Source organism: Callospermophilus lateralis, unplaced genomic scaffold (genome assembly GCF_048772815.1).
Source record: "Callospermophilus lateralis isolate mCalLat2 unplaced genomic scaffold, mCalLat2.hap1 Scaffold_221, whole genome shotgun sequence".
Lineage (NCBI taxonomy): Eukaryota > Metazoa > Chordata > Mammalia > Rodentia > Sciuridae > Callospermophilus > Callospermophilus lateralis.
Genome location: NW_027513138.1, coordinates 657,360 through 801,538, shown reverse-complemented (window position 1 = coordinate 801,538; position 144,179 = coordinate 657,360). Strand labels below are relative to the sequence as shown.

General features: G+C 37.9%; 1 protein-coding gene and 1 pseudogene across 1 annotated transcript; one reads left to right on the top strand and one right to left on the bottom strand.

Annotated features, from left to right (window-relative positions):
- Nucleotides 1–17,093: 17,093 nt before the first annotated feature.
- Nucleotides 17,094–17,271, bottom strand: LOC143388264 (DNA-directed RNA polymerases I, II, and III subunit RPABC4 pseudogene; annotated as a pseudogene).
- A 22,835-nt stretch (nt 17,272–40,106) lies between these two features.
- On the top strand, nt 40,107–110,527 carry LOC143640392 (gamma-aminobutyric acid receptor subunit alpha-5-like). The gene is made up of 9 exons (XM_077108223.1): nt 40,107–40,162; nt 54,910–55,031; nt 57,439–57,506; nt 57,617–57,837; nt 88,879–88,961; nt 99,252–99,395; nt 102,124–102,276; nt 105,753–105,964; nt 110,324–110,527. Exons 1-9 carry the CDS (start codon nt 40,107–40,109, stop codon nt 110,525–110,527), a joined length of 1,263 nt encoding a protein of 420 aa, XP_076964338.1.
- Nucleotides 110,528–144,179: the final 33,652 nt, after the last annotated feature.

Genomic DNA, 144,179 nt, shown 5'->3' with positions numbered 1-144,179 from the left:
TGTGACCAAAATATCTGATAAGAACAAATTTAAAGGAGGAAAAGGTCATTTGGGGTTCACAGTTTCAGAGATCTTAGTATATGGTCAGCGGATTCCATTGCTTTGGGCCTGAGGTGAGGCAGGACATGACAGAAGGTCATAGCAGAGGAAAGCTATTTAAGTCATGGCAGCTGAGAAGCAAAGAGAGAAAGAAAAAGAGAGAAGAAGGAGGAGAAGGAGAAGCCTCTGCTGCCTCTTGGGACAAAATATAACCCTCAAAGGCAGGCATCCAGTGACGTACTTCCTCCCACCCCTCACCTCCCTATAGTTACACCCAGTACAGTAGTCCTTTCAAATTATTAATCTATCAAATGGGCTAATCTACAGACTAAGTTTCAGTTCTCATGAAATAATCATTTCACCTCTCAACATTGATATGTTGGATGTTGTGTTCCTAACGCATGAACTTTTTAGGAGACACTTTGTATCCAGACTAAAATATTCTATCATGGCCCCCAAAAGCTCAGGCCAGATCACAATGCAAAATGCATTTAGTCTACTCTCTAGAAGAGTTCTCTTAGTCTTAAAACTTACATCATTGCTCAAAACTCCAAGTGCAATGTCTCACTTGAGATTCAAGGCAGACTTGGCTGTGAGTCACTATTAAGATCAAAAGTAAATTACATATATCCAGTGTATGATAAACAGTAAACATTTTCATTTCAAGATGGAGGAATAGGGGTATATTAAAAAATGAGAAAAACAGCAATACTGAAATCCAGCTGGACAAACAAGTTCAATAGCTTCGTGTCTGGCATCTGGGACATGCCGCTGTGGAATGTGATTTCCAATGGGCTTGGATAGCCCCACCCATGGCTTTTCTGGTTATAGCTCCTGAGATCTATTAGGCTGGATCTCTCAGTGACCAGGGGTTTTCTCTGGCCGATGTTCCATATTACTGGCATCTCTTAATCCCAGGGGTCTCTACTACAACTTTGGCTTCATTCTCACTGCTTCACACATCACCCTCTCAGGGGTATTGCACAGAGATTCTGATTATCCTACACTCTGCCTGATCTCCCAGGCCTTCCTTTGAATCTCAGCAGAAACCTCCATGACGCTCTAGCTCTATCAACCTGGATTCCTGCAGAACCAGGTAAAGCAGAAGCCAGGACCAGTCCAGCTGGAGCAAAAGCGAGGACTCCTTGGACCAAGCTGCATTGGTCTATATGTGCCTGGAGAGCTGAATACAGTGAAATAAATCCTAGGGAAACAACTTCCTAGACGCCCCTGTGCAAGCAGGATGCCCCAGGGTTCCAGGAGTTTTCACTTTTACGCCCCCTGATTTTTGAGATGCCCTCACAACGTCTTTCTGTATCATCTCTCTGAAAAATACTCAGCTTTTCTTTAGAGGTGGTAATCTCTTTAGCAAACACAACTTTCCTGATGCCAGTTTTATGTATGCTTCTCTGGCCAAACCGCAAGTTGGTAAAATCTTTTGTCTCTGCTGTCTGCTCCTGATTCTCACAGTAAACCTGGCTAAAAGTTTCTAGCAATATCTATGCCACTGCCTGAATGCTATACTTCCTTGAAATTTCTTCCACCAGATTACTTAGTCCATCACCTTTAAATTTGGCCTTACATAGTCTCAGGACATAGAAAAAAATATAGAGAAGTTCTTCTCCAGAATGTAGCATGAATGGCCTCTTGTCCAATTCCAAATTGAGTCTTGTTTTCCTCTGAAACCTCAGGAGTATGGTCTTTACTGTCCACATTTCAGTCTGCATTCTGGTCTTCTAAACTTACTCCAGAATCACCCATTGAGCTCTGAGTATAACATTCTAAGTCTTCTCTAGTCTGTACCTTCAAACGTTTTCCCAAATCTCCCTTCATATTAGTTCCAAAGGCTTCTGAACAACATTGTCAAGTTGGTTACAGCCATAATGCCACTACTGGTACCAATTTCTGTGTTAGTCAACTTTTTGTCCCTGTGACCAAAATACCAGACAAGAACAAGTTAAAGGATAAAAGTTTATTTTGATGCTCATGGTTACATAGGTCTCAGTCCATAATTAGTCAGCTTCATTGCTCTGGGCCTGAGGTGAGGCAGAACATCATGGTGGAAACATCATACAGGAAAGCTTCTCAGCCCATGGCAGCCAAGAAGCATAGAGGAAGAGACCACAAGGAGCCAGGAACAAAATATAATCCCCAAGGACATGTCCACAGTGTTCCACTTCTTCCAGCCACAGTCCAACTGCCTATAATTACTACCCAGTGCAGTATTATTTTCATATTAGCAGTTCATCCTAACCCATTGATTAAGTGATAGCTCATATAATCTGATCATTTCACCTTTGAACATTCCTATTAAATATCATGTGTCCAAAACATGAGCTATACAGGTGATACTTCATATCCAAGTCATAACACCCTATAACCGTTAACCAACCTCTCTCCCCTACATCCTTCTCAGGTTCTCATAACCAGTATTCTCTTTTCTACTTCTTTAAGATCAAATTTTAGTTTTCATATTTAAGTAGAAAATAGTTGTCCTTCTGTACTAGACTTAATTCACTAACATATTATTCTCCAGTTCCATTTATGTTATTGAAAATGACAGAATGCTTTATGGCTTAATAGTATTCCATAGTGAATCTGCATGTTTTCTTTATCTACTCATCAACTGATGGACACTTTCAGTTTTTGTTTTGTTTTGTTTTCCATTTCTTAGCTATTGTGAATTGTGCTGTAATAAACAAAGGAATGAAAATCTCTCTGACAAAAATATTTCATTTCCTTTGGTTATATATCCTGACTACTGCTGAATCTGAGTAGTTCTAGTTCTGTTTTGAGGGGGAACTTCCATGTCATTCTCCTTAATAACCATACATATTTATGTTTGCATCAATAGCGTAGGACAGCTTTCTTTTCTCTGCCTCCTCATGAGCACTTATTACATTTGCCAATTTTACTTTAGCCATTCTAACTCGGGTGAGATCATTACCTCATTGTGGTTTTAACTGGCATTTCCTGATGATTACTGATGAACAGTTTTTAATGTGCTTGCTGGCTGTTTGCATATCCTCATTTTAGAAATATCTATTCAGGTCATTTACCTATTTTATAAATTGTAATTTTTTTTGCTGTTAGATATTTGTTTTTTAATTATTCAAAATCTTACCAACATAGTAAAATACTTGCTATTTTTACTGTGTTTTTTTTCCCTTGAATTTTCAATGAAAATGATTATTTAACCTTGTGAAGTGGCAAATATCAAATATAGTTTATTAAAATAAATATTTGCATCATGGACTAAAGTGATGTGATATTTTTGTGCTTCCTTTGATTATTATCACCATATCAGGCAAAGCACTCACCCTCCTTCATTACAACTGCCCTGATAACTTGTTCAAGGGGCCATGCGCTATTTGAATTTCTTCACTTCTTTGTAATGATTGATTCTATGTTGTTAACTAGAGCAACTTACACACCTTCAAGAAGCCTCGCTGTCGACTCTAATGCCTCTTTCCCTTTTTTCCTTGTGTCCTTTGGCCTTGCTATGAATACTATCAGTACCACTCTGCATGCCATCGTATTCTGTGGTTGCCTGATTCAGCTCTTTATTTATGTAATTCTGTTGGACATAGTGGCCTCTTGTTTATGTGTGTGTGTGTCTGTGTGTATACAAGGACCACATATTTTAATAGCAAAAATGACAATATTAAGGACAAGTGCCACTTGTTGATTGCTAAGTTGTGCCACAAGTCTTGGAGCCTATAACGCTAACAATTTATCTCCTTCACTGAGGGGGAAATTTTTTTTGGAACTGTGAAAGCTCATTAGGTTTTACAAATCTAACTTTGTGGAAGTTTTTATTATGATGATTATTGGACTATGTGAGGCTGGCTTTGAACTCCTGTCTACCTCCCTTCCTATCTACCTCCACCTCTGCTTTTCTGGTTTTATGGCTGCTACCTCTCCCTTTCCCCTGAAAACAAAGCACTGGAAAGGTTGGTGGTATGGGTTGATCATTACTCATGCAAAAATCCAAAACCTGAAATGCTCCAAAAGTGAACTAACTTATGTGGGCCAATGCCACACGAGGAAAATTCCACACCTGCTTCATGTATGCAGTTACACTAAAATTTTTATATAAAATAAACTTCAGGCTTGCATATAAGGTGTATGTGAAACAATATAGGAATGAATGGCTAGACTTGGGCACCACCCCCAAGATGCCTGATTACACCACAATTATGGTTCAATTTTTTTAAGTCTAAAATTGATTATACTTCTTGTCCCAAGCTTTCAGAAAAGGGATACTCAACCCACAGTGGAACTTTTAACAGAGAACATGAAATCTTTCTCACTCTTTCAGCTTTGCAACCTTATACCGTATCAGGTTTCTTTCAGGAGTATCCCATTCCTACCAGGCCATTGCTGAATCATAACTCATTAATACTTGAATTTTCAGAGAAATATATTCTTGGGAGGGCAGAAAAGGACCATTTTGACATGTAACTTTTGTACAGAATAAAAAGCAAATAATTGTCTTACCATTTTGTTCAAAAATAAGCAAGGTCTTTGTCTTCTAGGTTTTTGTTTTCCATTCACTTTTTATAGTACATAAAAGAAGTACAATTTTTTTCTTGTGCAGTAAGATTAAGCAAACAATGGATCTTTGTTCATTTATGTCATAAATTTACATCTTCTAACTTGAAAACATTGATTTATTCTTTTACTATAATAGTTATGACTATCAAATTATTTCTTTCTTATAATATTATAGGAAATAAGTTTTAGAAACATATAATCTCAGAGTCATATCTGATCAAGAACTTTTCAACTTTGGTTATATAATAAAGTATTGAAGCAAGGATTTCGATGCAAATATAATCTTTGATCTATCTCTAGGATTCATACCTGGCACTTTTAAAGTCCAGGTAAGAAAGGGTTTGCCGAAAGTCCATTTCTTCAGGGAACAAATGATTCCATGAAGTATGTAATGCAAGGAGGGATGAGCAGAATACCAATGTCAGAGGAGAGAGTGGGTGCCAGTCAGTCTTACCTCTATCACATGGATGGCCTGTAGATTCTCTCTCTGTACAGATACACGGCTAAGCCCAAGAATATACACATGCAATGTACGTCAGAGTATGCAAACCTACAGACCTGTGTTCTAACAAACTTTAACTGAACAGAGAGAGGGAAGGTTGCCCTTAGAGATTTGGCCACAATGGGCATTGGTAGTGACACCAAATGGCATCAATGGAGGGCAGTTGCTGGAAGCCATGAAGGGGGGTGTATAAACTGGTAGATGGTTTGATTGGTGAGGGCCGGTGCATGGGTCCCCAGACTAAAGACACTAATGCTAATGATCATAATCAGAGTTGAGGAAGAAGGACTTGGTAAAGGTCCCTGGAACACTGTTTTGCCCTCCCCTCCCCCAAGGTGTGAATAGCCTATGGAAATGTAAATGGAAGCCTGCTTTCTTTCAAAGCGTATTATCTTTAATTGTGTATTTTAACATTTTACTTTTTAGAGAACTAGAAGTAGCTTACTGACTTCTTAATGTAGGTATTCATCTCAGCTAATTCCTTGTACATTTTTTATTATTATTGAAAGGCAATACTATTCCCAGTCATGGAAGAATATGCATATAAGTCCCTCAAGAGGCAATGAACTTGTAAATAGAAGCTTAATCAAATGCCAAAAGAACACTGATTGGTATATTGTTGTCCATTACTCCTAATCCAGCTTTTTGTCCTAAACTTGTGCACTGTTCAGCACCTGTCTGTCTTTAGTTACGTTTCCTTTATAGCATAGGGTTAGTGATATCCTCCAAGACAGCAATTGGTCAAAAATACATATCTAAGGGGCTGGGGATGTGGCTCAAGCGGTGGTGCGCTCGCCTGGCATGCGTGCGGCCCGGGTTCGATCCTCAGCACCACATACAAACAAAGATGTTGTGTCTGCCGAAAACTAAAAAATAAAATATTAAAATTCTCTCTCTCTCTCTCAAAAAAAAAAAGAAAATACATATCCAAAACCATTTCTACATCCAAAACCATGTATGCCCTTATAATTTTATGGATATCACTATATTTTGTATCAGTAAACTATATAACTTTTAATAAGAATGTGGTTATGCAAGCCAGGTATGGTGGACAAGCCTGTAATCCCAGGAGTTTAGGAGGCTGAGTCAGTAGGATTGAGAGATCAAAGCCAGCCTCAGCAAAAGTGAGGTGCTAAGCAAGTCAGTGAGACCCTGTCTCTAAATAAAATACCAAATAGGCTGGTGATGTGGCTCAGTGGTTGAATGCCCCTGAGTGCATTCCCTGATACCAAAAAAAAAAAGAATATGACTATGCATAATTATTTACAATATTAAGTAAGCAAAAGTATGGTTCTTTTCTTTTTTTTTTTTGGAGGACTATCCAAGAACAAACTAAAACCAGGAAGCAAATCTGAATATAAACAAAGATATGACTACCTTTTGTCACATGAATCTTGACTGCCGTGGATTGTCTGCTCAGTATGTCTACTATGTGAAGTGTTTAAAAATTTAAGGGTTTACAAATATCAAAAATAATACTGTTTTTTCAACACAGCTGCATATGTATATACTTATAAAGAATTTTAGAAGTTATAAAGGCTACCTATCACTTGGTAGTTCTTGGGAACCACCAAGAAGCATTATAGACCTTGAGAACCACTATCAACTTACATCAAGAAAGAGACACTTATTACTGCTTTATTAAGCAGGTGATTTCTGACATTTACCTACAGACTCCTGCCCCATTCTTACCACTTAAGCATTCTTACAGTCAGGAGCTATATATATTGTTGCCTTATTTCATTGTTGATTTTATGCCTTTTTTTCCCCCACTCTTTCTTTGTTTATTTTTATAACTTCTTGTCCCACCAAAATTTTTGAGGTGGCTACTTCAGGCCATTGTATAAATTTTCAGATTAATTCCCATTCAATGTTGATCATTTTTAATTCAGAAGTAAAATTTCATCTGTAATACCATATGTCACTTTCCTTATGGTGTACACTGAGTTTAATTGACATCATTCTCTGTTACTCATGTCCATACAAATGAGCATGGGAGAACTGAGATTTCTCTTTTAAACAGATGAGTAAATGTATCATACTGGGATCTTCAATTCACATTTTAAGAGGTATAAACCTCTGGGGGAAATGGCCTAATCTATAGTAAAAATACATTTGGAAAATCAACCAGATTTAGATCTACTGAAAACTTTTTTTTAAGTCTTTCATTTGCTTTTAGTTTTAATATTTCTCAAGTATGTATAAGGTCTTTAGGAATTTTCCTAAAGATCATTGGACAGATTGTTTATATTTTTACTTAAATATTTTTCAAAGGATAGAAAGTAGTCTAAATTTTATAGTCTTACAATTGGGTAAAGAATGTATTTTCATTCATACATTAAATAATTTTAACCTGTTTACTGTTTATGTGGAAAGAGTACTGAACGTAGGGGTGCTCTATCCTGGACATGTATCCCCAGCCATTTTTTTTTTTTGAGACAAGGAGTCACTAGGTTGCCAAAGCTGGCCTTGAACTTGTGATCCTCCTATCTCAGAGGCCTCCCAAATAGCTGGGATTACAGATATGCACCACTGTACCCAGTACCATTTACTCAGTTTTCATGGTGGTATTTATATTAAAGGAATTTAGAATTTTAGCTACATTATATATTCCTGGAAAGTGACCAAAATATTACCGTAGGTCAAATATCTCTTGTCTGAAATGGTCAGGAGCAGAGGTGTTTTGGATTTTGAAATATTTCCATATATATAATGAGAGATCTTGGAGACAGGGCGTGAGTCTACACAAAATCCATTTATGTATATATACCTTATACACATATACTATGGGTAATTTTGCACAGTATTTTTAACAATTTTGTGCATGAAACAAAATTTCACAGTGTGAAATTTTCTACTTGAAGTCTTACATCTGAGCTCAAACAGTTTTAAATTTGGAATATTTTTAATTTTGGACTTTGGGGTTTTAAATATTCAATCTATATTACCACCTGGTTAATTCTTTGATAGAATTGGCATTGTGGATCCAAAAATAAATCCAAATATAATGTTAGTTTTTGTACAGGATGAAAATATTGAAGTTTGGGAAGTTTGGAGCTATTTTTCGTCTTTTTTTTTTTTTTTGGTTCAAATTAGCATGTGTTTGAGGCCAGCAACAAGCAAGTTCACACCTGTGTGCTGACAATTGTTAGGACAAAGTAAAATGACAGAATTTCTCTGTGTTGAGGCCCAAGAAGATGATAACACAGTAGAGCAAGTCTATAAGGTTACAGCACCCAACACTTGTGACTGGTGCCCTTCACAGGCCATCATCGGTGCTAGAGCCACTCTAGGCTTGTTGAATGTGGTCAACAAGCCAATTGGCAATGAGTCAATACTCAAACTACAACAAAATAGTAATTATCAGAGCACATTATTGATGCATAATAGTTCTGTCACTTTGAATACTAAAACAAGTTCTCAATTATGAAAATTCCTACATAATGCAAGATATTGGTCTTTGAATGTGAATGGTGGTTCTAACTTTTGTAAAAATGTCTTCACATTTAGATATTGCTTTGTAACTTTAAAAGTGCTCTCATACACATCACTACATTTTTTCCTCTAGCAAGTTCTGAGGAAAAGCTATGCCTTGGTTTTCACAAAGCAGTTAGAAAAATTAGGGAGAGAGAGGTCAAGTTTCCAAGGATACTTATAGGATAGAAGAGGGGCTGCACTAAAATCTAGGAGTGCTCTAATACCCCCTTTAAATGATTTCTTCAGACTAGGTATAATAGAAATGATGAGTAATTTTTTTTTGAGATGGGTTCTGGCAACATCATCCAGACTGGCCTTGAAATCCTCCTACCTCAGAATCCTGAGTATGTAGAGTTACAAGCATGCACTACCATGACGAACTTAATTCCACGTAATTAATGTATTTCCCAACCTCCTGAACGTACACAACACACACACACACACACACACACACACACACACACACACACACTCACACTCTTTGGCTACTTCAAACAAGCCAAGAAAAATAAATATTGAACATTTCATATAAGCATATGAAGATGGTTTAAGATCTTCCAGAATGTCTAGGCAATAACAGAGACAAATTCAATAAAGCACCAAGAAAATATTTGTAAATTTTATCTACCTGATCAGCTGAATGACAAGTTCATTCCCATCCTATAGCCACATAGGTCCAGTTTTGTTTGTTTTAATTTCATAATGGATTGCTTTAGTCAGCCAGGTATTTTGACTTAAGGATAAAGCAAAAGCACTTAGATGCCCACCAAATGTGGGCAGTAAAGAAAATGTTCATCTTTATTTATTTTTCTATGTCATAGTCTTCATAAATGTAATCACTGCACTTGAAATTGCATTCCTGGGTTTTACAGAGGCAGCTGACCCCATCTTATTAGTGCAGTTCTGATAAATGGCATCTTTTACCTTTCCACACAGAGCACACTTACACATGGAAATCTCAGATATATGCTGCATCCTAACAAGCTGTCCTCTTTCACAGTTAAATTTAAACCTCAAGTATTAAAAGGAAAATCTAGAATTTATCTGTTTTTTATGTCAGATATGAATTCTTTTAATCCTTACAGAAGCATCCCAGTCTGAATATATGAAACCAATTAACAAAGGGAGTAGACAGAAGATTAAAGAGGGTCAAAGGACTTGTCCCAGGGCAGGTCCCTTTCTCTGGCAGCTTCCAAGCTCTTCTTTCCTCTTTTGCACTTTAGTTCAGGCTCCTATGGGAACACCCATCTCAAACCCAGGCTCTGAATCCCAGGTGTGCTAGATTAAGATGGCAGAATGAAGGCATTGAGAAAGCCATGGAGATCTTAGAGATAACTAGTGACAAATCCACTGGGGTATATATCGATTGTGAATCAGATCCATGCACACACTTAAAAGCAGAGTTCTGCCCATACAATCTGAGTCTTCAATTTTAGCAAGTCTATTCTGCACTACTTATATTCTTTTTATACTTTCTTATTTGTTTGATTTTTTAAAAATGTAATTGCAAAATCCACTGAATTAAAAAACAAAAATGAATTCTGATACTAACTTTTGTAATATGGGAACATGCTGAAGTCATAAATACACAAGATGGAGACATGGTGGCAAGAAAAGTACCAGGTAATAACCACCACCAAAGTAATTGAAAATTCCTACCTCATGTGCTCTTCACAATCACTAAAATGCCCCACCCTTACAAAGAAAACATCTACAGTGATTTCTAAGACTGTGTATTATCTTTGCCTGTTCTATATATTTGTATGAATGGAAATGCATGATTTCTTTGTGACTTTTCTTTGGGAGATTTTTGCATATTTTTACCTCAAACAGTCATTCATTGATTTTCATTGCACTTAATGCATGAACAGGTCATTATTTATTAATCCACACTGTTATGAATGACTATTTGAGTTTTTCCAGATTTTGGTGATTGTCAATATCCTTTTAAGAATATTCTTGGACCTATCCTATGGGGCACACACATGTGCATTTTTATTGCAAAGTATGACTATTGAAAGTATGACTTCATAGTGTATATGAATGTTCAACCTTAATGAATAACATCAAGCAACTTTCCAAAGTGTTACATAAATTTTTATTCTCATTAGTATACAAGAATTCCAATTGTTTCATATCTTTTCCAGTGCTTGAAAAGGCCAGTCTTTTTATTGTAAGCCATTCTCATGGATGTAGGGTGATCTCTCACTGTGGTTTAATGCATATTCCTCTGAAGAATAATGACACAGAGCACCCTATCATGTCTTTACTCTCATTGTGACATTATGAGTAATGTACTGACATCTGTGAGTGATATGAAGTTGGGAGCAAGTTTAATTCTTTCAGTATGAATATCAAACTGAAATACCATTTATTAGGAAAGACCATCCTTTCTCCATACCGCCACAGTGTTCTCTTTCCATTGTAACAATTAGTTACGTATTTCTGTTCCCATTTGTCTGTCTGTACCTCATTTTTTAAAGTACTGTAGCTTTATAATCAGTCTTGATTGTTGGTAGAATCCTTCTTTAAGATTACCTTGGTCATTTTTGTCCCTTTTGATCATATATAAATTTTAAAATCAGCTTTTCAAATATTACTTTTAGAAATCCTGTTGGGATGTCTATGGAGTTACTGAGAATTCATTGATCATCTTAATGAAGAACTCATTGTCAGTCTTTCAATCATGGAATATGACACAGTCCTTCATTTAGGTAGGTCTTCATTAATTTCACTTAATAATGTTACATGGTTTTCTGTGAGGAAGTTTTAAAACATTTGATTTTTTTCCTAGCTTATTTGGTGAATGTAAGTTCTAACATAATTACATCATTTTTTAAAATTACATTTTTATACTGGCCTTGTCTATAATGCCCTTGTTAAATTAACTTAATTTCATTTAATAGATTTGTTTGTAGCAAATCTTGTGTCAAATTAAAAAAAAATTCCCTTTGTGAAAGTTGATGATACCTAAACAAAATTGTTATTGTCAGACAAAATAAGATCCAGGTAGTTATGCAGAGGAGAGCTCTTCATAAGACTTTTTACAAGGACTCCAGAAAAGCCCAAAAGAGACTTCTTCAAGTTGTAAAAGCACTTGATGCTTTGTCTTTCATATCTGCACAGATTTCTATAACAATGTTTAATATTCTCTAAGGCAGCAACAATTCAGACTAGATGCTCTGGGCAGAATATTTGCCAACAAGGACACCTCCACCAATAAGCTCATGCCAACTATTCCCTTGAGTCTGCAAGGCTAATGGATTTTGTATCTGAAGTCAGCTTTTTCCCTGCTATGGCCAAAAGAACTCAGAAATAACAATGTAAAGAAGGAAAAATTTATTTGGGGCTCATGGTTTCAGAAGTCTAAGTCTGTGGATGGGTGACTTCATTGTTTGGACCATAGTGAGGCAAAACACTATGGCAGAAGGGTGCAGAGGAGGAAAGTAGCTTAGGCTATGGCAACAAAGAAGCAGAAAAGAGAGCTCAGCTCCCAGAGACAAAACATAAACCACAAAGGTGTGCCCCCAGTGACCTATCTCCTCTAGCCACACCCTACTGGCCTGTAGTTACCACCCAGTTAATCCCTATCAGTGGATTAACCTACTGATAACAGTTCTCAGAACCTGATCATTTCAGTTCTCAACTTTCTTGAATCATCCTACACATGAGTTTTGGGGAACCCTCATATCTAAACCATAAGAGTATCGAAATAACTTGTGTAAATTTCTCCCTTTGTTTGCCCTTAAAATCTTCCCCTTGCTTTAACCTCCTTGAATATGCCTGTAGTTAAACATGACCATGTGTATTCCCATCACAATGCAGTGCTCCACTGTTTCCAATATCATGAACCTTTGGAAAACCTCTCTGATTGCTATTTAGATTTATACTTTAAATATGTCATGTTAAGGGTTTAATTATGAAAGATTCTTAAACTTCATGTCTTTTTACAGAAGTGAAAGTAAGATTTATTCATTTCTACTTTTACTGGCAAGTTAAAGAATTGATTTGCAGCTGTTAGACTAACTTAAGATTCCTGAAATAAGCCCCAGTTGGTCTTATAAACTGCTGAATATTGTTGAACAGTAACATTCACATTTTTGTATCCTTTTGTTTATGAAGAATATTATCCAGAACTGTTTCTTTTTAAAATTATCATTTAGGTATTGTATTACAGATTGGCCTCATAAAAATGTTAGAAAGTGTTCCTTTATTCTTTGGTAAAAACTGTGAAATATTTGTTTTCTGTCTTCATAAAATATTTGGTAGAGGGGCCGGGGTTGTGGCTCAGCAGTAGAGCGTTTGCCTAGCTTGTGCAAGGCCCTGTCCTCAGCACCACATAAAAATAAATAAACAAAATAAAGGTATTATGTACAACTAAAAAATAAATATTAAAAAAAATATTTGGTAGAATCCAGGCCTAGAGTTGCCTTTGTACATTTTTATCAAGGATTTGATTGTATTATTTCTAATGCATTCATACTTATCTTCTTAATTTGTCCTTTTAGTAAGTTTTGTCATTTGTGAGAAATATAATGTTTATATTTTAACATTCAGAAGAGCAATTCTTTGTACCTTTTCTGGTGTATTCATGATCAGCCTTATTGAGGGTGAATCATTTTGATTTTTTTCCTTACACCAATTTCTCACTTTATTGACTTTTTCTATTAGATGTTGTTCTTAAGTTGTTTATGCTCCTTTTAATATACATATTCTTTTTTATCTTGTTTGTATTTAATTTGCTTTTCTATTCATAACCTCTTGATTTTTAGGGCTTTTTTCCTCTGTATATTTGTCTTCAAAAGTATGGATGTAGAATCTTTTTGTTTTTAATCATTCAATTAAATTATTTTGTAGATTCTTTTTTGATTAGTGAACTACTTAAAAATAAATTTTTAGTTAATAGTCAAATATTTTGAGGTACTTCTATTTTCTTTTTAAATATTCCTTGGGATTTGTGTATTTTTTGGCTTTGATCTTCAGCTTCCTTCCACTGAATTCTGAAATCATATTTTTCATTGCTTTGTTGCCAAATTGAAGTATTTCATGGTGTGGTTCTTTCTGTGTGGTTGTTTAAATTTAATCAGCTTTAAAAATTAAATTATTTAAATGTTCTGTTATTCAGCCCTCTTTTTAATATCAGTAGCTGACGAAAGTAAATACAAACCTTGTATGATGATTAGAGATTCTTGTTTCTCTTTTTAGTTCTGACAATTTTGACACATTAAACACACTTGAGCCTATTTTTTAAAATATTACAAATTTAGAATGATTACATCTTCCTAGTAAATTAAAAGATACCTCTCTTTATTTCTAGAAATAATTCTTGTCTTAGCGTCTACTTTATCTGATATCGATATGATACGGTTATACTGGCTTTCTTTTGGTCAGTGTTTATATAGTTTTTCTTTTCTATTCTTCACTTTCAGACTTTCCAGATCCTTGTTTTTGAAGAGTATTTCTTTTAGCAGCACATATGGAAGTTATCTTTAGTGTCTGTGAGTGGTTACATCAGAATTCCATGTATCTTGCTATATAAGGTTCAAGATAAATAATTAATTTTCTACTACTCATACAAATGTTGAAAAACAGACTTGGGTCTCACTTTTCCCCTTAAAAATAACTGATATTGAAATGTAATTTTAGTCCATATTCCTCTCTTTCAATTTGGAGAAATGTAGCTATTTGATGTCATAGCCATAAAATTTGCATTAATATAGTGATCTTGACTCTGATTTTATTGAGCTTTTTGCTGAACTATCTGAGCTTCTTGTGTTTTTATTCATAGCTAAACATGAATGCTCACAAGCTTTACATTGTATTGGCTAACTGGAGCTCACAAAACACAGCTTATATGGTGCAAACTCCAAATTTATCATCAAAATGCTGATACATTTATTAAAGCCCAGTGTTTTCACGTTTGTTAAATTTATAATTGCATAAAGAAAAAAATCCAAACATTTTAAAATGCAAACCACATTAGAAAAGGCATTAAATAGAAGAGAGACATCTATTTTAGAAACCTAAATGTTGCTCTAAATGGTTCTCTACACAACAAAAATAAAGAAAGGATAAATTATGACAAACCAGGAGTGATGTACTTATTAGAAAGCAAGTGAAATTCCAAGATCGTATACTACATGTGTTAGTCATATTTCCATCACTGTGACAAAAATAACTGGCAAGAACAAATTAGGAGAGAAAAAATTTATGTTGGACTCAAGATTTCTGAGGTTCAGTACATGGGTGGACAACTCCATTGCTCTGAGCCCAAGATAGCATAGCAGAAAGAAGGGCATGGCGGGGCAAATTTTTTCAGTTCATGGCAGTCAGGAAGCAGATAGAGAGTAAGCAGATTGGTAGTAGATACACAATACCCAGGGGAATGCTCGACCTACACACTACCTGCCTTCAGTTATCCTCAATACAGTTCTCCTTTCAAATTACTAATCCATCAAATGGATTAATTCATTGGCTAGGTTAAAGCTCTCATAGTCTGATCGATTCAGCTGTAAACATTCCATATGAACTTTCTGGGTGGACATATCCAAACAATAACACTGCAGGAACCAGTGAGCTCAAATAGCCAAAAAGCTCAAATAGCCAAGCACTGGACCAGGGGGAAGTTGGGACTCAACCTGATATTCCTACATGAAATCAAGCATGTAAACCACTGCAATCTTAGTGAGGAAGTTGTTTCCCAGCAAAGGAAAGGTGTGAAAAGTATTTTGTTCTGGCTTCTGGGAGAAAAAAATAATAACAGCAATAAAACCAACAAGAAAAAATAGAAGGAAGAGGGGAACAACACGTGCCTATTGTGGAAATAGGAGACCATGGGACTGCCTTTAAGTTTACAAATCAACCTTACATTCCTGCTTGGTCAGAAAAACAAATTCAAAATAGCAATAACAACAACAAAAATTAGATTAATGTAAACCCAGGCTGAAAAACCAAACACAAATAGAAAATAAAAATCAAGTGCCCACTGGAGAAGAACACTCCCAAATATATCCTGTAGGATCAGTTGGATAGATAAATACACAATTATGCAACCCAAATAAATAAGACACTAAGAGAAGATAATCATTGGGAAAATAATTTGGACCCATCAGGACTTTAGATGTCAAACTCTGCAGATATCTATATAAAATAAGCATACAGGCTTTATTATACATTACAAAAACAAAATTATATGTATAAAATGATAAAATAAAAAGTCTGTAAGGAATACAAAACTATTAAAATTATAAGGCAGATTTAACAAATAAACCAAATACAATTTTTAGAAAATAAATGTCTTCATTAAGAATAAATTCTTATACATGTCTTAAATAAATGAGACAGCAGGAGGGAAAATGGGCAAACTGACGAAAATAAATGTAGCACAGGAAAGCTAGTAGTAGAAAATATGCAAGTTTAAGACATACTGAGGACAGAGTGAGAAGTCATAATGATAGTTCATAAATATTCCAAAATGAGAAAATAAATAGAACTAGGGAGAGGCACAAATTTTTCTAAACTTATTAAAATACATAGAAGCCATAGATAAAAACAAAACCATACAACACATCCTATATAGGAGAAAACAATGTTTAAACATATACTTAGACATATTGAGTATACCTGAAAATATTAGAAGAGAGAAGGAGGGCGAAGCATAGAAGGGGAGAAAGAAAGAGGCAGACAGATTCCTAAAAGACAACAAAAAAGAAAGTTATATTACCTTAAAAAAGAGAAAAGATAGAAAATTTCTTGAAATAGCAACAATGCAAGTCAGAAGTTCACGAAAAACTGTTTAAATTACTGAGAGATAATAAATGCCAATGTAGAATTACAGTCCTAGCAAAACTGATTTTCAACAATAAGAACTCAAGACAATTTTCAGATTGAAAAACAAGGCCCCAGACAAAACAAAAACAGAGGGTATTCACTTCAGCTGACACATGCCAAGGAAATCAAAACAGAAATAAAGAAGAAATATAAAACACTCAAAGAAAAAGTTTCAACAGGCAAAAATACTGAGAAAAAAATGGTAAAAACAAAAATTAAATTTTTTTTTGCACAAAATATACAATAATGTTAGGGTCTAACTTATGGTGTTATTAAAATGAGAAATTTAAAAATAATGAACATAAATGGCATGTATGTGCAGAATTATAGGTGTTTACATTCCATAATGCCCTTAATCTTAAAGTTGGATTCTGATTAATGTTGGACTTAAAATTTTATTTTTTATTTTTATTTTTTTGTGTGTGATTTGGAGAAGCAATTTTAATTTTCATTTTGTGTCTGGTCACATAATACAATAAAATTAAAGTCATTTAATTAAACAAAAGTCTTTATACAAATTAGTGATATCTAAACACAATTTGATTTGGAAAATGAAATAAAATGGAATCATATGTATACAGTTGTATTCATAAGATAAGTGTGCTAAATGAAAAGCTGTATAATAATGAGAAACATTCACGGGTCAAATCCAGGTACAAAGGAAGACACTCCTCTGAATTCCCATGTTTCATCCAGCATCAAAAACCACCAATCTTTTGGTTCTTTTTTTTTGTACATTATTCTGTATCCACGTTCTCTGCATCTGATTGGATCCCTGGGTTTTATTTCATTTTCTGTGTGACATTCTCACAGATATAGATCATTGGCTGCTGCTTTGGGGGTTGAACGACCTTTTGAGTGTCCATTCCTATACACCACACAGACTTTTCCCCGCGTTTCCAAACAGACTGGACTTAAAATTTTAATGGAAAAACATTTTTAAAGTAGAAATTGTTCAAATCTTTACAGGAAACATTGACAAATAAGGAAGAAGAGAAGAAAGGAAGAAGAAAAACAGTATAACAGGGTAGAATCAGTATACACACTGATAGATGAAGAAGTGAGTGCAAACATATAATTAATCTTTACCACTGCAAACAAACCCAGAAAAACCTTTTTGTAAAGAACTGGAAAGTAAGTAGTTCTGTAGGCTATTAGTTTCTATCCAGTCACTCAACTGTGCTGTTCAGCACGAAAACATCTATACACAATATGTAAATGAATGGCTATCTTCCAAAAAGACTTTGTTTACAAAAATAAGCAATAGTCTAGATTTGCACAGTATGGCAATATTTACTGATTTTTGGCCTAAACTTATAATTAAAAAATAAAGTAGTTAAGAGTGGGAATAAGGAAAGAGTGTTCTCTTTTACCCCTTACACTAAATATCCCACTAAATGTCCCAGCTAGTGCAGTAAGACAAGAAAAGGAAATAAAAGTGTTAAGGTATGATTCTAACATTCCAAATAAAACTCCATGTCTTTTTGAAAAAAAAAAAAGACAAAGGATTTATTCTGGCCAGCGCCAAGAGAGCAGAAGGCAGGCAGTTCTGTAGCCCAAGACAATGAATGCAGGTGGAGGGATCATTTAAACAGAAAAACAACAAAGTGGGGCAGATGGGAGAGGCAAGAAGAGTCATAAGTACATTCTCAGAAATCTTCACCTCTTGTACCCACTCAGGAAGTAAGTCAGCACAAGCTCCATAGTTTAAAGATTGTGTTGGGGTGTGAGTGGGTAGAGATGTCAGCTTCTATTAGAGTGGGCTCTTACAGGAAGGGGAGCCAACTGCCCACTCAGGGTGAGATATCTTGAGCAGAATGGGGTCAGTCTGACTTAAACTCTCAAATCAGCCCATAACAAAAGGCATATAGATTTTGAAGAAGGGAATTAAATTGTTTTTATTGATAGGATTTATTCCTTTTTGTTTTTCAGCAGTACAGATTTAGCATTCCTAAGAGGAAAAAATTGAAATCCAGAATGTTCCAAAATATGAAACATTTTGAGCACAGACATGACACCACAAGTGGAAAAATTCTACACCATGAAATTTTGCTTCATGCATAAAAGCGTTGTACAAAATTCAGTCCAGGTAAATAAGGTGTATATGAAACATAAATGCATTTCATACATAGACTTGACACACATCCTCAATATATCTGTATCTGAAAAAAATCATAAACAGCTGAAATATTTCTGGCCCCACATAAGACATACTCAACCTATATTCTATGTATGGATATACCAGTTGTTTGGCCATTCACCTGTTGAAGAAAATTTGGGTTGTTTCCTGTTTGGGCTATTATAAGTAAAGCTGATAAGAACATTTCTCTGTAAATTTCTGCATGTAATTATATTTCTGTTTCTTTGGGATAAAGACCCAAGAATTCAATTCATGGGCCATATGGAAAAATAAATGTTCATTTATTTTAATTGCCAAACTCATGTCTTAGAGGCTGTACCATTTAACATTCCCACCAGCAAAGCAAAAGCCATCAAGTTGCTCTGAATCCACATCAGTCTTTTTTTTATAGATTCTGAATTCTTTTGTTAAAAAATATACCTTTATTTTTATGTGGTACTGAGGATCAGACCCAGGGCCTTATGTGTGCCAGGTGAGCACTCTACCACTGAGCCTCAGTCCCAGCTCACATCAGTCTTTGATAATATTATTTTTATTTATTTCACCCATTCTATAGGTGTACAGTGATATTTCATTATGATTTTAATTTCCCTAAGAATTAATACGTTGAATGTCTTTTTGCCATCTGCCTATCATCGTTATTGAAATAACCTCTTCATATAATTTTGTCATTATATGACATTAGTAATGCTATTTTTATTTATTTATTTATTTATTTGTTTGTTTTGGTGCTGGGTTTGAACCCAGGGGCACTTAACCACTAAGCCAGATCTCCATTTCTTTTTAGTTAGTGAATTATATATTTTTTATATTTCATTTAGAGACAGGGTCTCACCGAGTTCCTAAGTTGCTGAGGCTGGCTTTGAACTCATGATCTTCCTGCCTTATCTTCCTGAGCCACTGGAATTACAGGCCTGTGCCACTGTGCCCAGCTCATAATGTTATTTTTAAGTAAATAAACAAGATATTTTAAACCTCAATTTATTTTTAGTGTGTAAAAGTGATAGCTATAAATGGTGTGACTCTACTTTGTGTACAACGAGAGATATGAAAAATTGTACTCTATAGGTGTAATATGAGTTGTAATGCATCCTTCTGTCATACATAACAAAGTATAATAAAATAAAAATTCTTCCAAACAAAGTGCTAGCTATAGTACACATAAATAAAAGAATAATGGGGTCATACATAAGAATATAATGAGGTTTTAAAGACAAAATATTTGAGAAATCCTGCCTTATAAGCACCCTTAATTGATGGCATCAAATTAAAAAGCTTCTGCCCAGCAAAGGAAATAATTAGGAATGTGAAGACAGAACTTAGAGAATGGGAGAAAATCTTTAATATTTACTTTTCTGAGAGAGGATTAATATCTAGAATATGTAAAGAACTCAAAAAAAAAACACTTCAAACCAAAATCAAATAATCCATATAATAAATGGTCAAGTTAATTAAAAAGACATTTCTCAAGTGAAGTAATACAAATGGCCAACAAATATATGAAAAATTGTTCAACATCACTAATAATTAGAGAAATGCAAATCAAAACAGCACTGAGATTTTATTTCACACCAGTCATAATGGCAGTCATAAAGAACACAAATAATAAGTGCTGGAGAGGATGTGGAGAAAAAAGAACACTTTAACACTGTTGGTGGGATTCTAAATTAGTACAACCACTACTGAAATCACTATGGAGGTTCCTCACAGTCTACTCATGGAACCACCATAAGACCCAGTTATACCACTCCACACTATTTATCCTGAAGAACTAAAGTCATCATAGTACAGCCATACATGCCATGTTTATAGCAGCACAATTCACAATTGTGGGACCAGCCTGTTTGTCCACCAACGAATGGATGAATAAAGAAAAGTGGTGTATATACACAATGGAGTTTTATTCAGCCATAGAAAGGAATGAAATTATGTAATTTGCAGGAAAATAGATGAAACTATGGACCATTATGTAGAGCAAAATAAGTCAAACTCAGAAGGTCAAGGGTTGTATGTTTTCTCTCATATGCAAAAACTAGACAGGAGAAAAGAAAAGAAAGGTGGAAGTGGATCTATGACAATCAAAGGGAAATAAGTAGAGGAAAGGGACCAATGAGTAGGAGGTGAGGAAGGAGGGAGGAAGAGTTAGTAAGTGATATTGACCAAATCATATATATATATATTGTCATATTTTATATATGTATGAAATATGACAATACATATTATATATATGTACACACATACACACACATACATACATACATATACATATATATATGAATATGTAACAACAAAACCCATCATTATGTACAACTATAATGCACCAATAAAAAAATGTAGAAAACAAAACAAACCCTTACATATGTTCCCAGAATGCCATAGCAAACTATTGGAAACAACTCAAGTGACCACCAACAGAGGAAGGTATAAATAAATGGCAATTTGTTCTGTTCATGAAATGAATTGTTTCTAAGCAGGGAAAGTTATTTGTTCATAAAATATCACCAGCCAACTTTGAAATGAATGTTGAATTTTCTGCTTATCAAAAGTAAATAAAATAATGAATAGTTATCTATGACAGAAGAATATTTTGCATGTTTTTCTGTTGTAAAAGGTTCATTGGGGGAAGAGTATTAAAACACAGTTGACCTGTAATCCCAGCTGCTCCGGAGGCTAAGGCAGGAGGATTTTAGTTCAAAGCCAGCCTTGGCAAAATTGAGGCACAAAGCATCTCAGTGAGGCCCTTCCTCTAAATAAAATACAAAATAGAGCTGGGGATATGGCTCATGGTTGAGTACACTGAGTTCAAACTCCAGTATTACCCCACCACACACACACACACACACACACACACACACACACACACACACTCGAAAAATTGAAGATATGGAGTTATGATTAAGTAATTAGGACTCAACTCAATTCTCCCTCTATAAACACATGGAAAACTATTCAAGATACATAAAACAATTATTTTCAACACTAAGCAAGAGTTTGTAGAAGCATGGCCCCTGAGAAAAGAAAGACAAAAAAAGTAAATCCAATATTTATTCCTAATTTCTGAAAGGAAGTAGATTTTTTTTTCTAACCAGAAATTGAACCCAGAAACACTCAACCACTATTTCTGGCTTTTTTTTAAACTTTTTTATTTAGAGATGGGGTCTAAGTTGCTTAGGGGCTTTCTAAATTGTCTGGGTTGGCTTTGATTTTTGTGATCCTCCTGCCTTAGCCTCCTGAGCCACTGGGATTACATACATACACCACAGCACCCAGCGTGGAAGTAGTTCTTAAATAAAGAACACACACACACACACACACACACAAACACACACACAAAGAATCCCTCAGATTCAAATATTAGCATCAGGAAGATAAGAAAACTGAAACTTTTGAGGTAAAATGCATGACAGAAGGGAACAGTGTGAAGTTATACTTGCAGAAATGTAATAGAAATGCCTTGAGTTTATTCATGAGTAGAAAGTTATGCATTCATAGAAGGAAATCCCATAGGCTGAGTGAAGAATAATTGGGGACCTGTAAGCTGAATAGTTTCCAGAGTTCACATTGTGATGGGAAATAACCAAACCCAGACACCCAGAAAAAAGAAATCACATGGTATAACTTACAATACAAAAAAAGCAGATATGGACCACCTCTTTCTGACTAGCAGACCACTGCAGGACCTCAGGCCTGGCCCACATCCACCCGCACCGATATGCATGTGACCCAGGCCCAGGGTAGGTCCAAGTTCATCAGGGAGTCCAAGTCTAACCCTCTTCCATCTTGGGACATTGCAGACATCACCATAGCCTTCCCCATACAGTAGCCCCTAACTTGACATCAGACAGGCCTAGAAGAAGCTGCATCTTAAAGCAGGCATTCTAAAGACAATGTAAGGCCCAGCCTTTCAGCCCCATCTCTGTAAGACATTGCGTCCATCTTAGGGCACCTCCACTATTATCTTGTGTTACCTTGGCTATTGCTGTCACCACCTTTAGTTGCAGTAGCATACATTGAGGGACACCAGCAGGGTCTGTCAGCCCAACATCAAGGTGAGGTACAGACAATCTGCATGGATACTACAAGAATATAAGGTAGAAACTGTAATATCTCAGATCTAAACTGCAAGAAAGGAAGACACACAGACAACATGAAAAAACAAGGGAGGAAAGTGCACCAAACAAACCAGGATACTACAATAAAAGAACCCATGGACAATGAAGTTGATGAAATATCAGAGAAGAAGTTCAGAAGGTTCATAATTAAAATGAATTAAAGAATGACCTAAATGAGCAAATACAACAAAGAGATAAGAGAGCAAATGCAGGTAGCAAAAGATTACTTCAAGAAAGAGAGACTCTGAAAAAAAATGTCAGAAATCTTTGAAATGAAGAAAACAATAAACCAAATAAAAAACTCAATAGAAAGCATCACCAACAGACTAGATCACTTGGAAAACAAAACGTCAAATAATGAAGACAAAGTGTACAATCCGGAAAATAAAGTGGATCACACAGTTAAGATAGTTATAAACCATGAACAGAACACCCAAGAAAATTATGGGACAGCATCAAAAGACCAAATCTAAGAGTTATTGGAGTAGAAGAAGGCACAAAGTTTCAAATCAAAGGAATGCACAATCTCTTCAATGAGATAATATCAGAAAATTTCCCAAACACAAAGAATGAATTGGACAACCTAATACAAGAGGTTTATAGGACACCAAATGTACAAAATTACAACAGATTTACACCAAGGCACATTATAATAAGAATGCCTAGCATATAGAATAAGGTTAGAATCTTAAAGGGTGCAAGAGAGAGGAATCAAACCACATACAGGGGGAAGACCAATTCATATCTCAGCAAATTTTTCTTCCTCAAAGCCAGATCGTGGAACAACATATACCAAGCTCTAAAAGAAAATGAATGCCAACCAGGAATCTTATATCCAGCAAAATTAAACTTTAGATTTGATGATGAAATAAAAACCATCCCTGATAAACAAAAGTTAGAAGAATTTACAACTAGAAAACTTGCACTACTAAATCTTAGGCAAAATATTACACAAAGCGGAAATGAAAAACAATGATTAAGATCAGCAGAGGGAGGTATTAAACTAAAGGAAAAACTAATCAGAGGAGAAACCAAGTCAAGTTAAATAAAATACAAAAAATACAAATCATGTCTCAGTAATAACCCTGAATGTTAATGGCCCAAATTCACCAATCAAAAGACATAGATTAGTAGATTAGATTTAAAAAAGTGCTAAAAATATGCTGCCTCCAAGAGACTCATCTCAGGAAAAGACATCCACAGACTGAGGGTGAAAAGTGAGGAAAAATCATACAACTCACATGGACTGCAGAAGCAAGCAGTGGTTTCCATCCTCATATCAAATAAAGTAGACTTCAAGCTAAACTTAATCAAAAGGGTTAAAGGACACTACATACTGCTCAAGGGAACTGCTGGGAGCCATCAGCCAAGTAGGTATGACCATTTCCTTGCCAGTGTACCCCCATGTTTCTTTAGTGGAAGGACTCATGGAAATAGGACATTTTGCAGGACATTGCATGTAAGGTGACCTTGCTCAAGGACCAGGGCGGATCCGTGTTTAGGGTGTTCCTGGTTTAGCATAATAGGAGATTAGGGTGTTCCCCCTTTAGAATAGGGCGGTTTAGCATAATGGGAGATAAGGGTGTACCCCCTTTAGAATAGGGCGTATCCTGCTGCTGAGTTCCTCTTGAGTTCTTAGGGTCAGACAGTATATTTGGGAGACAGAAGCCCAGGAGTAGGGGATTTGGGCAGAGTGTGGATTAGGGCAGAGAAGGTGGATTCCCCCAGAACATGTTTGTAGATGGCCGGTGTGAGTTCAGGAATAAAGAATTGCTGTTTGAATCTACAAGCTGTGTGGAGACTCGTGATTTGTGCCCAGCCAGAGATTGCGGCATCTGGTGGCTCATACTCAGAATGTCTAAAAATTGGAAGTAAGTGAAATTACTCGCCCCTGAAGGAGAGCGAAAGAATGGGTAAGCGTTTCAAAAAACAATGCGTTCTTGTTTTGATTTATTTTGTTTTTATTTCAAGTTGCCTGTTCCTAGAACTTTCTCAGGCAAACTGGAGAAAATGGTTGGCTCAAGGTTTGAAGTTGTTCGCCTCCAAGGAAGAGAAATTGTTAGAGAAAAAAGGCACCCCAGTAAGACTAAGAACAGCTAGGGCATATGTTGATACAATACAAAAATGTAGCTCATGGCTTTTTAACGAGAAGTTGTTAAATATATCAATGGGACCATCATGGTATCCTGTAGAAGGATTTTTCTTCAACAAGAAAGAGATGGCTAATTCTGTTTACTACGCTTGTCTAAGATCTTGGTTTTTACAGACATCTGATTAATTTACAAAGCTAAAGTGTTAAAATATCAACCACTAAATATGAAATCAAGTACTCTTTACTTATTAAGTTCCATAAGGTAATATATTTAAACATTATGTGTGTTTTCATAAACTGGTAAATGGAAAAAAAGTTTAATATTGCTTTGGTCTATGTCTTTGCTGAAACAAGGTTACTAAGAGTTAAGATTCTATCATGTGTAATTTATATACAAAGAGTATAAGAAGTTTCAGTTGGGTTTCAATTATAGTATTATAGTACCATAAAAAAAACATGAAAGTATTTCATCTTATTAAAGTGGAGTAATTTGTCTAGATCAGAAATTTTATAAGGGTTATTTCAGAATGTGAATTTATAAAAAGGGTTAACAGCTTAAAAAGAGATATAAAAAGATTCAAGATGTGAAAATATATTTTAATATAAAAGGTTAAAGGAAAAAGAAATGTTTCTAGATGAGATAATCTCTGTGGTAAAGTAAAAAGTTGTAAAATGCCATTTAAAAAGATTTTGAGGAAACTAGACTTACTTTAAAAGTTTGAGAAAGGAAGAAAGAAGAAAAAGGTATTTGTACATGGCAGATTGAGACAAAGCTTCTTAATGGAGTAAAAAAGGCCTTTGGTTGAAGGGCAGCCATGTAAACTAACATTAAGCGATTTAAACAGAATCTAAGCCTAGTTTAAAAGAGTGAAGCTGTAGATGGTGAAAAAGTACATTTAAAAGTACAGTATAGATGATAATTAAAAGGGTTTAAAAGGTTAAATTGAAGGTGGTTAAGATGCCTTCATGACAGAGGAAAAAAACATAAAAATGGGAAGATAATAGGATAAAAGATATTTAGATAAAGAAGATTAAAAATTTTAAGTCGAAAACTTTAAGACAGAAGTACAGAAAGGTAAAAAAAAAAGAGAAGATGTAGGAAGATAAAAAAGATAAGAAGACAAGAATTTCAAACCCACAAAATAGGGAACAAAAGAAAATTAGGAAGAAAAAAAAAAACAACTAAGGGTGAATGTACAAACTTTAGAAAACTAGAGGATAGAAACAAGATTAAAAAAATGGTGGAAAATATCAAATAAAGGTATTTTAGATAAAAAATGCAAAAAGCTAAGACAACTATTTGATACAGACATGTACTTATTAAAGCAAAAAGAGGGAATTGGAAAGGAGTGTATATCCCCCAAAGATAAACTTAAAATAACCCTTTTTACGCTAAACTTTTTAAATTTGGATTCATCAGGATTTAGTGCTGCGGAAAGACATATGTATCCAAAAAATGTTCATAAGCCTAAGGTACTTTGGAAAGATATTCTAACAGGACAATGGAAAGGTCCTGACCCAGGGATTGTCTGGAGTCGGGGTTCTGTTTTTGTTTTTCCACAGGAAGAACAGCAAACGATTTGGATTCCAGAAAGACTAACTAAAATGATTTCTACAGATCGAAAAGAAGATGATTTGACTCAAATCCATAACAGCTGATATCCAGAACTCCAGCTTGGCCATTCTTACATCTGCAACAGTGATTAACCAGGATGCTTTTTTCAATATCTATTTTATTATTGCATTTTTTCCACATCATAAGGTTCTATTTTTATTTTTTGAGCTCATACAAACCTAGGTTAATGTTTTTCTGATCAGTTTTATTTTTTTGACTGTGGAGTTTTTAAACATTGCAATGGAGATTTCACCTAGGTAAAGCTACAAGGCCTTTATTATTATCTTATGTGTTGTACGTTTGTTTGCACATTTGTGTTTTGTGTTATATGTCTGTGTGTGCGTATGTCCATATTTCATATATGAGGAGCGCTCATGAAAAATGGATCCAAATTATTATTTTTTTATTCACGTGATTTAAATGGCTTAATTTAAATTAGGTAAACAGCTGTTAAGGATTGTTTTTAAAGGTGGTTAACAGATTTGCTTGTTTACTAATTTAAATCAGGTAAACAGCTGTTAAGGATTGTTTTTTAAGGAGGTAAACAGATCTGTTTGTTTACTTTCACGTTTCCTTTTTATTATATTTAATAATTCTTTTCGGGATAATGTCTCTTTAGCATCATTGCCAGAATTCCTATCTTCATCCCAATGAATATAACTCAACAAGTATGCTCAATCAAGGAGTCAACTTACTTTGGGAAGATAGATTCCTCCACTTTGAACCACTTGCAGAACTTGCTTGTACTATGTAACTACGTTTAGTGCAGCAAATTGTGGTAATGCTGGCATATATTTGCTGATGGTGTCACCAGTGATGCAATTTTTATTTTCTTGCCAGCACACCACATGTTAATTGTGGTAATGCTGGCATAACTTTGCTGAAGGTGTCACCAATGATGCAATTTTTCCAAAGGAACTGTCAATTGGCTTGGTGTCGTGACATTTCTGTATCCTCCTCCCTTCTGCTAGTGATGGTCTAAATTTGGGGGCCAATGGCTATATGCTGGACCGGTAGTCAGTGACGGGTATGATCCAATTGCAGTGGTATCAACCTAAGACAGGAGGGTAACGCCTAAAGGTCAGTTGCCTAAAGGTCAGTTTTCCGATGACGGGTAAGAACCATATGTTGAATTGGACAACCTAACAGGCATGGTCCTTAAGCCACATTAACCTCACTCCCCCACTGGCAGCAAGGCCAAATTTGGGGGCCAACAGAGGTGAGGCAAAGAACCTCATCCCCCCACTGGTGAAAAGACCTATCCACAAGTATGGCTGTATGCTGGACCAGTAGTCAGTGATGGGTATGATCCAGTTGCAGTGGTATCAACCTAAGACAGGAGGCTGACTCCTAAAGGTCAGTTTTCCAATGACGGGTAAGAACCATATGTTGAACTGGACAACATACCAGGCACGGTCCTTAAGCCACATTACTTTTTGTTTAATTAATCAGAAGGGGGGAGATGCTGGGAGCCATCAGCCAAGTAGGTATGACAATTTCTTTGCCAGCGTACCCCCATGTTTCTTTAGTGGAAGGACTCATGGAAATAGGACATTTTGCAGGACATTGCATGTAAGGTGACCTTGCTCAAGGACCAGGGCGGATCCGTGTTTAGGGTGTTCCTGGTTTAGCATAATAGGAGATTAGGGTGTTCCCCCTTTAGAATAGGGTGGTTTAGCATAATAGGAGATAAGGGTGTTCCCCCTTTAGAATAGGGCGTATCCTGCTGCTGAGTTCCTCTTGAGTTCTTAGGGTCAGACAGTATATTTGGGAGACAGAAGCCCAGGAGTAGGGGATTTGGGCAGAGTGTGGATTTGGGCAGAGAATGTGTATTCCCTCAGAAAGTGTTTGTAGATGGCCGGTGTGAGTTCGGGAATAAAGAATTGCTGTTTGAATCTACAAGCTGTGTGGAGACTCGTGATTTGTGCCCAGCCAGAGATTGCGGCAGGGAACCATACACCAAGAAGACTTAACAATTACAGATATATATGCCCCAAACAATGGATCACCTACATTCATCAAAAAACAAACAAACAAACAAACAAACAACAACAACAAAAAACTCCTCAAAGTTCAAGAGTTAAATATACCACAAAACAATAATTTTGAGTGATTTAAACTCATCTCTTTCACCACTGGATAGATCTTCCAAACAAAAGCTGAACAAAAAGATTATAGAATCCAATAATAGAATCAATAACATAGACTTAACTGACACATATAGAATAGTTCAACCTTCAATGAGTGAATACACTTTCTTCTCAGCAGCACATAGATCCTTTTCTAAAATAGACCATATATTATGCCACAAAGCATCTCTTAGCAAATATAAAAAAGTAGAGATACTACCCTGAATTCTATAAGATCATAATGGAATGAAATTAGATATCAATAATAAAATAAGAAGTAGAAGCTACTCCAACACCTGAAGACTAAATAATGTGCTACTGAATGAACAATGGGTTGCAGAAGACATTAGGGAGGAAATTAAAAAAATACTTAGAGGTGAATGAGAATACTGATAAAACATATTGAAGTCTCTGGGACATTATGAAAGCAATTCTAAGGGGAAAGTTCATTGCATGGACTTCTTTCCTTAAAAGAAGAAAAAGTCAACAAATAAATTAGTTAACATTACATCTCAAAGCCCTAGAAAATAAGAACAAATCTACACCAAAAGCAGTAGAAGACAGGAAATAATTAAAATTAGAGCTGGAATCAATGAAATTGAAACAAAAGAAACAATTGAAAACAATGACAAAACAAAAAGCTAGTTCTTTGAAAAAATAAATAAAATTGACAGACCCGCAGCCATGCTAACGAAGAGAAGGAGAGAAAAAACTCAAATTACTAACATCTATGATGAAAAAGGAACTATCACAACAGACACTACAGAAATACAGAAGATAATTAGAAATTATTTTGAAAACTTGTACTCCAAGAAAATAGAAAATATTGAAGACACTGACAAATTTCTAGAGTTACATGATTTGCCCAAATTGAATCAGGATGATATACAAATTTAAACAGATCAATTTCAAGTGATGAAATAGAAGATACCATCAAAAACCTACCAAGAAGAACATCCCAGGACCAGATGGAAACATATCTGAGTTCTACAACACCTTAAAAGAAGAACTAATACCATGTTCAATTTATTTCAGGAAATTGAACAAGAGGGAGCACTTCCGAACTCATTCTATGAGGCCAATTATCACCCTGATTCCAAAACCTGGCAAAGACACATGAAAAAAAGAAAACTTCAGACCATTATCTCTAATGAATATAGATGCAAAAATTCTCAATAAAATCCTGGCAAATTAAATAAAGAAAATGTCAAAAAGATAGTGCACAACTATCAAGTGGGATTCATCCCAGGGATGCAAGTTTGGTTCAACATACGGAAATCAATAAATGTAATTCATCACATAAATAAACTCAAAGATAAGAACCATTTGATCATCTCAATAGATACAGAAAAAGCATTCAAAAAATATAGCAACCCTTCATGTTTAAAACACTAGAAAAACGTGGGATAAAAGAAACATATCTCAACATCATAAAAGCTATCTATGCTAAGCCCAGGCCAACATCATTCTAAATGGAGAAAAATTGAAAGCATTCTCTGTAAAAACTGGAACAAGATAGGGATTCCCTCTCTTACCACTTCTATTTAACATAGTTCTTGAAACACTGGCCAGAGAAATTAGACGACAGAAATTAAAGGGATACAGATAGGTGAAGAAGAACACAAATAAGCACTATTTGCTGATGATATAATTCTATATTTAGAAGATCCAAAAAATTCCACCAGAAAACTTCTAGAGCTAGTAAATGAATTAAGCAAAGTAGCATAATACAAAATCTATACCCATAAATCAAAGGCAGTTCTATATGTTAGTGACAAATCCTCTGAAAGGGAAATGAGAAAAACTACCCCATTTACAATAGCATCAATAAAATAAAATAAAATACTTGGGAATCAACTTAATGAAAGAGGTGAAAGTTCTCTACAACAAAAAACTACAGAAATGTTAAAGAAAGAAACTAAAGAAGACCTTAGAAGATGGAAATATCCCACTTGTTCTTGGATGGGCAGAATTAATATTATCAAAATGACCATACTACCAAAAGCACTATACAGACTTAATACAATTCCCATAAAAATCCCAATGACATTCCTCAGAGAAATAGAAAAAGCAGTCATGAAATTTATCTGGAAAAATAAGAGACCCAGAATAGCTAAAGCAAGAAGAGTGAAGCAGGTGGCATCACTATACCAGAACTTAAACTATACTACAAAGCAATAGTAACAAAAACATCATAGTATTTGCACCAAAATAGACTTGTAGACCAATGGTACAGAATAGAGGACACAAAAACAAACCCACATAATTACAGTTATCTTATATTTGACAAAGGCACCAAAAACATACATTGTAGGAAAGATAGCCTCTTTAACAAATGGTGTTGGGATAACTGGAAATCCATATGCAACAAAATGAAATTAAACCCTATCTCTCACTACACACAAAACTAAACTTAAAGTGGATCAAGGACGTAGGAATTAAACCAGAGACACTGTGTCTATTAGAAGAAAAAGTAGGCCCAAATCTTCATTATGTCAGATTAGGCCTGACTTCCTTAATAATACTCCTATAGCACAAGAATTAATATCAAGAATCAATAAATGGGATGGATTCAAACTAAAAAGCTTCTTCTCAGCAAAAGAAACAATCAGTGAGGTGAATAGAGATCCTACTAGTTTGGAACAAATCATTACCATACTCATGTCAGATAGAGCACTAATCTCTAGAATATATAAAGAACTCAAAAATCTTAGCACCAATGAAATAAATAACCCAATCAATAAATGGGCCAAGGAACTGACCAGATACTTCTCAGAAGAGACTATACAATCAACAAATATGTGAAAAAATGTTCATCATCACTAGCAATTAGAGAAATGCAAATCAAAACCACTCTAAGATTTCATCTCACTCCATTCAGAATGGCAGATATTATGAAGACAAACAACAATAAGTGTTGGTGAGGATGTGGGGAAAAAGGTACACTCATACATTGCTGGTGGGACTGCAAATTGGTGAAGCCAATATGGAAAGCAGTATGTAGATTCCTTGGAAAACTGGGAATGGAACCACCATTTGACTCAGATATCCCACTCCTCAGTATATACCCAAAGGACTTAAAAACAGCATATTACAGGGACACAACCACATCAATGTTTATAGCAGCACAATTCACAATAGCTAAACTGTGGAACTAACCTAGATTCCCTTCAGTAGATGAATGGATAAAGAAAATGTGGCATATATAAACAATGGGATATTAGTCAGCATTAAAAGTGAATAAAACCATAGCATTTGCAGGTAAATGAATGGAGTTGGAGAAGATAATGCTTAGTAGAATTAGCCAATCCCCCCAAAACACAAATGTGGAATGATTTCTCTGATTTAAGGATGGTGATCCATAATATGCTGCAGGGCAGGGGGTGGGATGAGATGGGGGGATTAAATGAACTCCAGGTAGGGAAAAGGGGAAAAGGGGTGGAGGTAAAAGGAGGGGGCATGGGGGTAGGAAAGATGGTGGAATGCGATGGTCATCATTACCCTATGTACATGTATGAAGACACAAAGGATGTGATTCTATTTGTGTATAACCAGAGATATGAAAATTGTGCTCTATATGTGTAATATGAATTATAATGTATTTTGCTGTCAAATATAACAAATTTTTAATAAAGAAAATGATAAAATCAGACATGGAGGCAAATAACATATTATGTACAGAGAAATAAAAAGAAAAACAATAGCAGACATCTGGCCAAAATCATCACAAGGCAGAAAACAAACATAGAGAACTTAAAACTATATCCAAAGGCTGGGATATAAGGGTTTTTTTTTCTTGTGGCTCATTGGTAGAGTGCTTGCATCGCACATGTGAGGCACTGGATTCGATCCTAAGCACCACATAATAATGAATAAATAGAATAAAGGTATCTGTCTATAACAACAACAACACACAAGAACTATATACAAAAACACTTATCAGTCCATAATTCTACCTGAGAAAATAGTATATGTCAAAACTGAAGATGAAAAAAAGTTTTCAAAGAAAGAAAAAGTTACAGAATTCATTACAGATGGTTGGTGATACAAGAATGATAATGGTTTGTCTCTGTGTCTTCTATTCTGTTCCATTGGTCTTCATGTCTGTTTTAGAGCCAATATCATGCTGTTTTTGTTACTATGGGTCTGTAGTATAATTGAAGGTCCAGTTTTGTGATGCTTTCTGTTTCACTTTCTGACTAAGATTGCTTTGGCTATTCTGGGTCTCCTATTTTTCCAAATGAATTTCATGATGGCTTTTTCTATTTGTTTGAAGAACGTCATTGAAATTTTGATAGGAATCTCATTAAATGTGTACAGGACTTTGGATAGTATTGAAATCAGTATGTAGCAGAATTAAATTTAATCCCTCTCTCTCACCCTGCACAAAATTCAACTCAAAGTGGATCAAAGACCTAGGCATTAGACCAGAGATGTTGAAACTACTAGAAGAAAATGTAGGACCAACTCTTCATCATGCGGGCTTTGAAACTGACTTCCTTAACAAGATTGCATAATAACTAAAATCAAGAATCAATATATTGGATGGTATCAAATTAGAAAGCTTTTTCACAGCAAAAGTAATAATCAAGTGTGAAGAGAGACCCTACAGAATGAAGAAAATCTTTGCCACATGCACCTCAGATAGAGTGTTAATCTCCAGGATTTATAAGAACTCAAAAAACTTAATACTAATTTTTTTAAAAAAAATCAATCAATAAATGGCAAAGGAACTGAACAGACAGACACTTCACAGAAGAAGAGATATGGATGGTCAACAAATATTTGAAAAACTGTTCAACATCTCCAGCAATTAGAGAAAAGCAAATTAAAACTACACTGAAATTTCTTTTTACTCCAGTCAGAATGGCAATTATCAAGAATACAAGTAACAATAAATATTGGTGAGGATATGGGGAAAACGATATGCTCATACATTCATTGCTGGTGGGACTGCTAATTGGTGCAATCACTCTGGAAAGCAGTATGGCGATTCCTCAGAAAACATGGAATGGAACCACCATTTGACCCAGTTATCCCACTCCTTAGCATATACCCAAAGGACTTAAAAATCAGCATATTTCAGGATACATCCATATCAATGTTTATAGCAGATCAATTCACAATAGCTAAGCTATGGAACCAATTTAAATGCTTCAGGTATATCTACTGAAATGGTGTATTAGAAGAAAATATGGTATATTACAGAATGGAATATTACTTGGTCATAAAATGAATGACTTTATGACTTTTGCTGGTAAATGGATGGATCAGGAGTCTGTTATGCTAAACAAAATAAGCCAACCTCAGAAAACTAAAGGTTGAATGTTCTCCCTGATATACATATGCTAACATACAATAAGGGAGGTGAGAGGGAAGGACAGAATTTCAATGGATTAGACAAAGTTTGGAATGAAGGGAATGGATGGGGGACAGGAATAGGAAAGACAGTGGAATGAATCTGACATAACTTTCCTGTAATCATATATGAATACACCACAGAGAATCTCCCCATCATGTACAGCCACAAGACTGGGATCCTAATTAGAATAAGATGTACTACATGTTTGAATAAATATGTCAAAGTCTACTCTACTGTCATGTATAACTAAAAAGAACAACAACAAAAAAGAACAAAAAAGGAATTTCTATAAGTAGAATTAAAATGATACTCAATATGAACATTTTTACTCATTTGAAAATCCATTTAAGAAATAATCAATAATTAGAGTGAAATGCAATTTGTTGAATATAGAAGAAATAAGTTACAACACTACCAAATAAGACATGAAAGAAAAATAGAAGTATAATTGTTACAAGACTGATATACTATACTTCGTGATAGAGTTGTGTTGTAAGATTCATATGCTATAGTATATACTATTCATGTACTATATAAATTAAATCTAAACACATTGTTGTAATGGCTATTTTAATTACTATTTTTGCCAGTTCCATCACACTATGCATAAAATGGTATGATATTACTTCAAGGTAGACTGTGATATGTTAAAGATGTGTATAACCCCAGCATCACCACTAAAATAAAAATAATATAAAATTAAAAATATATAACTACTAATGGAGATAAAATTATAATTTAAAAATTTCTTAAATATTTTTAAAACCTCATTTGCCTCTGTTTTCCAAGTTATATAAATGAAGCTCAGTATAAAAAAAGAATTTGTTACTCTGAGGAGCCCATGCCCAATATAAGTAGGTGGAGGTGAGGCAAAAAGATGTGAAGTTGTGCTTAACGTTGCTGAATCTGTGGGGTTTTCTTCCCTTTTTAAATCCAGAGATCTAGAGATATTCATGAATGGATGCATTCATTTATGGAAAATCTGGTTTTCAAATACTGTATTTTAAAATATTGTCAGCTAATTAAAACATGTCTGTCATCTACATGTACCCTTGAAATAACTAATTTGAGAGTTCTAATTTAAATAATGAGAAAAATAAAGAAATAACGTATGGATTGAAAATACCCAGACTGTGCTTCCTATAAATACAGCATTTATCACCTGGAGTCCTGCACGTTTATGCCTCTGCTCCTACTCTTTCTTTTGCTTTTTCTGTTATTTTTTGGTCCCCATTCTTTTTTAGGTTCCAAATCACCTGCCATCTTTCCTAGGAATTGTCCTGCTTCTCCCAGTCAGACTCCACCTTTCTTTTTCCTTAACAAGCAAGGCCCACTTGCTTCTGTTTGGGCAAAGAACCCCTAAGTCAGTCTGCTTTGAATACAGGTCAATCGATGAGTTTATCATTCCATTGATGAAGTGACTCAATCATTAAATTCCTCCAATAGGCCGTCCCTGTGTTGTGCCTGGGATGTCCATATTTGCTTTTAGCCTAGATTTGCCTCCTCTTAAAGCTTTCTCTGTACATAGTTGCTGGGGTGATTCTTTTCCAGCATCTTGTTTTTCTCATGACACCAAAACTACATTCCATGGCTCCCTAAGGCTCGTAGGAGGAAGTCCACCTCTTAGTTCCAAATGTCCTGTCTTCCCAAGCCTGGCTTCTGTACACCTGACTCATCTTATCTCTGTGTTTACCATGCTTTCACTTCTTCAGTAATACAAAATTGCACACAGTCCCATGTGTGTGTCTTATTCTACAGTGTGGACTCTCAGCTTAGAACATTCATCTTCTCACCTTAACCAATCTCTTATTCCTCAGAGGACATTAGTTTTTCTTTATTGAAGTATAACTGGTGTGTCTTAATGGTGGTCAACGTGACAATTTAATATACATATACATGGGTATAATAATCACTTCAATGAAGCTCATTAACCATATAGTTACCATTTCATTTTGCCTCCTCCTCCTCCCCTTTATCCTTCTTCATTTTCTTCCCCTTCTTCTTTTGTCATGAGAACTCTTAAAATATACCCACTTATCAAATTTCAAATTAGATCTCCAAAATTTACTCATCCTGAATAATTGAAAATTTGTATGCTTTTACCAACATCTCCCCATTTCCCCCTATCCTTAACCTCTGACCCTATCATATGATCTAGCAATAAATGGAATGAATATATATATATATATATATATATATATATATATATATATATGCACACACACACACACACACACACACTATATATATATATATATATATATACACACACACACACACACACACACACACACACCTTGCTGGGTTTCAAATCCAGGGCCTCATGCATCCTTAGCAAGGACTCTATCACTGAACTACCCCTCAGCCCTCACTTCTGGGAATTAATGCATTATCTGATAGAGATATCTGCACGACCATGTTCATTTCAGCATTTTTTACAATAGTCAAATTATGAAAGCAACTCAAATGTCTGTTGATGGGTGAAAGGACAAAGAAAATGTGCTGTGTACAATGGATGGCAATGGAATATTATTCAGTGTTAACAAAGAAGGAAATTCTACCATATTCTGTACCGTGGATGAGGCTGGAGGAAGGACAGATTCTTCATGATCTCAGTAATATGATTTGGTTTTCTTGTATTCAGCACCTCTACCACACCCACTCACATAAAGAAACTCTCTTCTCAACCTCTGTTCTAGATGCAGTATGTGCTTGGTGTCTTATGAGGTACAGAGTTACTGTTACTGTTTTTAGGGTAAATGTCAAGCCACTGCCCATCTTCCCCAAGTTCAGCTATTTTAAGGTTTCCTACCCCAAACCAAAAATGACAGACCACCAATACTGAGGTTGTATGAAACTGGGGTGCCCTCTACTGTTCTCCAGAAGTATAACTACCTGACTTAATTTGATTCAATAAAAGGTAAAATTTGAATGGAACAAATGAAAATTCAACTGATAGACCATTGTTTCTCAGGACAACCATTGAATTCCACATTAAACCAAAAGTTATTGAAATGCTAGTAAGTATTATTAATGTGAGTTTCCAATATACTGTGGTTTGTCTTATCATTTCACCATCCTCTTAGGTAATCAGCCGATCTAACATGAGGCCCTCTTATATGTTACATGAACATAATGAGGAAAGATTGAGATACCACTTCATCACAGGAAGGAGGAAAGCATTTAAGAAACATGCTTAAATACAGTTTTAAATAGCAAATCTTACTTAATGTAATTTTCATATGTAGAATATGTGTTGATTTGAAACTGATAGAAAATTTTCAAAAATAACCAATGAAATTTTAAATACCCTCCATTAAAAGAACACATTCAGTTACAATTGATATTTCATTCAGTAAGAATTAACATCCTTGACTTACAAATATGAAAGCAATCCCTATTTACTTTTTGTTTTGCAAAAATAAGCTGAATGGCTTTGTGTGACAACATATAAAGATTTAAATTCTCTAATCAATTGAACCTATTTATTTGCATTATGTTGTTTAATTCTATGAGAAGAACATCTGATTTTGGAATACTTAAACCTGTAATTGCAACACCTAATAGGTGAAAAGTATATTATTCTTATTAGAAAATCATATTGATTCTTTTTAATTTAATAATTTTGACTATTGTTAGTTTTGCATGACTGTGACAAAATACCTGAGATTAAACAACTTGTAAGGATGAAAGGTCTATTTTTTCTCACAGTTTTGGAGGTTTCGGTCCATGGTTGCTTAACCCCACTGCTCTTGGGTGTGCAATGAGGCAGCACATCATTGCAGGACTATGTAGTGGACCAAACTATTCACCTCAAGGCTAGGAAGTGAAAAAAAAGAGAGGAAGAGGCAAGGACGGGATCCCAATATCGCATTTGAGGGCTCACCTCCACTGACTAAACTTCCTCCCACTACACTGCACCTCTAAAGGTTCCACACTTCCCAATAGCAGTACAGGTTGGGGACCACACCTTTGTAACCAACAAGCCTTTGAGGGACACATAAGACAAACTACAGCAAATTTCAAGGAATTTTAACTTAGGATAAATCTTTTGAGGACTCAGAAAATGAAGAAATGTCTGTGTTCAATTCATCCATCTTAGAGTTAGAAAACCCTTTCAAATGAGCATCTTATTTATATTTAAGAACCCATAATTATTTAATAACTGTGACTAAAGATGTCATAAGAATAACAATTCATATATATATATATTTCCCCACATTTTTATGTGTTCACATCGTGTTCCTGGAATTTATTTGCAATTTCTCATTTGGGGAAAAATTTGTATTTTCTGGAATGTGCTCAAAAATAACAACAGGTAGCTAAGATTGATCATACTCTGGGTTAAACATAACTGGAAAACTGAGGGGCTTCATACTCTGGAAAATTAAAGATCTTTTCTAGAGTAAATTTAGAAATTTGCCTTTTCTCATAATTATTGTCCTACAAGAAACTGTTAAACAGTGCAGTTTCTCAAAAGATATGAAGCAATAATACAAATTTCCCATGGTCTTGGTGGTTTTACTTTAAATCTTAAACATTACTCCCTGATGTTTTCATCAACAAGAAGCACCTACTTCCTGTGGAAACAGCTCGCTACAGTCTTGCAGTTGGGGAATGTGTTGCTTTAGTGCTGGTGTTGTTTGTAGGGAGGCCTCTGTCTGCCCAGGTGTCCTTAGTACTTCCTTCACATCTCAAACTATACCTCTGACACAGGAGACCCACATAATTACAATAAAGCCCATGCATGTTCTGTCAACTGAAGTCAGTGCCTGATGCTGTGTCCCCAGAGGATTTACTGGGGAGATCCCTTTCTTTGACCCAGACGCACTTTCAAATCTGGAGAGGCCATGGCCCTGAGCCCCATCCTAGTCATGAATTGAATAAAAAGGATTCTCCCAAGCCAGTCTCTTTCTGACGAGAATTAGAGATGAGAATAGACAGGGGGGCCACTGAGGACTGAGGTCATGTCTAGGGAGGTGCTATGCAGGGCCCCAGAAGAGGAAAGCTCTCAAAGCAAAGGCCTCCGTTATCATAGAATAGGCTGCTGATTTTGACACGATCTTTCTATTTCTGTTCTAAAAAGGGGACAAGTGGTTATTCCAGGGGAGTACAGAATATGTTCCTAGGGGCCTCAAGAAACTTCATTAGAAATATGGCCTATCCCAAACCCCCAAACCGCGGGGCCCTGAGCCCTCCCCCTTAGTGAGTTTGGCCCAGAGCGCGTTTGGTGAGATTCTGGCGGCCTCTGCCAGAGCGTCTCTGCAGAGGGACGTTCCTCCAAACCCAGAGACGACATGTGGCGCTCAGGAGAGGTGAGAGCGAGCGCGGCGAGTGCACTGGGGGCGCTGGGGGGGATCTGCAGCGGGGCAGCGCGCGGCCTCAGGCGTGGCGCAGAGCCCAGCCACAGGGCAGCAGCGGGAACGCGGGGCGCCGGATCCACTCCACCCGGGATCGCTGGGGAAGTTCGCGCTGGCAGCATGGGGCGGTGACGCTGCACCGGCCTTCCGCTCCTGCCACATTTCATTGCATTGATTAGGGCTCAGAACAGAACTGAGAGACTTTCTCAAATGCAATGATTATTAAATTAGTGATGGAGGCAGGATACTGAGAAAGTGGCAACGCTGTCTTATGGAAATTTATTACATTATCGTGATCCGATAGAAGACTTGTTTCCTAAACGTGCTTTTCCCCCCCTCTTTCCACATACTTTCTCTCAGCACCTTGCAGAACAAGGAGTAACTGGCTGGCTTTGAACGCGTGGCGGACATTTCAGAAAGGTAAATCTATTCCACTTGTGGATTTGGCGCAGACAAAATATAGTTGCTCAGATTTGTTTTAATAATAGGAGTAATGGGTCATTTAATTACATACTGAAAAGTAAAATAGGATTTGGGGTATGGGAAAATGAATTACAATGATTCTGCACTCTGAGTTAAAAATGAAAATTGATTTGTATTGTAACTTTTCTTTATACCCCACCTAACTGCCTAGTGAAGTAGAAAACACCTGGTGTATGCCTGTCCTGGGATTGACAGCCAGGTTTCCTTTCTTTGTCGATGGTTGTGTGGGAGCTGTTATGATTGATTCCAATGTAGTGACGCAAAAAATTCATGTTCATGTTTTTCCTTTTTGTGTATTTTTCAGCTTCAAGATCAAGTTGGGAGAAAAGAACAGTTATTCTTCCAAATTCATCTGCTTCAACTATAATCTTATTGGGATTGGACAATGGAATATTCTCTAGCTTTATCATGATTAAAAACCTCCTTCTTTTTTGTATTTCCATGAACTTATCCAGTCACTTTGGGTAAGTTATCCCTTCCAGTTTTAATGTTTACAATTTTGGGGCTAATGGTACCTTTCTGGAATCTTGTAGAGCAGAACATCAATTCAGCAAGCCCTTGCTTTTTACCTTTGCAGTCTGCTGCCCTTCAGTTTGTTGTAAATATATGAAGGGTCCTTGCTCCTGACCTATAATTTCTTCCTGAGCAAGGCTGCCCCTGGTGTGGGATCTCCGCAGTATGTCCAAGAAAAGAGGCAGAAAATGTTTTCAGAAATGAAAACCAAATATGGTTTCAGAGTAAAAGCTGTGTTTCCTCCTACTTGGGCTAAAACAAGATTCAGAAGTTCGCTTGTGTAAAGGACATTCACTGCTTATTAGACAGGGTGGTCGGTATGCAACATTCTGATCACTCTCCTTGGTTCCATTATGCAATTGAATTTGCCTTTCAAGCCCAGTCTTTGCTGTGTATGTATTGAAAAAGGACTCCAAGTAGTCATGCCTGAGCCAAAGGCCTGGAACAGCCCATTCAAGTGCAGGGGCAGACGTCATAAACTACACGTCTGAAAATCTGAAAGTCACCCCTGAAGTTCTAGCATTATCATTTACATTAACCTTTCATTTTGGCCATTAGTCTCTGTGTATTGATTTTCTCTTTCATCAAATTATTGTTAACTAACATGACATGTGCATGCTCTTAGGAGGCCTAAGAGCCTCCTCTCCTTCTTCTCTCCCACCACTCCAGAACTGTTCTGGCTAATCAAAAGGATTGCAACTTGAAGCTTATGGAATATGATTAAGAAATTAAATTTCAGGATTAAAGTCACCAAAAAATTAGTTCTGTAAAACCAGGCTCCAGAGGTTTCACATTATACTCTGCACATGTGTAAATCGTAAAAGGGTGGAGACTATTAAGTGGCTCTCCAACAGCCTGGGGAAACTCCTGCTGTCTGGCAAACAGAGATGATCCTTTTGGGGGCTGTGACATTTTGTTTGTGCTCTGGGCATTTTCTGCTCTTCTGACCCTTCCAGATTTGAGCAGATGAAGAGAGAGGGGAGAGGGAAAGAGACAGACAGACAGGTAGAAACTTAAGACTTCCAAGTGCTGTGACCGCAGCCCAGGTGCACTGGGACCTGGGCACAGGCCTGAGTCTTCAAGGAGGACTTTCTCCAACATAGTTTATCTAAGGACATGCCCATCCCTCACCAGCGTGAGCCCAACAGCCCATGTTGGCTAATGGAAACAGGTATAGGTTGCAGCCAATCAAGTATTCTCTGGGAAGAAGTGTTGTATGTTATTTTTTCCTTGCTTGTTTGGACACCTCCCCTCACAGGCCTTGTCTTTGTTAACTGTTAAATGCAGATTTTCTTTCCAAGTTCTCTCCAAGTGTTAAATTCTATAAACTGTGATGCTCACAAAGTTTTGAATGGAAGGTGTGTAAATGAAATCCTACCAAGTATTCAACTTTTCAAGTTAATGCATTGTGTGGTCAGTCTGCTTACTGATATATTACATATTCTTAGAGATATTTTGGAAGTGAAGAGTATGCTAAGATTGGCATCATATAGTTTCTTTATAATATTTTAGCCAACATATTACTGTGACTTTTCACTAAATAGGTAGGAAGTTATTACACTTCCTGGAAGGTTCAAGTCTGGAATAGGAAGTAACATATAAAAGAAGTGTAGCCATAAGAAGCAGTTATGCTTTATTCCTTAATTAACCCTATAGATTTCCAAGATCATGTTCAAAATAAGAGAGGTAATTATTATGTGCTGGAAGGAAACATTAAGCAAGTGGTAAGGTACTCCTCAATCTTTCTAAAAAGTTAGCTGTTGGAGAAGATTTTAATTTTGATTGTTTTGATAAAACCATAACTAATAAAATGGAAATTGCCCATAATTCCACCACCAGAGACAATCACCCTTCACAGTTTAATATACTTGTTTCTGTGCATACGTTTATACAGCTGGGATCATACTGCACATTAACTTTTGGGTAGTTTTTTTCAGACTTGTTACTTTATTATTGCAAAATCTAAGTTGTGTGATTTTTAAAAGGGATGGATTTATTACTGTGCGTGAATGTTCTGTTGTTTACTACTTCCCTAATTTGGGATGCTTACGTTGTTTCTGATTTTGCTGTTACAGATTTTCTTGTAGTGAACATATATGGCTTACAATATTTTAAATTATTTGAGATCATTTCATTTAGAGAATATCTCTGTAAGTGGAATTTTAAATCATTACATCATTACATCATTACAGGTTCTTGGAGTGCTTTTAATGCTTAACCCTGGGTGTTCAGCTGCTTTTGATAAAGTGGGGTTTTTAGTGAAGAAGGAAGCCGAGTTGCACACATTTTGTCCAGCAGGATGTACTTTTCAACAGCCGCAAAAGATATCATAAAATATATCAAATGTCTACTTGTTTCTCTTCTTATATGAGGCTCCTCTCACTTACCCTTTACCCAAACATATGTAAGAATAATTTTGTCAAATCCCAAAGTTTCATAACATTTGCTTGACTTTAAATCTTCAAAGAATAGTATCGATTACAATGTACAGCACCTATTTTTAGGACTATGTTTTAGGTGAATCTTAGGAGCAGTCTTATGAGATGAGCATTTTTAGCCTCTTCTGACAGCTATGGAAGATGGGATGGAGAAATAGCTAACTTGGGGATTTCATAAAGCCAGTAACTGCTGGGATTCCTTACTCAGCACACTTTATGTGATTGTGTCTGGTTACTTCCTGTGCTGCCTTATTTGACTACTGTTGGTTTGCAAACTAATATAGATGGGGTGGGGGGTGTAATTCTGAAAGGTATTCTCTTCCTTCCCAGCAGAGAGAGGACTTTGTACTTTGAGATTAGGGGTGGGAATGAATTTAAAGTAAACTCTTGTTTGTTTGTTTTTTTCCCCAAAGAAAGAGTTTATGTGATCAGGCTCAAAACAAAAGCAAGAGGGAAGTAACAAAGGCCCTGAGAAATGCTGATACCTGTAAATACACAAAAGAGGTCAGAGAACTGGCAGGGGGTAAGGAGTGAATCAGAAAGGGGAGAGGAAGGAAAGAGGCAATGTGTAAGGTTTTGTGCTTGTATAGAGTTGATGTACAGGGTTTTTGAAAAGCATGTGTATCTGTCAACCAGGAAATGTATTTGTGAGAGGGGAAATATTTGAAATTATATAAGATAATTAATGTGAAATTGCTTTGAAAATAATATGATTATTATTTCTTTTTTTTTCCTCATAATCCTTTAATTTATTTGGTCACCAGCAGCTCATTTTTAATAGCCTTTATAATTCTGCTATTAGTGTTAAATTATAGAATAGAGCATGTATCAAGCATACAACAGAGCAGAGATCTTATTTGAGAGTCAGCCTTATGCAATGGCCTGGTTGAAGATGTGGGATTATTTAAGCCATTATAATTATTTTAATGAAACCAGTATCCTAAAGTACATGGGAGAGGAAAAATAGCACTGAAACAATATTGCAATCAATGTCATGCCAAAATATATACTATTAAGTTTGAACTGGAATTAATTTATTTGAAAAAATCATACATTGTCCAACTTGGAAGACCCATGATAATTGCAAGATACTTTGGAGGATTATTCACTCAATCATAAGGTTAAGTCCAATTCCATTCATTTAATTGCATTAAATATATTTCATAGATTTATCCATTGAAAAAGAATGTGTTGGGATTTTTATTATGTGGGCAGTGCAATCCAGACAGACTTCAGAAAACAGTATTTTATAATTGGGAATTAAAAGCAGGTCCTTGCAGAAGTCCCTTACATACATAAACAGAGAGGGCTATTCTTTATTTATACAAGTGTGCCAGCCTGGACCTTAGGTCTCATGTACAGGGCCTTTGCAGACATATACTCAAGGACAGTTCCCTTCTCTTAACTAGAGCAGAAAGTACATTTTCTCTGAATCATGCAGGCACTCACAATGTCTTCTTAAATGGAAAGTTCTCTCTTCTCTATCCCCGATGACAAATTCTTCCTGCCCTACAGCTGAAGGTTCATAAGACCCAGGACAAACAGTCATTATAATAATTATGAAAACACTCAGAAAGCAGCACTGAAGCAGTCAGCAGGAACAGAATCAATGGCTCAGGGAGAGTTAGAGATCAGAAAAATAGGTAACTCCAGCAAGACAAGTAGGTGACCGCAACCTGGCTGCACAGTCATGCCCAACTTTCTTTCTTTCTTTTTTTTTTTCTTAAGGCACCAATAGAAAATACTTCTGAATTATATACTTTATAAAGGTAACTTTTTACATGTTCATCATGCCAATAGGCAGCAAGCAGAGCTCAGAAGGATACGGCTCTCTGCCGACACCAGCTGGCAATCAGCTCCAGAATGAGTCACTGGCTCAGTTCAAGGGGAGAAGGAGAATGTGGGGTTTTTTGATTTTTATAAAGATTCAGTGGCATAGATGTATATTTCAGTTGATGTGGAATTTCAGAGGAAAGTATTAGAATTGAAAGCAACAAGACATCATTAAACCCTCTCAGCAGTGAGTTATAGGTGTGTCTATAGGTGTGTCTCCTTAATCTTCACAATGCATTTTAAGAAGTGTGCCATTTAATTTTCACAAAATCCTCATGTTGTGGATATAAAGAGCTCAGGCTCAAGAGCTTAGAGAGATGCGTCTGATTTTTGCCATTGGAAAGTGGAAGTATTAAACAAATTTTTTTAAAAAGAAATGGAAGTATTAGGGTCCATCTCAAAGATGCTGAAGCCTTCTTCAGAATGTCCTAATGTTTATAGTGCCATGAAAAAGGAATGAATGGGAAGGACATTTCCATATTGGTAACAGAAGAATATTTTAATTTAGAATTCAAATAACACCAATATAAAAACAGTTGGTCTACCTCACAGCCTGAATAAAACCCAGTACAGGATATGGATTATGAAATTTAATGGTGTACAGAAGGTCCCAGCAAAGTAAGACATACTATGAAACAGGCGTTAGCAATTCCCTGAGAAATCCCTTTTATGTGTATTTCTTTAAAAGCCATTTCAAAATCAAAAAGACAGAATCTAGAAGTTAATGAAACCCAGGGTCAGTTCATTTTAGTTTTAGTGACAACAACAAAATGGGTCATCACTTCACTATCAGTTTGCTTCCTGTTTCAAAATCCTTGCCAAACATTTAGGGAGCATAAAATATTGTTTGGGGCAGTCTTGATGGCTGACTGTGATCTCTGTTTCTACACATTACGTCTGTGACATCAGAAGTTATGTAACCTGTCTACATCTCAGTTCTGAATCTCAAAGTAGGGATAGTAATGGATCCTATATTTCAGGACTGATGTGAGGGACAACTGTTTAACTTATGCCAAATGTTTAAACAAGTGCTTAAACAGAGGTGGGCATGGGGGTGGTGTGCGCGTGTGTGTGTTTGTGTTAAGCTCATATCATCCCTCCTTCTGGGTATTTGACCAGGCCACTCCTGACCTTTACTAGACCCAGAGGGTGAATGTGGTGTCCCAGCTGTGCCTGAGTGCAGTAAGGGCTATAAATGGAACCACATATGCAAAGCCTCCCTTGCATGGGCTTCTTGAGGACTATTTCCCTGCTGCTACTATAGCATGTATGGGGTCCTCACCATGTACTAGGCACTATGCTAGATGCTGAGGTCTCACAGGGGGCAAAGTGGAGCCTGCCTTCATGGAGGGTATATTCTGGTTTAAGACAGGTAATAGAGAAATAAGTATCGGTTGAGTTATAAAGATGGCTACAAAGAACAATTCCGAGTAGAGGTAATGAATGTGCAAGGAAGAAAGGCTATTGCAGTGGTCCTAGGGAAGTGAGGTCGTGAGCAGTGCTATTTGTAGGGAAGACTGATCAGGTGGGAGAGATGGTGGCAAAGGCAAGGGTGCTGTAGCAGGGGCTTGCTGGGCATATTAGGAACAACAAGGGGAATGATATGGGGAAGTGGGAGATTGGTAGAAAGCAGAATCAGAAGAAGGGGTGGAGTTGGGTCAGAGGATCTTGTAGGTGATGACTGTAGCATCAGTTGACTTTTATCTTGAGGATCAGAGAGAGTGGTGGAGTGGTGTTTTGTTGTTTTAGAGATCGTCTCAGTGTCTTGCTCAGGCTGGTCTTTGAAATTCTGGCCTCAAGTAATCCTCTTGCCTTACCTTCCTGAGTAGCTGGGACTACAGATTATGTGACAGGATGCCTGGCCCAGTTCATGGAGTGTTTTGGAGTGGGAGAAAAATGTGATCTAATTTAAATGTGCCAATGATGCCATTTAGATTTTAAAACTCACTCAGTATGCTGAGTAAATAAAATGGAATAGAATCTGGGGTGGGGCTAGAGGGGAGAAAAGGAAGAAGCAACAAGGTCATAGTGACCCTGGGGAGGAACTATTTTGTCTAGTAGGATTTCTTGATGGGTTAGTGTGGGCATGAGAAAAGAGGGGACAAAGATGATGACCTCTCCACATCAAGTATTTGACCTGAAAACCTGATGGGTTCAATTACTTGTCAAGGAGTAGAGAAGGCAGTGGAGAAGAGGTTTGGGTAGAGATAATCCTAAGTGTGGTTATGAACATGCTAAGCCCTTTGAGATATGGGTTAGATACCGAGGTGGAGAAGCCAGGCAGACCATTGGAAATAGAGGTCTGGAGGTCAAAGACAGACTGGACTGCATGCATAGCCTTGATAAACGTCTGTGGGTAGAAGATATGGAAAGCCATTGGGTTGGATGAGCGAGTAAAGTTTGAGTATAGACAGAAAGAAAAAAGACTTCCCTGGATTACATCCTGGCATATTACAGTATTTGGAGACAGGAAGGCAAGAGCAAAGAAGGTAACAGCAAGAACAAAAGGAAGAGGCAAGTGAAGAAGATGAAAGAAGAGAATAATGGAGGAGGCCAAGTGGAGAAAGTGTTGTAGGGAGGGGAACCTTAGACCTGTTGCTCACAGGTCCACTGAGATGAAGATCAAGATTTGACCTTTGGATTTGGCAATGAGTTCATTCCTGGCCTTCAGGAAAGAGATTTTCTTGGGATGCAGGTAGTGGAGATCAGAGAAGAGCTGCTGCAAGAGAAGGAAGGAGAGGCAGCAGGGTTTTCTAATGAAAATAACGCTTCCAATGAGTTTTGATGAGAAGAGGAACAAATCACAGAGAACAGCTGAAAGGGAACATGGGTGAATGACTTAAAGACCCATGGTACTATATCAGATGTGCTTGCTGATGGGAATGATGAGAAGCAAGGGATAGCTGTGGGATGGTGCATGTGGCACGAACACATACATGGGTTGGGGAAAGGAAGGGCCTGAGCTAGGGAACATGGGTGGTGTGGGGTGGATGGCGTGCAGTGTGGCCTGTAGGGTTGTATGATTTAGGTTCTATGTTGTAGGCTGCAGGATTCTGAGCCAGACAGAAGAGTCAAGGACAAGAGAGTTCATAGGGAGGTAGTGAGCTGGGATGGACTTGTGCTTGATCTGGGAAACTGAAGGGCAGGACTGGGAGGGTCTTTCACATGGAGTTGGAGGAACCTAAGAGTTCTGGCATAATCCATGATACAGGAATTTAACCACATAAAATATGTGTTTCAAGTTTTGAGTTTTCCACATTGAAATGGGAAAAATTCTTATCTAGAAACTTGGAATTAATCTCATCATCCAGCTAGTGTCCACCATGGCTGCCCTCTCTCCTTTTACATAGCATTTTGTTTTAAATATGGTTAGCTAAAGTAGTGCCTAATGCACATTGAGGAAACACATCACAAAATGGTGCCATTTAGAGGTGCTTATGTAACGACCTTCAAGTAACAAACAAGTGAAGATATATTTCCAAGAAGCAATCAAATACTGGGGGGAAGAATGCAATTTCAGAAGACAGATAAGGTGAAGCATAAAACCAATCTGCTCAACCCCCAAAGTAATTTCACATTAAAACTGTCTGCAGTAGCCGTTATCAATCCCATTTTATGTAAATAAAACATGACTGTCAATATAAGCAGAGATTGTACCATAAGAAATACAACATGCCCTCTCTTTACATGTGCAATTTGTGGTCTGACAACACTCAGAAGAATATTCTTCACCAGAAATTATGAGCTAAAGTGTACCCTTTAAAATACTATAGTAAGGAAATATCTTGGTAGAATAAAGCACCTTTAAAGATGGAATCTACAACACATTACTCCTCTTATCAGAGATTTTAACCTTAATGGATAAATGAATCAGTCACATTGTCAGAGAATCCTTAAAAGTTTCTCAAAAAGAAAGATCCTTTTATATCTTAATAAAAAAACAAAACCCAACCATCACACCTAGAGTGGTGCACACCTATAATTTTAGCAGGTCTGGAGGCTAAGGTAGGAGAATTTGAAGTTCAAAGCCAGCCTCAGCAACTTAGGCCCTAAGTAATCCAATGAGACCCTGCCTCTAAATAAAAGGGCTGGGAATAGGACTCAGTGGTTAAGCACCCCTGGGTTCAATCCCTGGTACAATCAATGAATCAGTCAATCTCCTTGCTTACTCCCCTCTCCAGGGTACCCTTGTCTCTCAGTGTCTGTGGAGGACTGGCTCCAGTATCCCCTCTTAATACCCTCATCCACCATGCTAAGACCCTTACATAAAATGGCATAATATGCATATTTTCCTGTATACTTTAAACCATCTCTAGGTTACTTATACAAAGTAAATTCTGTTTGAATAATTGTTATACTTTGTAGTTCAGGAAATAATGAAAAGTGGGGAAAGTCTTTATATGTTTGGTATAGTTGCTATTTTTTTTTCCTGAACATTTTCCATCAGTGGTTGGTTGAATCTGAGTATGTGGAGCCTGCAGATATGGAGGCTGACTGTAATGAATGAATTCTGCAGCAGAGTTCACCCTGTGTTGGTAGTTGGCTTATTTGGGAGTAAGCTTCCTCTGCACTTCCAGTCCTATTATTTAGATCCCTCCTTCTCCCTCATCCCCCGAGTCACAAATTCAGCTGATGAGCTGGGCTTGGTGGCATGTACCTATAGTCCCAGCCTTGTGAACAGCGAGGTGGGAGAATCTCTTTAGCTTGGGAATTTCAGGCCAGTCTGGGAAACATATAAAACCTCATCTGAAAAAAACAAGGCATTGGTGGTGGGAGGGAGTAATGAGGGAGGGAGAGAAGAAAGGGAAGAAGGAAGGACAAAAGGAGGGATTGAAGGGAAAAACCCAGCTGATGATACTCATTCATCCCACCTCTTATCCCCACTACCATGGCTTGAGTAACTGATCTCTGTGCCTCCGGTCTTGCCTTGTCCACATCTGTCATTTGTAAGCTGCCCAAGTGCTCCAGGAAAGTGCTTAGGGGCCCTATCACCCCCAGGAAGAACTTAGATGTGTAGCATGGCATACAGAGGTCATGGTTTAGTGTGTGCCTACCTGCCCACCAATTGCTGGCTTTTGTGGTGCTGGTGGTTGAACCGAGGGCCTGGATCATCTTAGGCAAGAACTCTATACCGAGCTAATCCTCATGTTGTCCTTTTCAGCAGAGTTCTCACATACCCTCTGCAAAGAGGGTATGTTTCTTTTTTTACAGTTTCTTTTTTCAGGGTCACTGTTGACAATTCCCTTTTGCACCCCTTTCCTTGACATGAGACACAGTCTTCATTCTTAAAGCCTCGGGTTCATTTTCCTCTCCCCTGAACCTAGGCAAAGGTTGAGTCTTCTCTCCCTTGTGTTCCTGTAACGTCTTGCATAGTGACACTGGATTCCTACCATATTCTACTGAAAAACCTCCAGGAACACAAAATGTTCTTGCAGAAAACACTCATGTCCTGCAGGTCATTTTCGGGTCCCTAGTTCTCTCCACAACACCTGGCACATGGTGGACTCAGTAGTCATAGAGCTGGAATATGTACCAAGCCCAATCAGGGCCTCTCTGAAGATGTAACGGAGGAGAGAGAATCTTGGAGGCCATTGGAGTCATGTTGGCAGTTGGTTCACAAGGCAGTTTTCTGTTTCTAGCTTAGCCCCAGAGCACTCGCTTTCCACCTTGGCTGCACAGGAGGGTCACAAGGGTGGTGGCAGGGAGAGGGATTAAAAGTTACTGGTGCCTGTTTTCTCCTGGATCAATTAAAACTAAGTTTCCAGAGCCAAGAAGTCAGGAAGAAGCTAATGCAAGAGTCTCAAAATCAGAATTTCAAAAAGGCCAGGTATGGGAAAACAGGGAGAGGTGAGAAGTTGGCAAAGGTTTGCCCTTCCTGAACAATTTATTTTTCTTAAGCACTTTGCTGGTGAAATAAACCCATTAGTGGATCAAATTTCATGGATACCAGCTCCCCACTCCATTTCATAAAAAGTCTATAAATGACCCAGAAGTTCACATTAGGCTGGGTGCCATGGCATAGCCTTTTAAGAAACCCAGGGGATTTCCATGGCTCTTCAGCACCTTACTCCTGTCCCTGCTGATCCTGCAACCAGTACCTTTCTCAGGCTACAATATGAGGCCCTTGACCTCATTTCTTTATCTTCTCCATCTTCTCCTCTTCTTCTTCCTCCTCCTCCTCCACCACCACCACCTCATTCACCTCCTCCTGCTGTTCCATTTTTCTTTTTTTCCAGTAGTATTGGGGATTGAGCCAGGATCTAAGGCAAGCTTGGCAAGTAATCTACCACTGGGCTACATCTCTAGTCCTCATTTCAAATCACCATAAAGTTTAGGAATCCATTCCTTATATCTTTTATATAGACTAGTAATACTTACACAAAGAAATGTAAAAAAAAATGAGAATTTTTTTTTAACAGGATAGATGGGTTTTTGATGGTGGACCCTTCATATCCATGGATTCTGCATCTGTGAATTCAACCAATCTCAGATTGAAAATACTTGCATCTGTACTGATCATATCCAGACTTTTCCTTCATCTTTATTTTCTAAGTAATACAGTATAACTATTTAGATAGCATTTTCATTATATTAGGTGTTATAATTAAATTAGAGATGATTTAAAGTGCGTAGGATGAGATGCACAGGCTATATGCCAGTATAGCACCATTTTATATAAAGGTCTTGAACATCTATGGATTTGAGTTTCCATAAAAGGAGTCCAGGAACCAGTCCCTCATGGGTATCAAGATATGACACTATTCTTTTCTGAAAGATCAATAATCTGAAAATATTAGAACTGAAAACATGGAGTAAATATGACGGTTTTGAAGAGAGTATATGCAAATATAAGGAAATAGTTCATATTTCAAGAGAACCTAACTAATTAACTCTCATTAAAATCAAGTGTGAGTCACCCAAATTTTCAAGTATTCCTTTTATGTTGAAGACCGTTAAATAAATAACATCTTACAAAAATCCACTCCCCAAAGAGCAGAGCCTTTAGCTTCTCCTTGAGGCAGGAATACACTCAGGGTGGACCCAAAGGTGAGCAGAGCTCCTGGGTTGTATTCAGTATGGCTAACAAAAGTTGAATGGGAAGGCCAGTGGAGCAAGCCTGCCCTTGGACCTTAACTGGAGTGAGTGTTCAATGGGAAGGGGGAATGTGGGAGGGCTCCCTCATTACATGATGCTGTGTTCAGCGTTACTCACTGATGGCAGAGCCCAGGATGTCTGGGTTATTTTGTTTTTCAAGTACTTTCCCTGAGCCCAAATGGAACAAAGAAAGCTGGGGTTACTCTTAATCCTAGAGGAAGCTCTTAAAGATTGTGCAGCTTGGTAGAAGCACCAGCAAGTTCCCCTGACATCTGTGAGCTTCTCCTGAAGGGACAACAGTGCCGGGGGCTAAGAAAACACAGCATTTGTGTTCAGTGATCAAGCAAGAGTCTTTCTCTTCAGGGCTGTCAATGTGGTGTACTTCATAACCATATTCTGTGGCTGAATCATTTTTGAGGTTGACCTATGGATGTGGAGAGCTTCCCAATTGTTCATGGAAAAAACAAAAAGCAAACAAACAATAAAATGATATTGCTCCTATCCTAGGAGGCATTTTCAGGGAGTTTTGGAATAATCTGTTCCTTACTTTAGCACCTATCTTTAGTTAATACAGTGAAGGAAAAACCCTGCAGGTCCTCAGCCATGCTTCTAACTATGCAGGCCCACAGATAAATACAAAGAGTGATTATGGCAAGACAGGGTTAACTATAGCTCTTTCTCCAAGAAAAAGTATAATTATGTGCATATTTAAACTCTGTTTTTTGTATTGTTCTTGTTTTGGCCAGTGAGTGAAAGCTGAGCTTTGGAATTCTTAATCCTATCCTGTTGCTATCAGACATAATTTAGGTATTTGTGAAGTGAAATTCAGGGTGGAATGGTGATTCCTTGAAACTAGTGAACCAGTAAACGTTTGTCTTTCCTCTTGGACAAAGCCAAGGAGAGTGGCACTCAAAAGACATCTCTACAGATCTAGCCTCAGAATGGTCAATAATGTAGGCAAGTCTTTGTCTCTTAACAGCCAGGGCTATTCAGATCTAATGTAATTTAAGAACATTTCACAATGGATAATGGAATAGCTTAGAAAAATTTCTTTGAAACATTAAGATGTAGTACTTCTCCCCTAAATGCAGGAAATACATGCCAAAACTCCAGCTGATGCCTGAAACTTAGGATAGTATCAAATCCTATATGTATGATGTTTTTTCCCTATATCTACATACTTAAAAGTTTAATTTATGAATTAGGCACAATATAAGATAAAAAATAATAACTAATAATAAAATAGGACAATTATAATACTATACAGCAATTAAATTGCCAACATCTCTTCTCTAGGACTTTGGGGCCATTATTAAGATTACTGGGCAGATATTATATACAGCAGGATACATTGGACAAAGTGATGGTTCAGATACTGGGTGGGTTGACATGACATTGCATCATGCTACTCAGAATAGCACATATTTGAAAACTTATGATTTGTCTATTTCTGGAAATTTCCATTTACTATTTTTGCCAGCGGTTGACCTCAGATAACTGAAACAGCAGAAAATGAATCCATGAATACAGAAAGAATTTGCTTTTCTTTTTACTGGTGTATATTTGTATGTTAAAGAGGCAGCAAGTACCTTCTAAATACTAGGCACTTGGCCATAGCCTAAAATTGAATAAATGGACTGTTTAGAATTTGAACACCATGAGAAGTGGACCCTGAGGCCAGATCTGTTTGACCAATCATTACACAACTAACTGAGCCAGTACCAAATATAACATTCATTCATACACTACCCAAGATGATGTCAAGACTTTTAATTCTGACATTAGCTTTGTGTGGCTTAGTTTTTTGTCTTTCTAAAGTGTGAAATTACCATGGATGCTAGAAAAAAGGGAAATTTAATATTTTTAAATACTGAATCACTGAATAAAATATCTGTGGGCTCTTTACTAACAGGATTAAATTTTAGCTTGCTAGAACTTCTATATGTGTTTTAATGGCAATGTAAAAATTAAATCAAGGGATCTTTCTACTGTGTCATTCAAAAAGGAAAAGCTTTAGGGTCAGTAAAGAATTGATCTGTATAAATGCAATCAATGAAAATGACCAATTTTCATGAACAGGGTGGGGCAGGCAAACATTGATTTTGACTTCAGTGTCCCTCCACAGAGGGATGGTGGCTCTTGGCTCTAATTTCAATGATTATGAAGTACAGCTGAGACCCCACAGCTGAGTATTTAAGGGAAGCATCAGGAATAGAGCATTCTTTTCCCAGTTGCCAAGAGGGCTTGCTTCTGGGAGTCACATCTGGCTTTCAGCTCAGTGAGTCCTCTGAGCTCTGCAGCCAAGCCCAATGTGTAATTCAAGTGCTGTTGGCACATCTCAAAGCATCTACAGGAACCAGAGGTGGAAACCATGCTCTTTAGTCATGTTACTGTCTTTTGGGATGGTAGACCTTCTTTTCCCCAAAATAACCTCCTTAGCTTGTCCAGATCTGCTCAAGGGCAGACACTGAGGTCAGAATCTATATGTGTCTGTCCCATCCAGTTCTTAAAAATTGCTCATTTCCATGGATTGCATCTAAGCAGATCATTCTGGTTTCCATCTGTTCCATCTACATAAGCTTTTTGAGCCTGGATAACTTCACTCCATTGAACAAACTCAGAATGATCCTCTTGTATCATCCCTGAAGGTTCAGTCTGCTCTTCTAGGTTTTTTTTTTCTTTCTTTTTTTTTTGGCTCTTGATGTGTGGGCACACACAGAATGTGCCATGAGCTGGCAGCACTGAAGGCTGCAGAAGCCCAAAAATATATCACAAACTCAATCACTTGTGTCACTAAATACTTGAATTCTGGTGTATTATTCACAGCACAAAATGCTCCCAATTCAACTAAAGACTCAGTAAGACCAGCCTTATCTTTCAACCTGGGTAAAAGTTTTTCACCATCCCCCTCCTCACCCCAGTGCTCATTGAAGAAGGCTTACTAGTGATATTGAATCCTGATTTTCTGTGTTTAAATCAAATTTATGAAATCCCTTATCAGTGGAGTAAATTCTGCTAGTCCATGTGCAGTGCCTAACTTGTTTTTTAAATAGCTAAAACATTGGTAATAAACAGCTCTTCAGAATCAAGAATGGTAGATTTTGATTGTCATGCTAGGTGATGCACATTTAGTCCAGAACAGAACTTAGGATACTCAGGAACTAAGGCTTATGACAGCAAAATAGTAACTAGGTGGTATGGAAGCTCCCTTTCCCCAATGTCCACCTTTAAGAAAAGTTGCCATAGGATACCTGGATTTCTCTACCTTGTGAAGAATTTGTAAGAAACAATACTTAAGTTTTAACCTTTTCTTTTGTTTTTCTTTCATAAAGCTTTTCACAAATGCCAACCAGTTCTGGAAAAGATGAGACCAATGGCAACATCACAATATTTACAAGGATCCTGGATGGGCTCTTGGATGGCTATGACAACAGACTGCAGCCTGGGCTCGGAGGTAAGTGTGCTGTTCTTGGAGGAGGCCGGCCAGGCCCCAGGAAAAACCTAACCACAGTCTACAGCTTGGGTTACTGTGAGTCAAACAACCCCTGAAAGAACCATCACATCTGGATGTCCTGAGATGGTTGCTTCCTCCTTGCCAAGGACCCTGTACCCTTTATTATTGTTTCCCAGATGCAAAGTGCTGGGGAAGTGGTCTCCCTAAAATGTCCCTGCAAACTCTTTTTCCCAGAAGTCCTATTCACTTTGTGAGGAAGCAGTTATTTTTTTAATTTTTTAATTTGTTTTAATTATTGTACAAGACAGTAGAATGCATTTATGCACTTTGATATAAATAGATGGGATATATTTTCTCATTTTTCTCAGTGTACATGTTGCAGAATCACATTGGTCATGTAGTCACATATATACATAAAGTAATAATGTCTGTTTCATTCTACTATCTTTCCTATCCTCACATCCCCTTTTCTCCCCTCTCATCACTTCCCTCTACCTAATCTAAGGTAACTCTATTCTTCTTTAGTGCCTCCACCTTATTGGGAATTAGCATCCGCATATTGGAGAAAACATTTTGGGATTGGCTTATCTCGAGAAGCAGTTCTATCCAGTATTGTTCTTTGCATCTTTATGGGGTGTAAATTTAATTTTTGACTTTGGCCATAATTATAATATTTATAATAGTCTCCCCTTATCCATGGGAGTATGTTCCAAGACTCCCAGTAGTCGCCTGCAATTGTAGGTTCTACAAAACCCCATATATACTATGATTTTTTCTGTATATACATACCTATTATAAAGTTTAATTTATAAGTTAAGCATTGTAAGAGATTAACAGCAATAATGTATTATAACAAGACTATTATAACAATTTATAAGAATATACTGTAGTAAAAGTTATTTTAGAGCAAATTACTTATTTCTAGAATTTCCCATTTAATATTTTTTTATTTGTTGATGGACCTTTATTGTATTCATTTATTTATTTATATGTGGTGCTGAGAATGGAACCCAGTGCCTCACATGTGCTAGGCAAGTGCTCTACCACTGAGCCACAACCCCAGCTGAGATTCAAATTTATCTTTGAATCTCAGCTCACACTGGGTAGCTGAAACTTCAGAAAGTTAAAGCACAGATAAGGGAAGGACGACTGTGCTTTGAGAGAAACTGATAAAAAACAAAACAAAACTTGATAATGGATTGTTCTTCCAGAGCACAACTGGCACAGCTTAATTTTATGGTGAAGATTGTGTGCAGTTTCCAGGCACGTTTAATGCATTTGGCTGTAACCAATTTAGATGTAGTGCATTTGAACTTGCTTCATTAGGTGAAGTAGACACCCTCTGGCAAACACATTCTAGAGGAAAAGGTTTAGTTCTCTGATATTTGCATTTTTAAAGGGAGATTCACTTAAAGCATGAATTGCCATTCTCAGCCTTTTCAGGAAGGCAAAGACTCCTTGACAATGTCTGGTCTGCCCTCTGAATGGCATTCCCAGGCCTCAGTGTTCAGCACTCCTGCCCCTTTTGGACATATTCAGTGAGGTCAAGGCATAGAGAGACCTGCTGAGTTGTCCTCTGTTCTTGCAGCCTGCCTTACAACTCTGCAGGTTGGGGGCCCTGAGGATATACAGGAGGGCTTATTGGGCTACCCTAAATCTCAGGGTGCAGTGGGGCTTATGTTTCAGTGGGGAGACAGGCACCAGAACCACAAAGCACCAAACACCTGTGTATAAAAGTAGATGTCCACTGCAAGGAGACGCTGGGAGAGAAAAGATCTGAGCCCATGGGGATATCATCAGGAAGTCTGGGGTCCTTTAACACCGGATGTAGCACATTCTGAATGTGTTCTGTACTCACAGGGGTTATTTGGCCTCAGTGGTGCCCAGAGAACACACAATTTTTCCCCAATATTATTAACCACTTGTATCACTTTATGTATTTTCCAATAATTTTAGCTGATACAGTAGTCTTCCATGATGGAAATTTCTAACCATTGAAATGCCATCCATGGAGCAGTGGGTCTTCCCCTCTGAGAGCTGTCCTTGTCTGAGAGCACACCCAGAGCATTTTCTCATTCCTCCTTTTCCTGGAGACTACATGGTGGCTCCTTTTTTTTTTTAACTGGAGCTACCCCTGAATGTTTATGCTACTAACCAACTCCCACTCGGGGACTCAGCAGGTCCCTTATGCAGAAAGACAGTCCAGGGGGCAGAAGTACAATGACAACCAAGCTGCTTTCTTTATGTGATGGGTATTTTATTTGTGTTAGATTTTGGAGCAGCTTAGTTCCACTGGGTATTCTGACCTGTCCTCTGGATTTACCAAACACATCACAAATGCCCAAATACAGTGTGACCGAGGTGCAGGGTGAGTCCCTGCGCGGAGCAACCTGTGTGTCTGTTTCAGAGCGAATCACTCAGGTGCAGACTGACATCTACATGACCAGCTTCGGTCCTGTGTCTGACACGGAAATGGTAGGTCACGGGGCCTGGCCCCACATAGATCATTCTAAATAGTCCCCTCAAGAACTCCGCCGCTGGCTTCTTCTACTCAGATGTCCCCTCGTTGCCTTCCTTTGCCTTAGGAATACACTATAGATGTGGTTTTTTGGCAAAGCTGGAAAGACGAAAGGCTTCAGTTCAAGGGGCCCATGCAGCGCCTCCCTCTCAACAACCTCCTTGCCAGCAAAATCTGGACCCCAGACACCTTCTTCCACAATGGGAAGAAGTCCATCGCGCACAACATGACCACGCCCCACAAGCTGCTGCGGCTGGAGGACAATGGCTCTCTGCTCTACACCATTCGGTGAGCGAGGGGATGGGCTGGGGGAAGCTGGGCGATCAAGGGTTCAGTGCAGGGACGTGGTCACCCGACCAGTCCCAAGGTCCTGGGGTCCAATCCATCTGAGGACGGGTTTCAGGACTGCAGCCTGCGCAGTGCGTTTCAGTGTTTCATACTCTGCCCTTCTTATGCCACAGCTCATGACACTTCTTTGCTTTAGCGCCTATGGGTTCAGAGCCATTAGTTATTTGTACTTTTTTTTAAAATTATTCTTGTTCAAGAGCATCTTTGGAATTAGTGACCCAGATAATAATGTAAGATAGGGAAAATTTATTTTATAAAAATTTCATTGAAACCTTTAAAAGAATCCTTTTTTATGTTGTAGTCATGCAACCTCTTCAAGTTTTAAAAGTCCATTTCTCATAAACTTTGATAGCATTGCACGGCTGAGGTTAAATTTCAGTATTTCTGGTTTCAAATGTTCATTAGTCATCTTTTCCCCTGCATTATTCATTCTCCTTCAGTAAATCAATAAATTGACCATCAAGAGGGGCTCCTTTATAGTTTCTCAAAGCTTCCATGGTGGGCTTAAGTCAGCTTCAGAAATTTTTTTTTTTTTTTAAATGTAAAAAAAGTCACCAAAGCCAAATGAAAAACAAATAAATAAATAAAGCACACAGATAGATGTAGGTTTATGGAATTCCCTGTCTCTTGCTACAGTCTCTTAAACTTCATATGTAAAATAAGTAATTATAGTGGAAACTAATATTGTTCTTGTCATCTTTGGAGGCTGTATTTTCTCATGTATCTTCTGAGTAACACTTTGACATGCAAACCTGATTGACAACAGAACTTTCTCCTTCTCGTCATCACCCCATAAGGAGCTCCGATGAGCAGTCTTGAGACACAACCAGTGCATTTCATTCTTTTTTCTTGTACCTTGCTTTTCCTTACAATGATCTTGTGCATGTTCTTCCCATTGATGGATGTGTGGGTTGTGGGCATCATTGCCCTTGGACAGTTCCTTCTCCATGAAGCACAGTGTATTGAAAAACTAAGAAATGTTGCCAGAGTTGAGAATAAGGGCTTGGTCATCTTCCCGTGGAAAAGAGAGGGGATGGAGAGAAGTCAGTGCAATCTTAGCCTGTGAGCAGAGCCCGGTGTGGTGGCAGAGGAGTTTGCTGGGTCTACACAGGGTGCTGGGTTGAGGGATTGACTCTGTGATCATTGTGGGGGTGCCTGTGTGTTTTTCGTAGGATACAACAGTCCCCAGTGGATTGTTGTCCTTGATTCTCATCACCCACTCACGGGGGTCAGGTGCAAAGCCTCAACAAAACAGCGTGGAATGAGAGATTGTATTTCTGGAAGACACTGGAAGGCTACCATTGGTGTATCACTGCCTGAAGCTGGTGGTGGGAGGTAGGGCCACCGATTAGAAGAGGAAGAGGTGGGAGAGGGGCTTCTTATTGAGCACCATGTGCTGGACCTGCAGGAACCCTGCCAGCCAGATGACACCATGACCTTTAACACTCAGAGAAAGCGAGGCTCAGAAGTGTTTGGTAATTATCCTAGGGTCACACAGCTAGTGAAGGGATGAGAATTTGAGCTCAGGTCTGAGCAGTGCCCTTGTTTAAGCCATCATATTTGACAATTGGAAGGATGTGGCACTATTAGATGTAGGGTAGATTTCTTAGTACCCTCTTCAGAGTGTCATGCCTAGAAGGAAGTCAGTGAGAGGTGAGAATGTGAGCAACTTGTCGGCAGTAGTGAGTGGTTGTTTATGCAGAGACTTCTGCTAATGAGCTGCAAAGTTGATAATGAGTTTTCTTTTTCAGTCATATACAACATTTGGGAATTGGAAATAGTTCCTCTTCAAGGTGCTATGAATTTTAATGTGGTGAAGCTAGAGCTAGGGGGTGATACTGCATGTTATTGACTTAGCCAAAATGATGAGCGGGCAACATGAACCTGTTAAAAATAGAAATCACGTGAAGTGGTGTCCCAGTGCCCCACCCCCACCATGGGGCACTTTGGGCACGGCCTCTGGCTTCAGCACTGGGCCACACCTGTCTGGACCTGTGCTCTAATTTGGATGTTGAATGTCTTCTAAAGGTGCACGTGATAAAAGCTGCATGCCTAGGGTGACCCTACTGAGAAGTAGTGGAAAGTTAGGTGGAGTCCAGCCGGGGGTATTCTGGTTAATGGGGGTGTGCCCCTGAATGGGAATGCGGGACTCCACATCCTTCCCTTTCTCTCTTTCACTCCCTGGCATAAGGTGAGTGGTTTGACTCCACCACACACTTTCCACATGATGTACTGCCTTACTACAGGACCAAAGCAAAGGGGACAATCAGTCATGGACTCAAACCTCCGTAACTATGAGCCCAAAACCCCTTTTTTTTCTATATAAGTTTATTTATCTCAAGTATTTGTTCTAGTAACAGAAAGCTGACAAAAACCCCCCTGTAATACCAATGGTACCCTGATTCAGTGATTCCCAGTTAGTCTCCATCTTGAGGAAATCATTAGAAACATGATCTAAGCTTCATGTACAAAGGTATCTGCTATGAAATTACTTGTGATGTCAAACATTGGAAGAAATATAAAAGCTGATACCATTTTTCAAATACCATTGTGTCTTTTGTTTGTGTGTGTGTGTGTGTGTGTGTGTGTGTGTGTGTGTGTGTCTGGTACAGGGGATTGGACCCATGATCTCACACATGTTAGAGAAGGGCTTTAGCCACGAAGCTACATCTTGTGACTTTAAACTTTGTAATTAATGAAACATGAAAGTGTAAAACAAACTAGGATTTGTGTGATGCCCTTTTAGCCTAAGATAAATATCTAGAAATGTTTAAAACTAGTGCAGTTACCATCTTTTAAAAAGTAGCCTCAGAGTAATTGTATTTGGAGAAGATTTGTATTGTAAAATTCCCATCACACCCCAGAAGTCGTTTAAATGAGTATTCAAAGATACGCACAATTTAGCAGGATGGAATTATTTTCATAGGGGATTTAAAAGAAGCCAAGAGAAAGTCAGCTGCTGATGCCATTTGATCCTAATATACCTGTCAAACAGCCGTAAGCATTTGCCTAGAGTTAGTTGACAACATTGGTTCTGAAGAATTTTCTATGACCAATGGGTCATTCTTTACAGAGTTTGAAGGTACAGTTCACCAACTACTCAGTGTAAGCCCAAAGAGAGACACAAACATTTCCCACTGGATCCTCCAAAAGAGAACATTCGGTGCTGGGGGTGTAGTTCAGTTGTAGAGCAAATGGTTAGTATACCTGAGGCTCTGGGTTCAATCATATTGATCAAATTATTTTTTATTTTATTAATTCTTATTTGTTACATATGACAGCAGAATGCATTGCAGTTCATATTACACAAATAGAGCACAATTTTTCATATCTCTGGTTGTACACAAAGTACAGTCACACCATTCGTGTCTTCATACATATACTTAGGGTAATGATGTCCATCTCATTCCACCGTCTTTTCTACCTCCACGCCCCCTCTCTTCCCCTCTGTCCCCTCTGTCCCCTCTGCCCTATCTAAAGTTTGTCTATTCTTCCCATGCTCCCCCCCTGCACATATGAATATGCCACAATGAAACCCACTATTCTGTATAATTAATATGAACTAATGTCTTTATTTCTTTCTTTGAATACTGGGGATTGAACTCAGGGGCGCTTAACCACTGAGTCACATCCCTATCCCTTTTTATTTTTTATTTTGAGATAGGATCTCTCTAAGTTGCTCAGGGCCTCACTAAGTCACTGAGGCTGATCTTGCACTTGCGATCTTCTGCCTCAGCCTCGGAAGTCACTGGGATTATAGGCATCTGCCACTGTGCCCAGCTATGGATTAATTTGTTCAAAAGGACATTTTACAGTACAGATGCTCCCAAACTTACAATAGGGCTACATTTCCATAAACTTGTTGTAAACTGAAAATATCATAAGCTGAAAATGCATTTCATGCACTTACCCCAAATGTCATAGCTTATCAACGCAGCACACAGTGGAATGTCAGTTTCACTCATGATCCTGTTACTGACAGGAGGCTGTGATTTGGTTTGTTACTGCATGTTGCTAGCCCAGGAAAAGGCTAAATACAAAATTTAAATATATTGTCAATTAAATGTGTATCACTTTCACACCATTGTAAAGTCATCTGTATTGAACAGTTACTCCTGGAGAGTCTTTCAGCAAATAGAACTATTTTACAAAGCCGTCCCCAAAGTTGAGTTTCAAACATTAGGCATGGTGGCCCAGTCACTTCATCCTGGCCTCCTTTTCAGGGATGGAGAAGTAAGAGACTAGCTTTAGTCCATCCAGGATATTGCTGGATGATTGTCACCATGGCCGACTTTCATAGTTGCTTTTGATACTGGATAGAACTTTTGGTCATTAGTAGATGGGTTCTGATTCGCTGCTAGACAAGCCCTTTATGGCAGGGTAATTACCTCAGGGAGACATGGCTGGTAGACCTGGCTGTCTTTCATCTCCATTTCTTTTGCACTCTCCAGAAGTGCAAACTCTTGTGAGGATGCACCATTAGGGGCCTCTCTTAAGTCTTCAGTGTCAGAAGAGCAAGAACTTACTTAGGAGGTGGGCTTCACTAGAATCACATGATTATGTCTGTCTCAGAAGAGCTGTTCTGCCCATCCTCACTCTGCCCAACTGAGGGAAAGACCTGGGTAAATGTTCTAGAATGTTGACCATTTCCGCATCATAACAAAGTACACAGCACTGAGTAGCCTAATACCAGAGTCAGGTATCGAATGCCACTCTGTGTCATCTTCTGTGCACAGTGTTTTCTTCTGTGATGTTTTTATTTTGAGGAAGACAAGTTCTTATATCTGTTATATTCTGTTTAGACTTTCATCATTAAATGGGCAAATATTTGCCACACATTGAAAAAATAGGAGGCATCCAAATGATCATGTACCTTGGGGTTATGCTGACTAAACTTCACTTGCATTTAGTGGCCAGGAATCCTTGATCATTTCATATTAATCTCTTAGAATCACTTTTTTCCCCTTTGTGTTGCCTTATTATTAATTATTTTTCTGACAATGCGGAAGAGCTATAGGGTCTAAGACTCTTTTGAGAACAGCTACCAAATAAGCATATTCTTCGAATGGCCACTGGAGGGCAGCATAGTCACATTTATGTTTGGTGATTCACAACACCCAAAGTAACCCAAGAAACTAACTTGGAAGAAATTGTGTTACACGTGTTTGGTTTACGGATTATGTATTTGAAGGAACTGAATACATACAGCTAGAATTTTTTTAACTAGACACTGATATGTGTGTGTATGAACAAGTATATATGCATACACACACCAATATCCAGTTAAAATCTGCTTTTGTGAACCAACTCATCTTGAAATTTCAAGGTAACACTTATTTTATAATGACAGAAACAATAATATGATTAAAAAATTCAAGAAGTATGATATCAAAGCCAACAAGAATCAATGTTAATATTTGTGGGTGGGTCATGTGCTTGTGTCTCTGTGTATAGACACACATACATACATATGTGCATTTCTGTGTGAACACCTACAGCGTCTCCTATGGTTTTTAAGTGGTATCAATGTCTGAAAACTTCTTTAGGTAGATATTTATTTAAAATGTATTGAAGACTTTTTCTGTGTCTTAGAGTTTGTTCTGAAACATGATACATCACATTTCATCAGGTGGATATTCTGTAACAAAATTCTGTATCTGTATCTATAACAAAAATTCATCCTATTTCCTTTTTTTACTTGATAAATAATATTGTGATTTCAGCACACAGATATATGCTTTGGGTCAATTCCAGGAATTGGACAAAAGATAAATCTTTTATATATATTTTCAAATTGTTCTCTGTAAAATTTGTACGAATTTGACTTTCACCAACAGTGGGAGTAGAGATTGTCTCTCTTACTTCCTTTCTGATACTTTGAATGTGAAAATTAAGTGTCCTGCAACCAGTTCCCTGCAGCTACTGACAGACAGCTGTACTCCATATAATCTCAGCACCTGGCAATAAAGAGGAACTAAATGCATGTTTGTGAAGGAATGAACAGTAATGAACTGAATGAGACCACTTTTTCTTAAGTGAGGTTGTCTCTCTGCTCAACCTCAGTTTGAGGGATTTAGAAGGGAGACCCAGAGAAATTCCTCTTTTGCAAACAAGCTCAGTGCTTTGGTTTGTGCCAGTTTCATAAAGATTCAAGCTTATATTTGGCTAAAACATTGTACTTGCAGCATATAAATGAAGTCATTTTAAACACATATTTCTTGCATATTTGGTTCAAAGTCATGACTAGAATTATTCTTGATCTATTGTAGAGGGTCTTATTTCACAGTTGTTACAGTTAGTCCATAGTTTTGGACTGTTGAGCACACATCTCACAAAGGACCTCCCCATACTTTGTAAATGGACCATCTCCAACACATATTTGCTGTCTTTCAAAGTATTTTACAGTATCTCAAAGGCTGCGGACACATCCAGTCATAGTAATAGAGAAGCCAGGTTTCTGCTGTAGCTTCTGCACGGCTGACATGTCAGGCTCCCTTGCCTGAGTAAGGACTTTCTTAGAGAGAGCCTCTTACATGCATAGGGCCACAAGTTCCAACATTCTTGGTTGAAAGCCAAGCTCACTAGAGTCTCAGCTCTGAGCCTTGATCCAGAATACCCCTCTGCCATGCACACACACACACAAAAGTCCAGGAATTCAGTTATGTTTGAATAGAAAGGATCACTTGATTTGATGAGCTCATTAATTTGCAAAAACGTCTGTGTCCTTTGTTATTAGCCAGGTGCTTCAGAAAAACAAATTTATCGAATGTGCACAACTCCATAAGAATTTGGAGCCATCATTATCCGAATTAATAAATACATCCCATGAAGCAGGTGAAAGTGAATACCCAGGAATCCACCCATCAATAAAGCCCAAATGCCCAAACCTGCTTGCCTGTCCCTATTGTAACATAATACCTATGAAACCTGCCCACTCTCTGTTCAGCTAACAGACTGAAAATAATATCCACTAGGTGGCGCCATGCCTATTTGCATGGAGGAAAAAACAGGCCAGCCTGCTCCAGAGGGCACTGCTGAAGCACTGGCTCTACTGAAGCACTTCCAGGGAAATGAAAAGTGTTGTGGCTCTGTATCACATTCTTCTGAAGGACACAGGAAGCCTGTCCTTAGCCTAGAGTCCTTCCTGTCATGCAGCCAGCCTGTACCTGCACCTCAGGCACTGGAATAGGGGTTCTGAGTCAATGTCAAAAGCTGGTTAAAAAAAAAAAAAGAAGAAGAAGAAGAAAAAAAAATCCTTTTTCACATGGGGAAGGATTGAAGGACCAGCCCTCCTAATCTCAACTAAGAGTGTGGTCCTTTTAATTGGCAGATATCAATGGTCTCATCTCATGCACGCTGTCATCCATATGGTTCTCGAGTCTGAGTTGACCTCAGATCAGCCAACAACAATGGGCACTAGAAAATTCCAAGAAGTCATGGTCTCATGGTAATGCAACTAATGCAGTGAGGATTTCTATATTTACCCTGAAAATAATTAGGTATTTGCCTGATGTGAAGTGGAAGAAGATGCAATAGAGTTCTCCATGCCCAAAGTGTTTCCCAAGGAGGTTGGAATCTCAAGAGTCATGCTTTTGCCTTTTATAATTTGTGCTATCTGATATGGTAGCCATGAGCAATCTATTTAAAAATGAACCTTACATAAAATTAACAATTCAGCATATTAGCAACATCTCAATCAATAGCCAGATGTGAATGGTGGCTTCCACGATGGATAGCACATGTATAGGACCTTGGTGTTGCCACAGAGTTCCTTTGGAAATGCAGCCCAATTTCAGAAACCGAAGCATTTTTAGGGATCCTGTTTTTTCCACTCTGAGCCCTGATCATATGTGTGTCCACCCCACCTAGACCAGTGGTAGCCAGCTGCTCTCATCCCTGTCACATGTGCAGTTAACAAAGACTCAGGAAATCTTTGTACTTAAGCAAAGTTTCGAAGTATTTCAAGGAAACTTAAAAGTCTTGAAGCTACAGGCTTTTAATAGGCTGATTTTTCTAAAGCATTCTAGAAGTATAAATATACCTAGTAATAGAGAAGCCAGGTTTCTGCTGTAGCAGAAGTATAAATATTTTCCTAGACATCTAACAAGAAAATAGTATATTGCCAATTTAATTTTTGTTATTGAACTTTGTTTTTTCCTAATTGAAGCTGATCTTTATGTTTCTACTTTTGGCAGTCCTGGGGGTTGAACCCATGGCCTCATACACACTAGGCAAGTTCTCTACCATTGAACTACACCCCTAGCCCTAGAAGGTAATTTTTTCTACAGTACTTCACACAATATTAATAAGGTCAATGAACACACACTATTAGTTGTTAGCATGGAATTGTTAGCCTATTAGAATTAAAACACAGAGAAGAAAAAGAACATAGGCTGGACTAATAAGAGGGGCCCTTGGGGTTGGGAGAGGTCAGGTAAAGCTTTCCTTTGGGAGTCACTTCAAGGATGATGTGGCATTGGGTAGGTAGAGGAGGGGTGTGCGTGGCTGTCCACAGAGCACATGTTTAAGGAGGTGGGTGAAGGCCAGTGACTGAGTGGGTTCATCCTTGTGTCCTGGGCTTGAGGCTGAGGAATCAAACCTGAGGCAACTTTGTGTGTGGGGGAAATGATTGGAGGCATTAGGATTCTCAGAGGGAACAGGAATTTAGGGGATTATGACATCCATGCAAGGGATGAAAGGTGACCCCAGGGAAATGGAAGAAATGGACCATGTCTGTGACATTTTGGAGGTGAAAGGACAGGACTTGATAGATTTAAAACTGGTGACAAATGGGAGGTGTCAAAAATGATTCCCAGGTCTGTCTTGCAAAGTGATACCATTCCCCAAGATAATGACACAAAGGAATGAGTGAACGAATGGGAACATTTGAAAGGCACCAGGGCTTTCCTGAAAGTGTCAGAGAAACGTTGAATTCTATTTTCAATATGTTACACTTGTGCAGTCTCTGATGTGGCTAAATGAAGATATCCGGCACAGATAAAAACAATCCAAAGAGACGTTTTGTGTGACTGTTAGCCGGAGGGTGTGCTGCTCGGCTTTTCCCCGGGTGCCCAGCTGCAGACCTGAGCCTGCATGCAGTGTGCTCCATCAGCCCCTAAGGCACTGGGTCTTGTTCTTTCCTGCCTGGGTGACCCAGGATTTCCAGCAATGCTGGGGGACACCCCCCTCCCTGCCCTCTGCAGGGAGGAATGATCACTGAGGATAGTAGTGCTAGAGTTGGAGTGGTGTGTGTGAGCGTGCATATGTATCGGTATGTAGGTGTGTGAGTGTTGTGTATGATTGTGGTATATGAGTGTGTGCATACGTTTTTTGAGTGTGCATGGGTATGTGTGTGTGTGAGAGAGAGAGATTGTGTGGTTTGGGGGTGTGTCGTGTTTGAGGGAGTGTGGGTACATGTGTGTGAGAGAGTATGTATAGGTGTCGGAGAATGTGAGGGTGTTTTTGTGGGAGTGTGGGAGAGTGGTTGTATGTATGAGTGTGTCTTTGTGGTATATGAGTGAGTGTGGATGTGTGAGTGAGTATGAATGGCTGTGTGAGTGTTGGTGTGTAGTGTGGTATCTGAGTGTGTGTGTGTGTGTGAGAGTGTATAGTGTGTGTATGGGTATAGTGTATAGTTAAAGAGAGTATGTATATGGGGTGTGTGGGGGGTGCGGTTGTGATGAGTGTTGGTGTGTGAGTGGGTGTTTATGTGAGTGTGGTGTGTACAGTTGTGTGTATGTGTGTATGGTGTAAGAAGGTGATTGTGGGGGTGTGTTTGTGATTGTGTAGCTTGTGTGAGTGGGCTTGTGTGCTATGTGTGGTGTGTGATGAGAACAAGGGCTCCCATCTCCCGACTCTTACTGGATAAGGAGGGGAAGGCAGTCTGGCAAGTCTCCTAAGCCCTGATGGGGACCTGGGCTGGTTACACTGCCGTCCTGCCCTGCCTCTCACACAGCTCAGCCTATCCTTTAGCCATCATTTCCTCTCCACTTGCTCCCTCCCTTCACCCATTTAAAGCCCTGTGGAAAGTTGAACCAGCACCATCTGTGGAACCGCCTTCTCAGACTTAGGGGCTGGGGAGTAGGGTGAGTCCACAGGGTGACATCACGGGGGGGGCGGGGTTGAGACTGGGTGGAGGAGGTAATGTGGCCCTGCCTGAGCTGGGGCTGCCAGGGTTTCTGGACACAGAGACCAGCGTGTGCAAAAACATGGCTTCAGGAGTCAGTATGCAGCTTTGTGAATGTGTGCTTGAGGCTGTCAGGAAGAAGGCCAGGGAGCAGCAGGGGTTAAGACCTTCTTATGGACAAGGACCAGGGCAAGGCTGATTTCTTTTGGTTTGGCCTTGGGGAAAGTGTAGGCCAGGACCACCTCGGTAGGCTTTCCTGACCACCTTCTCAGGCCACACACTTCCCACGCATGTCCCCTTACCCCTCAGAAGTGGTAGAGTAGCTACAGTTGTTCCTCACGGCAGGTGAGGAGATCCTGAAGTTGGAGGGAAAGCCAGGCCACCCTAGGAGGAAGCCATGCACCTGGAGTTCTGTGTGAGCAAGCCCCAGCGTTCACATGAGGAAGAAAGTCGGACAAACCCCACCTGGAAGGGGTTCATGTTTCCATGTTTCCATCTATTACACTTCTCTCTGAATGGTATCACTCTCAGTGAGTGAGTAAGTGTGTGTGTGTGTGTGTGTGTGTGTGTGTGTGTGTGAGAGAGAGAGAGAGAGAGAGAGAGAGAGAGAGAGAGAGAGAGAGAGAGAGAGAGATTGGTTGGTTGGTTCTGGGGCTCAAATGCTCCACAGCTGAGCCACATTCCCATTCTCTTCTTTGACTCCTTAAAGAGAGGCTGACAGACAGAGGTCTGGAACAGGGATCCCTCCAGACCCCTTGAGGGTCTGTGGCTGGTTCTACCACTGCACACGCCACGTCATCATTGAGTGCCCACCCTCATCTGAAAGTTAGGCACCTCCTTGAACTGGAAGAAGCATCAGTGAGGTGATACAGGTGAGGGCCATGTTGTGACCCTCCTGTGTGAAGGTGTCTTAGTCAGCATTTTGTTTTGACTCGAGGACCTAAAATACTGCCCGAGCAGTTTTAGAGGAGGAAAAGTATCTGTGACTTTCACTATTTCAGAGGTCTTAGTCCTTAGACAGCAGACTTCAGTACTCTGGGCCAGAGTGGGGCAGAAAATCATGGTGGAAGGGTGCAGAGGAGGAAAGCAGCTCAGCTCAGGGTACCCAGGAAGCAGAGACAGTGCCCCACTCATGAGGGACAAACTATAAACCCCAAAGTCGCCCTTAGTGCGCCCTCAGTGATCCACCTCCTCCCGCCACACCTTCCCTGTTAATCCCTGTCAGGGGATTAATGCTCTGACTAGGATAAGGCTCTCTTAACCCAATCATTGAAACTCTAAACTTCCCTGAGCTTTTGGGGGCCACCTCACATCCAAACCATAACAGAGAGGCTCCTGTCTGCTTCCACAAAAGACACAACAGGCAGTTTTCTCAGACTGTGGTTCTTCTCTTGTGGCCCACTAAGAAAAGCTAGTTCCACATTTCCCAGGATCTTCTCCTGGTTAGAGTCTGTTCTCCCATTTTCCCTCCCCTCAATCTGTTGCCTTCACCGTTCTTGGTTGTGTGGACCTGTTTTCCTGTACTCTCTGGTCATCAGAACCACTGCTTTCCCCGGTCTACAGAGAGGGTGCTGTTTTGAGGCACTGGAGGTGGGTGCTGTGCTCCCCCATGAGGAGCCTGGGCACAGGCTTTGCCCTGCTTGGTAAAGGATTGAACAGAGACATGGGACATGCCAAGCTGCATGGACCTAGAGACACAGCTGGATGAACAGAACATAGGGTTCCTCCAAGGCTTTGTCCTCCAATCTCTGAGTTGCTCTTCTGGAAAATAAGTTGTTTCCATGGGTTTTACTTCTGTTTACTTATATGCCTTCAAATAAGTACCCTCAAGCCCTGATTTTCTTCTTGGTGGACTGCAGGCTTCTCTCTTGTGCCCTCTGCTGAGGTTTGCAGCAGCCCAGAGTTGTTCTTACGTTGCAGCTGCTTGCTTAGTTCTTTGTTAACCACCTGGTTCTGTCTATTGCTGACCCCCTTCCATTCTTTCTGCCACAAAACACTGGACTTTCTTTGTAGTCCAAAGCTACCAAAGCTTCCCTTCCATCCCCTGGGACTCTTCACCTTTCCCCAGAGGGCTGCTACCGTCATTCAGCTGATGCCTGGCTCTTGGTTTCTCTTATTATTCCCTCTAGATACAGATGCAAAGACAACTGTAAAAGTCTTTCTGATTCCTTGCAGGAATCTCTAGAATGTTCAGGATTTATAGCCTGTGAAATAACTTGTAGATTTTGGATTCTACTCTTAACTTTGGTGTAGGCTTTGGAGCTATTCTGCTTGGATTGAAATCCTAGCTCTGCTACTAATAAATTTCTCCTTATGTTATGACAGTTAAAGTATCTGTCCCCTAGGGTTGTGAATATAAGTGAAAAGAGCCTATTCACAGTGCTCAGCCCAGAGGAGATGTCCGCTTAGTCCTGTGAGCCAGCCTGGGTCCAGGGTCTCCATGAGAGCCCAGTTTTACACCTCTTCCTTCCTTTCATGCCAAGGGGTGATGCTCTTCTCCCCACCTCCCAGTTCTTCCTCCTGGGCTAACAAATGGACATCATTCTGTCCCTTGGGTTATTTTCCAACCTCACACTGCTCTGGAGCCTTATACCTTTTGATCACTTCTTTGTCCTATATTACACAGAAACCTAAGGATAATTTGGAATGTATTTTCCTTCTTTGTAAAGGCTCTGAGGTGTCTTTGTGTACATGTGTTAATGATGCTCCTGAATAACATGAATTTTATTGCTGTCTCTGAAGAGGCAGATAGAAAGTTCAGACCATCCAGCCTCTGAATACAGAAAACAAAGTCTGGCTGCCCAGGGAGTAAAGGCAATGGACGAAGTCCCCCCAGTCCTTGCACTGCTGCACTGCCACTCTGGGGAGGTTCTCTTGGACCACCTTCTGAGAATCTTAGTGTGTAAAGTTTCATCTTCACACCCACATACATCAACACACCCTTCCTACCAGCTCTACCAAGGAAGAACCTGAGGTCATCATTTGAAAGATTCTGGGTTGCTAAAGCAGGACACATAAAATGGCATAAATAGCAACTCAGAAGTGCTCGTGTGTTATCTGAGGTCCTTAGACATCTGGAAGAAGGGATTTAAAGATTGAAAGCAGCAGCATCTATAGTACAGAAGATTGGCACCTATGTCCAGGGACTCAGGCTTCCCTATCACCAGTCAGCATCCCCTCTGACCCTTCTGTGAGCCCAGCAAGCTTTTCTCTTTCTATTCTCTGCTTTATTTATTTAGCTCATTCTTTTTGTTTTAGTTTCTTTGTATGTGAAGTTGGGTTATGGAATTGAGATCTTCCTTATTAAATGTCAGTGTATCTAGGTATAAATTTTACTGAGAACTACTGTTTCCTTATCCCATAAATTTTGATAGGTCATATTTTTGTTTTCATCATCTCAAAGTTGTTCTTTCCCCTAATTTCTCTTATTATATATTCTTTGACCCATTTCTTCTTTAGAAGTGTGTTCTTTAATTTCCACATATTCATAAATTTTTCAGTTTTCCTCTGGTGTTGATTTCTGGTTTCATTCCATGTTTTAGTCAGAAGTGATCCTTTGTATTATTTCCACAAGTTTTAAATTTGAGTCTTGTTTGGTTGCCAGCTGGTCTATCCTGGGCAATGCTTCATGCACACTTGAGAACAATGTGTATCGTGCCCTTGTTGGATTGAGTGTCCTTTGTGTCTGTGAGTCCAGGTGGTTTATAGTGCAGCTGAAGTCTCTGTTTTCTTTTCAGTATTCTGTCTTGATGCTCTACCCATTATTTAAGATGGGTTATTGATGTCTCACTATTATTATAGGATAGTCCTTTTTCTCTGAATTTTATCGTTTTTTTTCCATCAGATATTTTGGGGATTCTATTGTGAGCTTCATTTATGTTTATAGTTTCTTGTATTCTAGATGAATTGAACTTCTTATCAAAATTATACGATATCTTTCTTTGTTTCTTTTAACAAATTTTGTCCTAAAGCTCTCTTTGTTTATGATTTGCATGGAATGCATTTCCTTCATTTCACTTTCAACTTTCTAATGTATTTTGGAACTAAAATGTGTCTCTTATTGGCAGTAAATAATGAATTTATATTTCTTATCGATTCTACCAATCTTTTTTTTTTTTTTTTGGTACTGGGGATTGAATTCAAGAGTACTTGAGCATTGAGCCACATCCCCAGCCCTATTTTGTATTTTATTTAGAGAAAGGGTCTCACTGAGTTGCTTAGCACTTCACTTTTTGCTGAGATTGAACTCATGATACTCCTGCCTCGCCTCCCAAACCTCTGGTATTACAGGCATGCACCACTGTGCCCAGCAGTTCTGCCAATCTTTGCCTTTCAATTGAAGTGTTTAATCCATTTACATTTAACGTAATCACTGACAAGAAAGGACTTCTTCATTTTTTTCTGGTTATTTCTATATGTCTTATTTATTTTTTGTTCTATGATTCTTCTGTTACTGCCTTCTTTTGAGGTTAATTTTTTCCCAGTATATAATTTTGATTCCCATTCAATTATTTGTATATTTTAAAATTATTTTCTTAATGTTTTGTCTGGGGATTATGTTTAACATCAAAATTTATAGCGACTTAGTTTGAATTAACAGCAACTTATTTTATATAATATAAGAAACTTTGCTGCTATGCCATGTCTCCTGTTATGTTATTCGTTGTCACAGATTACATCCTTGTATAAAGTATGTTCGTTATTACAGATTTACAATGATCACTTTATGCATTTGTCTTTTAAAATGTGGGATAGGGCTGGGACTGGGGCTCAGCGGTAGCACACTCACTTGGCACATGTGAAGCACTGGGTTAAATTCTCAGCACCACATACAAATAAATAAAATAAAATAAAGGTCTATCAACAACTAAAAAATTTTTTAAAAACATGGGATAAAACAGGGGTTAAAAACTAAAAATATAATAGTATAGTACCACGTTTTGTATTTATGTATGTAATTTCTGTCATTTATTTTCTTCAGTAACCTTGAATTATTGTCTAGTATTTTTTTAATTATTCATATAGGACTGCCTTTATCATTTATTATATGTCAAGTCTACTCTATGGAAGTTTACTAAGTAATGAACTTCCTAGTTTTTTTAAAAAATTAATTTTTTATATATTTTAAAATTTTATAATTGATTTTATTTTCCTTTTTGTTAACATGTATTCATTGTGCATAATAATGGAATTTAGTATAATATATTCATATGTGTATTGAGCATGCCCCAATCAAATCCAACCTCCTTTATACACTCTCTTCCAACTTATTAAGTCCTATAAAATAATTGATTTTTCAGACCAGTTTCTGATTTACAGAAAAATCGAAAGTAAGGTGCAGAGATTTCCCTTTTTCTGCATACCTCCACACAAGGATTGCCTCCCTCTCTCCATTACAGTGGTTCATGTGTTTTAATAGACAAACCTATATTGACATGCCATCATTCTCCTAGGTCCATAGTTTACATTAGGGTCTACTCTTCATGTTATACTTTTTATGGATTTGACAAAATTAGAATGATATGTACCTAGATTATGGTATCACATGTGATATTTTTGCTGATCTAAAAATCCTCTGTGCCCCACTTATTTATCCCTCTCTCCCCACAAACCCCAACAGTCATGTTCTCCATAGTTTTGCCTTTTCCTATAATATTATGTAGTTTGAATCAGACAATATATAACCTTTCTATCTGGCTGTTTTCATTTACTAATGTGCACTTAGGTTTCCTCCATATTTTTTCATGGCTTGAAAGCTCATTTCTTTTTAGTACCAAATAATATTCCATTGCTATGTCTGGATATAGTATGCTTCATCCATTCACCTATGAAAGCACATATTTGGTTGCTTGGTGTTGGTGATTGTGAAAAATGCTACTGAAAACATTCTTGTTAAGGATTGTGTGTAGACACAGCTTTTCGACTCTTGTGAGTAAGCACTGAGGATCATAATGCTAGATCTTATGGTAAGATTTTTTTTTTTTTTTAGTTTTGTAGCAAATTGCCAAAATAACTTCCGTTATTTTGTGGATTTTAACAAATTGATTCTAAAATTTATCTAGATGGACAAAATGCTGTGAATAGTCAACACAAGATTAAAGAACAAAGTAGGAACAGTGACAGTACCAAACTTCAAGTTTTATTACAAAGCATGTAATAAATGTATGATTTTTGCATTTACAATAGCAAAAACTGAGAATTTCTTTCTCCACATGCTTTCCAGCATTTGCTATCATCAGTGTACTGGAGTTGGTCATTGTAGTAAATATGTGGTGACATCTCATTGTTCCAATTTGCATTTCCTTGATGACACATGATGTGAGCATTCTATGTTTGTTTGTCATCTCTATGTCTTCTTTGGTGAGGTAGTTCTAAGGTTGGTTTTTTAAACTATATTTTAATTGGGTTGTTTCCTTTTTGTGGTCTAGTTTTAAGAATTCCTTGAATATTTCATTTAACAGTCCTTTGTCAGATATATCTTTGTACTTTGTTTCTCCCCATCTGTGACTTGTGTTTTAATTTTTTCTCTGATTAGAAAATTTTGATTTTAATGAATTTTAACTTATCAATTCTTTCTTTCACGGAGTGTGCCTTTGTTATCATATTTGAGGTGTCCTTGGCAAACTCAAGGTCATTTATTCTCATAGGATAATAAATTTATTCATTTATTCTTATAAGAGATTTATAGTTTTGCATTTCCCATTTGGTCCTGTGATCTATTTTGAATGGGTTTTTGTGAATGTCCATTTGTCCCAGCATCAGTTATTGAAAGATTATGGTTTTCCAGGGCATTGCCTTTGCTTTTTGGTCAAATATTAGTTGACAATATTTTGTGGGTCCATTTCTTCACTCTTTTCTCTCCTATTAATCTCTTTGTCCATTGTTTCACAAATTCTGCACTGACTTGCTTACTGTCACTTTATCTGTCTGTCTCTCTAGGCTCAGGATCAAACCCAAGACCTCTTGCATGCCAGACAAGTGCTCTACTACTGAGCCCCATCCTCTACTCACTGTTGCTTTGTAATAAACCTTGAAGTTTGGTACTGTCACTGTTCCTACTTTGTTCTTTAATCTTGTGTTGACTATTCACAGCATTTTGTCCATATAGATAAATTTTAGAATCAATTTGTTAAAATCCACAAAATAACTTTATGGGGTTTTAGTTGAAATTGCATTGAGTGTGCAGATCAAGTTATAAAGAGTTGACATCTTAGTGATATTGAATTTTCCTATAAATGATGATGGAAATTCCCTCCATTTATTTAGTTCTTTGATTTCTTTCATCAGTCTTTTTGTTTTTCTCACATATATCATGTACATCTTTGTTAGATTTTTACATAAATATTTCAATTTTGGATGGCAATATGTCTTTCATTTAAATTTTATTTGCTCATTGCTGATATGTGAGAAAATTATTGAATTTTGCATATTAATCTTGGATCCACTAACCTCACTTAATTTGTATATTAGTTCCAGGAATTTATTATTATTGTTGTTGATTCTTTTATATTTTCTACATAGAAAGTCATATCATCTGTGCTTATGAACAATTTTATAATTTTCTTTTCAATCTGTAGATATCTTTAAATTGCATTTCTTATCCTATTTTATTAGCTAGGGTTTCTAGAATGATGTTGAAAAGGTGTTGAGAGGAGATATCTTTGCTCAGTTCTGAACTGAGAAGCAAACTTTGAATTTCTCTTCATTAATTATGCTAGCTGTAGGGTTTTGGAGATAATTTTTATCATGTGAAGGAAGTTCTCCAATAGTTTTAGTTTACTGTAAGTTTTTGTCACTAATGGTTGTTGGATTTTGTCAAATGCCTTTTCTGCATCTAATGTAAGATTGTACAACTTTTCTTTAGCTTGTTGATCTGATGGATTACTTTAATTGATTTTTTGATGTTTCTTCAGTGACTTTTAATCTAGAATATATTAAATTCTCCTTAATGTTGAAGCATAGTTTGGCTGGAAATAGAATTCTTGGTTGATAGCTTTTTCTCTTTAAACACATTCAGTAATCCATTGCACTGGCTCTTCATTGTTTCTGGTGGAAATCATCAGTTTAACCTTATTTAGGAACCTTTGTGCATTATGTATTGCTTCTTCTTTGCTTCTTTCATGATTCTTTCTTCATCATTGGCTTTTGACAATTTTAGTATAAGGTATTTTAATCTATATCTATTTTGACTTTATCCTACTAGGAGCTCACTGGGATTCTTAGATGCTAAATTTATATTCTTCATAAAATTTAGAACTTTTTGAGCCATTATTTCTTCAATTATTCCTTCTCTTTTCTCCCTTTCTTTTGTTCGGGGACTTCTCGTGTCCTTGATTTGGTAATGTTGGTGGTGTCTTAGACCTCTCTGAGACTCTGTTCATTTTTATTCATTCTTTTCTGTTTCTCCTCCTCCTCAGACTGGATAATTTCATTTTACTTTGCCTCCAAGTTTGATTAAAATTTTTCATTCTGCTGTTGAAACTCTCCACACATTGTTTGCTTCAGTTGTGTTTTTGTTTTGTTTGCTTGTCTTTATCCTCCAGATTTTCTGTTTGGTGCTTTCCTAACTTCTCTCTCTTTACTTGTACTCTGTATGTTGAGATATTGTGTGCTGTGCTTCCTTTATTATTACTTTGTGCATGGTGTTCTTTAGTTCTTTGGTATTTAAGACAATTGGTTTAATTTGTTTCCTAGAAGTTTAATGTCTTTGTATTCTCAGGGAGTTTCTGTTAATTTTTATTTTCACTTTAAATAGACTATCTTTGTTTCTTCATGGGCTTTGTTTTTTAATTAAAAACAGGCATTTAAAAAAATTATAATGTGGTAACTCTGAAAACTCTATCCTCATCACCTTCATAGTATTTGTTGTTTGTGCTTGTTATAGGTATTGAATGCTTGCTGAGGTTTTTTTTCCATTAATTTTGTCAATTCTAAATTGTTTGTCATGTGGGGCCATTGTTTCTGTAGGTTAGTGGTTACATAGTTATCCTACAGATTTTTAAATGCCTTGAACCAAAATGAAAACCATCTCCTCCCCCTTGGGGGAAAAGTATCAAAAAACCTCCCCGAGTCTGTGATAGATTTTAGACAAATGCTGTCTGGGAAAGGACATCAGTCTGGGAAATCTCTGATACAGGCAAATCAAAAGCAGAGAACCTCAGATAGATCAAAACAAGTAACAGATATCATTTAATAATAAGGTTCGAATTACTCCTGTCACCAGCCACCTGCACTAGGAATGGGGCTGCCATTGCTAAGGATTATGGTAGACTTGGAGAGCAAGGGATGGTACCTGGTAAGTTAAAATGCCTCAGAACTTGCTTACTGAAGTCCAGGTGCTTTTGTCTTCACTGAGTATCCCTCTAGTTGTTGTAAGATTTTTTTGTTGTTGTTGGTTCCAGAATTCAAACAAAGGTTGATGTTTATAATTTTGCCAGGTCATTCTGGATGGACAGACTTTTGGAGTCCCCCAATCTGCCAATGTTTCTGATATTGTTTCTGATATCTCCTTTATTTCTTCTGTAGAGTTTTAAAAACATCTACTGTGTGTCATACATTGTGCTGCATATTTTACATTGGTATGTCAATACCTTAAACAATACTGTAAGGTAGCTCCTATATAATGGAATCTGCTTCACAATTTTGAATCATAGAAGCTGGTTCTGTTTGATTCCACAGACTTGTCCATCTGCTTTCTTCTATGTCATGCTATTCATTGTCTTATGCTTTATGCTTAAAGAAATATCTCAAACAATTTCTCAAAGTTAAACTTTGAATTTCATTTTGCGAAAGTAACTCCTTTGCATATTTGTGATATTCCTATTTTGCAGCAATTTTTATTGTTCAGGCTTATGTTTATTTTTCCACATTTGACCTGTTAAGGCATATTTATTGCTGAGTATATAAATACACATAAAAAATAAACAAAATATTCCCACTCTCACACCCATCATTATGATGACTTCTTCAGGACATGAGTAATGAAAAAACAAATACTGATATTAATCAAAACAGATCTATAAAGCTTATGTCCCTATAGGATAAGAAATATGTTAGCTTTTCAAAATTATCAAACTTATGTTAATTTCCCAACATCAATAACAGTTGGTGACATCTTTCCAACAGTTGAAGGTGAATGAAAATTCTAATAAATAGTGCAGACCTCACTTTTAGTCCAGTATAATTCTGCTGGTTGGTGTCCCATACATCCTATTATATTCAAGCATATGAAATTAATTAGCCATAAAACAACTTATGAATTCTGTAACTCAAGCTTGAAGTGAGTTGTAGAATTTAGATCCGTTTCCAAGAAGACATTTGTGTCATCTCAGTAGTCAATTTTTTTAAAGCATGGAATGCTACAATTGTAAAAATGAAAACATGAATCATTTGAACATAATCTTTCTTGAAAGACTTTAAAATTTCAAATAATACCCTAAGTTCTTTTTTTTTAAAAGATTATGTTCATCAAATTTAAATTCTATTTTTTAAAATAGGTCACTGTGAACTTTATTCCAGCTCTCTATTGCTTATTCCTACTCTCCCACCTCAACAGCCTCTGCTGGACTTGCCTCTGTTTAATTTCAGGCAATACCCGCCAACCCTATTCCTGGCCTTGGAGTTGGGTGGGTTTAGGGTTAGTGCTAAGGCACAAATCCCCAAGAACCTTGGCAAACAAGTACAATGCCCAGCTCCTGAAAGAAACTAGGCGTGTAGTCAGCCTGGATCCAAGACAATCCGTTACAGTGGATGCACAACCATCACAGAACACAACCAGTATCCACACCATCAGTAATAAGACAGGCGTCGGTCAGCCTGGCAGTGATCTTCCTGATGAGACAGACACTGTTCTTGGCTGATCAACATTTATATTTTAAAATGTTCAATTTTTACATATTTAATTAAGCTTTAGAATGCATTTTTCTTCAAAATTTTTATTCTAAATTGTAGTTAGGTTTCCATGAACATTGGCAATTCCTAGGAGGTATACAAAATAATACAAGTGGAACATCATGTTAGTGATTGTTTATAAGAAAACAAATATGTTCATAAATTCTTTTCTTTAGAAGACAATTTGAGGTCTGTTTGTTTGTTTTGTTTTTCCCTTTAGTGAAGGAGTGTAAGGGAGAAAACTCCAACAGGGGAGGATTTTAGCATCAGGCAGCTACCTGGGAAGGTTTCTGAAGGAGAAAGAAGAATGTCTGTATTCCTAGCACTGGTGACTTTACTTTTTAATACACATACATATGCCTGCGTATTCACAAACCCACACACACACACACACACACACACACACACACCCTACACTTGCCCTTATTTTGGGAAGGTTGGTTCTAGAGATACCAAAGATACGAAAATATTCCATAGATACCAAAATTCTTGGTGTTTGTATAACATCTATGTACTCATTTTTTATGTACTTTAAAAGAGGATCTGATTTACTAAAAATTCCAAACACAATGTAAACACTATCTAAATCATTGTTAAACAGTTTTGTTTAGGGAATAGTGACAAGGGAAGGTCTACATGTTCAGTACAGAAGAATTTTTTTTTCAGAATATTTCTTATCCTTAGTTTATTGAATTCATGGATGTGGAAGCTCCGTGGATACAGAGGCCTGCTGTGTGTGTGTGTGTGTGTGTGTGTGTGTGTGTGTGTGTGCGTGTGGGCGCATGCGTGCATGCCAGTTTTTTGTAATTGAAGATGTGGATATATGTCTCTTCATTTGCCAATCTTGAGATGAGTCAAATACAAGAAAAATGAGTATGTGATTCTCAGAGCTGGGCTTCCTTTCAACACCTCCTTTTCATAGCACAAAATGTGGATCTATAGTTCCAGTATATCTCAGGATGTGACTCAGGTACAGAGCCAGGAGAATTCTGTGGCTTCCTCCTTGGCAGAGTATTGAAAAGCCTTGTTCAGCCTTAGACATGTGTGGGTAAACCAGAGGCATCATACAAGGCCATACTGTGATGAGCCTGCTCCTCCTCTGAGGCCAGGTGGGCAGTACCAGTGCCACTGCACCTCTGAGCCCTGCAGTCTTTCAGATGGATACAATTCTGGGGACTAGAAAGGCACCTGAATGAAGCATTGGTGTGTTCTTTAGGGCTCCTAAGGCTGGAAAAACCTCATGACCAAATAAACATTGTTTCTTTTCCATAGCATCAGTCATTTTATACATGTTAATATTGACTTTCAGAACTCCTCCCCACAAGGATTTCAAATATTGCCCGAGAGTCACTGGTAGCATCTTTATGAAAGGCAGTGCCTTGCCTGTGTGGTTCCAGAGAGGTGTGGTCTGCTGGCCACTACTCACTGGTTTCATTAACCGAGTCTGTATTTTCATTGACACGAACACTTTGTGGGTATTTTTAAATTGACTAATATTTCCAAATTTCCTTGTCAGCTTTGTGAAAAACTTCTGTGGTGGGGATGAGGGTGCAGCTCAGTGGTAGAACACTTGACTAAGCACATGAATGTCCGTGGATTCAACTCCTAAAACTCCAGAACAACAATAAAACTTAGGGAACATTCAGCATAGTTACAACTGGTTATACAATTAATAAATATTACTTCTGTCTTAGTGTATGGAAACTGCTGTATAAATTTCCTACCGTTGCCATGACAGATTGCCACATAGTTGCTTTTCACTGGGAAGGATCCCACTTTCTTCTCTTTCTCAGCTTCTGGAGGCTGCTTGTTTCTATGGGTCATGCTGCTGCTCACTCTCCTCTGTTTCCATCATCTCACCTCACTTCCTACCTCCAGTAGGAGCCTCTCCGTTTCCAGTAGCTTGCAATTGATGACATTGGGCCCACCAGGAGGATCCAAGATAGTGTCCCCATTTTTAAGAGTCTTAACTTTTTAAATTATACTTATAGCATATTAATGTGTTTCACTGTGACATTTCTGCACAAGCATATATCATGCTTTGAACATGCCCTCCCTTTCTTGCCCTCTTGCCTCTCTACCCCCAGTTACTCTTCCCTTTCCCTAAAAGTTCCTCTTTTACTTGTAGGTTATCTTTTCTTAGTTTCCATGTATGAGGGAAAGCATGGAATACTTGTTTTCATGAGTCTGGCTTGTTTCACTTAACATGATGTCCATCCATAGTCCTCCAAATGGCATAATTTTCATTCTTTTCACGGATGAATAATGCTATATATATATATATATATATATATATATATATATATATATATATATATATATATATCCCCTATTTTCTTTATGCGGCTTGAGGGGCACATAGAATGATTCCATGTCTTGGTTATTGTGAATAGAGCCGCATTTGCAAGTATTCAGTAGCCTTAACTGAATCATATCTGAAATGACCCTTTTGCTACATAAGGATATATTCATAGGTAAGAGAGCATTAGGATTAAGGGCATTAGTTTTCTTGCCACATGTACAGTCTGGACCCCCAAATTTATGTCCATCTCACAATCAAATTACATTAAATCCATCTGCATATCCTCAAAAGACTCAACATATTACAGCATCAAATTAATGTACAAAATCTCAACTAAAATTTATCAGCTCAAAAGTTTCAAATCTCATCATCTGAATTGTCTAAATCAGCTTTGGGTGAGGATCTGCTGTGATTTGTCTTGAGGCACATTTCCTCTACATCTGTGAATTTGTAGAACCTAGGAAGCAGGAGGCTCTTTGCTCCAAAAATGCAATACTGAAACAGGAATAAGGGAGCAGTAATAGACCTTCCCATTTGAAATGAGAGAAAATGGTAGGAAAAAAGGAAGCAGCATATCCGAGCAATTTCTAAATCCAGTCATACAAACGACATTAGGTTTCAAGGCCTGGCACTAAAGCTCTGTGATGTGAGGTCCTGCCCTGTGTGTCTGAGGTTGTGGCCTTGGAGCCTCCTTCCTTTTCCCTAGGGTAGCACATATTTGAAGCTGAGTGTTGTCAACCTGTTTCCTGACGCTAGGATGTTGGGAGTCTGATACCTACTTTCATTGTGTTCTCTGTCCCTTTCAGTCCAATGCAGCAGTGTTTCTGTTAATGTAAAATTTTTGTGAATCTCATGGGTCTCCCATAGATGTCTTAGATGTTCCTGCCATTAGACAAGCAGCTCTTCTATGCTTGTTCATGGATAATCCCCTCTTCATATCTGGCTTCCACTTACATGACAGAGGGAACCCCTGAGTCACACATTTAATAATCTCAAAAAGTTTTCTGTGTTGTTCAGATTCATGAGCATAACTTTGTCCTATGACTCCCTTGTTTTTCTCTTAAGACCAGGCCATTCTGACATTGAAAGTCATAATTGAAGTATATTTCCTTTTTTTTTGCAACCTAGATAAATTAAGAGTTATCCAAATCATTGATTCTGGCTCTTTTCTTTTTTTAGCAACTTTCCATTTCATCTCCCTCCTCTGCCCCTCACTTTTTACTATGAGAAGCAGAAAGAAAGCAGGCCACAACTTCAACACTTGGCTTGGAAATATCCTCATGTAGGTACAAAGTTTCATCATTGTGTTAGCTTCCTAAGACTTCTATGACAAATTGCCACAAATTTGGTGGCATTAAACAACACAAATTCATTCTCTTAAGCTTCTGAAGCACCTGAATCTGAAATCAGTTTCACTGGAGCAAAAATCAAGATGTTGGTAGAGCTACACACTCTCTTTGGAGGCTCTTGGGAAAAATTCATCACCTTTTTTAGAGTCTTTGTCTTGCGTTCCTTGGTCCAAGGCTCCTGCCTACCTCTTCAAGCCAGCAACTCAGCACCTCACCTCTGTAATCTCTGTTTTCATCTCCTTCTCTCTTCTGTGTTTCATCTCTTGCCTGTCTCAAGAGATGATTGCATTTAGGACACACCTGGATGACTTCTTCATCTCAAGACCCTTAACTTATTCTCATCTGCAAAGACCTTTTTTTCCATGAAAGGTAATGTTTACATGCTCCAGGAATGAGGACTTTATGTTACTATGATTGTTTATAAGCCCTGCTGTCTGCATAACTGTAGATACAGTTCAGCCAAGCTTTCTCTCACTATACAATAGTCATATTCTCTCTTACAGTTGCCAACAGCCTGCTTTGCATTTCCTTCAGACTCTCACCAGCAGAGCCTTTGATCTCTGTATTTCCACCAACAGTATGTTTTTGGCCATTTATCCATTCTCAATGACAGCATAAGTTTTCTATACATGCTCATCACTTTCTTGCAAATCCTCAGTACAGAGTCCTTAACACCTGTGTGTCTAGGAACAGTCTATTTAGGGTAATGTAGGATTTCTGTTATTTATCTCAGTTTCCTTCCAGCCTCTACCCACTGCCAAATTCCAAAGCCATTTCCACATTTTCAGAAATTTATTACAATAGTTTCCCTCTTCCAGATATCAAAATTTGTATCAGTTACCTGTTGGCACTGTAACAAATTGTCAAGAACTTATTTGCTTAAAATAGCACATTTTATTATATTATAGTTCTGGTGGTCAAGAACCCCATAAGAATCTTATAAGGCTAAAATTAAGGTGTTGACAGGTTTGCATTCCTTCTGGAAGCTCTAGGGGTGAATCCTTACCTTGCTTCTTCCAGTTTCTAGAGGACACCTGCATTCCTGGGCTCTCAACCACATCATTCCCACCTCTGCTTCCCTTATCACATCTCTGAAACTGATGCTCTTGCCTCCCCTTTATAAAGACCCTTGTGATTATGTTGTTCCCACATGGATAATCCAGGAAAACCTCTCCTTCAGAAGAGTCTTAAACTAATCACATCTGCAGAGCATTTTTCCATGTGAGATTGCATTCAGAGGCTTGGGGTTTCTGTGCATGAGAACATAAGCAGGTGAGCATTGTTCTTATTTTGCCCAGCATGGCACTACCTTCCACTGCATTAGTGCTGTATTTCTACAAGGGTGAGAAGGTCTCAAATCTGAAGAGAATATGGCTAGGAATCTGGACACTTTCTTCAATTACTTATTGTTATTAAATTTCTGGTCTTGGACCAACACTTTTAACCAGTTTTTCATACCTACTAATTATTTCTTTCTGGTTATAAAAGCAGCTGCTGTTATCATTCTTTTTCAAATGAGAAGACTTGACCAGAGGAGTTAGGTAGAGTTCGTTAATTAATGCTAAAGCTACTCTAGAATTTGGTTGTTTTATCTGTCTTAAAGTGCTCACCTGTGAGCTGCTGCTTTTGGTTAGATCTCAATTAGGATGATAAAAATCCAAGGCAGAACAATGATCTTAACTGACAAAATAGTCTTTTTTTACCCTACAATTAAGAGGTTGTTCACAAATGGGACCTTATGCTCCAAGAAGTCAGTGCTTAAACTGTCTTAACAGAAATTAGAAGTAAAACATAAATTGGACCTTTGGAAAAAAATACTTGATTCCTGGATCTACTAGTAAATTAGTGAACTTTTGCCAGAAGCAGGTTTTTTAACCTTCTGGGCTTCATTTTCTTTATCTAAAAAGTGAAGATTTTGACTCAGTAACCTGACTGGCACTTTTGAGCTATGACTCTCAGCCATTCCTAGAAGGCTTTGATCTCAGTTCTCTGTGAAGGAGGTTGGACATACATCAAGGCCCTTACATTTCAAAGACCCCATGAATAGAAGTTTTCCTCCAGAGACATAAGCACAGACCATTGTTGTGAGACATTTAAACTCATCAAAAATTTTAAATTTATTCTCTCACTCAGGCTGAAACATTTGTGTTGGAGGACTTATCTGAATAATTAATTCATTTGTTAGACACTTTCGTAGATGAAGTATACTTTTCTGAGTTTTTAGATTCTAATTCTAAGGAGCTCTATAAAACTGAGGACTAATCATTGAAATTTAATCATTTATTGAGGTGGTAATTATAGAAAGCACTCTTTTTTTATGTTTTTACTGGAAGCATTTTAAAGAATCTTTTTAATGAAGATCCATATATTTTATATATATTTCAGTCAACTATTTTGCTGCTGTGACTCAAAGACCTGATAATAATGATTAGAGAAGGCAACGTTTATTTGGGGGCTCGTGGTTTCAGAGGTCTCAGTCTATAGAAGGTGGGCTCTATCCCTCAGAGCTCAAGGTAAGGCAGAATATTATGGTGGAAGGTGTGGTAGAGGAAAGCAGCTGGGAACATGGCACCAGAAAGCAGAGAGAGAGAGAGGCAGGGAGGGAGGGAGATTCGTCTCACCAGGGACAAACTATATCTACCCCAAAAGCACTCCCCCACTGACCCACTCCTCCAACCACACCCTGTCTGCCTACAATTATCAGGTAATCCCTATCAAGCGATTAGTACATTGATTAATCATTTTCCCTCTCAGCTTCTTGTGTTGTCTCACACATGAGCTGATGGGGGATACTTCATATCTAAACCATAATATCCAGCTAATTTCTGTCAACCTGTCTTTGCATGTTCACAGTACCCCCTGTCCTCCTTATAACACACACGTACACACATGCGTACATACACACATACACATTTACTCCTACAATAAGCCAAAAGTAGACCTTGGTGTGCCTTCCTTGCAGAATGCCACCTTTAAATGTTGTTAGTGCAGTGATTTTCCAGAGACTGGTGTCTCTGGGAATCAACCAGCCAGAGTGAATCCCACCATGACAGACACAGGGCTCTGGTTCCCCTTGTAAGCACATGGTCTTGGTCAGGAAAACAGTTCTAAATCAGGAATGGATCCAGTGCCCAAGGGGGGGGGGGGTAATCAAGTTTCCTGGGTACGTGTGTGTATGGTGGGGAGTGGCTTGCTCTGACAAATAGGGAGGGACAACAGAGGTTCTGAGCTGTGGTACCTGGAGTGGGAAGGTGGACTGAAGCAGACCAGCACAGAGCAAGGAAAGGAGGAGCTAACCACAAGTCATCAAGTTGTCAAGAACTCAGCCAAAAGACCTGGTTTCCATGTAGTCTACAGATCCCGTGGAAACTGAGTGTTTGCTGGAACCAGAACCCCAGTTAAGGTGTCTTAGAGACATAGCCATGACTAAAAAGAAGTCTGCCATTGAGGCACCATCTCACATCTGCCCTAGGGATGGGAGTGGGCCCATGATGTCCTTAGTAGGAGGTGACTCAGTTCTCTGTGAAGGAGGTTGGACATACTCAGAGCTGGGTCTGCTGGTTTGCAGGCTCAGTACTGAAGCTGGGTGGAGGCAGAATCACCCTCTCCCCCTGAACTCCCCGCACTGCTCCAGTGGTGGGCGCTGGGTGTTCCTGTCTCCCTGGTCCATGAATTGTTAGAATGGAGGCCATAAACCCACCCAAAGAGCCCCTACAACACTATCTTTCCATGTGCTCCTTGTCACATTTATTGCTTTGAACCTGCTCTTACATATGTGTGTGTGTGTGTGTGTGTGTGTGTGTGTGTGTGTGTGTGTCTGTCTGTCTGTCCTGGTTCTCTATTAAAATTTTGCTTCTTAAGGAAATTCTAGATATTCTGAGCTCACTTGTGATTTTGTTCTCTAGATTATATCTAAGTCATTTAAATTCTCTGTTTGTTATTGTTTTAGTCAATAAATTGCTTAAGTTTGCTAACAACCATGTTAAAAAAACATTATTTCCTTTGTGTTGTCTGAATACCACTCTCACAGAGTATGCTTTTTCATTCCTAATTTTCATAATTATAATAAATAAAACTCTATTTACCTCACCCATTTCATAGTCTCTTAGAATGTACCTTTTTTCATAGTTTATGATTGAAGAAATCCATTGCAGATTATCAATCATGAAAAATAATGTAAAAATCTAACAACATTTTATTTGTTATTACACATACACATGCATGCTAGAATTAAATATTCAGTCCCTCAGAGTCACAATTATGTAGATTTTAGTAATGAGGGAAATACTTCAGCTCTAATGTTTGGTTTAAAAAAAAGAATGCATTTTAAATACCAGGAATGAAAAGAAAATATACATACATATAGAAGAATTCTGGGCTACCTGTACCAAGTAAATTCATAATAAAATGGTAGGTATTTGTAATTATCTTCTTTATATTTTTTCTCATAATTTATGAATATACATGGAATACCATTTTAAAAGTCATCTCCTTGCCTCAACATGAGACTTCTGTCTATTTGCACTTATAGCTCTCTGGGACTCACTATGTATTTGAGGGACTGTCCTTCATAGTATTGTGAATGGAGAATTCTCACTCCTTATGGGCACAGACCTCTTTCCACTGATCACATTTTAGTTTCAATCAGGCAATGCATGCATTGACTACTCAGTCTACAATCAGCAAGTGTGAATTATTTGCCCAATTTAATAATTATAGTTTAATCTATATTAATAGGAGGAAGTAAGAAAGGTAAAAATAAATGTTTTTACATGGATTCTCCTTCTGGGTGCTTAAGCAGTGTTCAAATATAATACAATGAGGCATTGACCATAGTGCTATTTAAAATGGAATTATTATTTGCTTTAGAAGTAGAATGATAACAATCATTTGAAGTCAAATGTTTTGTCTTATGATTTCATTTTATATAATTCATTTTATTTTAAATAATGGAAAGAAAATCAAGAAACAAAAGATAAGCTCAATACAATTTGGAATTTTAATTAGAAAAAGGTCTTTAAGATAAATAAGAATTCTTGTCCATTTTCTGTGACTATGACAAAATACTTGATGCTGGGTAATGAACAAAGTAAAGAGATTTGTTTCGAGGACTGAAAGTTCAAGGTCAGATGATTCCATCTGTTCAACCTCTTGTGAGGGCTTCATGGAGATGGCATCACAATGGTGGAGGCATGAGCAGAAGTGTCCTTGTGGTAAGACAGGACTCCAGATTCAGGGGTCAGTCTGTCACTTTTTAACTGGGGTCCTGTAGGAACTACATTAAGGCCTTACAAAGGCGGTGGCACCAGTGACCTAATCATCTCCCATTAGGCCCCACCTCTTATAGCTTCTATCACCTCAACCCCACACTAGGGCCCAAGCTTCAGGCATATGAACTTTTGGGGAGCAACCTCAAGCCCTGTGCAGCCCATGGAATTCCCACATGTGGTAGCTCTGCAAGTGCACTTGCTTCTTCCAGAGCAGAGCCTGTGGCTGTGTGGCAAGCAGCAGATGCCTTTAGGGAGCCTCTGTGCTCAAAAGCTGGCAGCAGAGGATCCTGCCATGAGAGCCTTGCATTTAGGGTATGATTCCTTATTCTACACACTAAATTTCCTCCTCCATGAACTGACATAATAATAGTAAGGGATCTCATCATGCTGCTATGATTTCATGAGTGAATGTAGGTAAAGCATTCAAAACAGTTCTGGGCACAAACAGGCCCACTGTCATTATTATCACTGTTGTTATTGGTGATGGCAGTTGTGGTTGTTGGTATTATTATCTGGAAAACTAGGCTTTAATTAAAAAGCAAGTTCAGTTTTACCAGAGCATTCCTATTGCAACATACATATACCTACTGTACGGTTTCATATCAATCTATTAAACAATGAGTATAGCCAGGTTCTGGTTAAAACTGTGTGCATTTATCTACATTTACATTTTGAGCTCTGAGCTATTTTAGATAATGTGTGTATTTTCAGCCTCATCAAGGTAACCTTTTTAGATAATGATGAATAAGGGATGGGAAATAAAGAGTAAATACTTTTAAGTGCATCTTTAGTTGTCTTACAAGCAGTTATGTATAGAGATGGGAGGGGAGAAACATACACACCAAGCTGAGTGGATTTCATTCTAAGCCTTATTTCTGAATGATACTCATCTACTACGCAAATTTAGGTACTTTAGTGAAGACATTTTAAACAGTATCACAAAAGGTATTTGATAAAGTTAGTATTTGATATGGCTTTCTGGGACAAAGTAGCTGCTCAGTAGACAGTGAGTCATTTAAAGGTCTGATGTCTTTTTTTTTTCAGCTTGACTATCTCTGCAGAGTGCCCCATGCAACTTGAAGACTTCCCGATGGATACCCATGCTTGCCCTCTGAAATTTGGCAGCTGTAAGTTATTTTCACAAGTAATAACCGTGGATATACTTTTGAGATCAATTCCACATTCATTCAGAAGAATGTAGGTTGTGTATGAGCACAGTATGGTGCCATCAGAGAAGACTAGAGAGTGCTTTGTCCTTGCCACACTAGTTTCCTTGTCTTTAAAGTGAAAATATGGCCACCTATATCATAAGTCAGAGAGCAAGAAAAAAAGGAAGTCTTTGGGCTCCATAGTCCCCTTTGAGTTTGTATTCCAGAGAAATAAAGACCTCCTACAAGTTCCATCTCCCAAGGGCTCTACCACCTCCCAATAGTCCCACCCTTGAGACAAGCCTTTAACACATGGGCTAAGGGGGAGGGGGTTTCCCAGTCTTCCTGAGCTGACTACATTCAGGAGAAGACCTTCACCAGTCCTTCTGGCAAGATGCTCTGGAGATCTCAGTCTCATCCAATCTACGTCTTTTTGTTGTTATTTAAACAGCCGCAAGACGTCGAGTATGCTGGGTCCCATTAGCACTCAGAAAGAAACAAGACTGAAACCTTTACCTCAGGCATCTCAGAAAAGCTGGATTATTGGATGCTTCATCCAACTATTTTCTTTTCCAGAGAGCAGCTGAGATCTAGGGGTTTCTCCCTGTTTGCTGTGTGCTGAACCAGTGGCATGGGCTGTGAGACCAGTTGCCATCTCTGTTCTCACTGGCTCTTAGGTGACTGGGTGATGCTGAGTCCCCTCAGTGCTCAAAGGCAGGCACCATGGGAAGCCAGACCTCTGTGTAGCACCCAGAAAGTTGGGATGCTGGATCCATGATCTGCCTCTCCCTCCCTAGGAAGAATCTGGGAGTGGTGTTTTGCATCCACTTATACTGAGCTGAGCCTGGGAAGGGTATAGGACTGTGGTGACTGAAAGTCCAAGTAGGGCCTCATCCTACTCCTTTTCCTTGTTCCCAGTTGTTGGTGTCTAGATGTTCTAACTCTGCCAATTCCCTCATCAACTGTATGAGGTGAAGTGAGGTTCCTGTCGCTAGGGAAGGATTGAAAGCCTGGATGTTGGATGCATACTCTACTTGGTTATTTTATAAGGACTCTGGATTCTGTTAAATCTATAGAGTTTTAATTATATATTCCACTTCTATTTACACTTACACTTCTATTTATAATCATACTTCTATATATAAAACCAGTTAACTTGGCTGAGTTCAAACTCCAGACTGCCTTTCCCTGGCAGGCAGCAGCTGACATGTCAGGTATTTCTTTGACCTTTGTTGGGCTGGTGGGACCATGCTTCATGCATGCAAATACCTAGTGTGGGGGTAAGACAGAAATTTGGGTGCAGATTTTGTACATCAGTATATATATCACACTTGGGGCTTCCTCCCCATGGATCTTTTAATTTCAAGGATTTGATGCCTCACCTTCCAGCTGCATTGCCTTGGCGACTACAGACTCTTCTTCACACCGACAAGACTGAGAATCCTGTCTGAAGCTTAGCCACCTCACAGTACTGACACACAGCCTTTTAAGGGAAAAGCCATTGCTTCTTCCATGTGTCACCCTTTAGTTTCTTCCTGTACTTGTTCTCTCTCCAGATCCTTCAGGGGGTAATTTTTTTTATTAGTGTCCAGACTTAATGGTTGTTACCTCATAGCAGCCACTTTGCCATTCCTGGAAGTGGAGCCTTTTTTTGACTCCAAGAGTTTTATTTATAGTACTTTGTCATTTCAAAGGGACTTTTGAATTTAAGAGAGATAAGTATGAGTGATGAACCAAAAGTAAAGTGAGATGGAAATAATTGGTCTTTTTTCAAACTATGGTCTTCAAATGCTAAAGACAGATTAGCATATATATATATATATATATATATATATATATATATATATATATATATATATATATTGGGGGAATGATATAATAGAAGGGCATTGTCACCAAGATATATTTAAATCACTTGCTTACACGGGGTGACTATGGACATCATTGCTTGTGACAAAAGACCTACTAAAGATTCCGAAGGCATTTTTGTAGGAAATTACTTATTCACATCTCAGGAGGAAGATCAGTGGTCCACATCTCCCAAGGAAAACTAGTTGTATAATTTAAAATTATACCACTCTCAGTATAGGAAAATTATGCTTTGATTTGATCAGAAACAGAACACTGAAAAGTTGAAGGTTTTTTGTTTGTTTGTTTTGTTTTTTTCATACTGTGGTGGTACTATGTCCTTTGGTTAAATAAGTTCAAGTCACTGTGATGCCTAGATTTAATGGTAATTGTGTTCAGGGCAAGCAACTTGAGAGCAATTTTTGGTGATGAAAAATATGTCTTAGTCTGTTTGGATGCTAAAATAGAATATCATAAATTAGGCTGCTTATAAGCAATGTAAATTTATTCTTCACAATTCTGGAGTCTGGAGAGTCCAAGGTCAAGTTGATGACAGATTTGTTGGCTGTTAAGGGCCTGCTTCCTCTCCATAGAGGACTGTCTTTTCACTTTTACGCCAGATGGTAGAAGGAGCAAGAGAATCTGTTTTATAAGGTCACTAATCCCATTTGGAGGGCTCCACCCACATGTGCTGATGATCTTGTGAAGGCCCACCTCCTAATACTATCATATTTAGGATTCCATTTCAATATAATTTCTGGGGGACACAAACATTGGATCTGTAGCAAGCATGGAAAGCATTCGACACTCTGCTTGGTGCAAGGAGGAACACACAAGTATCAGCCATGAGCTTCTCCTGAGGAGCTGATGGACACATGTGGATCATTGGATTAAATATCTTTGTGAAACCTAAAGCCATCTGAGATTCACATAAAAGATAGCTCACCATGGGGATCTGAAATGAACCTGGTAGAAGTTGAATAGAAAGAGATATAATGGAAATAAGGGCAAAACACAGAAAACCCCTGGTCTGTTAGTCCAGGTCTAGAATGAAATGAGAAACCTCCTCTGAAATAAGCAAGTCACAGAAGGATGAATTCTGTATGATCTTGCTTGTTTTGGGATTCTCATAGAAACAAAGAGATTGGATTGTTCCAAGAGGTTGGGTGTGGGTAGGAAAGGATGGGCACAAGGAAGATGTTGGTGTCAGAGTACAAAATTTCAGTAGACCACAGGAATAGAATTTGTTGTCTATTAAACAGAATGCTGACCACAGTTGATAATAATGTGTATTTCAAAGCTGATAAAATTGACTGCTAATGTTCTCACCACACACATAAAAAATGATGAGTTAGTGAGGTAATAGTTATATATTAACTATGTTGACAGAATCTTTCTGCACTATATACATAGCTCGAATCATCACTTTGTACCCCATAAATTTGCACAATTTTTATTTGTCAATTAAAAATACATTTTAACAAGAAGGGAAGCCTCCTTTGGGGAACTGGCAGAATGGCATTACAAGCTAAACAGGAAAGACCATAAATACAAAAGTATTTCTAAAAGTAGCAGGCAGAGTGGGTGATGCGTATCGAACAAAGGAACCACATGCTGATTTGACTCTTCCTGGAGGTGACATCAAGAGCTAGAAATTCCCAAGAAGCAGGTAGAAGAGATAAGACCTGAGAGGAGTTGTTGGCCAGATATGAAAAGAGAATATGTAGGATGAGAGAGGGGCATGATTCAAAGATAGCACTGTGATTTTAAGACAAGGTGACGTGAAAGCTGGTCGTAATTGGGAGAAGCTGCTGGTTTGAAGATAAAAAAGTGAAGTGGTTCATGAAAGTGAGAAAATTATGTAAGAGATTTTCTCTGAGGACTCCCATCCTCCTTCGGTGCTTCTTACTCCTGTCATTGAGGCAGAGCATCTTTCTGCTGGGAAGGTGACAGTCCTTCTTCCCTGATCTATTTCTACTAAAAGTCCAAAAACACAGAGAACATAGTTTCTTTATCCTGTTCTCTCAGACCCTGCGTAATTTTGCAAGGACGTAACTATGAGCTGGTGAAGTGCTTCATGATCTACAGTGGTGGCATTGTTGGTAATAAGGCAGATGTGTTATCTGTTCATCCCATCTGCTGATTGCTCACTTACCTCTTAACTGGTTCTGGATAAGGCAAAGGGTGTGCAATACACTCTTGATTTATTTTATCTCTTAAATTTAAAGCAAGATTATTGGGCCTCTGGTAGACTCTTCGAGATGCCACATCTAAATATATTCATATTTTGCAAACTTTTCTTCTCTATGTTATGCAAGCCACAATGTCAGTTATGGATTTAGTTTCCAACCCAGGAGACTACAGTCATACAGGTAATGTGTGACACGGTCTTGTTAGGTAGTTGCTATGCTTATTCCCACCCTGGTTTTAGAAGAGAGAGGAAGCTAGAGACATAGGCTTCAGAGAACTCAAATGCTGTACATTTTCAGATCACAAAGAATTAGAATACCTGTGGCATTCTAATCTGCATTTCTCTAACATCATATGTAATTAATGCAGAACAACACAGACCTTTTGCGAGGCTGTTAGTAGTTCCTAGATGTCCCTGCCCAGTCTGTCAAATAAGACTGATTATTTTCCTCAAAAATTAGATCTGCTGACAATCAGAATTCAGTTCAGGGCTGGAGGCTTGAGGTGGAGTGAGTGCTTACCATGTATGAGGCCTATGGATTCAATCCACAACACAAATAAGGAAGGTGGGAGGGAGGGAATAAGGGAGGAGAAAATTCAAATAGAAAACTCTTTTCTTTAGTCTGGGTTAGACACCAAGTAAAAATCCTTCTTGACATATGGTTATACTCACTGTGGCTATTATTTATTAAGCATCTACAGTGTGATGGGCATATTCTAAATACTTAATATTCTTGTATACACTTTGTTCTCACTACAACCCTTAGGAGATGGGTGTTATTTTTGCAAAAACTACAGGTGGGAAAATAAGAGGCTTAGAACTCAAACAGGTTGTCCAAGTTCATTCTGATAGTGAATGTCAGAATCATAATTTCTTATTTCATTAATAGTTAAACAAAAACACATGACTTATGAAAGGCCTTCTATGTAAGCAGTCGATTGTGCCATCACTACCTTCTACTAGAGATTTTCTATGCTAGAAGAGGTCAGAAAGTGTCAACCAGAGGGGAAAGTTTTTGAGGGCAGTGATGATGAATTCCCCAGTCAGTTGTGGGTGAATGTGTTTCAAGCCTTCTTGCACAGCCCTGCTGATGTATGGTCAGAGGAGGTGAGTGTTGTTTTCCAGGACTCTAAATCATGAAAAATGATAGCACAGTAAACCTGATTGCCTCCTTTACTGTTGTCCCAGCTGAAAGATTGAATGCCACATCGCTGACCCAAAGAGAAGAGTTTAGTGTTGGTTGCTAAACATCTGAGCTGCAATGGACATGAGTGGTCATTTATTTCCACCCTTAATTTGATGAGAGTGAAACTCAGGATTCTGTGCTGACATTGCCAGACATGCCGGAGGCCACAGTGCCTCTTGCTGTTGGTATTATTAATGGTATTAACATCATCCACATCGAAAGAGCTTTTAATATTTAAGAAAGCAATGGATTATTATAAAAAATAGCAATGTGAAAGCAATGTGAATTATTATAATGTGTTGTAGATAGTGTCTGCTGTGCTTTCAAATGACTTTTATCTACTTACAATTGCTATTTTATTGGATCTTGACTGGAAGGTACATATTGTTAATTTAATCTTCTGCCCACCCCACAACAATGGAAAGACTCATGCCTAGCAAGCTCCAAGTAACATACAGGGGCCTCCACCTGGGCCAGTGATCCCTCAGCCCTCCCTGCTGGCAGTGCACTCCCTGGCCAACATGCTGCTTAGCCTCGAGCCTGAGGAGGAGCCATGCGAAGCTATGTGCCACCCCAGGTCTACAGTGGAAATGATGAGCAGCTCTACATTCAGGAGGGCAGATGGGATAGGGAGTCAGTGGCCCTACCAGGCCAAGACTGTCCCAGCCACCACTCCCACCTCTGTACCTCTGAGATGCAATGATTCCCATCAGCACCCTTGCTTCCTCATTAGGAGCCATCTGTGTCCCTGGATCTCACCTTTCTCCAGAGCACTCTGTGTCCCAGGCATTGCCTGTCTCCCTAGCATCTCATCCTAGTCCTCACTCCTTTTCCTTTTCTCTCTTAGAAGTCTTGGCATCAAGTAGTCACCTATGAGAAAAACAATATTTTCTGTGTTCTGGGCTCTCTTTAGATGAATTTCTATAATCTTAGCTAAGTCTCAGAACTGTTTTGTATCAAAACTTACTTTCCCAAGCTTTGAGCTCCTTTCATGAGCTTTGGGATTCATGTTTCCCAACCCATTTACATCTTCGAAGATATGTGGGGATCTACCATACTTCTCTCCAGGGAACAAACTCCCAGTCTCCTGTGGATACGGAAATGGAAAGAAGGGGTGGTTAATGAAGCTTACAGTTATGACTCAGGCCTCTGTAGAAGGCCAGCTGCAGTGTAGGAGATTTCTCTGGTATGAGGCAGATGAGCTGAGGAGAAGATACAGAACAGGTGCACAGGATAACAGGTTCAGGACCAGCCTGAGCTAGTCTGGAGACAGCAGGAAGCAGGGCTTTTTCCCTACCCAGAGGACACTGCTTCATTAGCCTCTTCTATCCAATCCATACTTACAGCCTGGACAGAATCCAGCCAGACTGCTTTGCTCAAATCCATGTCTGAGTATCCACAGGCCTGCATTATTCAAGGTTCTGCAACATTTACATAATAGGCAAAAGAAAACTCGTTGTCATTTATGTGGAACCCAGGGAACCATTGGAGTTGCAGAAAATGCCCAACGGTGCCTGTGACTGGACATTTAGAAAGCCACGTGCCAAGGGGGAGAGCAGCATTACCCCCCACACACATTCATCACCCTGAAATGCACATCTTCCCAGGAGACAAGAAAATTACAATGGAAAAATTTTCATTAGGAGAACTCCAATGTTGTCCATGTGAAAACACCTTTCTATATTACCTAAAACTTGAAAACAGAAGGTCATGCTAATTTTAGAAAAAGGTTGACAAGAACACTACCCAACATGCACTTAAAAAGATCTAAGGATGCTTTCCAGGGTGTTTCATCAATTATTAAATAAATAAATAGCTATTATATTTACTTCTGTATAGATCTTACTAATGTGCATATCAACATTAGGATCCTATCATTAGTTCTCACGCCCCCAGCCCAGCAAACTTGTAAGTTGCCCCCCCCCCACATGGCCATCATTTTCAGACAGGATATGTTGATTATGAAAAAAGAGTGTTGCATATCACAAGGTGGGGGGAATCTATCAAAAGATGTGCAAGGTGATTGTGTAGGACATGATATGAATTTACTGAAAGATATTTCAGTATAGATGATGTAAACTCATGAGTGGACACATCATGCCATAATGGAAAAGACTCCAGGTGGGACATCTTGTTTCCCCAAACTATAACCTAAATTCTAGATCTACTGGTTTCCAGTACAGATCTCCTGAGGATTTTGTTTTCAAATAAATCCTAACAAGCTGATTCTATCATATATGTGGATGGACAAGGGCGAAGAACATCCAGGATCCCCTGAGGAAGGAAGGGTGGGGCCTTACCCTCCTACCTCTGGATGTTCTCCTGACATATAAATGATTGCAATATTTTGAAACAGGGACAGAAAAAGGAAGTGGAAAGAGAATCAGGGGAGGAGAAAGCAGGCTCCTGATATATGCAGCCTTACCTGCCAGAGCAGGTACTTCAAGTGAGGGAAGGGGGACGACAAGCTAATGATAGTGTGGTCACACTGAAATGCACATGGGGAAATGGTATCTGATACTTAAATACAGATAATTAAGGCCGTGTGTAAAAGGCAACATATTAAACCTTGTATAATTCAAGTGTTGTATATGAGAGAGCAATGGGGAGGGCTTTTGGAAAGAGATTCTGAAAGCAAACTTTAACTTAAAACATGATGGATTTGATTACATTAAAATTAATATTTATCTTCCCCCTAAATAATGCCATGAACAAGGTGAAAGAGCTACATATTTAGAGCAGATATTTGTGATGCATATATCCAAAAGTATGTGTATCAAACTCTATAATGAAAAGATACTAATCAAATGGGCATAAAAACACAGATTTTATAGAAAAGATAAGGGTAAATCCCTGCCCAGAATATAAATGCTTCTAGAAACATAAAATTTGGAATACTTCCTTGGGAGAGCAGGATGGTGAGCTATATTGGTGAGCTGTGCATGGGATGGCTCTGTGTTTGCCATATACATGCTTGTTTTATAATTTTTGACTATTATGAATACTTGTTTGCACATAGAATAAGAATTTGGATAGTAATGTGTATTAGCAAAGAAGCCTCCACACTTTGAGCATAATCTCCATCATTCCTCTGGCTTCTCTCTTTTGAAATCTCTGACAGGACATGGTGTGGCATGTAAGAACTAAGAATGGCTATTGTAGGTACTTTCAGCTGCCACAGCTGCTGGGGGATCCCAGAACATGTGTCCTACTGACGGAGACTGTCCTTGTAGCCTGTGTCTCTAACATATCCTCCAGATCCAGAAGCATTTGTATTTTTTTTTTTGTATGACAGTGCTTGGCTTTGTTCAGTCAGGAGTTAGTGTCATGCCCTGTTGGAGGAGCTGGGAGTGAAGGCACACAGCCTTGTTCTGAAGGTGTCATGGCTCCACATGGCATCTATGCAGATTCTGGGGCTAGACTGAGGCAGGTGTACCAGTTCACCTGAAGGGTCCTGAAGAGACCACTGGAATACACAGGCTCTTTCACACCTACTTTTGCCTAGATGACCCTGCTGGATTCTCTGGCCACCCCTTGGCTATCACGTGCAGCCCATGTGACAACACATTTGTTGTGCCCCCCAGCTATGTTGGCCACTTGCAACTCTGCTTTCCTCATCTCCTTAATCTCTAGACCCTGCAGCACACTGGGAAACTGTGCCTCATCCTCTTCTTTTATTCATCAGCATTCCCTGGGTGGCCTCCCAGCCCAGTGCCTCAGGTGGCATCACAATGAGACCATTGCTATGAACTCGGGGCTTGTGTGCTCCCACCCCACACACATCAGCATCCCTCAGCTCCACATGTTACAGTTCTCTTTCTTCCAACACATTATACTGCTCTTTCATTAGAGGTCAGTGCCCTCCAGGTTCTCGCCATTCTACTCAGTGCAAATAACTACACACTTCCTCTCAAAGCTCACATCATGTTTCTTACATGAGCATGTTTTAGAAAAGTATTTTCTATTTTCCTCTTTATTTATTACCATCATTGCCTCTCACCTGGATTGTTTTTAATTTTACTCTCCCATTTCTGTCCCTTTTCCACCTGCATTCTGCTCTCCTGACTCACTCATATGAGTGGTCCTTTTATTGCATTAATTTGAATAGGTCACTTAATTGGCTTAACTCTCCTCTCCAGAGTCTTCCTGGCTCAGAGGAAAAGTCAAATGCCTCAAAGCTCTGTTTTATCTGGCCTTCCGTCTGCCCTCTTCTAGGTATGCTCTGTTTTGCCTCAGGCATCTCAGGCATGCTGCTGCCCCTGGACCTTTGCACCTTGAGTTCTCTTTCCCTGGGACTGCGTTCCTCCATCTTCAAAGTCAGTAATGGCCAGTTGAGTACATTTTTTCATGCTTTAAATCTCTTCATCTGGCTCCAGCTGGAGAAAGTTCTCTGTTTTGTGGTAAGATTGGGCTCATTGGGATAATCCAGGATAATCTCCTGATTTTAAGATACAGCACCACCTTTCCATCTGCACAGTGCCCATGCCATGTAAGGTAACATTTATGGGGGCACCTGGTCCTGTCTATCCTTCTACCCTTCTCCTGAGGACAGTGTTGATAGCACATGCCTGTTGCAGAGAGAAAGGTTTAGAGTAGCAAAAGTCATCAGTGTGCCACACATATATGTCACTATGTAGATCACACAATCATACCGGAACCCTAAGAAGTAGGTGCTCTTATTAGCTCATTCTATCAATGAAAAGACTGCGGCACAGGATGAGTGAGTTTTCAAGGTCACAGATCTGGAGAAGATACAGGTAATCTGATCTCAGAGCTGATATTCTCGCTGCTTCATTAAAAGAGAAAACACATACTAAGAAGCAGAGGGCACTGGCTTCTGAACACCCAGGCCTTTTGCATTTCAAAAGTGGGAAGGACCTGAGCTTCAGTGGCCCTATTCTGACCACCCTGCACTTTTTAGGTCATTCAGCATTAACTTTCCAAACGTCCCCATCATTTCTCTCTCTTGCTTCTCAACCTCTTTATATTTTCCAGGCTGGGAATGATTTCATGTTTATAACACTTTCTGTCCTCCGCCCCATAGATGCATATCCTAATTCTGAGGTTGTGTATGTCTGGACCAATGGCTCCACCAAGTCTATGGTGGTGGCAGAAGATGGCTCCAGACTGAACCAGTACCACCTGATGGGGCAGACAGTGGGCACTGAGAACATCAGCACCAGCACAGGTGAGAGCCCTTGAGGGCTGTGCAGCCAGGACCTGCAGAACACCACACCCTCTGGAAGCTCAGGGTTCTGTGTCCCATTCTGTGGGGGCCCCACAAGAGGGGGGACATGGACCATGCACATCATGCCCTGGCCAGCAGCACTATCCTTGGCAGCATAGCTGTCATGAGTGCTGGCTGAAAGAAGGGCTCCTGGACGGACCCCTCCCTGCAACTACACACACACAGAGGCACCAGCTGCAGCATCCGGGGAATTAAGGAGCATGTGAGGCATTAATCTGTAGTACATTTGCCACGGTGTAAGCAAGCCCTGCCTGCGGGTGAGTGGACCTGCTTATATAACACCCCCTGCCTGAACAGTGAGGTGCAGTCTCTTCAGAAAAGGGAAAGAACTTCTTACAAATACTCTTGTTACCTGCTTTCCTGTCTCTGCTCTGAACATTTCAGAGAAGATCTCCCTGGGGTTGAATCTGGGGAAAAAATAACCAAGCAGCATAAAAGGAATAGCTGAGTTGGTACTGAGAAGGGAGCAGATGCTGTCAATCCCAGCTGTGGGGGCTGCCCTGAACCTGCAGGGGGAGTCCAAACCTGAATTCACCTGATTTAAAGTGAGTGGGGAGGGCAAAGGAACATCATGCAGTTGATCTTTGGGGCCTTGAAGTTGTGTGGTCAAACATCTCCTGAGAGCAGGTCAGACTCTAGCAGTCACAAGGCTGTTGTGGGTGGGACAGAGGACTTAGGGGGTACAGAGAGTCCCCATATAGCAGAGGGAAAAAAGCCCAAAGGATGGAATAAGTCCTAAGTACAAATGAGTTCTAAGTCTCAGAGTATGTGCCCAGGGGAGCCCTGTCAACATCACCATGTGTCTGTGTGTCTGCAACACTCGCCTTTGTAACTAGCAGGCAGTACACTGGGCATTTAGGTCTGTGTCTGCCTCCTCTACGTGCACTTGCATAGGGTCAGGTCCTGGCCAACTGATGGACCCTGTGCATGGCATCATTGAGGGATAGAGGAGAGCCTGGCAGGATAGCTTCACCAATTGTTACCATGAAAAAGGGCAAGGAAACAGAAATGGTCAGATTTTATGAAAATGAGTGAAAAGGTGGTATGGCAGAAGTTTGGAACTGTGGTGTCAACACAGGATGATACCATTTGGGTTTGCTTCATGTAGCTCTTTAAAAATTGATAATTGAGGCTTCCGCCCCCTTTTGCATTCTCCAAAGAGCATCTGTTTAAGTGTCACCTGATTTTACTACCTCCAACTCAAAAATAAATTGAAAACAACAAAAATTATTAAAAGTACAAGAGTGATTCAAAACCTTAGTGTACAGAAGTAGAATTGTACTTCACATGTTCTTTAAGTATTAAGAAAAGGAAAATCTGGATCATTGTTAATGATCCAGTCCTTCCACTAAACCTATCCCTTAACCCTTCAGTTTATCCCTGTTTTCTTCTTCCATGTTGGAGCCCACTCAGCCCCTCTCATCTGCTCTCGCCTGCCCTGGGATTATGGGGAAAGTGTGTCCCATCACTGCAGTATGTCTCAGACATTGCTGAGAATTTGACTCCCTGTCTATAAGAGGGCAGATTTTTACCACATGTTGCCTTTATGATTCCTTCATCTCTTGACATCGTAAGTAAAAGCAATTGGGAGCATCCACATAACTCAGCCCACAGTAAGTACTGGCCCTGGCATCAGCCTCCAACCTCCCAACATACTGCCCATTACACATGCCACCAGCAGACCACTCCTCTCATAGGAGATACCTTACCCAGGGTCTGGGTTAGTGGAGCCTCCAAGCCTGCCCTCTTCCTGTCCACAGAGTAGCCCAGCTCCCAAGCCATACTATAGACTCCTTGCAATTCAACCAAAGAAGTGTCATCCTTAGATCAGGTTAGCTCAGCATACACTTTCAAAGCATCCTTCCCATCTCTCCAGGGAGATGCACATTCAAGTGGCAACAAGATTCTGGCCCTGTAGGCCTCACTTTCCCTCTGACCGGCAGCCCACCCACCTCAGCTCCTTACCAGTTAACCATCAGGACAGCATCATTCTCTGCAAAGAGTGGGAGGTCCCCTCTTGCCTCCCACACAGCCAGGCAAATCCAGAGAAGGCTCTGGGACATCCCCAAGGAAATGTTCCTGACTTCAAAGAACAGAGGACACTCTGGTGGACAGTCGAAGAGAGTAGCTGTCAGGAAGTGAGGTCTTCTGAGCTGCTGGTTACCCTCTAACCAGCCTGGGCAAGCACAGAGCCCTTGGGGGATGGTGGTCAGTCCACCTTCCTGGAGTTTCCTCAGCTGCGAAATTGGAAGAATCTGTACACCCACAACAGGGCTCTGAGATACCCCGAGCTATTTCAACAAAGGTTAAATCCTGAAATCCTGATTGCAGTAGCAGGCGAGGGGACGGGTCAGAACATGGCACAGATTGTGACCAGGGATTAGTAAAACACACAAATCTGATTTTCCCTAGGAAAAGCCTCCATCAGCAAAGGCTATTCAAAGGCTGAGGGTCAAAAGACTTACTTATAAAGGACTTGCTTTATAAGTAAGGACTTATAAAAGGACTTTCAAGAAATTTATACATCCTCCTCTGTCCTCTCATTAACCAAAATAATACAAATAAACCCTTGTCCAAGATGAAGGAGGGATAGAGGGAGGGGCCTGGACTGCCCTGACTAGAGCTGGAACCAGCTAGGCCTGATGTGCATCAATTTGCTTGTTTGCAGGTGAATACACAATCATGACGGCCCATTTCCACCTGAAGAGGAAGATTGGGTACTTTGTCATCCAGACCTATCTTCCCTGCATAATGACAGTGATCTTATCCCAGGTATCCTTTTGGCTAAACAGAGAGTCCATCCCAGCCAGGACAGTTTTTGGTGAGTGTCCCTCAACCTGGCTTGGACATCAGTGTTCTGTGACTGGTCTAACCACCTTCAGTGTAACAGAAGCACTGCCACTGCTGTAATTTGGGACTCAATTGTTCCTCAGAGGCCCGTGCTAAGGACTTGGTCTCTAGCCTGTGACACTGTTGGGTAATAGTAGAACCTTTAGGAGGTGGGGCCTGTGAGACAGGGTAAGTTAGGTAATGGGAGGGAGCTGTGTCCACAAAGGAAATTGTGGGGCAGTGGTCTCTTCCTTTTCTCTCTTTTGCTTCCTGGCCACCATAAGTGAGCGACTTTGCTCCACCATATACTTCTTCCATGATGCGCTACCTCACCACAGGCTCAAAAGCAACTCTGGACTGAAACCTTCAAAACTGTGATCCAGGATAAACCTTTCCTATTTTTTTTAATATCTATTTTTTCATTGTAGTTGGTCACAATACATTTATTTTATTTTTATATGGTGCTGGGAATTGAACCCAGGGCCTCGCACGTATTAGGCGAGCACTCTACCTCTGCACCACAATCCCAGCCCAAAACCTTACCTTTTTTTTAAGTTGATTAGCTAAGGTATTTTGTTACAATAAGGGAAAGCTGGCTAACTCATCCATCAGACATCGAGTGCTGCTTGTCCATTCTGTGATCTGGGAAACAAATTGACCAATTAATTCAGAATTTAAGGTTAAGCATTAGGATTTAGGATTTCTCTATGAATGATAGTTTAGAGAAAAATACGTAGTTTTTTTGATAATTATTCCCATTTTGGAAAGCCTTTCATTGATAGTACTTTTTAAGGTTGGAAATTGCCTGCATATATCTCTCTTAGGTGAGATTTTGCTGTAGTATTTTTACAGTGCTCATAAAGTACTGCTTTGTAAGTTATCAGGCATTTCATTTGAAGTGTAAATACTACTTTAAAATTAACCACCATGTGGCAGTTTATATATCCAATATGATAGTGACAAATTAAATACACACACACACACACACACACACACACACACTTACAATCAACCCTCTTTATTCAAAAATTCCATCTCCTTGATTCAACCAACTACAGATGGAAAATATTTGAAAAATGGTTGCGACTTTACTGAACATAAAATTTTCTTGTCATTATTCCCTAAAAATGTAGCATAACAACTATTACATAGCATTTACATTGTATAAGGTATTATAAGTTATATAGAGGTGGTTTATAGTACATAGGAAGATACATACAGATTCTATGCAAATACTCTGACATTTTATATAAGAAACGTAAGCATCCTTAGGTTTTGGAATCTGAGCAGGTCCTTGAACCAATCTCCTGAGGGATGCTTGAATATAATAAGATTCTAGAACAACATAATTTTATATTCCTAAGACTTTTAGTACAGAAAGATGTAGCTCAGTAGGTATCTTGGCACAGTGGACATAGTTGAACGTCTCTGACTCTCACCTTAAAATTCACTGTAAGTCAGATTTTTACTATGGCAACAAAATACCTGAGATAAAAATTAACTTAAAAGAAGGGAAGGTTCATTTTGATTCTGAGTTTTGGAGTCCATGGTAAATTGACCCTGTTGCTTTTGGGGCCTTCCATGAGGCAGCTCATCATAGCAGAAGTGTGTAACATTCACCTCATGATCAGAATATGAGATAGAGAATGAAAGAGAGAGGGAAATGTGCTAGGATCTCAGTATCTGCTTCCCAGATGCCTCTAATGCTGGAAGACCTCCCACCAGTCTCTACATCCTAAAATTTCCACCACTTCCAATAGCACTATGGGCTGGGGACCAAGCCTGGTAGAGTCTGTTTCCTCTTGGAGATTCCCAATGCATGTTAAGATGTTAAACAACCTGAGAAGATTTAAGGGGCTGGCACAGAATTCCTCCTCCAAGCACAGTGATTATTTGATTCCTAAGAAAAGTCAAAGATGTCTAATGATGTCTCATTAAGCATTAATTCCATGCAGAGATTTATGTTCAAAGAATATACATAAATATCTTTAAGGAATTACTTGGTCTGAAAACAGATAACTACTCTGACCACCAGCAATATTATGTTACCTTGGTACTATATTGGTTTCCTGTGGCTTCCATAACAAAGTTCCACAGACTCGGTGTTTTCAGCAACGGAGCTTTCTTGTCTCACAGTTCTTAAGGCTGGATGTCCAAGATAAAGATGTTGGTAGGGTTGGTTCCTCCTGAAGACTGTGAGGGGGAATCTGTTTCCAGCCTCTGTCCTTGGCTTCTGGTAGCTCTGTGGCTTGTGGTAGCACAACTCTAGTGTTTATAGCATGTGCTTATTTGTCTCCACATTTCCTCTTTTATGGTGAGGGAGGGTACTGGAGATGGAACCAGGGCTTTGAGCACGGTAGGCAAGTGCTCTACCACGGAGCTACAACCCCAGCCCCCAATTTTCCCCCTTGTAATGAACACCAGTCATATTGGACCTAGGCCCAAACTAATGGCCTTATTTTAACTTGATTATTTCTATAGAGACCATATTACCAAATAGGATCAAATTTTCAGTTCCTAGAGGTTAGGGCTTAATTATATGAAGTTTAAGGGATTCACTGTTTGACTCAAAGCAAGTATGTTTATACCCACATCCCAAACACTGTTACCCATTCAGGAAAAAAAAAAAAAAAAAACTTTTTTGGAAAGGAAGGCAGGGTTAGCATGTAGAAAGCACACAAACTGAAGCTTTAGGCCTGGCTCCAAAGATGGGATGTCTCCTTTACCAGCTGGAGAATGTGGGCACATTGCTAAGTGCCTTTATATCTTCAGGATTTCTCCTGCAAAATGGAGATCACGACTCCATTCCAAAGGGTGACCCATAATTTTGCAGTTCTAAAGGAATGCTTTCCCCTAAGGAATTTAGCATTGTTGTATGGTCACTATAACATTTCCCTAGAGGCTGCAGGTGCCTTGCACAACAGCTTGAGGGGATGTTTTTCCTTCTTTGAGGGAGTGACATACTCAGACTGATACAGTGTTCCAGTTGCACTTTGCAGGTTGGGTTAATCCAAAGGAAAGAAAGTCCAACTTATCAATTTGCCTTGTACCAACTACTTATAAAACACATAGCAAGTCTTTGTGATGCACTTTGCTAAATGCTGTGTGAACATAATTGCCATTTTTCAAATGGAAATTGCTCTAATGCCACAAGGACACACCATTCACTTAAAATGTCCTCATTGAGCACCAATGATTTGCTTGGCTTGGTCCAAGCAAAAGCAGACACAGCTATGTAGATATCAGACCAAAATCCCTGCCCTCCTCAGTTTGTTTTCTAGAGCAAAGAAACATGTTGAGTAAGTGATATTTAAAATGCACTGAATGCATGAAACATTATGAACACATCTAGACAGAGGCAGGTACAGGCTGGGGTTACAATTGTGTCACTGTCTGTCATGTTTGACAGTGTTGTAGCAGGGGACGAGGGCCCTGCTGATCTGTTTCCATTCTCCACTCTACCTGCAGGGGTAACTACTGTGCTAACCATGACGACACTCAGCATCAGTGCTTGGAACTCCCTGCCCAAAGTGGCCTATGCCACCGCCATGGACTGGTTCATTGCTGTGTGCTACGCATTCCTCTTCTCTGCGCTGATTGAGTTTGCCATAGTCAACTACTTTACAAAGAGAGGCTGGGCCTGGGATGGTAAAAAAGCCTTGGAAGCCGCCAAGATCAAGGTACTGGCTTTAATTTCTTCCTTTTCCTTTCTTTCATGTTCCCTTGACCAAGAAAGCCTACCTGAATCTGTGTCTAAATAAGAGATGAGAAATTTCTCCTTCTTGCTTCTTCTTCAACCTCAGAATGATTCCTTCCCTTATATTCAAGTCCCTTACAAATTTTTTTCTTTTAAATAGCAGATCACTTTTCTAATATATTTCAAATCACCAATTTTATTCAGTCAAAATTGTTGTTAGCTAAATGGTTTGGACTTGTTTATATTCATGCCTAATTTTGCAAAAATAATTCCTACCTCTTCAGGTAAGACTTGTACAGATTTTAATTGATTTATTTTCCTGCTTGTTATTTTGCCACTTCCCCATCCAATGTATCTTCTTTGGGGTGGCATTCAAACCAGAGAGAGGGCACACAGCCTAATGGGAGCATCCATCAGCCAATCATGCCTAGTACCACTGACAATAATTTGGCTCACTTAAAACATGCACATGCATTATGAAAAGTATTCCTCTGTTCAAAACAACTAATCATCAAGTATTTAACAGGTGACTTGTGCCCAAATTTAAGGAACATTTGAAGGAAAAAGAGTTACACAAGAATCTAAACTGAATCATATCCTTTGGGAGATGAGAGTATGGTACATGGATAGAAAATTAAACAGCACATGATAAACTTCTAATTATATCATGCACAGAACAAATAAATCCTTTGTACCGAGAGAAGAGGTCAGAGTCATTGGGGAAGACTTAGAAATAAGCTTCGATCTTTCCTTTGGAAAATCTGCTTGAAAGGAGTCCCAGAAGGCATTATAGAAGACTTGAGTTATATGTCCTGACTTCCCTACCATGCACCACAAATTAGTAACTGCCAGCCCAGGACACTGGTTCCATTGAGGGCACTCATTGCTGACCCATCCACAGCCTGGTATGCTCTTGGAGTTGACACATTTCCTTTCCTGAGAAAACTCAAAAGGTCTGACTTGACTTTACCCATCTAACTCTCTCATTTTCAAGGCCAAGTGTGTACTCCTGTGCTCCATTGTCACTCATGGAAGTGCCACTTCCAAGTTCAACTCACTCTGTTGGAAGAAGGCTAGGCACAACTTGCCTTGTCATGGAAGAGGGGAAGGAAAGGCCTGAGTAGGAGAGTATGGTAAATGGATAGAAAATTAAACAGCACATGATAAACTGCTAATTATATCATGCACAGAACAAATAAATCTGTTGTGTATGCACAAGGTCTATTTTAACAGTCTCTGTACTTTTAAGTAGTATTTTATGTGAGTAGGCAAATAGTGGGCTTCCTTTTCCCTGCTTGCTGCCTGTGTGTGTGCTTACCCCAGTGTGGGATGTTTCTACCACATAGAACCTGTTTGGTGGGTGTGTCAGAGGGTTACGAGGAACAGGGATGATCTGACTGCAGTGGACAATGGGTAGGGAGTTAGGAAAACATTTGTAGAGACGGGGTGTTCTCAGACTGTGAAGGTTCTTGACCAAACCATTTGAACTTGATCCTACAGATGAAGGGGAACCAAAGAGGATATTTAATGGGGGAAGGAACAAGAAAGGAGTCTGAGAAAAAGATGCTTCCTGCACCTAGGTCTGGGTTGCTGGAAGGTAAATGCTTACCAACTTACTGGGTCTTCCATGCTGCATGGTAACAGAGTGAAGATGGCTAAGTCAGAAGTAGAAGAGCTATCAAGAAACCATTGCATTACTTGAAGTTGTCTGGTCCATGATTGTGAGTCTAGTAGGAAAGTAAAGCCCAGGGTGAAAGGAGAGACCTGAAGTGTTGCTGAATGTTGTCAACAGTGTCACCATTACTATCATTTGACACATTCACACTCAGCCAGCCTACTGTTCTAGATCTAGATCTGAATGGAGACCTGGAAGAAGGAGGGGGGCTCTAAAATAATCAACTAGCCTCCATCAGTCTTGTAGAATGTTGAGATGAGGTGTTTTTCCCCAGAAGACCACAGTACTGGGATTCCAGCCTTCCTTCCAATAGGGCTTTGTGCAGTGAGATCATCAGACTTTTGGGGAGGCCCATGACTGATTAAGCGTAGTGCTTCTCTACTTGTGTAAACTGCCCTTAGACATATAAGGGATGTGAAAATAGACTGTGTTCACCTCTGTCCCATGCTGGGATCTACAGGAGCAAACACCAGATCAAGGTTAGGTGCAAAGTAGTTTTCAGGGGTGAGGACCTGAGAAAGCACAGAGGAGGAAGTGAGATTCAGCAGAAGACATTCCCCTGGGTGGGTAATGCAGGCCCAGCAAAGCCTAGGATAACTGGGAAGCTCTGGAGGAAGTATTTGGCCAGGACTTAGTCATCACAGGTATCTGATTCCTCAAGAACGATGGGACTCAGACAGGCAGCTTCTGAAGCTCAGGTGTTTCCTGAAAGAAATAACACTGCCCATAGCTGTCCAGCAACCTCTTTCTGGAAGGGGATTCCAGAACACATCTCCATGTCCACCATAACAATCTAGACTCTCTTGAGTCTTGAGTAGTTGCTCCTTCCTGATGCTAATGCTTCATAATTAAAAACACACATTATCATGACTGATGTGCCTTTAACTTTCTGAATCCATGGGTTTTGTATGGTATCCTTGGACTCAAACATTATAGATTTAAAATATTTGAGGAAAAAAAATATTTGTATTGAACATGTGTGGACTGTTTTCTTGTCATTATTCCCTAAACTACTGTAAAGAAACTATTCACATAGCATTTACATTGATTTAGGTATTATAAGTTAACTAGAGATGTTTTGAAGTATATGGGAGGTTGTTCTTAGGTTATAAACAGATACTAAGCCATTTTATGTAAGGGACTTGAGTATCCTTGGATTTTGATTTCTGTGGAATGATGAGACGGATCTTGGAATCAATCCCTTCATAATACTGAGGGACCACTGTATCTCCTCAAGTGCCTCTTTCCCTGGTTACACCCAGAGATGGAACCATCCAAAGCAGTAAGGCAAGGTTATTGATTCCTTCTGGCAGACTGGTATGGTGCTCAGATGATGGTGCGTGTTGGTACACAGCCAGTTTCTGATGTGTGGCCCCCTCCGTCCCACTCCCTCCTTACAGCTGCACCTGGCGCAGCATTTGCTCTTCCTGCTTACACTTACTCCCTCCTTTCTTATCCTCTTAGCCCGTATCTTTCCCCTATTTTTAATGGATTATATATTTCCATTCACTTTCTATCCTGTTTTCCAGATTTTATTTAATGAGATTACATTATTTTGGTAATTAAAATACCTATTCTACAATATTTTATTATGCATAGTTTAAAACATACAGATGTTTACAAATATTTACAAAGAACACCTGTCCACTATTAATATTTTACTATGTTTATGTCATCACCATCTGTCATCTCTCTGTCCATCCATCAATCCATCTTATATGTTGATGCATTTCAAAATGAATTTCAGATGACAGTACACTTCTAAAGAAATACAACATTATGTAGATCATTAACTAGAACTCAATGTTGGTTTGTTGTTTTATTGTTTTTGAAGTAAAAGCCATATGGCATTAAAGACAATATTATTAAGATTACCTTTGCTGAATTTTGGCAAACTCGTACAACCATGTGCTCCAGATCTATATCAAGGTACAGAACATCATCAACTTCCAGAAAGTTCACTATGCGTCTTAGCAGGAAACCCCTGTTCCCACCTCTCCAAAAGTAATCACTATCCTGAATTTTCCTCCATTAATGATCTTACTTGCTCTAGAATTTTATACCCAAGAAAAATGAAACATGCTAGCAAAAACGTTCACAGCTGCTGAATCTATATTAGTAAAGATCAGAAACTTTCTAGGTATCCATCCATAAGAAACAAACAGTGGTATATTCATACAAAGAAATGCCCTTCAAACCATCAAAGGAATAAATTACTGAAATAAACAACAACATGAATGATTCTCAGAAGCACTGTATTGAGTGAAAGACATCTTACCCTAAAGGTTAAGATTTCTTAATGATTCTTAAGCACCCATTCTCTAGAGCTCTCCTATTGATTCCTTTATAACCACACACATTCATCTGACTGATGCACATAAAGGTAAAGAAATGATGATTAATTTCTGGTGTAAGAGAAGTCTTCAGTTTATGCTATATTTCCAATAAATGTCCAACATTAAAATCAGAACTGACTCTTGCTCATGACATGTTCCCTGGGTGGTGGTTCTTTGGGCTATTTAGACTTAGAACTCCAAGGAGGCCTGCTGTCTATTAGGGATGAACTGATATTTCTTCATCTATTGAAAGGTATACCTTTAGACCTTCAAAGTGAGGGCTCAATTGCCTGCTGATGGCATGTCCTTACATTTTTATTATATTTTGCAGAAAAAGGGACGTGAACTCATACTACATAAGTCAACAAATGTTTTTACTACTGGGAAGATGACCCACCCACCAAACATCCCCAAAGAACAAACCCCAGCTGGGACCTCAAATGCATCTTCAGTCTCTGTAAAACCTTCTGAAGAGAAGACTTCTGAAAGCAAAAAGACTTACAACAGCATCAGCAAGATTGATAAAATGTCCTGAATTGTATTCCCAGTCTTGTTTGGCACTTTCAACCTGGTTTACTGGGCAACATATTTGAATAGGGAGCCTGTGATTAAAGGAGCTGCCTCTCCAAAGTAAGCCACCACACTCCCAGACACCAAGGAAGCCATACTTCCAGCAAAATGGTACAAGGGAGAGGATGAGCTAAGAGGACTCTCCATATTTGGGCACTTTCAGGAAACTTTTGCATGTTTAATAATATGTACAAATAATATTGCCTTGATGTTTCTATATGTTACTTCAGATGTTTTGAAGATGTCTCATTGGTAAATAAAGCAAACAACTTTCTAGAAAAACAGAAGGCAATGACTCTGACACTCAGATGCTCAGTATCTCAACATCGATAGTTTACAACAAGATAAGTATATTTTTAACTGTTCCAAGTGTTACCTAACAATGTTTTTTATACTTCGAATGTCATTTCATACAAGTTTTCCCAACAGATAAATATTTTAGGAAATGCTCCATGATTGTTACTTGACCAACTATTGCAAGAGACAAAGATCATAGAGAGCACATTTTTCATTAAAAGGGAAACAGTGGACATTTATGTCCAAAAATCAATTGCCTTTGATAATTCTTACTATTCTGAAATTTGAAAAAGTACTGCATGATCTGACATTATGAAATAGAATAGGCAAACATTTATGCAGAGAAATTTAATAACAGAAATATATAGTATACTAGATTAGCCTACCAAATATTTCCCCAAGGAAAATTTCTAAGCAGTTAGGCTTAAAAATTCTTTTTTTGTGTGTGTGTGTGTTGTGGGGAGGGAAGAAATTTATTTCCCACCCCACTTTAACCCCTCCACTAACTGAACAATGATCAAGAAAGAAAAGGAGATATTAAAACAAAAAGAGGTTTGATGACATTCTTGGCCTTGACCCACATGTTCACAGTCTCCAGAATATTGACCACCCGCTGCCATCAGCGTGTAGTGCTTCAGTGGTGAGAAATTGTAACTTGAGTTATTTTCCATTATACTTCCTTGTATGTATTTCATGATTGACTTACTGCTGCTAGCTTTTGTATATGAATCTTCAATGTTCATTAAAAAACAACAAATGAACTGATCTTTTGGGCATACATCCTTTTTTTTTAAAAAAAAAGAACCTCACATTTAAGTGAACTAATTTCCTTAAAACAATGTACAAGAAACCTATCATGAAATTACTTAGGGAAAAAAAATAAAAGAAACTAAAACTTACCACTACCCCCTGCTCCAACCTAATTCTGTGGAGTAGGACTTGGAGAGAAAACTTGAGTAGACCATAGTGAGGGCACATTGGTACAGCCAGATAGTCTCTCCTTTTACATCTCAGTGATGCAGTGCCCCTTAGGCCTCTATTTGATGGAGGCTTCCTGCAGCGTGTTTCCATTGTGTTTTCTGTGGGTCTAGTGACTGCTGGTCTTAGCTCTGCACTTTCCTTTAGCAGTCTGTGAACACTCAGCAGAGTACTACAATTGGACCTTCTCCTTACTGTGTGAATAAGTATCAACAGGCATGCCCCTTCCATGGCTTACTTGGAATTCCAGATTCTTAAAAATGGAGTTACGACTACTAACCAACAATATAAAAGCAGGCCTGTCTAAATGGATCACATGCCCTGGTTCTTTAAATATGCAAATATTCCATCACCTCATGGATAACTGGTTTTAGGATTTCACAAATAATATGCTAACAGAAAGGATGCTTTTCAGTGCTCCCATAAAAAGCATTTCCCTATTACAAGTGATGATTTTTTTTAGGATAGTGTGTGTGCTTTCTATTACATTACAACATAAAAGTCACAAAAACAGAAAACCTGAAGCTCAATATGAAGTTCCTGTTTTCATTTGTCATTGTTATATTTCTCTTACATGTTCTTTAACTGCAGTTTTGTAAAGCAGTTTGGAGAAAAGATACTGTAAGTTACAACCAAATGTACATCTTGACTATTTCAGTCCTGATGGGATGGGATGTCTTCCTTATCAAGTTGTGATTTTTTTTACATGTTCTAACTTTTATTACAGAAAACCCTTGCTGAGCTTCAGTTTAGAATTATGCTTCCTGTATTACATGCTGCTGAAAATTTAAACTGTTAAACATTTAGTGAAAAAAGAGCATATTCCTTTTCAGGTCTCTGATTTTGTATTGCAGATATTTCAGGGTTTGTTATTTTTAATTAGAACATAATAAAGAATAAGCTTGGGGGAAATGATAACAGGGAAAGAAATAAAATTTTCAGAAAGTAATTATAAATTATAATGCCCTACTTTTAGAACGAGGGTATTCAAACATCCCTTTTGATATCGCCTCAAATAGAAGATATCAAGTCCATAATCAGAATTAATTCTGTACTTTCTTAGAAATCGACAGGTCCATCTCAGGAAAACCTTGGATAAACTTGTTCTGGTTTGCATTCAATAATTGGGTTTAAATGCTTTGGAGAAACTAAAATAGTACTGCAAATGCTCTCTGTCAAAGATTGGTAGGGATATTATAAATCTTCTCATCTATTTGTCATGTTATTGACTTAGATATAGTGCTGAGTGCTGTATGTCTCTCATGGGACATGTTATGTGAAGTAGGTTCATTAAATTGGAAATCTCTGCTTTATAAATTGGGATACTGTAACCCAAGGAGGAAAATGAATGGGCTCAAAATTGTATCAGAAACTAGGAAAAAAATGGAGGTCTCAATTCCACTTCTGAGTTCCTAAGTCTCGGTTCATAACACCATGCAATTGCTTCTACAATGTTGCTGGTGTTGAGCAAAATTGTAACCTAAAATGAAAAATTTTGCTTCAAGACCTGTTTGAAAACTCTGTTAAGAGAGTGGTAGCATCTTGGAGGCACACTCCTATAAATCCCAGATTCCTGGGAGGCTGAGGTAGAAAGAGCATAAGTTTGAGGCCAGAATGAATACCTTAATGAGATCCTTGTCTCAAAAATTAAAATGGGCTGGAGCTAAGTGTACAAGTACCTGAATTCAATCCCGGTACTACATTAAAAAAAATGCCCCAAAGAATTTCTTTTAATACTGAAAACATGATGTTTAAATCTGTCCTTTCTTGGATAAAATTTGTGTTTCTGTGATCTTAGAAACAGATCTTGATGGAATGGTCATAAGTTTGGGTAACATTCCTCTACCCATCAGAGAGGGGGCATGGGGGAAATGCACTGACTGAAGCCAAGTATTTTCATGAGATTGCTCCTTCCAGAGAACTCATAAGAATGATTATAGTGGTTGAGTAAGGAATGATCTACCTCAAGTAGAAACCATAACTATATATGACACTGAGTCTTTAATCAACATTAGCCTTCATTGTAAGAACTAGCTTCACATTAAAAAGAACCGTTTCCTTGGAAAATTGGAAATGGCACAGTTTACTCTGTGAAAACAATGTTTTAAATATTTAAAAATTAGTCTTAATGTATTTTTTTTTACAATAGTAGCACATCTGGGACAATCAATGCCCTGAGCAAACATGGTGAGTATTTGAATATGAATTACTCTGATCATAGCAATTACTTACCAGGTTTGCAGGGATGAAAGGGAGAGCTTTTTGAAGTGTGCAAAAAGGTTCATTTCATCAAAGATTTGCATGATTATCTGTTTGTCATTGTCATTTTCAATAGTCTTATCAACCCTCAACTCAAAGGCTCTAGATAGCCTATTTTGAAGTAAGCATGGGGTCTTTATGGAAATTTGGCTTCAAAAAAAGTTTTCTGGGCTGGGGAGGTAGCTTAGTGGTAGAATGCTTGCCTAGCATGTTCAAGGCACTGGTTATGATCCCCAGAACCACACACACACACACACACACACACACACACACAAATTATCTTCAAAATTTTTGAAATAAAATTCTGAAGACATACTCAGAAAAAAACCTCTGAAGAAATAGGATTACATAGTTCTTCTGCATTCAAATTGAAAGGCAAAACCAAGTATCAAACAGTATATATTGCAAAGTGATATCTTAGAAAGTAAAATTTGTAATGAGTTCTAACTGATCTCATACAGAATATACTAATTCTACATTCTTCATGTTGTTCCCACCATCTCTTTAGCAGCTCACTGTTAAGTGTTCAGTGAAGATGGACAGACTAAAGGAATGAATACTGTAAAGTGGGTAGACTTAAGTTGATGAAACTCCTTCATGTAGGGATTTCCATAGTGGTCATATCCTATGCAAGGAAATTTTTTTCTTATGAGTTGCAAAATGGAAATTTCATATATTTTATAAACTTAACTATCGTTGACCTAAAAATTCTGGCAATACAATACCATGTGGTGACAACTGTCTGGATTTGAATAATGGTGTGATCCTTTATGTGGGGTGGCCATGTAAATTTATCATCTAGATGTGAGACTTTTGTAATTGTGAACTGAGGTTCTTAGTAGTCCTCTCCCTGTCAAAAGTTTTAAAAACTGGAAAAATAATCCAAAGCAGTCATTTCAGAATTCTTAAAATATGACAAATAACATACGACAAATTATAAAATTATAAGTGTAAAATTATAATTCTGAATTTTAAGTGTTTGGTGAAAATAACTACCAAATTATTTTACTCACACCTCCTGACCTTGATATGGTACCATGAAGACCAGCAATCTTGCTGCCACCAGAGGGAGCTGATTTAATTTGGAATTCTATAAAAAGTTTCATTCCCAGAGACTTGCCACTGTTTGTCATGACTTGGAGCTCTATGGAATTATCTTATTCCCAAGGCATTGTTGAGTACAACAGCATCAAGTAGAGGAGGTCGATACAGCTTCCCAAGGCAGTGATACAAGTTGGGGCAAAAAAGAAGTCAACCATAATGGTAAAAGAAATATCTAGGGAATCAGATCTAGTCCATAGAGGCTATCGAAACTTCTGACATGCTCCTGAGAATCTGCAAGCCTGTGTGCATGTACACTGATATGTGTACAGTCAAGAAAGTGTCCATAAAAGTGCTGATTATCTGAACTTCGAAGATATGCTACAAACCACATATTGATTCTCATAACAAAGTATGAGAAACTTGCTAACATAAAGCACTCAAGGAAATACGGTGTCAAATCATTTGCCGAACCTTAATTTTTATATTAAGCTGACATGAAGTGAAGGTAATCTGTACAAAGCCAGAATAGAAAATAAAAATGAGAGTTAAAATTTAAAAGTACCTCAATACAGTGGAATGAAAATACTATAGAATGGGTCCAGGAAAGTTACTGGAAAAAATAAGAAACAAGCCCTATGAAAAATACAGAAAAAAAGAAAGGAAGGAAGGAAGGAAGGAGGAAAAGTAGAGGGGATCAGCAATAAATATTCAGGGGGAGAACATTTAGATTTTAATCTTTTAAAATATATGTGTAGTGTGTCCAGTTTACAGAAAATATTAGGAAACAGGCAAAGAAATAGATAAGTGTGACCTGTACACAGAAATAAAACAATCAAAGGAAACTGGCCCTTTTGGTGTTGAGATGTTGGATTTAACATATATATATATATATATATATATATATATATATATATATATATATATATAATCAGTTATCAGGGATACATTCAGAGAAGTAAAAGAAACTATGTTTAAAGTAGTAAAGAAAAGCACAATGAAAATTAATTAGCAAATGGAGAGAAGAGATCAAAATCAGTTTTTAAAAAGGACCCAATAGAAATTCTGAGGTTAGAAGTATAATAACTAAAATGAAAAATTGACTAGAGAGTCTCAGATTTGAGCAGGGAGAATAAAGAGGTAGCAAACTTGAAAATAAGTTGATAGGTATTACTCAATCTGAGAAACAGAAATTAGAGAAGAATGGAAAAATAAATCAACAGCATAAAAGACTGATGTAACACTATCACATAAACCAGCAGTATATAGTTAGAGTCCTAGAAGACAAGAAATGAGTTAAAGGGAAATAAAACTTTAAATAAAAATAAGGCCAAAAAATAGAAAATCATAGATAAAGAAAATGAAAGACCTTTAGAAAATGAGTAGCAAAATGGCTGTTATAAACTCAACCATATAAATGACAGAGATTGTTACACTGAATTAAAAAGGGGGGTGGCGGAATTAACTATCTGCTTGCTGTCAATAAGAGACACATTTTTAACTTCAAAGACATGAATAGCTTTAGGTCGAAAGACTAAAAAGATATAGCACGAAGACAGTAACTCCAAGAGTTCTAGAATGGTTACACCAATATAAGAAAAAAATAACTTTAGTACACGAAAATACTACTAGAGACAAAGAGGAACATTTAAAAATGATTAAACCATTCATATATCTGAAAACATAACAATTAAAAACAGATATGCAGTCCCAAGATCTCAATGCTGCTCCTACTTGCAGAGAGATCACCAGGAATATGCTCATAAAGACAAAGGTGCCAAAAACCTTTCACTGGAGAAAAGATAGCCTATTCAACAAATGGTGCTGGCAAAACTGGAAATACACATGTAGCAAAATAAAATTAAATCTCTCTCACCCTGCTTAAAAATCAACTCAAAGTGGATCAAAGACTTAGGTCAGAGATTACATATATTTACTATCTTTCCTATCCCCACATCCTCATACCTCCCCTCCCATCACTTCCCTCTACCTAATCTAAGGTAATGCTATTCTTCCCTAGTGCCCCCCCCAACCTTATTGTGAATTAGCATTCACATATTAGATAAAACATTCAGATTTTGGTTTTGTGGGATTGGCTTATTTCACTTATCATGATATTCTCCAACTCCAACCATTTACTGGCATATGCCATATTTCATTCTTCTTTAAAGCTGAGTAATATTCCATCAAGTATATATACCACATTTTCTTTACCATTCATCTGTTGAGGGACACCTAGGTTGATTCCATAGTCTAACTATTGTTAACTGAGCTGCTATAAACATTAATGTGGCTGCATCACTATAGTATGCTGAGTTTTAAGTCCTTTGGGTATAAACCAAGGAGTGGGATAGCTGGGTCAAAGGGTGGTTCCATTCCCAATTTTCTGAGGAATCTCCATACTGCTTTCCATTGTGGTTGCACCAATTTGCAGTCCCACCAGCAATGTATGAGTGTACCTTTTTCACCACTTGCTTGCCGACATTTATTGTTGTCCTTATTCTTGGTGATTGCCATTCTAACAGGTGTGAGATGAAATCAGAGTAGTTTTGATTTACATTTCTCTAACTGCTAGAGATGTTGAACACTTTTTCATATATTTGTTGATCAACTGTATTTCTTCTTCTGTGAAGTGTCTGTTCAACTTCTTAGCCCATTTATTGATTGGGTCATTTGTTTTCTTCTTTTTATTTTTTTGATGTTAAGTTTTTTGAGTTCTTTAGATAACCTACAGTTTAATGCTTTATCAGAGGTGCATGTGATCAAGATTTTCTCCCAATCTGTAGGCTCTCTCCTCATGTGAACCCATTCTTCTTCCTGATTCCTGGGCATTGTCTGTGCGAGGAAGCACATTCTGTTTTGTGACCCTCCTAACTTGCTGCTTGAATTAATAGCACACTCCATATGTGTGATAATTCATGCTTTTATATTCACTGGGAGCAAAACTAGAGAAGCAGAATCAGTAGGAGACATATGGATATAGACGATGGATACAGATATGTAATTGCTTCCCTAATGTGAGGGCTGGCTAAGCAAGTCCAAAGCCTGTCATCAGGGAAGTCATCAGGAAGAGATGATCAGGAGCTGGCTGGAACACACATTCTCTCTCGCCTCATTCTTGCTTTTAAGTTTTTCCAATTGATTAAATTAGGTCTACTGAGGATAATCTTTCCAATTTAAAGTCACCAGATCAGAGAATTTAATTATGTCTGCAAAAATCCCTTCATGACACCATCTAGATCAGTGTTTGATGGAGTAATTGTGGACTGTAGCCTAGCCATTTGACATATAAAAATGCCACTATAGTTCACCCCTTGTCAATGTGACACCATACGTATCTCCTTAAACTATACTTTGTCTCCAAATAAAGACCATAACAAAGTCATATTTCTACTTAACATGATGCAACTAACCTAAATACAACAAAAAATATGCTAACATTTCCCCCATTCTGGGAATGCAGATTTGGGGTGATATGCGTTCTTATACCTTGCTGTCTGGTAACTTAAATAGTGAGATGTAAAATGACTATCATCAGCACATTTTATATCAGAGGATAGTAGAGGGAAGAAAACAAAAATACTTGTAGGACCTGCTGGGAGGGTGATGCTCAGGACTGCCCTCCAGAGTGCTTCACTCTGAGTGCTGTCTTTCTGGCTGTTTCTTGCAAGACTCAGCCTTAAGCATTGTTTAGGAGACCAGAGCAAAAGTCCTTCTTTTGATTTCCAGGGTGACCCACAGCTAAATAGGAGGAGTGATGGGGTGACCGTTACAAAGCCTGGAAAATCACTTGCCATCCCAGAATATGGTTTTCTTTCATTTTTACCCAATTTCCTCAAGATATCCTGGAAACTGACAGGGTGACAGGGAAGAAGTCTTGCAGAGACCTGAGGAGGAGGATGTTCATTTTCCTGCTGGCTGCTCTTCCCCACAAAGGTCAGTGCAGGAAGCAATCAATTAAGCTGTAAGGGGCATTTGCAAATTAATCCCCATTTGTCTTGGCATGTCTAAAGATAATGTACCCCAGAATAGAACAGAATAGAAAAAAAAATAATGAGAGAATAAGAGGCCAGCTCACCAGGAAAATGCAGCAGACTGAAAGGATCCTAATAAGCCAGTGTGTGGTTCCTCGGGCACATGGATGCATGTGGGCCTGTTATCACTAATTGTCTTTAAAATAAAGACCTCATGAAACAGAGAGATGCTAGGCCAACTGGAACCAGACAGAAGATGAAGCATCCACCAAACACATCTGCAGCACAGTGCCTGCCTTCTGAGGCTTGAGAGGCAGGAGCAGGCTGCATACTGCACCTCTCCAGCAGATGCTGTTCCACCAACTTCAAGCCACTGTCTTGCAAAGACTGCCCACTGATTGGCCTCAATGGATGGCCTAGTCCGGAAAGTTGAAAAGGAAGATACACAAGACAGTGGAATTTTGGCAGAATTACAGAACCTAAACTCATAGGCCTATTTATGGGCTACCCAGAGGGAGGCCTCAGGTTGAGGCAGGTCACCTGAGCTCTCTAAAACCAGTTTCTCCATTTTTCAATAAGGAAGATGTATTAGCTTTCTGTGGTTGCCATAATAAAATACCACATATTTGATGGCTAAGAGTAATAGAAGCTTTTTTCTCCCTCATAGTTATGAGACTAGGTCCTCCATGAAGTTGTTGGCAAGGCCATACTTGTCCAAAAGCCTCTAGGGCAAGACTGTCCCTGTCTTTTCCCAGCTTCTGGTGACTGTTGGCATTTCTTGACTGACAGACACATAACTCCAAGCTCTACAGTCACATTCTCCTTTCCTATGGGCTTCAGATCTTTATAAGCATACTTGCCATTGGATTTAGGGCCCACACATAATCCAGGATGATCTAAAGATGGTTAATTCAATCCCATCATCAAAGGCCCTTCCATATATTCATTAGCACCCCAAGTTTCTAGCACACCCAGGATTTCCTAGCACACCCAGGATTTAAGGTAGGTATTTTTGGCCTCTGGCAAAGGATTGGGTAAGAAGATCTGTAAGACATAGCATAGGGACACCTAAAACTGTACATGCTGAGCAAACACTAAGAGCACTTCCACTCTATGAGTCTCATTTCCTGAATCAAGGCACTAGCACCTAGTAGAACAGGTACAGATGCATCTGGGCCACAGTTCCCATCATCAGGACCTTCATACTATGGTTACTATCATGGAATCTCTCACACTTTCCAAGATCTGATGAGAAACTTGTCCTTCAAGCACAAATATCATCCCCACTGAGAAGGCAACATAGCACTTCTACAGCACATTTAATTTTCCTCAAAAATATGACTTGGAGATCCACTGACTAATAAAGCTCACATTTCCTTATTATGTGACTTTTAAAAAACTGTTCAAATTATACGACTTTGACTATTTTTCTAGCTTACTTCCTTTGTTTTTGGATTATTTCACTTATTCGATCTAATGAATTATTCAGAGGACAGAACGGATTTCTTATGCAGACACCACGAAAAAACGTTCTCTGCTGGCTGCCCAAAGCTTTCTGTTCCTGGGGACTGCCTTCATTTTTGTGCTTGACTGAGGATGCATTAAATAACTTATTTCTTCCATGAGCCAGCATTGAATGCCTATGATGTGGTAGACATTGCCTTTGATGCTGGGCTGCAAAATAAACAAGATTTCAATTTTTTTCCCTGTTGATGCATCCTTCAATGTAGAGCCTGTGCACTTAAGAATTTGCAAGTAAAATGATTTTTACAAGTTTTTATACCCTTTAAAATTGACACAAACCTATCCCACTACAAGAGATGATTTGCTCAAAAAAGATAAACTTATTTGTAAAATAATTTTCATATAACCTGAAGTATCAATAGTTAGTTACACCCTCCAAACAAATGAGAAAAAAAATAACTGATAGTTAAGCAAATTGTTTAAAAAATGTTTTAAAAATAATGTTCATATTTCACTTGAAGTTGATCATTTCAGACTCATACACTGGTATATAGCAAAAATTTTCTTCTACCTCGACTTGAATATAAGTTGTGAGATGTGACTATGATTATCACTTAAAACTGATTGAGGGGGCAAATATTCACTCCTTCAAACACAACAGCTTTTTCAGGTGCTTTGGAATAAAGCCTCAGTGTGAAATTCTCTACAAAACAACCCCAGTTCTTTTCAGCTTCACCTCCTTGTACTCAGTTTCTACCTGTTCCCTCCCAATTACTAAACACACACACACACACTTGAATGTGTTACACTAAATTCTAAATTGGAACCCCAGCTACACAAGATACTAAACAATATGAACTTTAATTTTTCTTATCTATGAGATAAAAATAATAATGGTTGTTCCAAATTTTGTCATAGAAAGTAAATGCCAATGTAAATGGTCACACATAGTACGTTATCAATAAAGGTTCCAATAAACTTAAAAACAAGAATCATATGATCAGATCAATAGATGCAGAAAAAGCATTTCACAAAATACAGCACCCTTTCATGTTCAAAACACTAGGAAAACTAGGGATAGTGGGAACATATCTCAATATTGTAAAAGCTATATATGCTTAAGCCAAGGCCATCATCATTCTAAATGGAGAAAAAACTGGAACAAGACAAGGATGTCCTCCTTCACCTCTTCTATTCTACATCATCCTTGAAACTCTAACCAGAACAATTAGAAAAAAGAAATTAAAATTAAAGGGATACAAATAGGTAAAGAGGAGCTCAAACTATCACTATTTGCTGATAATATAATTCTATATGTAAAAGATCCAAAAAAATTTTCACCAGAAAACTTCTAGAACAAATTAATTCAGCAAAGTAGCAAGATATAACATCAACACCCATAAATCAAACACATTCCTATATATCAATGATGAATCCACTGAAAGAGAAATTGGAAAACGACTCCATTCACAATAGCCTCAAGAAAAATAAAATACCTGGGAATCAATCTAACAAAAGAAGTGAAAGACCTCTATAATGAAAACTACAGAACACTAAAGATAGAAATTGAAGAAAACCTTAGAAGATGGAAAGATCTGCTCCTGGATAGGCAGAATTATGATTGTCAAAATGACCATACTAACAAAAGCATTATACATATTTAATGCATTTCCTATTAAGATTCAATGACATTCTTCATAGAAATAGAAAAAACAATTATGAAGTTTATTTGGAAAAATAAGACACCAGAATAGCTAAAGCAATCCTTAGCAAGGAAAGTGAAGCAGGAGGCATCACAATACCAGACCTTAAACTATACTAAAGAGCTACAGTAACAAAAATGGCATTATATTGGCACAAAATAGACTTGTAAACCAATAGTACAGAATACAGAACACAGAGACAAACCCACATAAATACGGTTATCCCATACTAGACAAGGGTGCCAAAAACATTCACTGGAGAAAATATAGCCTATTAACAAATGGTGCTAGCAAAACTGGAAATACACAGGGAGTAAAATGAAATTAAACCTCTATCTTTCACCCCGCACAAAAATCAACTCAAAGTGGATCAAATACTTAGGTACCAGAACAGAGATTCTATGCCTAGTAGAAGAAAAAATAGGCCCAAATCTTCACTTCTAGAGACACAGATGTGAACTAAAAATGTAAATGACTGCAATACAAAAGCTCATTAAGAATTCTCAAACACAGTAGGATCTGACTTCCTTAAAAAGACTATAAAGTGCAAGAAGTAACTTCAAGAATCAATAAATGGGATGGATTTAAATTAAAAAGCTTCTTCTTAGGAAAGGAAACATTCAATAATGTGAGGAGAGAGCCTACAGACTGGGAAAATATCTTTACCACTTGCATTTCCTATAAAACATTAATCTCTAGGATATATAAAGAACTCAAAAAACTTAACACCAAAAAAAAAAAACAACAATCAATAAATGGGCTAAGGAATTGAACAGACACTTCGTAGAAGAAGAAATACAATTGAGCAATAAATATATGAAAAAAGTATTCAACACCTCTAGCAATCAGAGAAATGTAAATCAAAACTACTCTCAGATTTCATCTTACTCCTGTCAGAATGGCAATCATCAAGAATATAGGCAACAAAAAATGTTGACAAGGATGTGGTGAAAAAGGTACACTCATTTATTGCTGGTGGAACTTAAAATTGGTACAATGACTATGGAAAATAGTATGGATATTTCTCAGAAAATTGGAATGGAACCACCATTTGACCCAGCTATCCCACTCCTTGGTTTATACCCAAAGGACTTAAAATTAGCATACTATAGTTATTGCAGCCACATCAATGTTTATAGCAGCTCAATTCACAATAGCTAGACTATGAAATCAACCTAGGTATCCCTCAATAGATGAATGGTAATGAAAATGTGGTATATATACTCAGTGGAATATTACTTAGATTTAAAGAAGAGTGAAATGGAGCATTTGCCAGTAAATGGGTGGAGCTGGAGAATATCATGCTAAGGGAAATAAGCCAATCCCCACAAAACCAAAGGCTGAATGTTTTCTCTAATATGCAGATGCTAATTCATAATAAGGCCGGGAGAGGCACTAGGGAAGAATAGCATTACCTTAGATTAGGTAGAGGGAAGTGATGGGAGGGGAGGTACAGGGATGTGGGTATAGGAAAGATAGTCGAACGAAACAGACATTATTACTACTGTATGTATATATGTAACTGCATGACCAATATGATTCTTCAACATGTACACTCAGAAAAATTAGAAATTATATCCCAAACTATGTATGATATATCAAAGTATATGAATGCATTCTACTGTTATGTATAACTAACTAAAACAAATTAAAAATTTTAACAAATAATAAATAAGTAAAGGCTCCAGGCTGGCCAGAAGTTACATCCATCCACTTGCTGGTCTGCCTATCTTTTGTAGTCCTTTCCCTATAGTATGGGCAGGATCTGAGACCTTTTTTTTAAGCAGAAACATACATAGAGTAACAGAATACCACTGCAGTGACTGATTACAATGTTTGTCTTGCTGGGACACTCTTTCCCTTGGGGCCTCTGAGGACACAGCCTTTCTGAGAGGTCCAGGTAGCAGATACTGGCCAAGAAGCTATTGCCATAGCCTGAGAGGAGTCACATCAGGATATGTCACCTGGGTTTGTCACTAGATCAGTTCTCAGTGGAGGCTTCAGATGAAACTCAGCCCTGGCTCTCACCTTGAACTCAGCCTTGCAGAGTACAGAACACAGCAGTGCTTGAACGGCCCTCAGATATTGAATTAATAAGCAGGTGTTTTCTTAAACTACCAAGCTGGTGCTAATATTATTAAACAGCAGCAATATACTAGTTTGCAAGGTGAGTTCCTTCAAATATAGCACAAAAGCAGAAATAAATGTTGAAGACAAAGGGAATCTAGGAATGTGAGACCTTTGGGGACAGTAAAATTAACTGCTTCTAGAGACACAGATGTGAACTAAAAATGTAAATGACTGCAATACAAAAGCTCATTAAGAAATCTCAAACACAATAACTAGAACTTTTAAAAAGATCAGGTGAGGTGACATCTTTAAATCAAGCTTCTGTTTTGAATGGCTTTCACAGCCACCACCTAGCAGAAGCACATTGTACCAGCTTATACCACATTGTACCAGCTCTAAGGAGGCTTGTTGCCAATGTCACCTCACTGGAGGTTGTGAAGGATCTCAGTCAAGACTTTGGATGAGGACAATCTCCTAGAAGCAGAGCTATATTGGGGGGCTTTCTCTTTTTCAGGGCAGAGATACTTCATGTCTCATGAGGACAGATTCCTGAAGGTTGTGTGCGTGTCTGTCCTTTCTTTTCCACAAAGTAGTTTTTAGAGATAAACTGTCTCTTCTGCCCCATGGCATATTGGATGGATGTGCTTGGAGTCATAAACTTCTAGCAATGAGTCACATCAGACTGGAAAAATTTCCCAGCAGCTTGGGCCTTGAGCTGGAAGAAGTACTGAACAAGAATGTGATAATCAGTTTAGGAATGTTCTTGTGCTGTGTCTGATATTTGTTGGCCAGAAATGGAACTATTATAGTGATGGCCAAAGACTCATCAGAAGTTCATGTTTCTCAATCCACTGAGTATGGTTGTCCTTAGGAATTGACTTCTAAGACAGCCTTGCAGTTGGGTGAGTCCATTGGTGGAAGAGAGGTGTGGCTCTTGCCTGACCCAGAACACCCCTTGCAAATTCCACTTTTTCCTTTGTGGTGGCCTGGCATTGAAACAACACCAAGGAAAACATCAAAAGCCTCCTGCAATGTCAGTTGGTTGAACTGCTGCACCATTGATCTGTTGTTCACTAAAATGTGACTTCAGCAAGAAAGAGACTTCTGTTGTTTTTACCACTGTACACTTTTGGATCTATTTATTACACCCTAATTAAAAGGATTCCCAAAGTCTGATGTTAAATGACATGAAAATGTCCTCTGAGAACAGTGATATTTGGGACTATTTTGAATGCCCTGCAGACTCCTAGAATAAGATGAATATGCAGGTGTTGGAAATGAGTTTCAAAGAATGAGGAGAGTGTTTCAGAGATACATGATAAAGACAAAGTTTTCTACTTCATGATATTAAAAATTACAATGGGTCCAGACAGAGTAAAATTATTTTCACAGAATAAAAAAACAACTAATGTGTTTCCTTGCAGATCAGAGTTTTTAGATGGAAAAGGACTTAGGAAGATAGCACCCATCCTTCAGAGGCCTAGACAAGGAGAAGTAGAGAGCTTCCAAATAGCATAATGGAGAAGACTGCTATAACAGGTTCCTACTTCAAAAGGTAGGATGAGAAAACAACGAAGTATGAACTAAGGTCCAGTTTTGTTTATGGCTTAAATGCTGTCCTGATTTAGTAGGACATGACCCAATTTTTCATTCATACCCTGAGGCTGGGCAGTGGATAGAAGAATCAGTGAGGTTTTCACTTGCATGAATCTTACAGCCTGGGAGGAGGTGTCAAGACTGTTTTTCCTTATTCCCAAATCCATGAAAGAGTAAAGTCATTACTATTCACCAGAAAATTAGTATCAGAACTCCTGAGTAAAATGTACAAGCTCTAAGACACACTTTGAGAAGGTAGCATCTGAACAACTCAAACTCAGAGTAAATATTTATATCTAATTGCACACATGACATCTTTGACATCTCTGGAAAACAGGTCTTCAGCAAAATTAGAGTTCATATTGCCTTATTATGGAGACAGAAAAGTCCACTTCAACCGTTCTAAACCCAGAAGAGGATTAGAACTGCTGGCAGTGTTCTTGTGTTTGTCCTTCCCATAGCTTGCAGATTGTCCCAGTTAATGACGAGCAATACCATTTGGGGGCATGGCATTGAAAATCAGACTATTTTTCAAGCTAGAGTACCATATCAGGACTGTAAAATGGCTTCCCTAACTAGGAGCACTTGAGTTTGCCACATCACTGGTATATTCACCAGTGAAGACAGTAAGGCAGAGAGGAGGGAAGGACATCAGTCACTACAGAATTACCACAGTACTCTCTCAACCTCGCCTTGCTGCAGTTTGGGGCCACAGGACTAGATAAAAGGAAGAGAGGAGAAGGGGTAGGACTGATAAGAGTGTATAAATGTCCCACTTTGGTCTCCATGTGCAATACAATGCCACTAAACACCACTGAGTACTGGCATCTTTGGATCCTAAAGGTCACAATGACAATATCAACACAGTCACTACCAAGAAACTAGGGTTATGACATAAACGCACAGGAGACCTCTCACTCTAGGTTATCCCTGCTCCAAATGGTTGCCTAGGATACAAGGGAGCCCAGACTCTGATAAACAGCACATACACTGAATGCAAGATCAGACTTCTTTGAAGTTAGTCAGATGGAAGAATTACAATGCAGCAGCCAAGCAATTCTCTGGTGCTATGGAAGAGCCTTAGGTGGAATAGGAACTTGCAGTTCTGTTTGCATTTGGAAAGTGGAGCTGGCTTAGCCAGTTGTGGGCAGCTAGGAGGGTCTATGTTAGAACACAATGAAGTCAAATGAGCAGTAGTTTCTAAAACACTCAGAATAAAATATGGCCATCCATCATTGAGACATTTACTTTAGTGATTTATTCCAAATAGTGTTAGTTATTAAATAAATACACCATGCCAGTTCTTTCTATGTCTGGCTTCCCAGATACCTCTAAAGTCACTGCTTACTTAAGGTCAAGCAGAAACAGATTCTGACATTTTCATTTATAGTCATGCCCTAATGGAGACATATTTTTAGAAATGCTTTGTTGGGTACATCTTCTCATTGTGTAAATATCTAAGCTGTTACTGAAGCTAAGAAGGGCTTCAATATCACCATGAGACCACATCCAGTCATATGTTGCATGTGACATATGTGGTACATGACTGAATACCCATGATAATAAACCTTAATATTTCATCAAATCCTTCACTTTAAACTCTAAAGTAAGAAAGGGCAAGGATGTTAACTGAATAAATGTTCTTCAGATTCTTGATATCAAGCATGATTCCATTTCCAAAGATGCAGGAGAAGAAATTTTATGAATGCAAAAAAATATATTTAAAAACTCACTCATGTTATAGAATGAGTCTGATTGAGTAGAAGAAAGTATGACATGGAATGAGTTCTGAATGATAAAATAGTCACAAATGAACAGCAGGCCATACCACTTGACAGTGTTCCAGAACAACCTGTGCTCTATACCAAATGCACATCTTACCAATGAGAAGCAATATTCCTAAATGATTTTCTGTCTCCTTTTTTATAACACTAAAAACAAAAGGAAAGTTCTGAGCTACATTCAGAGTGTTGCAAAATGCTTTGCTGTGCAGATAAGTGACATTAGTAAAAACTGTACACTTTCCTTTGGCTATGTTTTTAATATATTCCTCCAAAATATGTGTGTTGAAAACTTAATACCCCCAATTCATATGTTGACAGTATTTGAAGGTGGGACTTTTGAGAGGTAATTAGGGTTGGATTAGGTCATGAGAGTGGGATTCCCATGATAGCATTAGTGGATTTACAAGAAAAAGGAAGAGAGATCCAAGCTTGCATGCTTACTTTGTTTGACCACCAGATACCCTCTGCTATGTCATGATGCAGCAAGAAGGCCTTCATCTGATGCCATGCCATGCTCTTGGACTTCCCAGCTTCCAGACCAGGAGATAAATAAGTTTCTATTCTTTAAATTATCTGGTCTTAGTTATTTTTTCATAACAGTAGAAATAGAGAAAACTAAGACACCTTTCCTCACTTGGGGGATGAGTCCCATCCAAGGATACTGGATAGCCACTCTTCCTCCTTAATTTGCTTGCTTTTCATAACACACTTAAAACACTCTTTCTCCTTCTGTTAACTCACTTTTTCTGCTTCTCTTTGGAAGGACAGCCTGTATCATCTTCCCATGGGAATGATGGAATTACCAATGGGATAATAAACAATGGAGAATATTTGAAAGAGGCTTCTTTCTAGAAAACAAAACGTTATATGGAGAAAGGACAGATCTACAGGCCCTGTTGCAAGTTTTCTGTTTGGATTCTACCAGTGAGTATGGATGATCAAGGCTATTGATTTTTGTACAAGTTTTAACGTGAGTAGATATGCTCTACAATGTGATGAGGTGACTATTACTTGTAGATCAGTTCTACTTTTCTTTTCATAATTGTAATGCATCCAGATTATGTAACATTTGGAAGATTTGGTAAGGTATACAGATGGAAATTTAAATCCTACATAACCCTACATCCTGGAATAACTTCAGTTAACATTTCTTCTATACCCTACCAGCTTTTCCCTTCTATACTTACAGACATGTATGCACAGAGAGTGAATGAGTGGTGGTATATGCAGTTTTGAATCTTACACTAGGCTTTCTAATAGTGTACAAGTTCTTGATATACAAACTATGGAAACACATGATACCTTATATTTTTTAATACAACTCACTCATTTTATGAATGCAACAATAAAAAAGTTGAAAACAAGTGGCTTTCCAGGGTGCCCCAGCTGAGAAGTGAGGCTGTCACCTCCCTCCAAGTCCAGTGCTTTCCCAACTGTGTGAATGTTTGGGCCAAGTGTCTCATGTGTCAAATTTAAACTCAGAGATATGACTCATTGTTAAAAAGCATCAAGCTGCTTAAGGGTTCTGTAAGCAGACCCATGGCTTAAGGCACCCTGCACCTAGTTAGCCACTTCATAATACAGACCTGCAAGTTAAAAAAATAAGAACAAGGGCAAAATGATTTGATGCAAAGAATGAGTGTTCCTCCTCTCAGTTATTTCTCTGGGGAGATCTATTTGATAGGTGGAGAAATAATGTTCAACTTCAAGGTAGGAGTTTCAGCAGCCATACCTGAACTGTGTTTGCTGGAAAACAGTGGTATATGGCATCCAGACCACTAGGTGTCATCTATCTCAGAAGTCTTAGAGATTGGCAAAGGGAGAGATTAAGCTGCTTTGAATATATAAAATGCTCTTATTAGAGTTCCAAGGTAAATGTTTTCATGGTTTTTTTTTTCCTTTCTTGTTTCTTCCATCCACACCTCCCTTGCATTCCTTCTTGGGTTAGGGATGACATCTAGGTCCTTGTGCATGCTAAGCATGCAGCCCACCATTGAGATGTAGCCCCAGCCACTTCCCTTTTTAAGAGTTATAACTTATCTCCTTGAATGTCCCCCTCTTTTGTAATTCCATTGTGTATTTAACACAGACACCCTATCATATGTGTGACCAGGTAAGAGTTCCTGTCAGTGCATCATGAGAGGAAATAAGACACTGCTCCAGTTATCAATTTATTATTTCTCAGTTCTGAATTCATCTTTAATTGCCTGTTTCATGAAAATAGATCTGGGCCCTATAAACATATTTTCTTTGCCAATGGCAGTAAGTTTTGTCAGGAGAGACAAAGGAAATTGGCCTGTGCAGGCAGGTCCCTGCAGCATGACTGGTTTCTCTAGTTCCCAGTTCCTGTAGCATGGCAATGTCTTTAGTGCCCAGCTCTTTTCAATGGACATGGCTTCTCCATCTCCAGACTCATTCAGCACAAATGGTTTTCCTCAGTTTTTGACTTCTGCTGTGTAGTTGGCGCCCTTACTTCTTATACCCTATAGTTCATTGCAATCAGTAGCACCTAGTGACAAGCAGTCCCCCCCCATCACCTTCCTTGGGTGGTTTTCTAGTGGAGTGACTTCCCAGTGAAACATCTCCATTTCCCCAGCAGCTTGGATGGCAGATGTCTGGTGAATTCCATGGGTGCAGCACCACAGGGCCCCCTCTCTGTCATCCACTGAGCTACAGTGATGACCTCTCCAACAATGTCTGGACCTCAACCCTGGGAGTCTTTTCCTTCAGGATCTGTCTCCTTATATTTGCTCCTTTTACCTACAATTCCTCTAGTTCTTTTCTCTCTTTACATCTTACTAGAAGGTACTGCTTTACTCCAATCTCCTATTACAGTTAACCATTCTCTATTAAATGTTCATGTGCTGTACAGTTTCTCTCTCCTGATCTGACCCTGATAGATACAGGCATAAAGTTGTTAAAGTTCTGTGATTGCAAGCAAGAAACTGTCAATCCTAAGTAACTAAGAACAGAAAAGAGATTATCAGAGGAATTTGGTCTTTTACAGAATGAAGGGGAAAGCCAGGCTTCCAAAGGAGAGACAATTGGCAGATGGAGGATTCCAGGTATTAAAGATGACAAGTGATCTCTACCTGGTACCAAACTCCCTAAAAGTAGGCCTGAGAGGGGGGGTCTTAGGAGAGTCAAGAGCAGAAAAGTAGGATGAGGGATATAGGGTGGGAGCAAGAATGTGACCCTAGCTCGAGGTAATCTGGGTGTTCTAAAGGTACATGAGACCATAGAATTCTCCATCTACGGCAAAGTGGCAGCCTTTTGCCCACTTACCAGCCCAACCCTGACTGTCGACCACCCTGGGAGGGTAGTACTAAACCTCTCAGGTCTGTTGGCTTCATGTTCTCTGGAGAGGGGCAGCAGTGAGCTCTTTGCAGACAACACAGCTGCAGCTTCCTATAAAATACACTACAAGAGTAATGAGATGGATCCAGGTATGGTGGTACATACCTGTAATCCCAACTGCAAGGGAGGCTGATGCAGGAAGATGGAGAGTTCAAAGCCAGCCTCAGCAAAAGGAAGATGCTAAGCAACTCAGTGAGACCCTGTCTCTAAATAAAACACAAAATAGGCCTGCGGATGTGGCTTGGTGGTCAAGTTCCTCTGAGTTTAATCACTGGTATGCTCCCCACATAAAAAAAAAAAAAGAGTAACAAAATGGAAATAAGGTGCCTCAATGGGACACAGAGGATGGAAGGCATAACCCTGCCATCGTCAGCTATGAAGTGAACACAGACATGACTTTGAAACAAATGCTCATGGTTGAAATCCTTCTTACCCTTCTTGGTTGGTTTTATCTGGTTGAATCAAGGTCTCTTTGACTTTAGGGGGCACTGAGTCTTTAATAAGCCTTGGATCCTCTCATTGGGTGGACTATACAGCAGTGCTCCTTTGGCAGGAAAGATGGAGTTACAGGAGGAAGATTACTGAGGTTGTATTATGTTCTGATGTGTTTATGTTATTTAAAAGTCCAGACATATTTAATTCATGTATCTATCAACGTTTTCCTTATTTGTGGCGAGAAAAAAACTAGCATTCAAATGAGTCCTCAGGTTCCTTGAAGTCAGTTTCATGTTGAAGTTATCTGTGTGTTTGTTACTGGTTTTGGATTTTGTCTAGCTCACCCTTGACATGCTAGGTGTCAACCTTTCAACAAATACCATGATTATACCTGTGTGATATTTTAAATAAATATAAATGTATTCACTCCTAGAACTTGAACTGGAGAATTTGGCAGAATAAAATCAGGAAAGGAATGATTCTTGAAATATGCAAATTAAGGTGATGCCCTTTGGGGAGATAAAATGGAGTGGGTATCCAGGAAAAGTGACTCATGTGTGGCGCCTGGATTCTGATTGGGCCCACGCCTCTCTTCCAGCTAACACGGCCTCTCCTCTGATGTTGTTTTCCTTATATCTTGTTTTCCTTATATCTTTGTGATCCTGGAATGTAGATCATAATAAGTTGGCCCTCAAAGACCTGTATTTGCTGCTGTTGATGCCCTGGGTGACATCCATCCCATGGGTATGACTGAAATTCCTCATCTCTACTAAATGCACTATAGCAAAAGCATTGGTGTGTAATTTCTGCAATTAAGTTACAAAGCATACATTGGCTTATATCTTTTTGCCTTCCTTTTTTTTCTGCCTGCTGAGGGAAGCCAGCAATCATATTATGGGTATAGGTATAATTCCATGGAAAATAATTTCCCCAGACAACAGTCAGTAAATATATGTTAACAACCATTATGAATGCATTTGTGAACTAATAGTCCAGATGAAAATCAAAATGTCTGTAGCCAGATGTAATGCCTTGATCTCAGCCTATCGGGGGTTCCTGAGAGAGAAGCACCCTTAGAAATGATATAATAAGAAATATTTATTGTTATAGTGAATAAATTTTATAATAATTTGTTATGTTACCCCAGATAACCATTACCAAAAATACCACTACTATATGTGGTATTTTTGGTAATGATTACCACTAAAATCCTTTTAAAATACTTTCTGTGTGCTTTTCTGCAGATGATAGGAAACTGTATAAGGCAGAGAAGTTAAAGCAACAGTTCAGTAGGTACCTGGAAGAGTGTCACATTAATGCAAACTGTATTTGAATTGTGTGAAACAAACATCTTTAAATTTATATGTAATGGAGGATAGTGAATTAAACTGGAATTAGAGTAGAATGTTACAGAACTAAATGAAATAAAATGCAAGAAAATAAAATAATAGATAATAGTACAAACTATCTACTTGTTTTTGCAATTATTAGCTGTGTGTGTATGTGTGGGAGTGTGTGTGTGTGTTGTGTGAGGGTGTGTCCTAAGAGCATGTACATACTCAGTGATCTGCTTAGTACCTGCCATAGTTGTACTCACAGCTGTAACCTATTAATGCAATAAGCTGAGTTTCAAGGGACCCAGGAAGAAACATCTTATGTTCTGCTCCAACCTTTCCCTAATACTTATACACACATGGGCACACAGTGTCCTCCACCTGCAACCTACACTATGTGTGCAATTGTTGTACCCAGGAAAGCCTACTTGAGACTCAGAGTCCAAGGTTATATTGGGGGTTGGTCATATAAGAGTAACAAGTAGCTACACTTTTGAAATTCCATATTTTAAGAAGTAGAGCAGGTATTCAGCATCCAGGTTAGGAGAAAAGACATGTTCCATGATACCAGCTAAGGGCCAGTTCCAAATGGGTTATTTTGAAAATAGAAACATGAGGCTGCTGTGTTAACTCTTTGGTATAGTATGTGTATTATTTGTGTGATGCAAAATGGAAGATTTTCTCTTCAGGTAAAGCCTGAAAGACCTTATAATAAATTTCAATCTTTCAGGAACAATACATATAATTTCTGAACTTTTTCATAATTTCTTCTTCTAAACTTGTATAGGATAGTACTTGAGCCTTGCAACTAGTGCAATCATGAAGACATTTTGTTGATAAAGATACATTCATCTGCCACAATAACCTAGTCCTCTGGGAGAATAGGCATTATACATTGTCATATCTTCCTAATGACCCTTGAAAATGCACAAGTAATCATATTTTCTTTCCCTGCTGAGTAGTTATTAACAAACTGTGATTTGTGGACTAAATTGAAAATATGGAATACTTTTGAAATGAAGTATACATAAAACACAAACACAAATATTTGTTTATGTAGCACCCAAAACTGTTTTCACAAGACAAGCACATGGAGTTAAATAGTTACAGAAGAGATTTCATAGCACACACAGCCAAAAATATTTACCATCTGGTCTTTTATAGAAAACATGGCTAACATTCTGTATTATTAAAAAAATGGAATTCTTTTCACAAATGTTGAGTAAATTATTCAATACCTTCAGAAAATAAAATATAGTTGACTATATATATATATATATATATATATATATATATATATATATGTAAATCTCATGCATTTTTCTCAATTAAAATTTTTTATATATGCATAACATATATTAAGCAATTATTTTATTATAAGACTCTTGTTTTGCTCAAAGCTACCTCAGAAATATTAATGACTGATTTTCATGGTATGGTTTAAGCCTTCTCCAAATATAATATCCTGTTATCAACAAAATGTATGCTCTTATCAAGAGAAAATAAGTAATAATATATTGAGAATATTTTCTCTGAGATTCTGTTAATCAAAAATGTTAGAAAAATATTTCTTCATTTGACCAGAAATGGTAGAAAATAGTCGACTTTACAGAGTGAATTTCAATAGTAGTGGTCTAGATGAGAATCAAGAATGTGCATAGCCTGTCATCAACATCTCCTATAAATACAAAATTCAAAAGATGAATTGAACTCCTTTGAATTATGACAACCACGGACTGACTCTTGAGAATTAAATGATTTTCCAAAGAGATAGAAAATAAATTTAAGAAGAATGAGCCATCCTGAAGCAATAATGAGAAACTCCTCCATCAAGTGTTCTTACAGTGGGTAAACATGAGAAGGATAAAAGGAGCAGAATCAGTGTGCCTGTCTGGGCATACGTGTGTGAAAGGGATGTGAAAGTGAGAAGGGGCATGGAAACCCATGTATTTTATTTGTCATTGGAAGTGCAGAAAAGACAAATATCAAAATTAATTTCTATTGCACAACAATAGGAAATTTTTCTAATACGTCAGTTTTTCACATAATGTACACTAATCTTTATTTACTTAAACCACTTTAAAATTTACTTTAAGAAAAACTTTTAGAACTAACTTTAGAACAATACTGTGAATATAAACTGAATATGTTTTAACATATAAAAAAAGTCGTACTTCCAATAAACACATTGGAATTTTATTTTAAATTTTAAATTGGTCATTGCTGCCTGCCAAGATTCTGAAACTGAAAATGTGCTTTTTGGTATAGCACCAACATGTCTGTAGTCTCATGTTTATTGCAGAACTATTCACAATAGCCAAGTGTCCGTCAATATATGAACAGAAAAAAAAATGTGACTATGTACGCAACAGAATTTTAAGCAGTCATAAAACAAATAGAATCACATAATTTTTGGAAACATCAATGAGCCTTAAATACATTATATTAAGTGAAAAAGCCAAAAATAAGCACATAAAGATTACTACCAAATGTTCTCATCCATTTGTGAAAGCTAAATAAATTGATCTCCTACAAGTACAAAGCACTCAGTAGAATAGTGATTACCAGAGAGGTGGAAGGGTGTTAGGAAAAGGGAGATAAAAGTTGTTGAATGAATATACAAGTACACTTTAATACAGAACAATAGAGTGACTATAGTTATATTGATGAGTGTGACTATATCCACATATGTGTATATAATGTTTCTGTATATGAAGTTTTTTTTGGGGGGGTTGGGTGGGTATTAGGATCAAAGCCAGATCATTCTCTCTCTCTGACCTATACCCCTAACTCATTTATTTTTCCATATAGGGTCTGCCTAAGTTGTCCAGGTGGCCCTCTAATTTATGTTCCTCCTCCCTCAGCTTCCTGAGCAGCTGTGATTACAGGCATGCACCATAATGCCTGGCAAGAATATTTTATCATATATTCTGAAATAAATTGAAAAAATTAATTTTCAATGTTCCCAAACAGATTATTAATATTTGCCTTAAATTGATCATTAAATATTTTATGTACCTCTATTAAAATGTCATACTGTATTCCAAAAATATGTACATATACTGTCAACCAAAATAATTGTAAATAAAACAAATGGTAAGTTGAATATATTTAGATGAGTGGAACTAAATGAAAATATAACTTTAGTAAATATAAAATATGTTTTTATTCATTTTTAATTGCATAGTGAATTTACTGTATTCAACACCCTAGTGCAGAAATACAATACAATTACCAAAACAACTTTATGTTCGTGCTCCATCTCCAGTCACTATACCTTTCCCAAATATGACCACAACTTTCCTCATGATACTATGCATTAGTTGTTATACTTTTTAAAACTTATATAAATTGCATTATAAAGTATACAATAGTTTGTCTCTTGATGCAAATATCTTAAGAAAAATAATCAGGGATTCTTTATAAAAATACACAATAGGAGGAACCCTTACAGTAAGAGACACTTAAGTACATAATGCTTACATTAAAATCTTTGAAAGCAAATTATCACTAAAGAACCTGTCTCATTCTGCTGGGCAAATGTTAAGTAAAGAGTGTGAACACAGTAGATGATTTAGGTCTCATTGTAGGCTCATATCTTCCTTATTCAAATGATACTTGAGACCCAACTCATTGTCTAGTCATGGTATGAAAGAAGTCACTTGCTTCACATTCTTTCATAAATTGTCTGAAAATGTCTTTCATTTGGATTAGCGCTGTTTACCATGGATGCTTCTTTCCTTTGTTTTATCTATTTTAGCTTATCTTTCCTTTATTAATTGTGCACATTTGTATGAATTTCTAACCTTAAATTAATAATAATGAAAGTAACAACAAGTTCACATTGCATGTTTTCCAAGATAATTTCTAGAATGAAATCATCTACCTTTACTCATAAGAGGTATGAGTTGATAGTTTTACAACAATAGAAATGTTATATTGATATTATGAATTTTTGCTCATTTACCTGAGAAAACCCATTTTCTGTGAATCATAGAATTTTACTGAATTTAGATAGTCAGCAAAATTCTTTTTTTAAAGTATTTTCTTAGTTGTTGATAGATTCTTTATTTTATTTATTTATATGTGGTGCTAAGAATCGAACCCATTGTTTCACACATGCCAGACAAGTGCTCTACCACTACCCCAGCCCTCAGCAAAGTTCTGATGTGCTGAATTAATTTCCATTAATCTCTATTTATGCACAGCTTTGCCTCAATTTTTGAATAGAATTCACTTAGATAATGTCCCATGTATTTATAAATAGAATAGAAATTATACATATATAATTTCTATTATATATATATATATAAATATGCATATATATATATATATATATAATTTAAGAAGTTCAAAATATGTCTAATTTTGAACTTAGAATCTTAAAAAACTAGCCCCTAGCCATTTTTTCTATGACATTGAAATTACCAATATTTAATTTAATTTTTGGACTATATTACACATTAGCCAAATGTGTGTGTATGTGTATATATATTTCTGAGGCACAATAAAATGGTATTTATATCTACAGCAATTTGTTTTTCTTTCATTTCTGAAAATTGAAATGATTTACTTACATTTTCTTTTTAAGATAAGTTAATATTGGAGATAAACACACAGAATTAGTGACTAGAAGCTAGTACTCAATTTTTTGAACTATTATTCCAAAATTGACTTTTTTACTTCACTGTGAAAACTTAAAATGTGACCTCTAATATTTAATTGACACACAATGCTCCATCAAATCCTATTTATGATTTTCACATTTATGTAATTGAGTATAGGGTACAAAGAGACAAGCAAGGACAATTCCTAAATTTTTAATTTCATTGGAGGCTGTTATCCAGTAATATTCAAAATTTATGTCCTCAGTGAATAAGTCAACTAGATCATGTATAAGAATGTCAAGTTACAAAAACCCCAACATTTTTAAAATACAATCTTTTAAAGAAGCCATCCTCATTTCCCCCAATGTCTGCTCTTCAAGACTATTGATAGAAGCCAGACACTCTTGCCTCACCAGTCTTCCCCAGAAAATGCATTCTGGCCTAAGAAGTGGGAAAATTAATAGGTTCAATTACTCTGGCCTAAAGAGTGCAGAGTCTATTAATGGACTTATTTCCAAAGGAAAGCTGCCCATTGCTGCTGAGAATAATAGCTAACAAAGCTTTCCAATTATGGGTTGGAGTTTAAAATGAAGGAAAATAGGTCAGTACAAGGGATGAAATGAGAAAGGGAGAGTCCAGTGGTAGTAGGAAACTTGGGGAGTGTCGAGTTGGTAACAGCAGAGCCAAAGAAGGAAAGAGAGACCAGAAAGAGAAAGAAGATGCATTGAAAAACCTCATTATATAAATTACACTAACTCTGAGCCTTACTCATTTTCCAGCCTCAATTCCTGCTGCTGAAACAGAAAATTTGTATTGATTCCAGGCCATGTAAATATAGTTAATCTTTAGAATGATTAATGAGATTGAAACCCACCATGCTTCCGATTACAGTTCTAAGCAACAAAGATTTGCTAAGAAAAATCAAGATTTTCATGTTCTCTTTTTCTTTTCTTTTTTTTGAGAAATACTTTGTATAATATTATTCAGAATTGGAATACATACTTTATATTATAGAGACCCCAAAATAAAATTTTAAAATGTAATAAATCATGGATTTGAAAAATCAGCTGACTGATCCTGATCATGAATAGTTTATACAAATACTCATTCTTTTCATATTTTGTTACGTTTATAGTGAAGAAAGACGATTTTGGGGAATAAAGAAATTTACACTGTTTGCTTTTGCCCACAAAGTCCTATTGTGTCAATAGTGATTGTGTTTAAGTTCCCAGTAAGCTATTCCCATTACTGTTCTAATTATGACTTACAAATTATGAAAACAAATATTCCTACCAAAATTATACAGGATGTCTTTTTATAAAAATTATAAGCATGCATTGCTCCACAGATCACACATTGTAAAAGCTAAAAAACAGTATTATCAATAAGAAGATTGGCTCATTTAATAAATTTGAAAAACAGAGAGCAACAACTGTTGATAACATGTCACACAGCAGATTAATTTTCAGTATTTAAGTATAATAATTTATTGAAAATGTATTAATTATTTACTAGCAACAAGGACCCAAATTCTGTATGAATCATGGAAGTTATAAAGATGAAAAGATTGCCATCTTCAATTATAGGATTAATAATTACATTAAGTTTTAATAATGTTTTTTAATGTTTAATTTATTTGTCTTATCAAATGGGTGACTCAGAATTTTTAAAATTATTATTTTGCATATTTTCTATTAGTTTATGCAACAAGATACACATGAGTTAAATTTCCACTTAAGTACTTGTCAAACATAAGAAATATCCCTTGTGAAAAGTACTTGTTTATAGTGAAAATATTTTCTCCCATATGTCTGAAACATATTTAAATATAAATAGTTAGGAGACAGCCATTTCTGAATTTCTACTTAGTGTTTCTGAAGTATAAGTCTTTGAAAAACATCAAAGTGGTGTTCCAGAAAGAGCAACTACATTTAGATCCCAAGGTAGAGAGAAATTTAATTGGATAAACTTCCTTGAGGATTGAAGCAAACAGAAATCATTGAAAAACATAAATCCACTGAATGTGGTGACACATGCCTATAATCCCAGCAAATAAGGAGACTGATGCAGGAGGATTGTAAATTCAAGGCCAGCCACAAAAATTAGCAAGACTATTACAAAATGGAAAAAAAAAATCTCTGGGAATGGCTATCAATGGTAAAACTCCTGGGGTTCAATTTCCAGTACAAAAAAAAAGGAAAAATCAGAAACAACAAGACAAAACTCAAAATTCCATAACAGGGTTTTAGCATCCACACAATAAGTTTTCTATATTATTTTAATGATGGAAAAGCTGCTATGGCATCCTGACTCAGTTTATAAACACATTCTTGTTTCACAATATATTGTTGGTTCTAATAAAAATTGTATTTTAATGACCACTCTTAACATTTGAAAGATATATTATTAATTAAGAAAATTTTATAAAAAATAGAACAGTATAAAGGTATCTTCTGAAGTACTTTATTTTTACCCTTTAATTTTCTTGGGAAGATGACATCCAACTAAATTATTTAAATTCAACAAAATCTGATGAAATGTAAGGTATCTAGAGAATGATTAAAATCACTTAATCTTTGAAATTGAATTAGTGGTAGAGATTGTTGTTTACATGCTGATTAAAAGTAGCCTCACTTCACCAATAAAAATAGAAATAGAGACATTTGAAGGAGATAAATATTGCCTCTTAGAAATATATTTCCCTTGATCAGTGATAAACACATTATGTTTAAATAATTAAATTCACTTATTGCTCCCATAATCTGTTAAATTGTTTGAGAAGGTATGCTGGTCAACTATTTCATGGAGCTGAAATAATTCAAAGGTAAAGTAGAATGACTTGAGAAGCGAGAGGACTGAGGAGTGACAGCTCTTTTTTCATTTCCTTTTAGAGATGCATGTACTTATAATGACTGCAAATTCTCTCTTCCTTACTGGAAGGGCACGTTCCCGTGGGAAAGGCCTCCATAGTATGGAATCTAACTCTATATTACTGTAAAAATGTTGAGGTAACAGCAAGCTTGAAAATGTTGCAAGCCCTAAGCAACATTAATAATCATAGCCAACAAAATCAAAAACAGAAAACTAAATAAAATGCACATTTGTCTTTAAATGTTGGAGTTGTGACTTGTTTTCTAAATATGTAATGAGACTCATAAAAGAACATAGTTAATATATCATTGCAAATCAACATAAACACGGGGAAAACAACTAGTTGAGAAAATATCTGTGAAGCTCATAAAAATAATGTTTTTTTTTAAATTCAAGAATTTCTTCAAAATTGAGAAAGAAAAACACCTTCTTTCTTGAATTTCTAGTACTGGGGAAAGGGCAAAAATCAAATAAACAGGCATTTCACAGAAAAAAAAACTCATACATAGACACTCACAGAGAGACAACAAATAAATGTTCTATCATAGTCATTGGAAAATTAAAATAAGTCATTCAAATAATATAAATAAAGTTAAGCTCAACTAACTCTCATATCTAACTCTTCATTACAATTTACTTGTCCCTCAAATCCTGATCCTAAATGAGAAGTACCAAAATAAAATAACATCTCAACAATTCTAATGAGAAAAATGACAATCAAAAAAATCTAAACTGGTGCCACAGAAAATAGGTTAAGTGAACAACAGTTTATAAATAAACATATATTATATATTGGTATAACACAAGGGAGGTGTTACATCTTTTCTCCTTCTCTTAAGGAGGAAAATGTCTGGGCAGTAGTTGGTAAGAGAGAGTGGAGGAGAATCATTCTTCGGAAGATTTTTGCTCTTTTGCACTATTTCTTCACCATTCTTTTCTTCTTCTTCTTCTTCTTCTTCTTTTTTTGGATAATGGGATGTACCAAGTCTAATGAGTTGAGCACTGAGAATTACCCTAAATGAAAACTGCACTAAACTCCTTTGAAACTAGTAAACTTGGAAATGTGGAAATCAAGTATTGACATGGTTGACTAAGTACAGTAGAAGCTGCCACCTCTTCAGTCTCCTCTCTTGGTGAACACACTCACAGTAAAGTATTTAGGATTATTTGAACAGAGTGGTAGATAATTCACGTTTTTATGTGACATTTTTAACTTGAAACTCTTAATTTGTAGCTATACCTTTTTCTGAACCCATGGTGTCCAAATATCACTATTTCTTATTTGGTGTATTTTGCGTACAAATATTGGAAATAAGAAAAAAAATACATTCTTGCAGAAACATATGAACTCTAAGTTTATTATTTATATTCATAATATATATATATATATATATATATATATATATATATATATATATATACACACACACACACACACACACTTATATATATTTACATATATATACACACACAGAATGGGCACAAATTACTTACCTAATTTTAAATCTGCTTGTCTTTTTCACAGCTCTAAAATTCTCAAAACTCCCATAGAATTCCTATTTTTTTCCTAGAAAAATTCTGTTAATCCAACCAAATTTAGAATGTACTCTCTGAACATCCTTCCTCATCTCTGAAGGAGGTGAGAATTGATTCCCATATTTTCCTAGAAAAACTCCTGCTCCTCTAAGTAAATTTAGAATAGATTTCTCTCCTAAAATCCTTTCCATCTAAGAATGTGGCTAGATAAATTTCCTTCTGTCCCTACAGAGTTATATATCTGAAATTATTTTAGACATTAACATATTGTAGTCTTATTGTCCAGGCCTAGCCTTCCTCAATCCACACATGCATGCATGCATGCCTGTGCACAAAGTCTCTGAGCTCCTTGAGGGATGGATATGGCATATTTATGTATTACTGTGCGGCTTATAGGTTCTAAAGCAGAAGATGCTAAGGATTGATTAGTCTGAAGCAATTATCAAATGATAAAAAGGTATAATAATGGAAGTGGTAGAGCAGCCAGAGGTTTGTCATCATCATCATTATTATTATTACTATATATATTCTTTTGTGGTGTGTGTATTGATTTATTGGTTAGTTTTGTTGTTGTTTTTATATAATCCAACATCTCAATAAATTTTCCAGCTCTTCTATGTACTTGCTGAATACCCATTAACTTCCTAAGCCTATCTAATGATAATAAACACTCAGGTAATTAGAATAATTTAAATATAAAAGAAAGTATATATATAGAATAAATAAATATTTATACTTATTTGTATGTTTACAAATATATAAAGAAATATATATGTATACATATGTGTAGATAGATATATAGTATATGTAAAATATTCTACTTATATCTTATTTCACCCTCACTTTCTTTTTCACATTTACCAAATCTGATGAAGTTATCTTACACCATGTGTTTTAATCCACCAAAAAGAAAACATTTCAGTATATACTACAGTATAAATATTCTCCGGTTTCTAATGCACAATTAAATTTTCCTTATTATATAATTACTCCTCTAAATCTTTTGATATTCTGAATCTCCAAAGAAAAGCAAAGTTAAAATATTTACTGAAGTAGGTAAAAGACAATTTTCAACTTGAGTCAGTGGCACAACATATTTCATTCTATGAATAAGAATTTTAAGTATGGCACTGTGAATCACCTTGACCCAAGGTAATGTTATGGACTATGATTTTTGGGTCAATGATACATTGATTTCAGAAATGACACAAGTCTAGTTTGATTACAACATCTTTTAACCTGTACCTTGTATGCAACAATGACACATTTTAAGTTTAAGGTGTACCTCCTGCTGTCAAGACTGATCTTTCCAACAATAGCAAGTGAGGATTTCTCCTACCTTGGGGGGAAAAATGTGCTTTTTCAATTCAATGTATTGAAGAAAAATTTTTTCCCATGGATTTTCTCTCAATATAGGTATACACACAGACACACACATACATACATATATTCATATAATAGAGACATGTATGTTCAGATGTTATATATTTATGGATGGAATACATGATTGAAATAATATAATTAGTCATAATTAGTTTTAAGCATTTTTATTATCTACAGATTTTTAAGACTAAGTTTCTATTTTGATTTCAAAACAGCATTTTAAATGTAATTAGGATTTTTGGAGTACCAGCATTTTCAGTTTCCATCACACATCATTCTTCATACCACATGAGGTATTTTCAGATTTAGCTAGGCAGTATGTCTGAATAAAGAAAAATGTGTAGATAACACTGTCTGCAGACTCTGTGCATTAATCAGGCATGGTTTCTTCCCACCTTACACAGTACCTTTTGTCACATACTTTTCCCTCTCAGTAAAGCTAAAATTCAGGTTACATGGAAATATTTGCAATTTGTTCAAGACCTAAAACTTTGAGACACAAGCAGAAATCCCTTTCATTTTTCCTCTTCAGCCATCTTGAATGTTGATTCTTGTACTCTTGAGTTCACCTCTCCACTTCTGTGGTTATCTGTTTAACTGGTTGATCGATCATTGAGAAAAGGATAAGTATCAGAGTTTCCAGCTCTTGTTCCTTTCACAGAACTGTGGAACAAGAACTGACATCTAATTTTACCTTCTGGATGGATAATTGCCAACAGCCACATACTTAAGATGGGGTATGTTATTATAAAGCCCTTGGCTGCTTTCCTCTCTGAACCTATTTTCTCAATTTTATGTAGTATCTTTTTGTTAACTCACAGTGGCCCTTTGCCATTCCTCAATATACCTTACAAGGGACTTTCTATTTTTATTTCTCTGACCTGAAAATGCTTTCTCCAAACCTCCTATGAATCTCACCATCAAATAT

Bases quoted from the DNA above. Each gene is read 5' to 3' on its own strand.
- LOC143640392 (XM_077108223.1), top strand. From the start codon at position 40,107: ATGATTAAAAACCTCCTTCTTTTTTGTATTTCCATGAACTTATCCAGT. The intron at 40,163-54,909 runs GTAAGTTATCCC...TCTTTCATAAAG, and splicing joins AACTTATCCAGTCACTTTGG to CTTTTCACAAATGCCAACCA. The intron at 105,965-110,323 runs GTACTGGCTTTA...TATATTTTGCAG, and splicing joins TGGAAGCCGCCAAGATCAAG to AAAAAGGGACGTGAACTCAT.